Genomic DNA, 117,328 nt, shown 5'->3' with positions numbered 1-117,328 from the left:
TATATCCCCCTTTCTCTCCTGTAGGAGACTCAAAGGGGCTGACAATCTCCTTGCCCTTGCTCCCTCACAACAAACACCCTGTGAGGTAGGTGGGGCTGAGAGAGCTCCGAGAAGCTGTGACTAGCCCAAGATCACCCAGCTGGCGTGTGTGGGAGTGTGCAGGCTAATCTGAATTCCCCAGAGAAGCCTCCACAGCTCAGGCGGCAGAGCGGGGAATCAAACCCGGTTCCTCCAGATTAGATACATGAGCTCTTAACCTCCTACGCCACTGCTGCAAAGGGCCAGGAAAAACCAGCTACTCCAACACTGGGTGACCTGTGCTGGCCTCCCAAAGGGGTGGGGTGGGTGCCCCCCCATGCCATCTAGTGGGCACAGATCTCGATTGACTCCAGGATTGGGCAGGGGATGTGTGGGTGTGTCGAAACCAACACCAGCAAAGCAGACGCAGAACAGCCTCCCCACTTCTGTGCTGTCTTACAAGACTGCCGCTGTGGCGATCAGCTCCAAGAGCCAGCTTGCCTGCCTGCCCTGCCTGTGCGTATCACCAGAGAGACAAGCTCTAATCCCGGCTCTCCAAAAGCTCAAGATGCAGCACAACATTGTGCCTAAGAGATGAATGAAATCTGAAAAGACACCCACACCCGGGGCACTCCCCCTGCCTGCAGATAAGCTGCGGCTGGAGACAGTTGTGGAGGAGGGGCACTACATCTGCCACCCCCTTTGTGGCCTACTTGGGCATGCACCAAAAAGCCACGAGAAACTACCCAGCAGAGCAGTCTGAGGTCACGTTGGCTTGGCCCCCTGGCTAGACCCTAGAGCAGTGGTGGCGAACCTTTGGCACTCCAGATGTTATGGACTACAATTCCCATCAGCCCCTGCCAGCATGGCATGCTGGCAAAGGGGCTGATGGGAATTGTAGTCCATAACATCTGGAGTGCCAAAGGTTCGCCACCACGGCCCTAGAGGTTCTTTGCAAACGGACCCGTCACCCACTTCTCGGTCAAAGGGCCTTTTCCAAACCAGAGAACTCTTCATAAACATTAAGAAACCATTCATGAGTCGTCTCCAGGTGTTTGCGCCAGGGGTGTTTCGAGGAGCTCTGAACACCTTCTATTACAGAGGCAGACCAATCACAGAAATAGTCTCACATGCATCCTAAGACAACAGGCAGAGCAAAGACCCCTCCCAGGAAGGCATCCGCCGGTCACGAGCAAAACCAGCGCTCCGCTTGGGGGTTGAGGTTTTTCCATTCCTTTTGCATAAATATCAAATAATATCTCATATAAAACGGGTGCTTCATGCTCCTGATGGGATCACATGTGCCTCACACAATCCGAGGTGCGATGAGAGAACCCGGGAGGGAGAGCGAGGGGAGGTCTTTGTGGGCGACCCTCCTCCAGGACCAAGGCCAGGGGCAAGAACACAACCCCTGCAGCCCAGGGGCACATCGCAGCGTCAGCTTCACAGTGGACCTCGGCAGCGGGCGAGGGCTCCTCCTGGGCGGGGCAGCACAGCAGAGCCTCCCGCAGCCGAGGCAGTATACCTTTGGCTACCGCTGGGCAGCGCTGCGGGGTCCGCGACGGGGGCGAGTCCCCCCGAGAGGGGGGGCGGGGCCCCAGAAGGAGTGGGTAGCCAGGAAGCAGCCGCGCCTCGGCAGGGAGCCCGCGGGGCCGGCCCAGCTGCCCTTTGGACCCTCCGAGCTGGCGGGCGGGGAGCGAGGCGCCATCATGGGGGCGGCGGCGGCGGGGGGTCTGCTGGGCGGCTGGCCGAGCCTGTGGTGGGGGGCCAGCCTGGTGGATCCCTTCTTGCAAGGTGAGCGGGGCGGGGCGGGGTGGAGCGGGCGACCGACCGACCGACCGGGTCCTCTGACGCGCGTCCTCCCTTGCAGGGCTGGTGGGGGCCTGCGCCGTGGCGGTGCTGTGCAGCCTGCTGCGAGTCTACCTGTACCTGCAGTGCCTGTCGTGAGTGTCCGCCTCGTCGGGGGGCTTCATTCCACCGCCGGCCAGCAGCCCATCATTGCCGGGGGGTCCTGGGCAGGAGCGCGGCCCGGCGGCCGCTCCAGGGGAGCCAACTGGGCCGGGGTGGGGTGGGGGGTTGGGGAGCCCTTCCTCTGCTGCGGCTCCCGGGGACTGACCTTTCCTCCCCCCCCCCTCCGCTTCTTCACAGTGACCCTGACCGGCAGGCGGAGAAGGAAGCCGTCCGAGGCCAGTGGGCCCTGCTAGACCAGGTGCACCTCTGCCTGCTGACCGGGCTCTTCACGGTCGTCGGCTCCCGGGTGGCGGCGCTGGTGGTGCTGGAGTTCTCCCTCCGGGCGGTGGCCACCCTCCTCTCCCTTCCGAAGGTGCGCCCCGCGGCCCACCCCTCCGCCCTGCTTCTGCGGGGCTGGGAGGGAGGGAGGGAGGGCGGAAGAGCCTGACTCTTGCTCCGGGGTTGCTCTTGGGGCCCTGGCCTGAGCGTGGCTCCCGGCAGGAGGGTGGGGGTGCCCCTCCCCAGCAAAGAGAGCAGCGCCTCGCGGAGAAGACCTTCCTTTCCTGGCGCGCGGGGCGGGGAGGGGCTGTGATTCTGTCCGAAGACCAAAAGGTGTGACGTCTGCCCCCCCCCCCCCCCGGTCCTGCAGGGAAGGCACTGCAGCCAGCTCTTCTTGCTGTGCCAGTACTCCCTGGGCTGTGGGGTCTCGTGCAGCCTCAGTTACCTGCAGGAGGGGGCGCCCCGCCGGACCTGGAACCTGCTGCTCAGCGTGGGCCTGGCCGGCCTCCTGACCTGCTACGTCTGGCGCTTGGCGCGCCACGTGTTCACCATGTACGAGCTGCACTGCAAAGAGCGCTACTGCGGGGCCTGCCTCTTCTTGCTCACTACCTGGCGCGGCATCCCCCAGCTACTGTGCAACGCCCTGAAGGTCACCTTTCTGGTGGCCGACCTGGCAGCCGTCGCATTGATCAACCGGGACTTCCTCACCACCTCGGAAGCTGTCCGCTTCTGGACTCCACTCACCATCTGTTACACGCTCCTGGTTATCTACATGCAGGGTGAGGCCCCCCTTTCCTTCTGGCCCTGGATCAGCCCCCCACCCCCCGCCCCCTTCCTCTGCCCCTTCCAGCCAAAGTTGCTCCTGGCCTCCTAGAAACTGCACCATTACCAAATGGGTCCTCATCCTGAGAAACTGGGGTGTTTGTGAACATTCCATGAACTCACAGGAGCTCGCCAAATGGCCGGGAGGGCTCTAGGGCAGGCAGGCAGGCCGGCAGGCACCACGTGCGTCTTATAAACAGCAACTGTCTGTATAGTTTGGGATAGAGAAAAGTTAGAACGTCAGTACAGAAAAGGACTGGTCTGATCTGATTTTGTGGGAATGAACATGTGTGGCACAGAGTGAGCCCCGTGGACAGGAACTGCACTTGGCAATCGCCCACTGGGACTTACTTTGATGCTGGGGGGGGGGGGGGGGTCCCATTGCACTTTCAGGACAGGGTGGCATTTATTCCCACGCTGGCAGCAAAGCCTGTTGCAGGGGAGATGCCAACAGAGGGGGAGGAAACGGGCCTTACTGAGATTGCAGCCCTGCCCTGCGATGCTTCCCGCCCACCTGGTCCTGAGTCTGTGGCTTGGGGGGTGGAGAGGTCAAAAAGGTGTGGCGTGGGGGGAAGGTGAAAATTGGGGGAGGGTGAAAAGGAGTGGCTTGAGATGGGGAGGGCTGACAGGTGGGGCCTGGGGTGGGTAAGTGTTGGAAGGTGTGGCTTGGGATAGGGTGGAATGAATGGGGGGGAGGTGGGAGGGCTTTGCGGGAGCAATGGGCACCAAGGTGTCCCTGGTCTGCCAGCCAGGATGGTTGGGGGGGGGGAGGTGAGAGGGCTTTTCTGGGCCAGCAGAGCAGCAAGCACCCAGGCACCCCTGTTCGACTAGCCAGGATGGCCTGCTGGGGGTGGGGAGGCAGGAGGGTCGCCTGGTGCTTCTTCTCTGCTGGGCTGGGGTTTGTGTGTGGGGCAGCAGGAGGGTGGCTGAGAGGATGAGGAGGTTGGCAGGAGGCCCGGCAGGAGGGCCTCCCCGCACAGCTTCTCCACTGGGCCCTTTGGAGCACCATCACGCCCCCTGAGCCAGTGGGTACGCAGGAGAGTCTCCTGCGTGCCCACTGGCTGAGGGTTCATCGTCAGTTTTACAGAGTCAGGTGACCCTTTCCCCAGTTGTGTGAGTGCCCTGAGCCCCGTGCCCCTAGTCCACCGCTGCTCGCCCAGGAAGAGAAGGTGGTGGCAGTGGCTTAAGAGGACTCGTCTCCTTCTCTTTGGCTGGGCGGCAGAGGAGCAGCGGCAGAACCCCAGCCAGCAGATGGTCTACCAGACTGTTTTTGTGAGGATGGGGGGCCTCTTGATCCTGCTCATGACTGTGGGCCGGTGGACGGACATCCTGAACATCTTCATCTCGCTGCTGGGAGAGGTCTGGTGCTTGGTGCAGGCAGGAGCCACGCTGGAGATCTGCAGGAAGCAGGTGAGGAAGACGGGCCCGGAAGGAGAGGTCCTGGGGCAGTGGTCCAAGGAGGCAGGCCGAGGCCCTTTGGGGGACGGAGAACCCCGTGGCCGTTCAGGACAACTACAGCACACCCCAATAACACAGGGGTGGTGGCCTGCCATTGTGCTTTTGCTTGGCCACCCAGGGGCTCCTGCAAATCTCTGACATGCTATGAGGAAGGGGAGAGAGGTGGAGGTCGCAGCTGCGTGGCAGGGCTGCCTTCTAGGGGCAGTGCTGAGCACCGTCATGGGGGGGGGGGGTCCCCTAAGAGCCATCTTCTCCTCCACTGCTGACAATGGCGTGAGGGGAGGAGATGGGTGAATTCCCAGCCAGGCCTGACTTCAGCAGCCCTGGAAGGTCACTGCTTGGCAGCTTCCTGATTGTTGGCAGGCCTGGGGGGCCTTTCCCCATCAGCCAAAGGGCCGGGAGCCTGCCCCTCCCTGGTGACGATTGCCCCTTTCCCAGAGGCTAGTGGTGCTTCTGAAGATGGAGGTTCCATTCCTGGGTTTTGTGAATATTCCTCGCCACTCTTCTACAGGGCAGCTGCAGACGTGTGTGTGTGTGTGCTGATATTGTAGTGCTGATGGCCACTATTCTAACACTTTTTTTGGGGGGGGGGGGATTTCAGGATTTCTCTCAACGATTCTCCCACTTGGCTTCTCCTTCCCGGGGGCGCAAAAATCAGCATGAAGCCCACCCCTCAAAGTCCTCAGCAGCAGCTGTGTCCTGAAGTGGAGAAGCAAGGCAGGATGGTCTGGCAATCATCGGTCAACGGCAGGCTTCAGCTTTCCTGGCCTCCGACCGGAACATGGAGCGACACCTCCCACTCTTGGTTGCAGGCTGTTCCCAGTCCTCTGCACAACAGCAGGCGCCTTCTTGAGGCTGGACTGCGATGCTTCATGCGCCCGTCCTGTTCTGCAGCTCTGCCGAGAGGTGACTCCTTTGCCTCAGGGTTGGCTTGACTTGACTGGCAGCTCTCTGTGGGCTCTGCAGCTTCTAAAGGTGAGCACTGTCTTCTGTGACTCTGGGTGTGGACCAATGGACAGCTGCTCTTTGTGCCCAGGGCGCCCTGCCCTCCCTCCGGCTCCTTCCATCAGCTGACTCTTGCATGCTGGAGCTGTTCATGGGTTCCGGGGCCTCCTCAGTGAGCAGCAAAAGGCCACACAGGAGCCTTGTGTGTTCACCTGTGCCTGTGGCCAGAAGCTGAGCGCTGCAGCTTTTGATCCTGCGCCACTGCGCTGTTTTTGTTAGTAATGTTGGGAATGAATAAAATCTGGAAATGCTGGAGTGGAGTGAATGGCCTGCCTCCGCCTGGATCCTTCTTAAGGGCTGTGAGGACAAGACCTCCACACAGGGTGCCTGGGGGTGTGTGCCCAGGCAGTCGCACTGGTTGAGGTGCTGGCTGGCTTCCCCTTGCCACAGCTCTGCTTCCAGCTCAGTGCAGGCCTCGAGCAGCCACAGAGGTGGGCCAGGACCAAACCACAGCCTGCAACTGCTGAACGCACGTTGCCTGGGCACCAATGACCTTTATGATCCACAAAGATGTGGCTGCAGCATATATGTGTGTGTGTGTGTGGGGGGGCAACTGGAATAGGAGCAGCAACACCAGGGAAGGCCCTCCTCCCACCCTAGAACAACACTGGGCGAGCAGAGACTGGCTGGCAGCCCAATGCATGTTGAGCCTCCACGGCGGGGCATGGGGGGAGATTTAGCAACCCAAAAAATGTGGCTGGCAAAGATGTGTGGGTGGGTGGGTGGCCTCTTTTCTCAGCCTAGTTGTTACCTTTGCACAGAAGTTCACCCAGAGGTTGGTCTGCCTGCCTGGTTTCCTCAGGAGGAAGACGAGACCGGCTGCTTCCCCCAGGCAGGAGTGCCAAATGCTGTGCCCAATGGGGAAATCACCCGTCCCCTTTTGGTTCAGGGCGGGAATTTTAACGTAGGTGTCAAGAGACAGAAGAGGATCCTTGGGGGGAGGAGTCAGGAAAGGACTGGGGGGAGTGTCAGCAGTGCTTTTCCTGGTGTGTGCACACAACCGACACAGGCATGCTCAGAAGACGAGGGAATGTCAGAAGGGGAGCGCTTCTCACATGAACATGCAGAGGCCGGCCGCAGCAAAGGGCCTTCCGGGGTGCCAGTAGCCTTCGCCTGTGACCGCTTGCCATGCACCGCGTCCCCCGCACCCTCTTCTCATCTGTGCTTTGAGCTCTTTGGTGGGCAGAAAAGTTTACTGCCCATCAAAAGCTGTACTTATAAAGCACTCTGGCAGCAGAGATGAGGGCTTCATCCCTTGCTTGATGGCTGTTGTCTCCGCGAGGGGGCGGCACAGGACCTCGTGACGGGGGTCGGGGGGGCGCTTGATCCTTTCACCTGCCGGGACAGCTTCTCTCCTGGCTTCTTGGCCAGGTGCGGCACCAGCCTCCCAGCGGAGTCTCCATCACACGGAAGTGCCCGAAGCAGCTCAGGGACATTCTGCGCCATTTGGGCTCTTTAAAAAACATCGCCCAACAACCCCCCCCCTCCTCCCCCCCCCCCCCAGAGATGGGCGGCGGGCGGGCGGGCGGGCGTGGGAGAGGCGACCGGGGTGCTGCGCGGGGCCGCGTCATCCGGTTTCCCTCGCCCGCCTCCCGCCCCCCTCTTTCTCGGCTGGGCAGCCCCGGGGCAAGTGGGCGGGGCCGGGGGTCCCCAACAGCCGCTGGCGGCCACTGCCAGGGAGGGCGGGGGGGGGGTCCTGGGAGCCGCAGTCGCCGGGACGGGCAGAGGCGCCCCCTGGGGACCGCCGGGCGCCACTGCAGGCGCCGCTGGGCCTCCCCCGACACAAAATGGCCGCCCGGCCAGGCCACAAAATGGCGCCCGTCGAAGGACGCCGCCGCCGCCGCCGGGTTGACCGGGATCTCCGCGCCCGCCGAGGGGGCAGCAGCAGCCCCCTCCTTCCCCGGCAGGCCCCCGCCCTCGTGCTGCGCGCCAGAGCAGGGCCCGGGCGGGGCGGCCGCGGACGAGAGGCCGGGGCGGGGGACGAAGGAGGCGAGGGCCGCCCGGGTGGAGTCCGCGGGGTCGTGGAAGCCGCGCCCGCCCGCCCGCCGGCCTCTGCAGTGGGCCGGGTAGGGAGGGCCTCGGACGGGAGCTGCTCTCCGCCCGCCCACCCGGGCCCCCCAACACAAGCGCCGGGGGGGAGGCGGAGAGAGCCCTGCCGACCCCCCCAGGCCCCTCCTCCTCCTCCTCCTCCTCCTCCTGCCCGGGCCTTATGGGGACAGAGGCCTCTGCGGGCGGAGGAGGCGGGGCGGCGTCGCCCCCACGAAGATCCCGCGGCCCCCGCTCCCCTGTCTGCGGGGGGGGGGCTGCCGGGCCCGACACAGGCGGCGCAGGGCGGGCGGCCGAGGCTCCCACCGGCACGGCACCGGGCAGCGGGAAGGGAGAGCTCCAGCTCGCCGGCGGAGGGGACTGGAGCGCCTGCGCGGAAGGAGGAGGAGGCGGCCCTGCGGCAGGGTTGGGCCGCCAAGAGAGGGCACCCCGCGCATGCGCCCCTCCTGGAAGAGACTAATTGGGGACACGGGGAAAGACTCGGCTCACCAGCCACCCTCCCCCACATTCCCACGACTGCGCATGCGCGGCGCGCTCCCGGGCCCCTCCTTCCCTCCCTCTAGTGCTCTGCGCGCCCTCCCCGCGCCGCGGCCAATAAGGGCAGAGCCCTGAGCGCCAGGCGCGGGCGGTGCGCATGCGCGCGCTGAGGAGCCGCGGGGGCCGCTGGCGCTGCTGCTGCTGCTGCTGCGGCGGAGGAGGAGGCTGAGGGGACTCTCGAGCAGAGGCGGCAGCGGGCGGGCGGGAGCGCGCAGCCGCCGAGGCCCACTCCCAGCAGGCCCTGCGCGGCCCAGGTGGGATGGTGCCCCCCACCGGCGCCAGCACCACGGAGGGAGGCGGAGGCGGAGGCGCCCGGGCGGGGAGGCGGCGGCGCGCGAGAGCGGCGGCGGCGGCGAGGAGGAGGAGAGTCGTCGAGGGCGGCGGCGGCGGCGGCGGGAGGGGACGGCCCGGAGGCGGAGGCTGCCCCCGCGGGCGGCGCTGAGGGAGGCGGCGGCGGAGGAGCCCCCCCCGCCCGCGCCGCCCCCCCGCCGCGGCAGCAGCAGCAGCGCCAGCAGCAGCCGCGGGGGCCTCAGCATGGTGCGGGAGACCAGGCACCTCTGGGTGGGCAACCTGCCCGAGAGCGTCCGCGAGGAGAAGATCATCGAGCACTTCAAGCGGTGAGCGCGGGGGGGGGCGGGCGGGCGGGCGGGCGGGGGGCTGCTGGGGCCTGGCGCCGGAGTCGCCCCCCCAGATCCTCCCTCCCAGGACGCGCGCGGGGCCCGGGGGGGGGGCGGGAGGGGGAGTTGCTACCGGGCGGGAGAAGGGATCCCAGCGGCCACTGAGAGTTTGAGCTGGTGCTGAAGGGAGAGGGCCGGCGGCGGGGGCGGGGGCGGGGGCGTCGCTTCCCCAGGGGTGCAGGTGATGGGGGGAGGCCAGGGGAGCCCCAGGTGTCGTCGGTGCAGACCTGGGGAGCGTTGCGGAGCCTTCTGCCCGGGCCTGACTCCCTCGTGTCCCGGAAGGCCGGCTGTCACGGGGGTGGCGGCATCCCGCGGGTGCTGGAGGACCCGGGCGTGGGAGCGGAGCGTGTGTCCCACCCCCCAGCCGTCGCCCCCTAGTTCCCGTGGGTGGGGAAGAAGGGGCGATGATGCAGGCGACCCCCCCCCCCGCCGATGCTCTGCAGCGCTGCCGGGCCCCCTCCCCGGGCGCCCCGGGGATCGTGGCGGTGCGTTTCCTCCGCCTTGCCAGCGGGGAGGGGGGTTGGGGGTGTTCGGTTCCTGCGGCGGCGGGTCGGTCGGTGTGAATGGCTGTCTAAAATGGCGGCCCGGGCCTGGGTTACGTCGGGAAGAACAGAGCAGATCTCGGGGGGCGGAGAGAGGAGCCCGGCCGGGCGAAGGGGGCGGCGGCGGCGGCGGCGGGAGCTGCGTAACGAGGGGCCCCCCTCCCCCCCTTGCCGACGCTGCAGAGGCTCCGTCCCCCGAGATGGGCGAGGGGAGAAGAATGCCTGGGAAAGGGCTGCGCGCGCGCGTGTGCGCGTGCACACGTCAGGTGCGCCAGTCGAGGGAGGCCCCCTTCCCTGCAGCCCCTCCAGGTTCCCTCGTGGGCCTGTTCAGCCCTGGCGCTTTCGGGACTCCTATGTGCAAGCTAGACAGAATGCAGCCTAGTGGGCAGAGCAGTGGCCTCTTACAAGGAAGAGGCTGGCATTTAGACTGGGAAGGGGGACCCTGAGGTTGTGGCAAACAGAGTCTGGCTGTGCGCACCTTGTTCAGAAGTGCCCTCCTTGTGCTTGGTGTGCTACATGCAGATCACCCCATAGTGCAGTGACAGCCAGCCTGAAGGAACACACACACACACACACACACATATGCAGGGCAGGGCGGGAGACGCTTTGGTTGGATCCTGTGGGCTTGTGTGTCAAGTTCCTGGAGGGGTTTTCCGAGGGAGAGCAACATTTGTCTTCCAGTGTGCCTTTCTCCCTCACCTGCGTTTACAAGGCTTTTCTACGGAAGGGGAAAGTTGCCATGGCGTCGTTGCTTAGTGATGGAGCGGAAACCTGGGAAGATCGGAATTAATTGCTTCTCTTTTTTTCCGTTCACCTTTTTTTTTTGTGTCTCATCAGTTTAAATACGAGCTTTACATTTGTCACAAGGGTTTGGACTTGACAGGCTGATGATGTGTCTGTTGTTTCAGGATTGTGTGTGTGGGGGTGTGTGTGCGCTAAATGTCCAGCTGCGTATTCCAAAATTAGCATATGGAAAAATACTCAAATACATTTTTCATCAGCTTCTAGCCACCTGGATGGCTATCAAATATCGGAGGTATGGTTGGTAGGAGGCCATTGTGAGTACTGGAAGCTCACAATGGAGTCGTCCTTCTTTTGTATGTCCTTTGGTTGCGTGAATGGGGGAAGGGAAGACTTTCACAATAATTGTATTGCTATTTGGAGCCCAGAGCGGGCATATGCATATGAAAGGCTGCTTCCTGAGGTGGGTGTAGAATATGTAAAGCTAATTCTTGGGAGAGACTGCCTGCTGCTTGGGGGGTGGGGGGGGGAAGCCCTTTTCAAGATTTAACTGGTCTTGACTGCACAAAGTTCCCACCCATCCCCCATTCTGAGAATAGGACAAAGACTATGTAGAGAGCCTGGGGAAGCAGTAAATACCAGCACGTAGCTGCAGAAACTCACAGGTATCTCTGGCTTACTAGTGTGTTTCAGGACATCAGGATCCCAGCCCAAACACGGCCTTTGGTGGATCTGCACTCCGGCATTAATTTCAATGCTTCCTATTTATGCTTGTGAAGAATGTTGTCATTTCAGTTGCAAAGGGCACGTTGGATCCAGATGTCTCCCATTTGCAGAGGTTCTTTAGTAATGCTTGTAATAAGGAAGAAAGAGATTAGTCCTGAATGAGACATGCTCATTTACTCTGAATCTATAAGGTACTCAGGAAAGGGTTTGGCTTTGCAGTGTTGTGACTGATTGAGCATGTTGTGTATTTATCTGAGCCCTCGATACATACAATTGACATGTAAAGTTTATTAATTATCTGTCCACTTTTAAGGCAATTATGTCCTGCCTGGTGATCTGCAACGAGTAGCGTTTGGTGTCAGAATATGTATTTAATTTTACAGTGCCAGTTTACAAAGCACATCCTTTTAGAAGGGGGGGGGGATCAGTCTTTGGCCCCAAGAGGCTTACCGTCCAAAATGGCTTCAGGTAAAGGATTGTGCACGTGGAGTGGAGACGCGAGGGTCTGGGACATCTTTGAAAATCCATATCTTTGTGTGTTCAGATAATGCAAGCTTTCATATTGTATGGAGAATCCCAATGCTGTTGGGGGAGGTTGGAGGAAGCGCACAAATAAACAGCCAGGCTCACTTCCTCACATGTGAGATGCTCCCTTTCTTGTTTCATCATATTCTGACTCACAGCTGAACTTCTCTCAAGGAACCGGAAATCCCTTTAACCTCTCCTAGGAATGCAAGGGGCTGGTGACTGGAGGGCTTGATTCTTGCAGTCTGTTAATGCAAAGCCCTTTTCCCCATCTCCATTTAGCCTCCAGGATGGCTCCCTGAATCAGCCAATCTGATGATATGGATCCATACCAGAGCAACCTCAAATGTAGACTGCTGCAATACACTCTATATAGGGCTGCCCTCAAAGTGAACTTAGACACTCAGGCTGGTGCAGAACACTGCATCTCGGTCATTATCAACAGTGGAGCAGAAGTCACAAATGACACCCATTCTGCATTCGCTGCTTTGGTGGCCTATTAGATTTGAGGAACAATTCACACTATTAAGTATCATAGGCAAAGCCCTTCAGGGCCTTAGAACCACATCTGCCAGACCACCTCTCCAAAACAGCTTCCCTCGTAGAGTCATGGAAGAGACCACAATGGCCATCAAGTCCAACTCGCTGCCATGCAGGAACATACAATCAAAGCAGTCCTGACAGATGGCCATCCAGCCTATGTTTAAAAACCTCCAAAGAAGGAGACTCCACCACACTCCAAGGCAGTGTATTCTACTGCTGAACAGCCCTTACCATCAGGAAGTTCTTCCTAATGTTTTGGTGGACTCTCTTTTCCTGTAGTTTGAATCCATTACTCCTTGTCCTAGTTTCTGGAAAGGCAGAAACAAGTTTTCTCCCTCTTCAACGCAACATTCCTTCAAATATTTAAACATGATTATCATGTCATCCCTTAACCTTCTCTTCTCCAGACTAAACACCCAGCTCCCTAAGTCTCTCCTCATAGGACATAGATTCCAGACCTTTGACCATTTTGGTTACCTTCTCTGGATCCATTCCAGCTTGTCAATATTCTTCTTGAATTGCAGTTCCCAGAACTGGACACAGTATTCGGGGTGAAGTCTGACCAAAGCAGAACCCTGTGGTACCCCACTAGTAACTTCTCTCCAGGATGAGCCATTCTCAAAGATTATAGCAGGTGATTCTGAGAGTACTTCTGCCAGTTCTTTTAATACCCGAGGATGTAGTTCATCAGGCTCTGGAGATTTGATTTAATTTAAAGTAGCCAGGTATTCCTGTCCTACCTCTTTATTTATTCTGTGCAGAATTTCCCCTATTTAATCCTCTGTTCCATTTCCTCCTGGTTGAGCACTACTTTCCTTTTGGGAGAAGACAGAGGCAAAGAAGGTGTTGAGTAATTCTGCTTTTTCTCTGTTCCTTGTTAGCATTTTGCTATCTTCTCCATGCAGTGACCCTATCATATCCTTTTTTCTTCCTTTAGCTATGGACATAACAAAAAAAAAGCCATTTTGTTTTTAACCTCTCTAGCAAGTCGGAGCTCATTCTGATCTTTAGCTTCTCTGACCTTCTCCCCACACATCCTGGCTATTTGTTTGAATTCCTTTTTGGTGATTTCCTCCTTTTTCCATTTCTTGTACATGTCCCTTTTAAATCTTGGCTCATTTAAAAGGTCTATAGACATCCATCCTGGTTTCTTTAGACTTCTCCCATTTTTCTTCCTCACTGGAACTGCACCCTCAAGATCTCACTTTTAAGGAACTCCCATCCATCTTACTCTCCCTGTTCTTTTAGTACTCTTAACCACGGGATCACACCCAGTAGTTTCCTAAATCCATGGAAATCAGCTTTCTTGAAGTCTAGAATGCGTGCCTGACTACGCTTGGCATCCCCTTTCCACTGTATAACAAACTTAAGGAGAACATGGTCACTGCCACCCAAAGCTCCTACAGCTTCCACCGCATCAACTAGGTCATCATTGTCGGTTAGGAGCAGATTAAAACAGCCGATCCCTTTGTTGCCTCTTCCACCCTCTGGACCATGAAATTTTCCGCAAGGGTTGAGGAATTTCTTGGACTTCATAGTCTTGGCAGAGTTTGACTTCCTTTCTGAAAGTTTGGTCATCTGTTCCAGGAAGGCACCATCCAACTCTTCAGTGTGACTTGGGGGTCTGTAATAGACCCCCACAATGAGATCACTGTTCTTTCTCTCCCCCTTAATTTTTACCCCGATGCTCTCAACCTGGCTTCCAGGATTTAAGTCTCGGGCCTCCTCATAGGTGTGATCGACTCTGAGCAAAGCCTTCTGAAGATGCCAGTCTGTAAACCAGAGGTTTCCTTGTTATGTCCTCTGCTTCGTGAAATGGGGAGGTAAGGAAGGCTTTGGCCATTCAACAGGAGAGGAAGAGAGATTTTAATGAGGACATTTTTATTTATTGACTTCTATTCTATACCTCCTATGTCTCCATTGGATTAATCTTACAGTTATATAAAAATGCTGAGTTGATTATACTATTAGAAATACTTATGTGGTTTACCTTGCAATAATTTTGTAATAATCTATTTCCAGTTTCATTTGAGCCACTAGGCCTTGCATTCCTTTGTTGCAGTGTTTGCATTTTGCATGCCTGCCTGCCTTAACCATAATTAGAGGAATTTTGTTAAAATATTCCCAAACTGGGCCTTTTTTCACGGTCTGCTGCCATTATAGATTTTCTCCTCCAGGGAGAGAATGATAGGATAACCCTCAGCCTTGTCTTGTGGAATATTCTGCTCAAAAGTTTTCACTTTCATTTTTACTGCTTGCTGCTCCCTCCTCACCCTTAGGTCCTTGTGCAGATGTATTGTACTCCCAAACAATCTTCTATTCATTGAACTTCTTGAAACTTAGCACTTAAGAGGTAAGGGGCTGCTTCTGTGTACATAGATTTGCAAAGGAACATTGGGATTAAAGTATTTTTCTCAATTCCATGAGTTTATTTTAGAACATTTTTACTGTGGAGAAGAGGCATTTTATTTGTGTAGACACCAATCCACAGTTTTGAGAACTGCAAAACCAAGCATCTAGGTGGAAAAACTGCCCAAAATAATCATACAGAAACCTCTGGAAGATCATGAGATTGTGAATGGATTAATGAAATTCATTTACTAAAAACAAATAAGCGTTGCATGAATTTACAGTTTCATGTAACATGATGAAAAACGGATCCTTATTTAGTTGATTGTTGTGGGTTTTCTGGGCTGTGTTGCTGTTTGGTATTTTTTGCTCCCATTTCATGATGAACAACCTTTTGACTCTAATGTATCTTAAATAAAAACTATTTAAACTGTCTTTTGATTTTTCCTCACAAAGTATGTTATTTTAAAAATCTGGTGTAACTTTTTTAAATCTGATTTTTATTTTTTTTAAAAAAATATTTGATTTGTATCCATTCTGGCTCACATCACCCCTTATTCTGGCTATCTTACCATTAAAAGATAATATACTGTTTTTAAGATTATTACCAAAGTGTTTTCAGAGAAGATAGCCCCAATCTGAGATGAATTTGGGGCTGCCCCACCACATGAACCTCACAATACTTTATTAAACCACCTAATTTGTCTCCTCTGAAGGCATGAAGTATGATTCCTGTGAGCCTCAATTATGCTTTGCGAAGGGAGACTTTGATTCACTCTGCGTTCTGCTCGTACTAAAATGTATTCGGAGCATGAAGGCATTTCCATAAATGGCCTGTTTTGAGCATGGGCAATGAGAATAACACTGGAGTAGTAAAAGGCAGAGTGCATGACTGAAGGGGAAGGGTCAGTCATAATTCTTTCAGAAATTAGTAAATGTTTCATGATGAACCAGCTTATACTTCTTGTGTTGAGCATTGTAATGTCTACTCTCCTCGAGGTCAAGGCAGGCATCGCAGATGGAGCCAGCTGCTTCTTGCTGTAGAGGTGGTGATGGTCCCATCTTCTCTGGAAGGTGCTAGTGATAGACACTGCACTGGTGAAAAGGAAGTGCTGTTAAAGTTCATTCCTTGTGATTTAGTCACCTCCTAGCCCAGCTCTGTAATCTTGAGAGAGCAAAGTGGTGTTTTTTTGTTGTTGTCACAATAGGCGGTATTTGAGATTTGCTGCTCTGCCGTAGATGTGGCCTCCCTGTGGATTCTGCGTTTGTTTTTGTGTTTTCACAGTGCTTTGGTTGTACTCTGCTGTGGCTAGTGAATAAACCTACCCTGGTGTATGTTTCATGACTCTGGTCTTTCTGCTTAGTCAGTCCTCTAGTCTGTGCCTGATGAATGGGGGTTTTCCCAACTGGAGGAGGCAGGAGGGCCTTGGCTCTTAGTGTCCTTCAAGTCAGCTGCTTCTCTGTAAGGTTGTGCAGGGTAAGTCACTCTGTCTCTGGCTTCAAATAAGAGAGCTTGCATAGAGGAGGAGTCCTGAGGAAGGATTCCAGAGAGAAAGGATACTTTCTTCTTTCAAGTGCAAAAGGAACCAGGGTCCCCAGGAGTCAAGATGACAGCAGCTACTGGGAGAAATAGAACTGGACTTGCCACTCAGCTTCCATTCTTTATTAATTCTACCCCTCTTTAGTGGCATGTACACCCTGAAAGCAGCAGAGCGCGTTCATCTAGATGTGTAGCTGTCGGATAATCCCAGCATTGCTGACAAAATTGCTCCTCCCTTTGCAACTTTGCTCTGCGAAAAGACGATCAGGTTTCCAGGCAGGTTTGTTGAGGCTGCCAGAGCAGGTGTGTGGGCATCTTGAGTGTCTCCTTTTTAACAATCTCATGTTGGAAAGTTCTAGGGGCCTCAGAATCTCATCTCACGAGGGATTTCAGCAGTGGCCAGGATAGCTTTGGGCCTGCCCCAGACTCCTGAAGCAGAGCCAGCATTTATCTCTGCTTCTTCTGTGTCCTGTGGGGAGGAACACATTTTCTCTCTGTTTCTTAGCACTCCCCGACTGTGTTATGGGTTGTGTGTCTGCTCCACCCGGAGGTTTTCAGTGACTTCAGTGAAGTGGTGTAGCCCAGTCATTGGCCCAGCATACGGTCCCTGATCAAACTGGGGTGGCTGTTTCCCCCCCGCTTCCAATCACCTTGCAAAAATCAGTTTCCAAAGCCTGAAAAGAGTTGCTGAAATGGACATGTGCATTTTGGTGTAGTGGTCATGACTTGCGCCTGCGACAAACAGATCTTTCACCTGAGCACTGTTCTGGAACGGTTCTTGTATGGGACACAAGGATGCTGGGAAATGGGACTGACCCATTTTTCCTGGTGCCCCTACTCTGTTGCTACTGATACCCTGGCCCATGTTCAAGGGCAGCTTCAGAGAATCTGTGTCCTGTAGCAGTTAGAATGTCAAATGAGGACGGGGAGACCCTGGGCTCAGACTCCTGCGTGGCCACAGACCTCATTGGGTGACCGTTCCTGACCAATCCCTTTCTCAGTTGAGCTGCCTTCTCGTGATGAGGAGAGAAAGGGAGAAAGGAGCTCTTTGATGAAAGGCAGAATAAAAATGTTGCTGTTCCTATCTCTGAAAAGACAAGGGGGAAAGTTGCTTCTATTGCTGTATGGAAAGAGGCTAAACATCGCCTCAGCAGTTGCCAGATTAGTGAAATCCCAGAGAAGAGAGAGGTCTTCTTTAGAGGTCTTCAGGAATCTAAAAATTAAACTGGGTAGTTGTACAAAATATAGAAATGAAATACTTCCCAAAGCTGTGGCAGACTGATGGCATGGTGGAACTGCTTGTGCCTTTTCTTGCATTTTGACATTCATGGCATCCTGCCAGTCCCCTGTGATCCACGAGCCCCACGTTGACCAAGCCAGGCTCAGGGTCTGGATTCCCCGTCTGTTTGAAGAATTGTAATTTTGGAGACAAACGAAAGGGAACCCAGCTATAAAGTGATGGTGGTGGTGGTGGGAGTTCCCTCCAGGGCCTCCTTTGCTGGAGGAGCCAGATTCCCACTCCTCAGGGAGTAGTTCTTAGCTGAAAGCCCTCCCTGTGAGGGTGAGGTGTGCTCTAGGAAACATTGGGATCCACCTGGTGGACCCAGCAGCTCTCTGCTTCCAGGATCCCCCTCAGTGTTCAGAACCCTCAGTCGGTCTGTCTGTCTCGGTCCCAGAGCAGGTGCCAGCCAGAGGCCTCCTTGTTCTGGTTCCTGGGGCACCGTTGGCTGTTCATTGGTCCAGCCGTCAGAAAGCTTTGTTCTAAAAATAGAGCCATTTCTTCATTCACCTTCTTACATCGACATGGCTTTTTCCCCCAATGGAAAATGAAAACAACACTTTGTTTGTCCAGATGTACTTCTTTGCTTTGCTAGTGCCCAGCTTCTCTTGCAGTCCAGACAGGTGCCCTGGCACACTTTGAAAGGTTCCTACTTCCTCCATGGCAGGAAGTTCATGCCAAAGCACTCGCTATTCCCATGTTATTGATTGGGCGCCGTAGCTCCCTTTCTGCATAATTGGGCCTCTGTGGGCTTTCCATATAGCTGCAGAAACAGGGCTTGCCTGCACACAAAGGGCTGGTGTGACTTGCTGGCCTAGTGCTTGTCCTGCCCCGGTTGGTGAATTAGAAAGCACATTAAAAGTTTTGCTTCAGTTGACACTCAGAGCCGATTCTCAATTTGCTTTTCTGGACTTCGGAGTGCACCCCTGGATCCAAAATGCACCCTGTGAAATACCTTCCTGAAACTTAAGTGGTAACACTCACTCCCTCTCCCCTCCCAATTTTTCCAAAGTGATGCAGTACTTCCACTATGTGTATGTTTGGTACTCTTCTATGGATATCCAAGAGCCAATGTAAGAATCACGCTGATGGTTTGGGAAAATCAGATGTTGCCTGGTAGACTTCAGTGGACTGTTGTCTTCTAGCAAGGGAGCCTTCTCAGGGTCTTCATGTCTTGGGATGGGCAAGTAAAATTGGCACCAACTGGCCTGCCGTCAGGTGGAGGAGAATGACACACGGCCTGACATTCTTACACTGATTGAAACCCACCGGTGGCCGAGGATGTTGAGAGACATCCCCCCCCCCCCCGCCCAAATCTCCATGGCCAGTGCTGCACTCCATTGGCAATTAGACTGGTGTCTTTTGTAGCACCCCACCCAACCAGGAGTTCAAGTGCGCTTGAAAGCTGACATGCTTTTTTCTGTTATTAGTTCCAATAAAAGATGTTGTGTTTTTGGATTTGAATTTTGGACTTGGCTGCAGACAGCTTATGTCTACTTTGGAAATACCTGAATTCAGCCAAGTCAGCTGGAAGAGCGTGGAACTAGCAAGAGAGTGTGCCTATGGGGATTTACCCATCTCAGGAGGTTTAACTACCCAATTTGGCTTCAGCTGACTTTACACTTTGTATATCACCTTGAATGCATCTCTCAAGCAGCTAATACAGTGCCTGCCAAGAAATTTGTTTGGTCTCACGTGTCACAGAGATGCAAGGAAAATTGCTTGCCTGTGTTATTTCACTGGAGGGGCACCGTTGTTTTTTTCCCTTGCTCACAGAAACCAGGGTGCATGCAACCTGAGGCCAGTGGCACAAGTTTATGTCTCCTCATCTGCCAGCATGAAGCACTGGGATGCAGGCAGAAGCAGGTTTTAAGGACCATCCTCATTTGAAACATTTTTCCCTCTTCCCACAGTTCTTTTGTTCTGTAGCATCCAGCCTGAGGACGAGGGTCTTGTGAACTAGGAAGCTTGTGCCACTGTGTTGTGCTGGTTTGGTTGATGTGGGTTGTACTCTTTTCTTTAAATCCTAGCTCATTTTGTCTCCTCTCACGCCAGGTGGCTGAGAACATAGTTTAATGCCAGCCCATGATGGCCTTTGGTTCTTTTGGTGTACCCCTCACACTTTGCCAGCAGGGCTTTTTGATTTGGCAGGCTTGAATGGAAAACAACCTGGGTTGCACTGTGGTCCTGAATATCGAGGGCTGGCTCCAGTCATCTTTTGGAGGAAGCCTCTGCAATGTCTCAGGATGAGGAAGAGGCACCTTACCAGAGCTTCTTTCTGAAATGTTTCTTTTTTACTTTTAGGTTAGAATCTGCAGGCGTTTAGCTTTAATTCCTACATGGTTATGTACATGATAAACACGTCTTTTCTTCTTTGAACACATGCTAGTGGCAAGGGCTGCTACTACTTAGCAACAGGAACATCAGGCAAGGTTGACTGCCTTGATGGAACCTAATGGGGAGATGTAGGAACTGTAAAGCAAGCCAGTTTATGCCTGATGTCCTGCCGACATGCCTAACTACTCCAGATTTATGATGTCAGCATATTGGCTGACTTCTAATGTGATATGTTCAGCCGTCTGCAAGTAGATCAGTGAGCAGGCACAGGAGGAGTCAAAATAGATTATCTGTGTGTTACTCTCACCACTGAAGGCAACCATCTCCAGCAATGCAGGGGTGGAGTATTTTGTTTTTATGGCTTATGCATGAAGGAGAGAGAAAACCGAAAGGAGAAGGTGTAAAGTAAATTAAATATATACATAGTGTGTGGACCCCAAACCATTTCAAAATTTCAGAATTGTTTTTGACAAGTTGTGACTCTTGGCTTCATTTAGATCACATGCTAATTGTCCAAGGTGGAAAACAGGCTCACCTCCGCTCTGGCTAGCCAGGTGCACAAAGGATATGTGTGTCGATATGAGCACCCTTCCCGCATCTTCCTCAAATCTGCAGTGTCTATGTTTTCAAAAATATTTGTCTAAATGTTACTTGTAAAATTGTGATTTCGTGCTGGAAACTGATCCCCTCAATATATTTTGTACACCTAAAAGGATCTTTAAAGAAAATTGTCGCAGTTGTGAATAGAGCTTTATCCTAGATCTTAGACTAGGCCCTGTTTTGAATCCATGCTCTGCCATGGAAACTTGCCCAGTGATCTTCAGGATGGATAAAATTCGATGGTTTTTTGTTGCTGTTTTGAATTTTCAACATTCAAATCAGATTTGTTTTGGGAGGGGGTTGGTTGGTTGGTTATAATGCCCTTTCAGGAAAAACCTATATAAAGATAGCTTTTAGTTAAAATGCATTCTAGCTCAAAGATATCATAGAAGTGGAATTTTGAATTCGTAATTGTTGTATGAAACAGTATGTTATTGTAATATTTAAGACTTTTTTTGTAAATGAGTTCCATTCGTTTATAGATACATTCTGTTCAGATTGTGTAATAGGCTAATATTTTCTATCTACCCAAAAGGACTTTGTGCTTAGTCTGGAAGATGCGTTGCAAATATTTAGCTATGTAAAACTAACTTGAAAACTTTCAAAATACATTGCTATTTTAAAACATATAGTGTGCACATTCTAAAAACGAAGCCTGCATGTGTCTCTTGAGTTATGAATATGTTTTAAGGTTATAACAACAAGCAAGGATGGATTTTTATGAAGAAGAGCCTGACTAAATTGAGTCTTCTTGACTATTTACTCCACTCACATGACTCTGGGTTGTTCACACGCTCTCAGTCCAACCTTCTCTCTCAGAGTTGTTATGCAGAGACGAGATCTCTGTAATCCACTTTAGGGTCCCCAGAAGGGATAAAAGCCAGATTTAAAGCGCTGTTTCACTGCCATGCTTTTCAGGGACTAAATTGACCAGTAGTGGTTGCAGAAAAGGTAGAGCAAGTAGTTGGGGATAGGTGAGTAACTCCAAGGAAGTATTAGCTGGTGGAATGGAGTCTTCTGAATCCATTTCCACATAACGTCTTGTTCTCTCTGAAAAACTGTTTGCTTTTGGGGTTTTTTCCTTGCCCTTTTCAAGTTGTCCAGCATCCTAATCTTCTGTAATTATTTTTCGTGATACTGGTTAACAAGCTGAACTTCCTCCAAGTTGACTTCTACCTTTGTGTGTATGTGGGGGAGGGGCAATTTTAGTACACAGTTTCCCCCCCTTCTCCTGATGCTTCTCCCCATTCAGCCAAGGTTTGCCTCACTATCTGGGAGGTTCCGGGGCATGCAGGTTCAAATCCCCACTATGCCACAAGAAATGTGCCGATCACGGGCCAGTTGTGCAGTCCCAGTGTAGCCTACCTTGTGTGGTTGTTGTGAGCAGAAGTTGGAGGAGAGCCTACCTAGATGCGCCAGTCTCTCCAGAGAAGATTACTGAGATAATTAAAAAGGCAATAAAACCCTGGGGGGAGATGGATCAACAGAGTAATACAAGATAATAAGGATCATCTCCCCCCCAGACTTAGCACATGTCTGTAATGGAGCCTTGCAGAAAGGCTAAACTTGGTCAGAGATGAGAATGGTCATCTCTGTAAGATCCAACACTAGTGGTATTGTATTGCCCTGCTTCACTGCTACACCAAGGTATTTACAGTTCTCCTACCATATCCACCCAAACGGGGTCCCCAAGCGTTTGACCAAGTAGGCTTCATCCTACACAGACAAATAGCTGATAATATTTCTATCATTAATTACTGTGAACAGAATGATTTGCAAACACTTATTTTGTCCCCTGATGCTGAAAAGGTGTTTGAATGCCTGGAGGAACTCTTCCTCAAATCTCTTCTACAAAATATGGGTTCGGGGAATACAGTTTTCTATGGTATTCAGGAAGCTGTTTCTTCTATAAGAAGACTGTATGCCATTTTTTCAGACGTGAAAATGCCACTTGTGTTAAAAGGGAAACTGGTAACCCTTCTTCAAATTGCTCAACCACCACTAAGTTCCACATAGCCAAGCATTCCAAATTTCAGGACCATTCCTAATCTAAGACGTTATTTGCCACAGACCAAACAACTGGTTCAGCCCCCCCCGCCCCATCCAATTCCATTTCAGCTTCCTAGAGGGGAGTATTGAAAATGAACTCCTTCCCGACCACCCTCAGGTTAACATGGGACAGTTCATTTATTGGGAGCCAAAATGGTTTTCATTTTTATAAATAACAATAACACTAAAGTATCACAACATGTGGAACACATGAATAAACAGTGAACAAATCAACAGTGAACAAAGAACACGTAATGAAGGAACAACTCATGCTCCAGATGGGCATAATTACATTGGTTGGCAGCTATGCATAACACTGTCAGTTGAGTTGAATAGTTCTACATAGAAATGCACTGACTGGATACAGAATCTGAGTGTAGGATATGGCTACTTTTCAAGCCAAGATGGAGCTGTATTTCACACGTCTTTTGTGGATTTGCTGCATAGGTTGCTCAGTTAATTCAAAGAATGGTAACTACCTATTTGTGAAGTTAGTTGCATGAGGTGGGCTATTGGGAATTTTAAGCTGAGAAGAAAGTATGTCTAGGATCATTGGTCCCAAACCTTAAGATAACTTTTAAAAAATCGTTGCACTTTTATTTTCTTGTTGCAATTAGAAATTTAGCAGCATGCAATAGCCATGAAATGAGCTCCAATCTTATTCCGGGTAGTGTTTTGTAGTCAAACATTCCACTTGGGATATTACACTAGAGTTCATGGATGTTTAGGGAGGGCAAACAAAGTGAGTACATACTCCATATCTGAGTCCTTTCTTGCTCACTCGGAGTTACACTCATCTCTGTTTCTCATTTCAAAGTATATGCTGGACATGTGTTTCAAACTATGCAGGCCTTATTCTTATAAAGCGAGGAAATTACTCCTTTGCTATGAAGCAGCCTTACATAAAATAGCTTTTCAAAGAAAGTCAATGGCGCAGATATACTCTTTTTTTTTAAAAGCCAGAATGTGGTCTAAATGTTGCCACTGGAAGTGCAGAAACCAGAATTTTTGTCTTATTGTCCTCCAGATCTTATAATTTTTGTTTTTGCTACTGTAGAAATACTTCAAATACATCTATTCATGTCTTAATATCAGCATCTTTCCCATTGTTAAATTCTCCTGGAGAAAGTTGTTTTGACCCATAAACATTGTTAGCTACCTGCGAGATGGTCAGGGGTGACCAGCTTTCTCCAGTGATCCCATGCGCTAAAGGCTAAATTAATAAAAGGATTCAAACTAATTTTAGCAGAGAACAGAGCTGAAGGATCTTGTTCTATCTTTACCAAGGGATTTGGGTTCCCATATTGCAGAATATCACGCAGATATGAAGACTCTTAGGTAAATCTGGCCTCCTTTCCCCTTAAAATTTATGGTCATGTTTGGGGCTTTTTATTTGACCAGATACATTTGTTATAGGGAATATTCACTTGAAAACAGAACAAGAATTTGAGGGAAATTGTCTACTTGAATTTTTGCTAGCCATAATGGATTCTTATTTAGCCCAGTCTTTAAAGGTTTGAGTCATTTTTGTGACTGACTGGCTTGCATTCAGTTTTGTAAATTAGTAGTTTTCACCAGCCAGATGTCTCCATGATTTCCCTGATCACTAAAAGTAAAAGCAAGATTGGATAGATTTCTCGACGTCTTGGGAAAGGCTAAGTGTAATTGCTGACTTATTCTCATTTATCTTGAAGCCTGGTAATAGGTCCAGGACCTCCTTTGCAGCTGGCAAAGAAGATTCACATTGTAATAGATAATAACCCCATGCCATCAGCAAACAGACCAACCTTATGCCTCACATGACTAACCTTTAATTTTACCGTGAAACAGCAGGGCCAGATTTGGATGAAGAGAGGCCCTAGGCTATTCCACTTGGGAGGCCCCCCTCCCAATCCCTCACCCTCATGACCAGAGGAAGGTGGAAGAGTGTTTTAAAGTTGAGGAAAGCCAAGGATGATGAGTGTTTAAAATTCTGCAATTCACAATTCCTCCTCCACAGGACGGACATAAGACGTTATTGTTAAGTACTGTAGTGATTTAAAAAAATGTATAAATGTTAAAATTAACACGGTGAAAAACTTTTGCCATAACCAAACTTTGTAAACATTTGTGGAATAAGTAGGAGTGTTTAAGAAAATTAAATTGTATATTTACTGTAACATCCTTTAAAAAAACTCTGAGCTTACAAATGTTATTGCCTGGGAAGTATTAACAAGATGATTATGACTACCTGACAGTGACAATCTGACACACTTAGATTGTACTTTATGCTGCAATTGAACTGTCAGTTTTAAAATACATATTAAGAAATAAAGTACAACCATCAACTACACTAAGAGTAAAAAGGTTTTTTCCTAGCCTTCCTCATAGCAAAATCATCCAAAAATCCATCAAAATGTGTATATCTCAGTTTATCTCTTTCAATGCATTGAATACTCAGTGCAGACAACCTCTCTTGAGACATTGTGGCCCTCAATTAATATTTAATTCTTTTGAGTTTTGAAGAAGATCTCTCTCCCAAGCAGTTTGTGACCATTAAGCTAAGGAATAGCAACAAGATTGCTTCCACTTTAGGGAAGGCCATCTGAATGTTTTCCTTGCATGTAACAGAGAGTGGTCTTCTGTAGGCTTATGGCTTCGTCTCAAGTATAAGTGAATGGCAGAAGTTCATGAGTGAGTTTCAGGTGAACATCTTCTGGGTTTGCTTCCATCAACAGTTTGCCGAATTTCTTGCGTAGATGCTGTCAGATTAGCAAGAAAAGAAAACATTGATGTCATATCAGTGTACACAGTAGCTCTTCTTATTAAACCGGCTTCAAGTGCTTCTAGTATAGAAATATCTCTTGAGGAAAGTTCATCTAAGGCATCAGGACCAGGTGGATTTCCATAATTTCCTTGTCATTTCCTTACTCTTTGTCTTCTTGTGACAGTTCTGTAGTTAACATTTGGCAAGGTGGCTCACCAAAACCTTCGACAAACTTCCACAAGTACTCAATAACTGCTCTGATTTCTGAATGGCTTTGCTGACCTTGTAAAAATGACCTCACACATGGGTCCAGAAATGCAGCATTCCAGTTCTTCCATTTTCTTCAAAAGATTATTATCTTGAAGCCTGGAAAAAAACACCCCTTCCCATTACCATCAGAGCACAGTGATAGCAACGTGTAACTTTCCAAAACAGCTCCTGTGGCTTTTGCATGTGCCGGACACCTAGTGTCTGGCATATGTTTAGGCACTTTTGATTGAGGTTGCAAAAATTATTTCAGAACTGCTCATTTCTTTGTGGAGGATGAAAAGAAGGTCTAAATTTCATTGATAATGCCGAAACAGTTCACTGCATCAAGGCAGTCGACAGCAGCTGGACAGCCCTCCAAATTTAAGGAGTGACCAATTCACGGGATAAAGCCAGAGGTGGGATCCAGCAGGTTCTCACAGGTTCCCGAGAGTAGGTTACTAATTATTTGTGTGTGCCGAGAGGGGGTTACTAACTGGTGATTTTGCCACATGATTTTTGCCTTAGTTTTGCCCCTCCTCTCAGCAGTAGCGTGCAGAACTTGAAGCAGTCTAGCAGGAGGTGCACCGGCGTGCGTGGCAGCCTGCGCCTGCATGCATTCGATTCCCTCCCAAGGACCGGCGCACCGGCTGCGTCCTTGCCACAGCCCCGCCCAGGAATGCCCCACCCCCGGAATGCCCGGCCACGCCCCCGTCATGCCCCGCCCAGCCCCATTGGCGCTACGCCACTGTTTGAATCCCACCACCATGGGAACCTGTTACTAAAACGTTTGGATCCCACCACTGGATAAAGCATAGAATAAATGGAATAAAAAATACAGACTAATAGCCAATTAATATAAACACAGCTCCCACTTCCAGCACTCAGTATGAGAAATTCTGATACCTAGAATATTAATATGTCATTTATAACAAAGTTGGAGTCCTTCTGAGGGGGACTGCCTACAGCAATCATTGGAAGAAAGTCATCCTGCTAATTTCAGAGGGCAGCTGTGTTGGTCTGTAGCACAACAGCTGGATTTGGATCCAGTTTCCTTAGAGACCAACAAGGTTGACAGTTTATGAGCTTTTGGGAGTTCAATCTTCCTTCTTCAGATTCTGGCATCTAATGAATTAGCTTTTATCTCTTGGAAGCTTCTATACAAAAATCATGTTAGTCTCTATGATACTTCTGGGCTCCACTCTAGCTGTGTCCGCTCTAGCTTAGAGCGTCAGCTTAGGGCAGTGGTGGCGAACCTATGGCACGGGTGCCAGAGGTGGCACTCAGAGCCCTCTTCGTGGGCACGCACGTCATTGCCCCAGTTTGGGCACTCGGCAGTGGATTAGTGTCAAGGGGGCAAGGGTGTGCAATGCACTGGGTGTGTGACCCTGCGGGGGTGTGGCGAGGGCGTTCCAGGGGTGTGACGGGGGTGTTTCGGGGTGTTCCAGGGCAGGGTGGGGGCGTGCAGGGTGCACACGTGCCCTGGACGCAGTTTTCCCTTGCTCCGCCCCTGCCACTCTAAAAGGTCTCTAAAAGGTTCGCCATCACTGGCTTAGGGTCTGGGACATCCTGTGGTTCAAATCCCTACTCTGTCATGAAGTTTATTGGGAGCTCTTGGGCCAATAATTTGCACTTGGCCTCACCTGCCGCGCAGGGTAATTACAAGGATAAAATGGGGGGGAGGGGAGAATATTGCCCTGAACTCCTTGGAGGAGGTCAGCTTTGCTTTGTCTTCACTTGGTTCTTACAAGCTGGCACATTGAACAAATGCCTCCCTGGGGCTTGTATATGTGTTTGCTTGCTTGTTTTGTACAGTCTGCGAATCACTGGAAAATAACCGCCCTCTTCAGAAGAGCTGATGTAGGAATAGACACAGGACGGGGATTTCACAGAGGTTCTTTTGGCATTGTGAAGGTCATGGTGGATCGTGCCCTTTTTGTCTAACCTCTCCCCCAGCTGGTGCTTGGACGAAGGTTGTGTTAAGCAAGTGGGTGACTGACTGCTGCTTGAAAATTCTGCCCAGGAAGCCAGCCTCTTGAATTGCATTTCCTTCCGCAGCTTTTCTGTAGTACCTTTCCTTGTCATGCATTGTTCTGCTGCAGTAACCGGTCTTGTGATGCAGCATTGCAGATCTTCCCCCGTCCCCTCCCTTTTGGATCAGTTAGCATGAAGCAATGCAGGTCCCCTCCCAGCGGCAACTGCCAACATGGGAGCAGTTGGGAGAACAGCCCAGGGGTGGAGCTGGATCAGATCACTGGGCAGATTAATCTTCACCAAGGTGGACTGAAGGGGGATGTGCAGCCAATGATAATGATGAAAATGAAAATCTTCCTGCTAAAATAGTTATACATACTTATACATTCCTTTTTTTAAAGTGACTTTTTGCCCTCGGCTCTTTGGAAAACATTTCTCCTCCTTGTTCATCACAGGAGAGGCTGTATGATGCCAGCTGTTACTGGGCTAAGACTAAATGATTTAGGGCAATCCCTGTGGCAGAAATCTGGCAGCGGTTCTGTTAACTGCAATGTGAAGAGGACTGGGTTGCTTAAATTCCCTTCCCATTCCAGTTCTTCCATGTTGCATTGTGTTTATATCTGTCCTTAATCTTTGGATTGGTAAGACCATTAAATAGTGTTTTATCCCTTACCAGCAAGTGAGTGTCATGTCAGAAGAAAGGAGTTCATCATTGCTGTCATTTATCATTTCTTAAACTCTTAATGTGCACCCAAGCCAAACACTCCCCATTGCACCACACTCCCTTTCTTGGCCGACTTGTGCAGAACTGGAACCACTGAACCAGAATAATTCTTTAGTTCTGTGCATGAAACAATTTTAAAGTGCCAAGCTTGTTTTCTTAATTCGAGAACAAGGAGAGTTTCCCATAGGGCTGAAATCAATGAATGTGATTTTTTTTTCCTTAGCAAGAATCTCTCTGGTTGTGCGCAGCAAAATCACAGGTCGGGTTGCGGGGGCGGTGGGAGATGCTTTGCAACAGGCACAGGTTGCACAAGGCGACAGCCTTTTCTGTTACCACCCCACCCCCCCCCCACCCCCCGCTCCAATTCTCTCACTTTTGTAGAAAATTGTGTGGGCTGCAGTGGCTCCAGCCTGGACAGAAGAGTACAGAGAGAAACTTGCCTGTATAAGTCTGAACCTGTGTAGACAGGAACTTTATTGACGTGTAGCGATGAGTGGCGCATGTTTCTTGGCTTTCAATGAAGACTTGAAATTTTGCTCTTACTGTGCAGCTAAGTCTTTGGCTTGGGAGAATCCTGAGGGTCACTGATTGTGCTAACCTTTCTGTCATGGCTTCAAGTTTTTTGGCCCCACATTTAAATCTAGTGTGTAGAAACCAGCAATTTCAATTATGATGAGAACTTCACACATATTCTAGAAACCAGTACCGTGACTGCCTTGCGAAACCGCATTGTGAAACTCGGCACAGAACCCATTGCAAAGGAAGACATTTGATAAGTCATTGTTAAAGATTGTCTCATTGTAATGGTGGAACGAACTGAAAATATACTGGAGAAATGAAATAGTCATTTCAAAATGCACAGTTTCTTTAATTACATCTTGTATACCTCCGGGGGTGGGCGGTATAAAAGTCAAATAAGTAAGTAAATAAATAATGGCTGAATCTAGGAGATACTTAAAACTGAACAATAATTTTGATTAGACTTTTAAAACCATTAGGATACAAGGGGTGGGGTACAGAACTTGATGTTACTTGAAAGTCGTAGATTTTCTTGTACCAAGAAGAGAAATAAATGTATGAATTGAAGCCAAGCTTAGAATTGCAGCCCCAGTTTTAGAGTTATCACCCCAGTAAAACATGATCTGAGGTAATTTTGTGTATATGAGCATTAGTATATGTGATTTGTTCTTTTCTCTCTTTCTCATAGATATGGACGTGTTGAAAGCGTCAAAATTCTCCCCAAAAGGGGGTCAGAAGGTGGCGTGGCAGCCTTTGTGGATTTTGTGGACATCAAGAGTGCTCAGAAGGCACACAACTCTGTCAACAAAATGGGAGATAGAGATCTTCGGACGGATTACAATGAACCAGGAACCATTCCTAGTGCTGCTCGGGGATTGGATGATACAGTTTCCATAGCATCTCGTAGTAGAGAGGTTTCTGGGTTCAGAGGAGGTGGTGGTGGGCCTGCATATGGCCCCCCACCATCACTTCATGCACGAGAAGGACGCTATGAGCGGAGACTTGATGGGTAAGTTCCAAGGTTTCACTAGGCAGGTATTTTGTATTTGATGTGGTGAGAAACACAAACTCTTGTATAGGGCCCCCAGATGGATTTAAAATTGGGGGAATTATCTGTGTTTCCTGTTTTGGGTTGGAAACTGAATTCGTAACTGTCCCAGTGACTGGTATCTTGTGGATCCATGGAGGATGTTTTCTGCAGCCGGTTGGATATCTGCTGTCAAGAGACATTGGTCCTAAGATGGAAGACTGCCTGTAGCCAGCCTTGATTGTGGAGCTATCCTTCTAGACCTTAGTGACCCCACCTCTTGGATCATGTTAAAGCTCTTCTCGGATGGAGCTATTGGTCACAGCATGCCATGAGGCCCAGTGTGGAGTACCGCCAGAATGTAGGACCTACAGATTTCTTACAGAGCTTCCTACCTAGTTCTCAGGGCTTTATTGGTATATAATTGATGTGTAAAACTGGATTGTTGCCAAAATGTTCTAGTAGACTTTGCATCACCTTGGATTCTACAGACAACTTCTAGTCATTGGAATACATATGGTACGACGAAGACAGCAGAGGGCAGCTTTTGAAGTTTTCGCATTTGGATCTACACCACACACCTGTATTGGGATTACTGCTCCTTATGGTATTGGCAAAGGTGGAGATGGATATTGCAGAGTCTTGGAAATTACAGGTCGTTCAGGTGCTGGAATAATGGCTACTTCCTCAAGCTTGTGGGATGGCCCAGGGGAGTGGATTACTATCTAGTCCTGTTATTTTTTGTTTTTAAAAAGAGAATTCTCTACTATGCAGTTGAAAATCGCTTTAACTTTAAAGACATGGTGCTCAGAATCAGCTTATATGGATACATCAGACAAAACTGACTTGGCTGGATGCTTACAAAGATGGACAGTGGATGCCTGCTGGCCAGCAGTGGGGCCTTTTTTTTTCTCATGGTGGTCCCTTTTTGACCAGATGCTTGATTGAGACTTAGGGCTGGAGCATCTCTTCCCTGTTGGATGTATCTAGAAGCACCTGCAGTCTCACGGAGGAAGCCTCGGGTTTCCATGTCAGTCTGGGACCATTTGCTTCCAATGGAATTTTTATCCTTTTTCCACTAAGAATTTTTCTTGCTCGCTCATCTAGAATATCATTTGACACCCTTGCCCATTAAGAAGGTGGATTACCCCTATAAGAGGGGCCAAAATTGGGGAAGTTATGTTCACAATTCTCTCCCTAGATTTAATTGGGAATATAGGTCGTGTTTCCACACGTGGAAAAGGTTGGTATGTCCTGCCCTGTGTATCTTAGCCCCTTTCCTAACCCAAGTCAATCCCTCTTTCCACTAACTCCAGTAGTAATAGTACTAATAGATAATCAAATGTGCTCTACTGTAGCCATTAGATTTTCAGCTCTGCTAGTTCTTTTGTCTGTCTTCTGTGTCCTCTTAACTGATAAGAAAATCTTTTACCTTCACTGTAATTTTCTAGAAGGATTGCTTATTCTGTTTTACTAGATCATCTTTTAACAACTATCACTATTTCAACATTCGGTAGACTGCAGAATGCTTATTGATTTTGTTCTTTCAAAGCAGGGAGAGACACGACACTTAAAAAAATGTACGCACATGCATATATACACACTCAGGCCTTCGTAACAATTTCCCCCCTTGGGTGCTGTGTGGTTTCCGGGCTGTATGGCCGTGTTCTAGCAGCATTCTCTCCTGATGTTTCGCCTGCATCTGTGGCTGGCATCTTCAGAGGATCAGGTTCCTCTGAAGATGCCAGCCACAGATGCAGGCGAAACGTCAGGAGATGCCAGCCACAGATGCAGACGAAACGTCAGGAGAGAATGCTGCTAGAACACGGCCATACAGCCCGGAAACCACACAGCACCCAAGTGATTCCGGCCGTGAAAGCCTTTGACAATACAATTTCCCCCCTAATTTGCAATCAGCTGCAAACAATTAGAAAGCTAGAGGATACATTTTAATTGGGACTCTGTTTCAGTTTTTATCAGTTATTTGGATCCAGGAGTTCAGAGAGCCTTTATGTGTGCCAAATGCCTTTCTGGCCCTGGGTCTGATATATGATTATAGCAGGAAAGAGAGTTGTATGCTAAGCAGGGAATATTCTAAGCTGGATGTCTAAGATAAAAATAAAGCAATTCCATATGATTATTGATAGAAAATCTATCCTGAGACCTAGCAGAGAGGAAGGCCTAGGGCGTTGGCACCCTGAATGCAGACAAATGAGATGGCTTTTAATTCAAGGAGAATTTAAAACCCTCCTTCTGAAAATGGATGTTAAAATTTGTAACTGATGCAGGCACTAACTTAGGACTAAACCTATAAGCATTTATTTCACATGTTTCATATTTTCCCCAGTGATGCCACTGAAGACAGGCCATCCTATTATCCTTACCAACTCGATTACTAAACTATGAGAAACCTGGCCCTTTGTTTTTGTTGAAAGTTGTCGTGCAGATCCTTGAGCCACACAGACGGCATTCTTTAATTCTGACTCACTTAAAATTGGCCTGACGGAAACCAAAGAGGTGATTGTATATGAGGAGCTGAGAAGTCTTTCAAACTCTGGTAGCTGGTTTCAGTTTCTGTTAGAATATTTGTACGAACTTCTCCTTCATCCAAAGCAGCTTCCATCTCTCCAATAAAATAAAATTACATGGATGGATTGCTCTCTCTTGCTTTGGGTGCTTAACTCTGTTTTGCAGAATACCTTTGTCTTATTTATGGCATTAAGCAGATGCTGACACCCTGATGCCGGCATTTAACAGAATTTATGTTCCCAGAGATCACTGATACTATATCCTATAAGTTTTGAAAGGGAAAAAAAAGCTTGGCAACAAGTGAAAGATTCCTTTTTAAAACCTAGTAACTTACCTTTTTCTGGGCTTTTCTGTGGAGGATACAACACCCTTTTGTCCGGAGGGGTGGGTGGGTGGGTGGGGGCCTGCTTTTGCTGCTGGGTCTGCTTTTCACGGGAGGGGAGGGGCTTTCATGGCTGATGTTCCAAGCTGATTGGTTGCCTTCAACAAGCTTTCAATGAACTACCTGAACAACTTTTAAGAATTCCAGAGGATCTGAAATCATGGCTTCATTGTGCTCTTAAACACACATTATTCAAAACTTCTGAATTCAAAATTTTAAACTGAAAAATTGCAGACCTCAATTGGTTTGTTCTGTAGTGCAATGCTCAGCTCATGAAAGCCCGTTTAAATAAGTGAAACCGAGTCAGTTCTGAGGCTATATCTAGATGTCTGAAGGGCCAAGCTCACATTTTGCTTAATTAATTGCTGCCATTTAGCAGCCGACTTCATAAAGGAAGCTGTTGCCATGTTAGAATGTTTGACTGAGCCTAGGCCTGCTTTCTCCCACTCTGACTGATATAAATATTTTCCCCCTCCTAAATGCAGGGCTTCAGATAACAGGGAGCGTGCGTATGAACATAGTGCCTATGGACACCACGAACGGGGGACAGGAGGATTTGATCGGACGAGACATTATGATCAGGATTACTATAGAGATCCTCGGGAGCGGACTTTGCAACACGGACTCTATTACAGTTCTCGGAGTCGAAGTCCAAGCCGCTTTGACACTCACGACCCCCGATATGAACCTCGGGCCCGGGAGCAGTTTACCTTGCCCAGCGTGTTAAATAGGGATATCTACCGGGATGAGCTTACGCGGGAAGTGCGAGGCAGAAGGCCAGAGCGGAATTACCAGCACAGCCGGAGCCGGTCGCCGCATTCCTCCCAGTCCAGGACCCAGTCTCCCCAGAGGTTGGCCAGCCAAGCATCAAGACCCACCCGGTCCCCAAGCGGCAGCGGGTCTCACAGTAGATCGTCAAGCAGCGACTCCATCAGCAGCAGTAGCAGCACCAGCAGTGACAGGTATGTTTTGCTCAGCCCAAGACGTGATTCCAAACCATCAATGGCACGCAAGGCAACCATTTCCCTTCTCCTCCCCCACCTCTGTCTTTGAGAAACCCTCATCCGAAGGAAAATCGTGGCCCCCACACCCACACTCTGCAGGACGTTTCCCCTGGAAATATTGTTTGCAAAGAATGAGCAAGAATGACAGAACACGCCTGAGGGTTGCTTGGAAACTGAAGCTGTTCATCCCTCTGCATTATACTGTGAAGAGAGTGGTTCTGGGCGCATCCTCTTGTGAAACGAGGCAGAAATGCGTGGTGGGGGCGTGGGGAGCTTGAGCTTTTCCTTTTTTGGTTTTAACGTAAGGTTTTCATTGTGAATTGTAATTGCTTTGAACCGTGAGGAAAGACAGGATATGAATATTGTAATACGTGGCTGTGGTCAGTTTCGGGAGTGCTTTGACCCAGGAGAATTGTCTGTTTAGAACCCCGTTCCAGTTGTTTGTCTTTGCACCATGTCATTTGGACGGTGCTAGACCGCTGTCCCAGTTCTGAGTTCCTAGTAATGGTCCGAAAGCTGTCTGAGAAATGAATGGACTGTGGGTTGAAAGAATGGTGTTGACTTAAAGGGTTGTTGTTTGTGCAGAAGGCCCCTAGCTCTCCCCATAGAGCAGCAACTCATTTTGTGTTAGTGGAAATGAGAGAGACAGAGAGAGAACAGAACAGAACAGATGTCAGGAGGAAATTCCAAACCAGCTCGTTCGTGTTCTCAGTCTCGTTGCAAGAGTGTGCGTAAATGGTGGATCAAATGTGGCGATGCAGGCATGCCAGGAAATTGCTGTATGATTGTCTGCAGTGCAGGAGAGCTGGCGGGCACTGTCCCCCATTCGCCTGGGTGGAAGGTGTTGTTAGTGATGTAAATTTTCTGTGAAAAATGATGATTTAAATGGCTAACATTTTATTGTTGAAGCATTAACAAACTCACATGTGATTTTCAGCATGGGTGTTACATCAGTACTGTGTGCAGACAATTAACTATAAGGCCAACATTGGAAAAATGTGACCACGGGCAGAGTCAGCCCTTGAACGCCCAGCATTTGAAAGGCAAGTGCATCTCCTTTTGCTGCTGATTGTGACCCCATTCTCAGCCTGGCACATCTGTCTCCATGCCTGAGCAAGGCCACTATGTTGTGAGCCTGGTGGGGCTGTCACCCGGCTGCTGGCAGGTCTTCCTCGCAAGGGGCTTCCCGCTGTGGAAATGCAGCCCCCAAGCATTGCCGTCCCAGGCTGGGACATCAACTCTTTGCTCCTGTTGCAGCAGCGTTTGAGCTGTGCCGTGGCTGGAGGTATAGAAGTTCTGGAAATAGTGATGTCACAGGAGGGAAATGGGCATTTGTGGGAAAACTGAACCATAAGCATATGCAATCCATTTCCTATTAAACCTGCGCTTATTTTACTGGTTTAACAATATAAGATGAAATTTTGTATAAGAACAGTCTACAATATTAGATTCAATTTTTATTTTTTCCTCTCTCACAAGGCACAAATCAGTATATGTATGCTAAAGTTGCATTGGGCATAGCAGTTTGCAACTCTGTCTCAAACACTGGACCATTTCTCTTAGGAGAAACTAAGACATCTATTCTTTTAAATTCCATTAATATACCAAAATAGTAACATTTAATATGCTAAGCTATAAATGATACATTCTACGCGTTTTGTGCAAAACCTCGACTTAAGGTGAGTTTCACTCTTTCTAAAAGAGAAATATTTCGTAGGAGTTTTTTTTCCAGTTTTCCCAGAGGGTTTCCATTGCAAATTGCCTGAGACTTTTTAATGCTATACATGTTAAGAAAAACAAGCCTTTCACTTGTTTTGAAGGAGAAAAAGAAAGATCCTTTAATGAGATCCTGGGCCTTCATATTGTTAGCTACGGAGCTGGTGTTACACTCTGACTATGCAGGTCACAATATTTGATTTTTGTGCATGTAATGTCAACAACTGGGCACAGAATGGAGTAATGCTTAGTTTTGAAATCATTTTACCAGACTTGTCCAAATCCTTTCAGCAACATATGTATGGTCTGTGAATTCTAATAATGTCAAGATTTTATCTATGACATCCCTAGTTTTTTTTCAGAATGTTCTTTAAACGGTGCAGTCACCTTAAAATCTCTGGACATTTGGATTAACTAGAAATGACCCGACCCTGCCTGTTTATATATTTTCAAGCTATCTGTGGACTGATCAGCCTTCCATTTGTGAAGGTGTGGTCAGTAGTAAATCCTTTACTAAATCCTACTTCACAATCCAGTGTGAGGGATGCCAGCGCGGTACCTGACTGTGTGGTCATTTAGATTGTGCATGTGTTTCTCATGCCGTTCTTTAAATCTGTAGCATTCTTCAGTAAATTATTAACAGAATTTCCATTTTCTCCTGTGATTTTAAGAGTACGCAAGTCAACCAACAACAGCAACAGCAGAATCCAATAAACCAGCAGTATATTTTGGGATGGCAGCTTAATAACCTGAGACCACTTCAGTAAAATAGCAGTGTGGACTTCAGGGGGATGTATCAAGTAATTTGAAGTAAATATGTTTTGAAGTTATGCCCATCAGACCTGAAAAGGCTGTGTCAGTAGAACCTCCAGGCAAGGGAGTTCCATCAATTGAGGGCAGCTGCTAAGGAAAGCTTTTGGGGAGGTTCTCGTGAGAGCCCCTGCAACCAAGCCCCTCCAAGCCATAGGAAATTTTGGCTTTGTGGAAACCAGACAGAAGCGCCAGGCACAGTTGTTAAATACGCCCGTCTGTTGTATTCATCAAAGCCCCTGCGTTTTTCACTGACTGAAATTTTCAGGTAGTTCTTAAAGGCACCTCATTTGGAACACCAATTGTCGTCGTTTGTGTTGGCCACCGCTGTGGCTGGAAATGCTTGGGAGGGGGAATTTAGAAGGTGCCAACTAGCATGTGTCTCTGGGAAAACTAGATGCTTCCGGCTACTCAGTTCTGTCAAATAAAAATGCAGTAAAACACTTTGACAGCAGGAATTGTGAGATAACTCTGTCCTTTTAATGCTGATTGGCTTGTCACCAGTTTGAGGTGATGTGAATGCAGGCCTTTTGGCCGGCGTCAGCAGAAGTGGTGCTTGGTACACACACATGATTAGCCTTTCATGGGTGGTGAGCCTATCATGAAACTGGATGGAAGGCGGGGATAGGAGGTGTTGGGATCTTTCTGTGGTCAATGTCACCCTCAGAACCCCAGACAGTTTAGCAGAGGAAACTCTTCCGCCGTAGCTTGTCTCTGGTCTTGCGTGTTAAAATGGAAGGTGCCTGTTAATGGGACAGTTCTAGGAAGGTCCCAGGTGACTAGACAGTAGGGCCGCCTGAGCCCTGCCATTGGGGAGCTGTTCTTTTGCTGGAGGCAAAGCAGATATTGGGAAACTTGGTTTCGTTGCGTAATGCTGGCTTTCCCCTGCCATTTCTCCCGCCCTTCTTTCCTGCTCAAGAATTTGCCAGGTAGTGATGAATCACTGGCCTAAAAGTTGTCTTGAGTCGAGGGGGCCGGTGCTGCCTGCACAGCGGGAGCCTCCCCGGGAAACCGCTCCAGAGGTGAGCCTCCACACGAAGAATTGCACCAGCCCACGTTGGCATCCTGGACAGCGAGGAGGCTTTTGCAGTCCTGCGGACCGATGGACGCAGGCTCTCGCTGCCTGCTGTTCTCATCTGTGTGTTCCGCACGCTTGTGCATTGCTGCTGAGGTCAGCCAGCGCTGCCTCTTCAGCGCTTCCCTCTGGAGGGCATCCAGATCCTCCTTGAATGGAAGGCAGCCTTTTTTCCTCCAGCTGTACTTCAAGAGGAGGAAGGTCGGGCGGTTGGTGCTTTGTTTCCCTCTGGGGGGGAAGAGGGCTTTCTTCGGTCAGAAGCCCAAGGAGCTGCCGCCCAGGAAGGTTCCCCGTGGAGTTGGGAAAGTGGTCAAACAGCAGCACTTTGTGTCAGCTCCACTGCTGTCAGCAGTAGTCTGTTCCCAGCTGCTGTGTTGTGTGTGTGTAGGGGTGGGTGGGTGGGTGGGTGTTTGCTTCTTTGGTTCTGACGTGCTTCTGCCAGTTAGTGGCTCAGCCTTTTCCAGAAGCAATGCTGCTGCTTGCCTTCAGGTCTGCCTGACTGCTCAGGAGCATGGAGAGGTGGGGGTGGGGGTGGTGGGGTGGTAGATGCATCCCAGGACCTTCCGTTCTTTGAGAAGGTGGCTTCAGCATAGCACATTCTTTTTTTTTTACCAGTAGTCAATCTCCAAAACATGATTCCGACAATCTTTTTTCACAGCTGTGGATCGAGGGTGAAGGCAGGTTTGGAAATTAGGCCAGGGTGTGGGAGTGGCCTTCGTTCCTTTTCTTTCTGTGCTCTGCCGGTGGAAGCAGCGAGCCGGGCCTGTGCCCTCCACAGCCAGTGAGCTGGAAACGTCTTGCGTGGAGGCAGGGCAAGGAACTCCTTGTTTGTGTCTCCTGAACCAGCCTGAACTGGAATCATCCGGTCTGCCTTGGCTGTGCGCCATCTCCCCAGAGGCTGCTGGGGATCTGCACGGCCGGCCAGCAAGCGCAGGAGCCCACGGCTGCGGGCTGAGACAATAAGCGGGTTTTCAGGCCGAGGGCGGGCAGGAGCCTGTAGGCAGCCCTGGCCCTCGCGCGCACAGGCGGGAAGGATGGGCAGGCTGGCTAACCTGCGCACATAGTTTTGAGTTTTGCTGCAGCCCTGGAAACCTTTCTGGGTGTGTGTGTGTGTGTGTGTGTGTCTTAAGATTCCTTCTGAACAGAGCCTATTTCTGCAATGTGGCTTCTCGTATTTAGCTTCCGCTTGGGGGAGATCTTGCCATTGTAGCTCTGGGCTGCAGAGGAAGCCTTTCTGCCGCTGGAGACTGAGGATTTTTATTCTTGTTTCTGTCCAGCAGATTTGCAGCTCAAGATAAGACATTCTGAAAAAAAAGCAAAGTCCTCCCACTTTGGAATCGGATCGCAAAATATTCTGACGCTGGCTGTTGTGTGCGCATGCTGGGGTTGGAATGACATCGCTTTTTCTGCTTGCCAGCCTCTGTGCTGTGTTTCCCTTCAGCTTAAGTTGGCGTGCATACTTGAGTGCATAATTCCTCTGGTGGGTGGTGTTAATAGCTTGAATATAGGGTAGCTGGTATATCGATGAAAAGCACTCCTACCTGGCAGAAGGGCGCAGAAGGATCCCGCGTTTTCAGGGTGTAGGGGGCTATCTTCTTATGAAAGCAGAATCCTTCAGGAAGTCTATTTCCCGCCCTTACATTTATGACTGGAAATTGGAATTAAAGATACAGAGACATCAGGTATTTATTTGCTTATTTGCTTGAATAGCCAAGCAGGAGTCTGGGGCAAGTATTTAACGGATGAACACTATCAGAGAAATCCTGAGGGGTGCCTGCACTGTGGCAGCCAGCTGTGGCATAACCGTGGCACTCCTGGGGTTTGAGGTGGTGGCCAGCAGGAAACAAGTGCCAGTAGCTGGCTTGCTACAACTTAATGCATCCTCAGCAACTGTGCTGCAGCGTTCCTTGGAGGCGACAGGGTCAGAAGGGACAGGGCAGCCAGAACCAATTGTGGGGCTGAGCCAAGCGCCCTCAAAAGCCCAGGGGCCGAAAGGGATGTGGTCAGGAATGCTGGATCGTTGTCAGCTGAACCTCTTCCCTTCATGATTACGAGTCCTTCCAGCAGTCCCTGGCCACCTGTCAGGGTTGCCATGGGCCCCAGAACTACACCCCCCTCACAAGCACCCCAAGGCAGCCACCTGCCCACACCTTGGAAGGGGAAGGAGGAGAGTCACGGTAAGTCTGGGCAGTTGCAGGTGCCCTCTGCTCCTGGACAATCATGCCTGCTGGTGGCAGGGCTGGAGTGGGAGCTGCTTGGGCAGGATGTCATGCAGGGGCCCACAGCCCCCCTCACCCCAGTAAGTCCCACAGCCCCTGAGTGTGCGCCTGTTCAACCCCGCGGCCCTCCCAACAGCAGGAGATTGTCACAGGTGCTGCTGGCCTTTCCATCCGCTGCTGACCCCTCAAGGAGGCTACCTGCCTTGGCTGGTTGCGCCCGTTGCCAGCGCATCCAGAGCCACCCACAGTCTGCACCGCCCTTTTTTCCTCGGAGCAATGTCGCACCTAAGTCTTGGGCTGAAGGACCGTCGCGTGTGGACTAACTATGGCTGTTCCCACAATGACACTGGTGTGGAGCCAGTGTGCAGCCGCTGCGCAGCGCCAGTGGCCGAGAGGTGTTGGCAGTCCGCTGCGGGATAAATTGTGCTTCAGTTAGCAGCTCTCAGCCCCCTGCTCCCCATCCCCAGCATTGTTCTGTAAAAGACCCCAGCTTTTGTGCCCTTGATCTCGCTTCATGATGGATCCTAGGTTGCTTTAGCAGCTTAATATTTTGATGCCTCTCTTGAAAACCTGGGTGTCGTAGCAGTGCATCTAACCTGGGTTTATTCTGGATTTTTGTTTCTTTGAATGTTTTAGTTGTGGAGGCAGGAAGTGGGGAAGCAGAAAAAAATGATGAACTTTTTCCCATGGATTCCCCCCCCCCCCCCAACTTTTCTAATAGAAAAACGCCTGTGAAATATTATTATCTTTTGGAATTAGAGAAATGCTTTTTGAAGCAAGAGGTTTATTTGCCTAAAATATGTAGCATGGGAAACTTATAATACAAGACAATCTACAGCATTCCATGGCAATTCCTGTGTGGATGCCACAGCCATTCTGAACATGTTTTATAAGATTAAAATTCATTGTTACAAATAATATGTGAAACTTACTTAGATCTATTAATGTGCAAAATTCCAGCATCTTAAATTTTTTAACAATTGAACATTTTGAGGATATTTTTATTATTTTATTTTGAATAATTTTAGCAACAATTAATATGCTATATGTGTTAATAAATTATTGAAAGAGTTCAGCGTTTTCATGCTTAGAGGTTTGCCATGAAATTTATTTTTATTTATTTCTCCTTGGGTCTCAAGGCAGATTAGATATAGTGTAAGTCAAATGCGATCAACAGCACGGGACTTCCAGTACAACAGTAGGATAGAATGTGGATTACAAGTATCCAGATATGCTGCTGGTCTTACCAGTTGGGCCTGTATAAGAATTTCTGTCCAATTATATCATTTCCCCCCCCCCCCTTCTACAAAATGGCCTGTTCTCAGGACACAACCGACTGATTCTGCTCTTCTGGTGTCTTAGATTAAGCCACTGTGTGTGTGTGTGTGTGTGTGTGTGTGTGTGTGTACACGCGTGCAGATGTGGAACGATCTGTAAGCAACCCCTGCCCCAAACAAGCCCATCCATTCAGAGCTCCACCATTAAGAACGCCACAGGACCCAATCATGGCAAATGATGATCGGCAGTTGCTTTGTTACCGCTGCTTACGTGAAAATCTCCAAGGACCGTCCTCGGCTGCTTAAAGGCAGTCTCTCAACTCCTTCACACCTAGAGAAGCAAACTTTCTGGGAACCATAAGGCCATGTGGAGTGGGGAGGGGGCGCTGTTTTTTTTCCTCCAAGGAAAAAACGGCAACTTTGGAGAAAATGAAATATGCACAATCTTTATTCTGCAGCTGGGGTGGGTTGGGGGTTGGACAGCAGCTTCACATCCTGGGACTGACCCACGTCTTTCTCAAAGAAGTAGTGCCTGCTCAAAAAGAAGCCTATTGTTAGGGTATTTTCTGCTCCTGGGAAACCTTGCTTGGAGGGAGGGTCCCAGAATACCTGAAAGACACTGAAGAGACTCTCACATGCAGGGGTTGGGCAACACTGGCTGGGACCTGGGGCACAAGACTGAGAAAAGTGGCCCATCAGGCCCACCGGATGCCAGGCCTCCCAACCACATACATACATAAGAACAAGCCTGCTGGATCAGACCAGAGTCCATCTAGTCCAGCACTCTGCTTCTCGCAGTGGCCCACCAGGTGCCTTTGGGAGCTCCCATTCAGGAGGTGAAAGCAAGGGCCTTTTGCTGCTGCTGCTGCTCCCGAGCACCTGGTCTGCTAAGGCATTTGCAATCTCAGATCAAGGAGGATCAAGATTGGTGGCCATAGATCGACTTCTCCATAAATCTGTCCCAGCCCCTTTTAAAGCTATCCAGGTTAGTGGCCATCATTCCTTTTTTGTTGTTGTGAGGGTCCATCAGCTTTGGTTGCAGATTTCTTGATTTAAGCATAGCCGTAAACACTCAGTGGGAGAGTGCCTGGTCCTCAGTAATGCTGCAAGCAAGCGTACCTATTAGTCATTCTCCTTCAGGTATAAGAGTGAACATTCGGAGAGGTGATCTTGGAGGTCTAGGTTGAAGATCAGCTGGCGGGCCTGTGGGGCTTGAGAGTAGGGCAGCAGGAGCCCCCCGGCAGGCTCTGCTGATGACGTTCCAGGTCAGCCAGGCTGAGAGCTGCATCCAGTGGCTCAGATAAAACTGGAAACTGGGAGAGACACGGGGAGTGGAGAACGAGCATCAGACAGGAAGACCTTCTGTCACCAGCACAATCTCTTTTCTGTATCTCCTCAGTGCCTATGGCATACTCCCAGTCCCCAGAAAGGAACAATAGGCCATGACAGTTTCCACACAGAACAGGGAGGTAAAAGGCAGAGTGGTGGGAATTGTTCCATGCTTGGCACCTCATTACGAGGAGGCCCCTTTGAGGTGGTTCTTGCTCAGAATATTTGTTGATTGCCATGGTTTGCTCTGGGATGAGCAGTTGTGGAAAGGATATCAGGGTGCTGCAAAGGGGTCTGGTCTTCCTCCTCTTCATGCCCAGGGGATGACCCGAAACGCCCTCCAGAATGGGGAAAGAGCCCCCCATGCCCAGTGACGTTTGTCATACGGTCAGTTTTAAAAGCATGGTAAGCCCTCATTTTGTTTTGAGCAAAACTGATCTATTGGAGTCACGAGCAAATGAGTACATAAAGTAAAAACAAAATCTCTGCTAAGGTAAAAAGTCAAGCTAAGGTAAAAAGTCACCACAAAAGGTTGTGTGAGAGTGAGTGTGTGTGTGTGAAGGGAGGCTGGGCATTGGGTGGGCCTGGCGAAGCAATCAGGAGTGTGAGCTGACTGTGATCCAGAGGTCCCTGGAACAAGCCTCACATCTGCCCCAGCCTTGCTAGGCAGCCACACGCAGACTATGCTGCCCTCTGTCCCAGCCTCCTGCTTCACCCGAATATGAGCCCAAATACTACCCAGTCTAACAAGGGGGGGGGGGGGATTTGAGAAATCTTTTAAAAGTATAAAACTACCTTCTTTTTTATTTTTTAACAAATGCATTCATCTCCATTACTTGAGAAGGCATCATAAATGGGAGTGGCAGTCTTGTTCCTGGTGCCCTGAACTCCCTGTCATGCCAGACAGCGGCAGCTGGGTCTGAGCTCCTCACCTACAGTGGTGGGAGGCATGCAGAGTGCTAGAGACCGCGGCTGCTGTTCCCTCAAACACGATCTGCATAGAGAGGCCTGAATCTTTATGGACATAAAAGGCACAGATGTGGTTTGCTAGACTTTTTTTAAAAAAAGGTTGCACCACATTACCAGTGATGCTGCAAACTGATTCTGCCCCCCCGCCCGCCCGCCTCGTGTTGAAACAAAATCTCCCCACTAGACTCTCAGGCAGGAAAGCTGTGGTTGGTAGTTGGGGCCCTCAGTGTGACCCACGTAGCAGGCAGATGTGCTCGTAATTAGTTCCTGAGATTACTTGGAGCCAAAGGAAAAGCAGTGTATAAATATTTGTAAATTTGCAAGAATATTCTTGCAAGGCTGCCTGAAACCCTTCAGTCTTCTTTGTTTAAGTTCAGGATGTGGGATCTTAGAGAAGTCCTTAGGGTTGGGAGTGGGTTTTTTGTGCTGGGTGAGGGACCACGAAAGGCCCTACCAGAAGCTCTGGTCATCCCTTTTCTCACGTAAGAAATCTCCCCCCCCCTTTTTTTTTTTGCGATGAAGGCACATCTGAGTTATGGTGACCCCCAGTGAGGTTTTCAAAGCAAGAGACACACCTCCGGCCCATAACTCCTAGTTAGGTCTTTTCTGAACAGAAAACAGATTCCAGAGTCTTGGAGACGACACCTGCATCAAAAGGCAGCCTTTGAGGAGGCCTGTGCGTTGGGAATTTTTATTCTAGGTTTGCCACTGCAAGTACTTCAATAGGCTGAAACCTTTGTGACTTTTCTGGCATAACTCTTTTTTAAAAAAATGTGTGCTGTTGTACATTTTTACGGGAGACTTCCCCCAAAGAGTACAGAAGGCCATCTGTGGAGCCTAAGGCGAAATGGGACTACCAGAAATGTCTTGCGTGGACAGATTCTCTCCCTTTCCTCCATCTGACCCTCATCTTGGTCATGGAAGCACAGGCTCAGATCTCCACGTTGTTTTGTTGCACAGGGCTGGCTTATGAACAGTTGGGGGCGGCGGGTGGGGGGGGGGATTAGCTGTAATTAATGTGACCTGAGTGTGTCCGAAAACAAAGTTGGATTATTGGCTCACTTGAGATTGTTCCCGGGCTAATCTGATTAGAGTTCATCTGAGGTCGCTGGTCTTTGTCTCCCAAGTTATGCGTGTGATGTTCCCTAGAGGGGCTGGACTTTCTGTTCTGGAAGTGCTTGACTTCCTGTATGAAAACACCTGCAAAAGGCGCACTGAGAACCACTGTAAGGCCTGTATTCCTCATCAGGTGTTATTCACATCCTTTCCCAGGGAAATACACAGGAAATGTGCAAGAAATTATCTGTCTGGTAGAATTGGTTTGGTAATGGAAAGACCTCGTGTGGTTCATCATGAAAATAAGAGGCAGCTGTCTCACAGTTCAGTATCCTAAGTCTGCTTGGGAGTCCAGCCCAGTAAATATCTTTCATGCCCCTGCCAGGGCAGGATGATTGCATAGTGCAGGGGCCTCACAAATACCTTTCCTAGAACTGGCCTCCCAGTGACATGGAAACTTACTGGTGCCATTGGGCCAATCATACACTCTCAGCCCTGGCCCTGGAAAGTATTTGGAGGGGAGACCACCACAAAACTCCAGGAGTCCCTCCCCACCTAGAGAGCTCTTGTCCTGGGCGGCATCCTTCAGGTTTGAGTGGCAGCTCCATTGCTTCATCCGCATCCATTCTTTCCCGCTCTTGCCTTGCAAGTACTGGGTCCGTGCATCAGTGTGGTCTTCTCAGCTCTGCCTTCTTTCTGCCTGTGAATCTGACTTTTTTTTTTACTAACCAAATAACTTGTCGGTCACTTCAGGGATCTGTGCTTCTTGGCACATTATGCTGTGGGCAGTCAGGGGTTACTTTGGTGGTTCATTAGCTAACAAGGGAAGCCACATTTCAGTGTTGAAGGCACTGCTGAGTGAAGAGCTCAAGGAAACCAGTGTGCCTGATCTCTTAGCCTTCACTGTCTCCTGTTATCGGTATCAGTCTTCTCTGCAGTGTATATTTTTTGCCATCAAGTCACAATTGACCTATGGTAACCCCGTGGGGTTTTCAAGGCAAGAGTAATTCAGAGGTGGTTTGTCATTACCTGCCTCCACATCATTCTCCTGGACTTCTGTGGTGGTCTCCCATCCAGATACTTTTCAGGGCCAAGGCTGAGAGTGTGCGACTGGCCCAGGGTTGCCAGCAGGTTTCCATGGCACTCCACAATGGTCAAAGGCCTGGAGTCCAGGCCCGACTACGAGGAGAGACTTAGCGAACTGGGTATGTTTAGTTTGGTGAAGAGAAGGTTAAGAGGTGACATGATAGCCATGTTTAGATATTTGAAGGGATGTCATGTTGGTGAGGGAGCTGGCTTGTTTTCTCCAGAGACTAGGACAAGGAGTAATGGGTTCCAGGTGAAGGAAAAGAGATTCCACCTGAACATCAGGAAAAACTTCCTGACAGTAAGGGCTGTTCGACAGTGGAATGCACTACCTCAGAGTGTGGTGGAGTCTCCTTTTTTGGAGGTTTTTAAACAGGCTCGATGGCCACCTGTCAGGAGTTCTTTGATTGTGTGTTGCTGCATTGCAGTGGGTTGGACTTGATGGCCTTCGGGTCTCTGCCCCAATCTTTCTCATCCTAAGGAGCATATCTGGCGCAACCTAGATGTACAACGGGCACTTAAGGCCTCCATTATTCAGTCTCAAGTGATCAGGAAGTCAGAGACTCTTTTCATCAGCATCAGCCCTCCTAACAGTGGCAGACCTATGTCCAAAGCTTCTATCTTCACTATTCTAAAGTCCTGCGTAATTGAGACTTTAAAAGCTCAAAATAGGACATACCCTTGAGTATCACTTCTCATTCTATCAGAAGCTCTGCCACAAACACAGCATTAGCTGGATATGCCTCACTGAAGGAGTTTTTAGGGCTGCCACCTGATCATCAGTCTCGACATTTTTGTGTTACTACGAGATCCATACCTACCGTTCTGTGGACCGCCGCCTTTGGCAGGTGCATTCTTCAGCATGTGTTGGAGGACTAAGATAATGATCCTCCTCCCTTGCTAGGCGACACAGCTCTGGACGTTTCCTTCTCCTACAAGGCCAGGAGGACATCTTGGCTCTCCCATTGTCATCACTTAATGCAGTAGTATACAGTCAACATTAAATAATTCTTTGTTTAATTCTACCTAGTTGGCATCGGACTGTTTTCTTCTTACTTCCTGCCACTGTGAGGTTATAGTTCTTGTTATAGTGAAACAAGTTTGAATTAGTTTATGGAGCTGGTTCACTGCTTAGTTAGAATTAAGAACTGGAAGTGGGTGGCCCCCACCACAAGGAGACCGGAGGTGATGGAGTTGATCCTGCCTCCCCGAGAAAAGAGGTGGGAATCTCCCAACACAAGATGTCCTCCTGGCCTCATAGGAGAAGGACCATCTGCAGTCTGTGTCCAGAGGTCTGTTTTTTTCCCATGGCTTATTGCGAGGAGGAGTCATTGGTGGTGCTGTCCGTCGCCACATGTGCTTGCTGAACCTGACTCTCCAGCCCACATGCGGTCCCACATGGCTGAACGTTCTCCTGTGGTTACGTTTTCGAGGAGAATCCCAGGAATGGTTGTTGCTCTGGTGCGGCTATAAAAGTTTAAATTGCACCTCAAAGGAACAAGAGCTCTGTTGATTGGTAATCTGGAACCTCCCCCTTTCCACACACACATATCATGACTTGCAGCATTTCCAGCATTTTGGAGGGATAGTAATATAATGAATCTTATGGAGCATGGGCTAACTTCATTCTAGATAGATGCATTTGCACTCTCTCATGCTTGGGTCTAGATCTGACTGTGCTATAGACAGATCGTGCTATTGAGCGGAAGTTCTCTTCCCTGCTATAGTCTTTGTTACTTATACCCTCATCCAAGGCCATATGCTTTCCCGTAAAGCTCCTGCCAGGGCTGATATTTCATCTGTTTTCCAGAGATGGGTGGGTCCCTGGCTTCAGCTGAGACCTTAATCCGTTCACAATGTGATTTTGCTATTCTCTTCCTGACTGCAACACCTGGCAATGCTGTGTGATAAGGATTGTGAGGTTCCTGCATGCTCTACATCAGGTGTGGCCAACCTATGGCACTCCAGATGTTCATGGACTACAATTCCCAACAGCCCCTGCCAGCATGGCCTATTGGCCATGCTGGCAGGGGCTGGTGGGAGTTGTAGTCCATGAACATCTGGAGTGCCATAGGTTGGCCACCCCGCTCTACGTGATTTCTCAGTCTTCCTGCACATCTTTTAAGCTGCTGAAACTCCTCATTACACTTAATTAAATCTCCCCTATTGTTGAAAAATGTAACAGGATCTACTTGACATATTACCCACATTCAGTTTCCTTGACTGCCATCTCTGTGGATTTTGCAAGTGAATGCTTAGATGAGGATTATGAATTCCTTGAACGTGCTAGAAATGCGTTATGAATGTGCTTTGTGCCATAAAGAAGCACCGAGAGAAGGGGCCGAACGCTTCTGCCTACGAGCGCCCAGCTGAGGGCATTCCAGGCTTCCCCTCTGAGCTGGCCCCAGAGCAGCTCTCCTACCTGTCAGGATGTCAAGGTTTTTGTTGGGGTTGGATTCCTCAGGAGGTGCCGTTTGCAGCACTGCTCAGGAATGTCTTCCAGGGCACAGCCTGCTCTGAGGGGCTGATCAAGAGGTCTTTCAGGCAAATCCGGCATGGAGTTGGGAGAGAGATTTCTCATGGCCTGTGTGACCTGGCTGGTGGGTGTTTATGTTCATCCAGACACACACCCACACACACGCACAAGCAAACTGGGTTGAATTGCTCACACTTTTGCCTGCTCCTCAGAGAAGGTGTTTATCTTAATAAATTAGCCTGAGTCATCTGCATTTAGCTCTTGGTGGACTAGAAGTCTGACTGGTGCAGTTATTTCAAGAGGGCTGTGCTGCCACTCCCCATGTGCTGAGCGGCTGTGGTCTCTTCCACTTCCATAGCAGCGACTCCAGCAGCAGTTCCAGTGACGAGTCTCCAGCCCGGTCCGTACAGTCCACAGCTGTTCCCGCCCCCACCTCCCAGCTGCTTCCATCTCTGGAGAAAGATGAGCCCCGGAAAAGTTTTGGGATCAAGGTTCAGAATCTTCCAGTGCGCTCCACAGGTAAGATGCAGGTTCATGAGGCGTGATTGTCATCATCTCCCAGGTGCAAAATCTGGCACCACTCAGAACTTGTGAAGAAATGTTTTGCTGGGGAATGCCAGTGCAGGTCACTGGGCTACCCTGTCCATGTCTTTGTGGAGTTGGGAGGCAGGATCTGGACCTGGTTGGCGTTTGGAGGGGAGGTCTCAGGCGGATTCCTGTGGAAGGGCCAGGCTAACCGTGTTCAGCCTGATTGGCATTTGGGTGTGAGGCCACCAGGGACGTCCAGAGGCAGGCAGCGGCAAATCCCCACATCACGTCTCTCGCCTTGAAGCCTTGGGGGGTTGCCCTAAATCAGTGGTGGTGAACCTTTGGCACTCCACATGTTATGGACTACAATTCCCATCAGCCCCTGCCAGCACGGCCAATTGGAAATTGTAGTCCATAACATCTGGAGTGCCAAAGGTTCACCACCACGGCCCTAAATCAACTGCGACTTGATTTGACGGCATATTTCACCCCCGGTGAGACCAGGACTGGTGTTGAGAGGGAAGCAGAGCTCTGTGTTTTGTTTTGCAACAGTAAGCAGTTTTTCACTTTAAAAAGCTAAATAAAAGACCCTGGACATTTGGGCAGGACTTGGTTGACTGGAAAAGACTGGGAGGGACACTCTGGAAAGGGATGGGGAGTATAAGAGTTGAAGCCCTGGCCAACAGCTGCCTTCTTCGGCCTCCCATCCAGCTTCTGGGGCTTTGCTAGGAGGACTGGGCAAGAACTGCCTGAAGGTGGAAAACGAGGGGTGGGGGTGGGGGATGCGCCCAGCTGCACCTCACATTCTTAAGAAACGAAAATGGGTGCCTGGTGTTTTTCTACCACAAATGCCTGGCGCTGTAACCAGGTGTTGCTGTTTTGGCTTGCCCCTTGGGTGTAGACACCAGCCTTAAAGACGGGCTGTTCCACGAGTTCAAGAAGTACGGGAAGGTGACGTCTGTGCAGATCCACGGGGCCTCTGAAGAGCGTTATGGGCTGGTGTTTTTTCGGCAGCAGGAGGATCAGGAGAAAGCGCTGAATGCCTCCAAAGGGAAGCTCTTCTTTGGCATGCAGATTGACGTGACAGCATGGATAGGCCCAGGTGAGCCTGCCAACACTGGCGTAAGCAGAGCCGTGCTGGAGCACCGGCGCTCATCTGGGAAGCAAGCGGGCAGGCGGTGGGGTGGGGGTGGGGGGGCCTTCTCTCTGGACCAGAAGTACCTCTGAGCAGGGCTACGTCAAGAAGAAGTGGCTACGGACACACACACAGACTCTCTTAGCTGCTGGCTGGGGTGGGATGAGGGAGGGGGGTTGTGGAAATGGAGAAATGAAATTGGAACAGATTAAAGGTTCCCCCCTCCCCCCCAGCTAATGTTATCAGCAGGTACCGTTTCTCTCTAAGGCAGCCTGGGATCTAACCTCAGCCTGAGTTTGGTTTTTGCAGTTGGGAAAACTTGCCCTGAAATCAATCCAGACCTTCCCTTTCTCCTGATTGTAGATATTCCTTGAATTCCATTTCTTTGTAATGGAGTTCAATTCCTTCAGTGTTTGACAGCCTGATTTTCTGACACCCTTTGGGGCCCAGAAGTGTGGGTGGGAAGGATGCTTCTCTCTTGCACGAATCTTGGGCTGAGATTTTTAAGAAGGTGATATCAGAGAACTCTTTAATTTCCCATTTCAAGAAACTGAAAGTGAGAACGAGTTTCGGCCTTTGGATGAAAGGATAGATGAGTTTCATCCCAAAGCAACAAGAACTCTCTTCATCGGCAATCTGGAAAAAACCACCACCTATCATGATCTTCGCAACATTTTTCAGCGTTTTGGAGGAATAGTGGTATGTAAATTAATGTATTTGCGTGTGAACAGGCATTACATTTTGAGTTTGTGCACACCTTTCATGTTGCAGGAAAGTTTAGGTCAGATTATAAATCAAAAACAGAAAAGACACGGTATTTTTAATTTTTTTGGATCTGTTAAGCATTGCCAAATTTTACTTGAGAGGCCGTTTCATCTTCTCTGGAAAGCAGCATATTAAGATCCTTCAAAACCCAAGAGCCCTCCCACCCCACATTGGTCACTGCTGGGTGAGGATTCAGGGTTCAAACCAGCATTGGGGGAGGGTGGGAGAAAGGGCCAGCGTGCTGGCATGATCTGGGCCTGACATCTGCTTCTGTTATTGAGGTGTGTGTGTGGGGGGGGGCGGGTGCTTCTCATCCTAGCTGCTGGTTTTTAGTTGGAAGAAGGGATGCTGAAGAGCAGCATGCCCAGTGGGCAAGTGTGAGTGGAGGCCTTCTTGCCTCGTTGTGGGGGGGGGGGGGGGTTCAAGGCCATCCTTCTTTGAGCTCAGGTGGCCTTCCTCTCCCCCCACCCAGGATATTGACATCAAGAAAGTGAACGGCATCCCACAGTATGCCTTCCTGCAGTACTGCGACATTGCCAGCGTTTGTAAAGCAATCAAGAAAATGGATGGGGAATATCTTGGAAATAATCGGCTGAAGGTAAAGACATCTTTTCTCAGCACTGGTCCTCTTGGTTCCCGAGGTTGATTTTCGCCAGTGTTGAGCAGGGTAGGGGGTGAGGGTGGGAAGGCTTTTACTGTGTCACTCCTGGGGTTTTTCCCTGTGTGCTTGTGGCTCAGATTAGGCCATTCCATTTTTTTCTGCCTCTCCAGATTGCATTTATTGGCAAAATTGCCAATCAACGTTGCGCAGAGGCTGAAGTCTGCCTTGGTAGAGGTGCTTTCCCCCGCTGTCTGTGCACCATTTTCTCTCTGGCACAGTATGAAGGAGCCTGTCCTTCAAACCATATTGCCCAAGCAGCATCTAAGGCACTTCAAACAAAAACATTTGGACCCCATTGTTAAAATCAAGAGAACATGCAACTGACAGACTCCTCACAACGTGCTGGGGCCTTCTGGAGCAGCCATGCTGCTTGTAGGGCGGTCTGAGCTGCAGAAGCTTCTCCACTGACACAGTTTTTGCCCTTTCGTTTCCAGCTGGGCTTCGGGAAGAGCATGCCCACCAACTGCGTGTGGCTAGACGGCCTTTCCACAAACTTAACAGACCAGTATTTAACACGCCACTTCTGCCGCTACGGGCCTGTGGTCAAGGTAGGTGGGAGGCTTGCCTGAGTGTGGCATTCTCTCTGGCCTTCTTTTTCAGCAGCCTGTTGTGTCAAGCCCTCTGTCTGACTGACTGACTGACTGACTGTCTGTCTCTCCATTTCATTCTCTGTATGTGTGTTTCTGTCTCTCTCTGTGTGTCCGTGTGTACCTCAGCCTGTCTGTCTTTGTCTCTGGCTGACTGCTGCCCTTTACATTCCATTGCCAGCTTTTCCATTGCCAGCTAAGAGAACAGCAGATGCCCAAATTCTGTTCTTGCTTTTCAAATTTGCCCTGAAATTGGACGGGAGGGGCATCTGCAGCTCCAGGGGCTCCAGTCCCAGTCGCTAAAGAAGGAACTGCCTGACCCCCACTCAGAATGTGGAGGGAAGCATAATGCCCAAAGGAGAACTGTGCCACAGCACATGGGCAGGCTGGCGTACGCTTTCAGCTGGAAGTGCCAGTGCTTGCCCACCTCTGGCCAAGCAGCTCTTCACCCTGCAGCCTTCTCTGGCAGAAATAGAGTGGAAGCCCAGCAAAATGGCGGCAGAGTTTGCTGCAGGCTGGGCCTTCTGTGGTCTTTTAAACGGCAAGTAGCTCAATGAAACCAGCACTGGAGTGTCGGGTTTGAACACTCCACTTGCAAACCCTGCCCACAACAATCCCTTGCGCTCATCCCCTCCCCCCTGAAATCCATCCGGCAGGCAGAATGTAGGGAGCTCTACTGTTTGCTGGCCAAAGTTGAAATCAGTAAAATACAGAGAAACAAACAGAGAAACGAGCAGGCGTGAAAACACTTCGCAGCCCAGAGGAGTCCATCTTGTTCCTTTTTTATTCCTCTTCAGGGATGCCTCACGAGAGGCAAGTCAGAAGTCCTTCCTGCCATCATGGTGTGCTCCTTTCTCATCCCGCCATGTATCCTTGGGGGGGGGGGGGGTTTACTTCCTGCGGGTGAGGCTCTTACATGTGTTTTGGTTTTGCTTTTCTTCCAGGTGGTGTTTGACCGCTTAAAAGGCATGGCCCTCATTCTCTACAATGAGATCGAATATGCACAGGCAGCTGTCAAGGAGACCAAGGGCAGGAAGATAGGTGGAAATAAAATCAAGGTCTGGAAAACCCATCCCTGACAGAACTGACTGAATGAATCACTTAGTAGCATCCATCTCTAAGGGTTGAATTGCTGCTGCTGCTGCTGCTGCTGCTGCTGCTGCTATTGTTGTTGTTGTTGTTGTTGTTGTTGTTGTTGATTTCACAGCTGCCAGTTCTTTAGCTGGTTGTTGGCCTTTCATTACAATTCAAGCCTCATCCAGAGACCATGGCAGATTCTGCATGGGCCAAAAACAGCAGTTTGAAAATGGTGTAAAAGGGTTAAAAATGGTGTAAAAGGGTTTGCACCGTTTTCACACCACTGTTTTTGGCCCATGCGGAATTTGCCCTAGGAAGTTGTAATGTATTGGCATAGTATTAATGCGGATCCCAACAGGGCTGTCTTCTGGATCTTCTGGATTTTATCGATTTGAAGATGTTTCAAATGCCACCCTAGGGTTTTCAGAATGGCGCCCAGGGCGCCGTTATTTGTGGGGGTGGGGGTGAAGTTGCTCTTTGGCCTTCTCAGTGAGTCCTTATGGGCCTCCCACTTCTGGCTTGGCTCCATTTCCCCCTCCTGGCTGCCAGTCTCTCTGAAGGTGGGCAGCCACAGCCTAGGGAGGGGCAGCTGTTCTGCCTGGAGGTCACTGGGGGTGCAGGAGAATTGGCTGTGTGTGCTGTGCCGCATGACTCAGCCACCTGTTTCTAGTCAGCCGTGGGGTGTGCTTTCCCCTCTGGTGTGATGGAGATCACCTTAAGTGAGGAAGGAACCTTTTTTGGCCAGACCCGGAAAGCCTCTCTCCTGCAGTGCTTTTCCCTTCTTGCCACCTGGGAGGCAGCCAGTCGGAGCCAAGCATGTGAACGTGAATTGGGTGCTGAATTACCAGTCCCCGCTGCCTCCTTTGCTTGTGTTGTTTGTGACCGCTGCAGCATGCAGCTCCTGGGCCAGGTTGGCTTCCCAGTCCTGTGGGCCCTCCATTCCCTACTAAACAGATTCTTCAGTTTAATGATGGAGCTGTGGATGTTTTTATAGATTGCAGATCTGGGGGATTGTTCTTAGCTGTAATTGAGGGACAGTAAGTAAAGATTATGTACGTGACTGTAGCACTTGTTTGGCAAAGCAGTTTGTTGTGCTGGGGAAGGAGTTTGAAATCCGAGGGTGCCTTGCTGTGTCAGAATTGGGCAAATTGTTGGGGGGAGGGCAGAAAGAATTTCACAAACAGGAAGAGCAGCTGAGGAGCCCTGTGGCGCAGGGTGGTCAGCTGCAGTACCGCAGTCAGAGTTCTGCTCATGACCTGAGTTTGATTCTGATGGAAGTCTGTTTCAGGCAGATGGCCCAAGGTTGATTCCGCCTTCCATCCTTCTGAAGTCATTTAAATGAGTACCTGGGTTGCTGGGGGTAAATGGTAGATGATGGGGAGGATAATGACAAACCATCCCGAAAACATCGTCTGCCTAGTAAACATTGTGATACAGTGTCATCCTGCCGTCAGTCATGACCTGGCATTTACCTTTAAGAGCAGCTAGGAGTGTTCCTTTTGCCCAGAGGCAGAAGGGTCATTTAATGGTTTGACGTTAATGGCAACTACTAGTGTTAACAGCTAAATGGAACCTCCATGTTCAGAGGCAGTATGTGGCCTTGATCTGCCTGTGATCTGACTGCTCTTTGAAGAATGTGCTGGATGAGAGGGCTGCTTTGCTGGCCCAGAGGACAACTCTTCCAAAGAATGATCTGGAACTCCTTTTTTCAGGTGGATTTTGCAAACCGTGAGAGTCAGTTGGCCTTCTATCACTCTATGGAGAAAACGGGCCAGGATATCCGAGACTTCTACGAGATGCTGGCAGAGAGAAGGCAAGTGTCCTGACCCACGCGGGCGAGTCTGGCCGTGGCCTTCCTGCTCTATGAGCCCAGTGGCGCTCCAGCATTCTGTTGGGTTGCTTGCAGCTGCAGCTTGATGCTGTCCTCTTTGTGGGTCTTCCAAGGGAGCATTTTCAAAGTTGTCTGTTACCTTTTGCGGGGGAGGGGGTTATGTATATAATTTTGACTTGGTTTGGAAAAGAAGTAAAAAATAAATATCGGGAGAGAAAAGTAAAGCTCAGACCACAGTGAGCATGACTTTAGCCAGAAGACTGTAAACTATTGGGTTCAATTTATTACATTTGTATTAATCAGTTGCATCAACCTCTTACTTTATTATGCTGGATCTTTTGTTTGTCACATAAGAAGGATGCCATTAGAATAGTTCATTATTGAAAATGTGCAGTGTCTGATCGGCTTGTGAGAAGCACTGTCATAAAAAAATGGCTCCGAGTGATTTTTATTTTGATGGATCTGGCTATAGCTAAATAGGGTGACCATGGTTTGGGGGCAAGCTAATATCTTGGTGTGCTTGATTTTGGCAGAGAGGAAAGAAGAGGATCTTATGACTATGCTGCTGACCGTACTTACTATGAGGCTGTAAGAACCCCAGGGACATATCCTGAAGATCCTCGAAGAGAGTATCCAGCTCGTAGTAGGGAATTTTATGCAGACTGGGATCCTTATCAAGGAGACTATTATGACCCACGATATTACGATGATCCGCGGGAATACAGAGACTATCGAGGTGACCCTTATGAACAAGACATAAGGGAATACAGTTACAGGCAGCGGGAGCGGGAGCGATTCGAATCTGACCGGGACCACGAAAGGAGGCCTATTGAACGGAGCCAGAGTCCTCATTCCCGGCGGCCACAAAGCCCAGGAGCATCTCCGTCGCAGTCTGAAAGGCTGCAGAGTGACTCAGAGAGGAGAATTTACAGCAGGTCTTCAGAGCGAAGTGGCAGCTGCAGCTCCCTTTCCCCACCACGCTATGAAAAGCTGGACAAAGCCCGCCTGGAGCGCTATGCAAAAACTGAGAAAGCTGAAAAAGAGAGAGTCTTTGAGCAAGAGAGACCCGACAAGGACAAACCGCGGCTGGTTAGGAAAGATAAAGCAGAAAAGCTCGAGAAGCAGAAACGAAAAGCCAGGACGCATTCCCCCAGCTCCCCGTCTTCTGAGACAGACCAAGAGAACGAGAGAGAGCCCAGCCCAGAGAGGTCAAAAGGCAGCGGCAAGCAGAGCAGGGAGAGAGCTGAAAAAGAGGGGCCTGCTAAGAACCGCCTTGAACTGATGCCGTGCGTAGTATTGACTCGCGTAAAAGAGAAGGAAGGGAAAGTGATTGACCAGCCAACTGTGGAGAAATTGAGAGGGAAGCAAGAAAACGATACAAGGAAGTCCCCTTTGCTTGAGCCAAAACTGCAGCTATCCCAGGCTGAGGCAGCCAAGTCAGATCAGCTGAAACCAGAGCCCATCCGAACAAAGGTGCCAAAGGAGAAGGTGCTGGCCAGTCACGTCGAAGTGGTTGACAAGGATGGGAAACTGAAGCCCAAGAAACACCTGAAGATCGAGCAGCCAGGTGAAGTGGCAAACCCAATTGACCTGGAAAAGTTGGAGGCTCGCAAAAGGCGCTTTGCAGATGCAAGTCTGAAGCCCGAGAAACAAAAAACGGAAATCAAAAGGAGTGCTCAGGAGGAAGAGGAGGCGGCGGCGGCGGCGGCAGCAGCACGCGTGATTCTGAAAAAGCAGGTTGATATGACAGCAGAGTCTGAAAGGAAGTCCTTGAGGAAAGAAGCATTCAAAAGGGACTCTAAGAAAATTAAGATGGAAAGGCTTGCTCCTGTTGCCAGTCCCAAGGATACTCCAGAGCCTTCAAGCATGTCTGCAAGTGTTGTTTTACGGCCCAGTTTAGAGCTGCAGGCCAGGCTGGGAGAGCCGGTCGAGGAACCTGTGGAAGTCCCTGAGATCCCTTCCAGGAAGATCAGTTCAATGAAACTGCAGCACAAATACCCCCAGCTGCTAGGTGATCAAGGATCAGAGAGAGAGGATGTACGGAAAAACTACTGCAGTCTTCCAGAAGAAATGCCTGACCACAGACATGTCCCAGAGAAGCCCCCGTCGTCAGAGATTGAGAAAATCCCCATTGACATCGACCACACGCAGAGCTACCGGAAACAAATGGAGCAAAGTCGTAGGTTAAAGCAGCAAATGGAGTTGGAAATAGCGAAGTCCGAGAAGTTTGGTAGTCCAAAGAAAGACCTAGATGAGTATGAGAGGCGGAGCCTGGTGCACGAGGTAGGGAAGCCCCCCCAAGACGTGACTGATGACTCTCCCCCCAGTAAGCGTAAGAAGTCATCTGATGCTTTTGATTTTGAAATTAGCATTAAGAGGGAGAGAAACTACCGAAGCTCCCGCCAGGTGAGTGAAGATTCTGAGAGGATGGCTTGTTCTCCAAGCCTCAAGCCTTTTCCTTTCCACGAGGAGGACGAGGTGCAGGACTCCCCAAGGCTGGTGACTTTAAAAGAAGCCAAAGAATCTCCGAAAGTAGACGAAAAGGGCCCTGCGTGTTCTCACGTGCCTGTTAGAGAGGGCGCTCTGAAGTTTAATCCCTACGATTCCAGTCAGAGAGAACAGATGGCAGAAATGGCCAAGATGAAGCTCTCCTCTCTGAATTCGGAGGAGGAATCCAATCGGTGGGAGCCCCCAGTGAAACCAGAGCCTGTCCGAGTGGATATTAGCTTCCCCAGCAGCGTAGTCAAAAGAGACAGTCTCCGGAAACGGTCAGTTCGGGACCTGGAGCCGGGAGAGGTGCCTTCAGACTCGGATGAGGATGGCGACAGCAAGCCCCGGTCCCCTAAAGCCTCCTTGTTTCTAGAGAGCTCCCGCTTGTCTTTTTTACTGAGGGACAGGGAAGAAAAACTCCGGGAGAGAGAGGAAAGGCTGCCGGCCTCCTTGGAGAGGAACAGATTCTATTCTTTTGCGCTGGACAAAACCATCACACCTGATACGAAAGCCTTGCTGGAGAGAGCCAAGTCTCTCTCATCGTCCAGGGAGGAAAACTGGTCTTTTCTTGACTGGGACTCAAGGTTTGCTAGCTTTAGAAACAACAAGGACAAAGAGAAAGTGGATTCTACTCCAAGGCCGATCCCTCCGTGGTATATGAAGAAGAAGAAAATAAAAACCGACCCTGAAGGGAAGCTGGCTGATAAGAAAGAGGAGCATAAAGAGGAGGAGCAGGAGAGGCAGGAGTTGTTCGCCTCACGATTCTTGCACAGCTCCATCTTCGAACAGGACTCCAAGCGCTTGCAGCATTTAGAAAGGAAAGAGGAAGACATGGACTTCCTTTCTGGGAGGTTGTACGGCAGACAGTCTTCTCCAGATGGGGCTAGCAGTGTCCCAGATGTTTTGGTGCAAGAGCCGGTGGTTCTCTTCCACAGCAGGTTCGTTGAACTTACTCGCATGCAACAGCTGGAGAAAGAAAAAGACAAGAAACCCAAAGAAGCTGAAAAGCAGGAAGAGAAGGAGAACCGCCCTCAGACGCCAGAGGCGACAGTGCCCGAGAGGAAAGAGCTGGAGCAGCCGTCTTCCGTGCTGGTGGGTCCATTGCCAGCATCTCTAGTCCTTCAAGATCCAGAGAAGGTTGTGAGCGAGAAGCTGCCAGCTGATCTGCCCTGCGTAAAAGAAGAAAAGGTCCTGGAGCTGAGTCCTGGAGCTGCAGAGCCTCTTCCTGAACTCCCTTGTCTGGCAGGCCCTCCTGTGAAAGTCGAACTGCCTGAGCCGTCGCTTGAAGCCTCTCCAGCTTCAGAACACAAAGAGGCTACGCTTTCGGGTGCAACTCATGAGGAGGACTCCACCCCTGTGGAGAACCCTTTGTCTTTGGATACAAAGCCACCTACTCCCGGGTCTTCTTTCTCCCAAACAGATACCAGCATAGACCAGGAAGCAGATGCAGCTCCCCCACCACTGGCCGCCATCTCTGAAGAGCTGTCGGAACCCAAGGAAGACTGTGTTTCAGGGGTCGCTGGCGCCGAATCTGCTTCAGGTCAGAAAGCAGAGGCGGTGGCCGAGGTTTTCCCTGCAGCTTCTGATACGGAGGTCGAGGCTGAACCTCTGGTGGTTGTGAGAGACAAAAGGACTTGCAAGAACAAGCGATCCAAAACTCCTGTCCAGGCTGCTCTTGCAAACATTACCGATAAACCCATCACAAGGAAGAGCGAGAGGATTGACCGTGAGAAGCTTAAAAGATCTGGCTCTCCCCGTGGAGAAGCGCGGCTGAAAGGAGAAGCAGAGAAGGCTTTGAAAAGTGCCGCTAAATCTCCAAGTCCAGCAGCGGAGCCAGGCAACCCAGAGCCAAGTTTGCCTGTTGGCCGAACGAGGCGCAGAAACGTCAGGTCGGTTTATGCTACCCCAGGAGACCACGAGGGTCCCTCCCCTGTAAAAGATCCTGTGGAGGTGACCAGGTCTACCAGAAAAAGGGCCGAAAGAGAGCCACTCGAGACAGTAATAGTTCCCACTCCTCCCAAAAGAGGCCGGCCTCGAAAGTCACGTCACAAACCCGAGGAGGAAATTTCTCCAGTCAAGACAGAGCCTGCGCAGCTGGAAGCAGAAGAAGCAGAAACAAAAGAAGCTGCAGACACCCCTAAGCCTGTGGAGGGGTGGAGGTCCCCTAGATCCCAGAAGCTCCTACACAGCCACTCATTGGCTGCTAGTTGTCAGCCCGGGAAAAAAGGCCGAGCTGAGCCAAAGGTCGAGATCCCAGCAGACCACGAAGAGCCACCTGAACTGCCTGGGCATGGTTCTAACGCAGGAGAAAATGTCAATAAAATCAAGGCAGACAAAGAAACAGCTGCTAGTGAACAGAAGCCAGAAAGGAAAGAGGTTGATGTGAACAAAAATGTCCCTGAAATCTGCACACTTGAGATTGTAGAAAGAAAACTTGCCCCAGAGAAGATGACCAAGTCCAAGAGGGGAAGATCTAGAAACATCAAGGCTGTTGACAAAGCATCATTGATCAAGAGCCTGAAAAGTGTGGAAATCCGGCTCAATGTGGATGAGGTCAGAGGCGCTCTACGGCCGAGTGAAGAGGAGATGGAACCCATGCCATCGTCCCCCAAAAACAAAGCTCCCCAAGAAGAAGACAAATTGCCTGCCCATTTCCTAAAGAGTGAGGCAGACGACCCCTTTCAGGATACAGGGCAAGATACCCCATGTGAGCCAACGCAGTCTCCCGAAGCAGCCCAGCTGGCCAAGCAAATAGAACTCGAGCAGGCAGTGAAGAACATTGCCAGGCTCACGGAAGGCCCAGCTCTCGCAGCCTATAAGGAGCAGGCAGCAGACGTTTCGGAGGTCCGCCCGGAAGAGGAGGGCGACAAGCCTGCTCATCAGGCGAGTGAAACAGAACTAGCAGCGGCCATTGGCTCCATCATCAACGACATTTCTGTAGAGGCAGAGAGCTTCCCTGCTCCCCCACCGTATCCTTCAGAATCTGAGATTCCTGCAGAGCCATCAGTCTCGCCGTCTCCACAAGAGGAGATGGAACCTGAAACGGACCAAGCCGTCAGCAATATTTTGGAATCCGAAGCAGCGGCTGTGGCCGAGCCACCTGCACCCCCGACCACCGGGTCTGCCACCCCGGCCACAGCTGCCACAAGCAAAGAGGCTGAAGTGAGTTTGAGCGAGTCGTCTGGTTCAGCACAGGAAGTGGAAACCCTGCAGGAGGCTGATGGGCCTCGGAAGGAGAGGGGCCGCCAGAAGGCTGCTCGGCTGAGGCGTAAACGGAGCACCAGCAAAAAAGGAGAGGCTGCTGAGCTGAGGCCAGCTGAGGCCGAAAGCAAGCTGGTCAGATCCACTGTGGCCAACGAAGTGCAAGGGAAACTGGAGGAAGGCGTGGAAGGTGACAAGTCCAGCAAAACGTCTTCTCCGGTCTCCCCCGAAACAGCTGCTCCAGACGCCAGCCAGACTCTGCCTCAGAAGACAGCATCACAGCAGCCTTCCACAGAAAGCAGCCCCCTGTCTAAAGCTCCCGGTCCACGGAGCCTGTCCCCTCTCTCACTGCCCGTTGACGATGTGAGCCAAATGGGGTTTAAACTGCATTCAGCCACTGAGAGCCCTCCTGTAACTCCACTGAGTGCCCCCAGCCCGCCTGTCGCATCCGTTCCTTCAGCTGCTGCAGCTAAGCTTGGGAGCCCCGCCTGTGCCGCACTGGGTCCCCTTCCCTCCACTGCAGCCAAGGTGACGGAATGGATGGTGAAGCACGAGGAGGCTCGGGCCCGCTCCACCCCTCCTCCTGCTCTTCCCCCGGACACAAAGGCCTCAGATATTGACACCAATTCCAGCACTTTGCGGAAAATCCTGATGGAGCCCAAGTATGTGTCTGCAGCCAGCGCTGCCTCTACGCACGTCACAACGGCTGTCACTGACCCGGTGAGTTCCCCTCGCCTGGAAGAGGCTCCGCCTCACCCCCCGGCAGAGGCCATGATGAAGCCAGACGTGGAAGAGAAACCAGCCGTGCCCCTTGCCCTGAATGCTCTGGACCCCCCTGCCGCAGAGGCTCCTTCTGTCCTTGCAGAGAAAGAGAAGATCGTGACGGTGGTCACCCCCAAGGCCACGTCCGTGATCAGCAGGCTGCCCCCCAGTATTGACCTGGAGGAAGCCTCCAGAATTGCGCTGGTGAAGCCGGGGGCCCCCCCGCAGGCGTGCCCCGTCAGCGCCCTTCCTCTGAAGCACAAGCAGAGGCTGAGTGCGAACGACGACAGCCGCTTCCCCCCGGGGTCCATGTGTGTGATTGAAGACCGACCGGCAGAGAGCGGCTCCAGCCCGGGTCTTCGTGTCAACACCTCGGAAGGCGTTGTGCTTCTGAGCTACTCGGGACAGAAGACGGAAGGCCCACAGAGGATCAGTGCCAAGATTAGCCAGATCCCTCCAGCCAGCGCCGTGGATATTGAATTCCAGCAGTCCGTCTCCAAGACCCAAATTAAGCAGGAGCCTCTGGGGCCTGGTCAGCTAGCTCCCAAGGGATCTCAGCCAGCAACCGCATAATGGGGAACGCTTCGGCCCCTTGCAGCCTTCGTGCTGGAGCCCTCAGATCCTACGACTCACATTTCGCCCAGAAGAGCTCTCCTCGAGTCAAAGCAAGCCCTTTGGCAGTTTGGAGAAATCTGAGCCGGCGCCGCTGTCTGCCCTGGCCCCTGCTTCCCAGCCCGGCACAGTGAAGGCCCTTTCCCAGCCCAGCAGCACTCCGCCCATCCTGGTCCACAACCAGATGGTGCTCTCTCAGGGCCTGGCTTCCAGCAACAAAAAGCTTCCAGACCCGACAGTCCTGAAGGTGGAGCCCAAGGCCCTCCAGCCTTCCAGCCTGAGCCCCGGGATCGTCGGTCCTCATCACCCTTCCTTGTCTGGCAAGATGCATCCGGACGCCAACCACGTGAACGTGGGGCCTGGCCCTGCCAGCGACCGGGCAGGCCCTCACCTGGGAGTCTCCAAGCAGGAGCCCCTGTCTCCCCGAACTAGCGGGCATTCTCCTTCGCCATTCTCAAGGGCTTGCCACCCCGGAGGCCCCTCTTCCCCAGCCTCCGTCATGCTGGGAATCCAGGGCTCTCCTTGCCCAGGGATCCCGGTGCCTCAGTACATCTCCAGCATGCACCCCGAGCAGTCTGTGATCATGCCTCCCCACAGCGTCACCCAGACGGTGTCCCTGGGCCACCTCTCCCAAGGGGAAGTGAGAATGAACACCCCTCCCCTGCCCGGCATGCCCTACAGCATGCGCTCGGAAGCGCTCCACTCTCCCAGGGCAGCTCTGCAGCCTCAGCGCTCCAGCACGCCTCAGCCGGCTCCCGTCAGAGAGATTGTTATGCCGCCGTTGTCTTCCCAGCATTCCCCAGAAGAGGAAATGCACTATCACCACACGGTGTGTCGGGGGTCTGCCCCAGTGCAGTCAGATGTGCTGGTCATGCAGCCAGACTACCGCATGCACCCGACTGGGATTCGGCTCGACCAGTACAACGTGGCCCGGGACATGAGGATGATGATGCACCCACACATGGCAGCGGTGGGGGGTGAGCACCACCCGGACGCTCGGCAGTCCAGAACGCCAGAAGGAGGATCTGTCAAAACGCCGCCTGCCCCCAAGACCCTCCAGTCAGGCAAAGAGACTCCCAAGTCTTCGGACGTCGTCAAACTGGCCCACTCCCCGCACAGTGAGCCCCGCCTTCTCAGCAGCCAGCTGCCCGGCCTGCCTCTGACGCAGCCGGTGGTCGTGCCGCACGGTGTCCAAATCATGCATCCTGCCGGGAGCTCCTTCCACGACTACCGGGCTGTGTACGGCGACATCCGGAGCTACCACCCAGCGGCTCAGCTTGGCCCGCCTCCCTTTTCAGGGGCTCCCTCGATGGGCCTGCCTTCTCGGAGCATGACCCCCTCCCAGGTGAGGAAATGTGGAGGGGAGGGTCTGGTTCTCCTGCCCTGGGGAGTTGAGCCTTCTTGCCCCTGCATTGTGCATAGGCTGGTTGAGGGGGAAGGGCCTGGGTGCCCCCAAGCTGCTCTTGGCTGGAGGGCTTGGGGAAGGAGTAGAGTGGCGTTGGGGGGTCAGTGGCTGTCATCAGCATTGGGGCAGTGGGAAGGTGGGCCTGCTGTGCAGGAGTAGCAGGCGGGGCTAATAGCCAGAGGTTGTGTCCGTGTGAGCTGGGCAGTGCGGGGTTTCTCCGTGTGCAGAATTTGTTGACGTTTGTAGAAACTGTCTACTATTGCCCGGTTCATACAAACATCACGGGGCTACACACCTCCAGTGTACTGGTTGGCTGGCTCTTGCAGCTGTTATGCACGTCATATCCAAAGAGGGCTTATGTGGGCAACTAAAAACTCCAGGGTGAGCTGTGGGGAGAAGTGGAAGCTGGAGAATGAGAGCTTTAAAATGCACACTCGGGCGCACTGTGATAATAACACAACATGCAGGCGCCAAAGAATCTCCCCGGTGTTGCTGTTAGCCCTCGTCAAGCCCAAACACACACGACTACCACCCCCGCTATCCAGCCTCTCAAGCCCCACCCTCTGTGCCCCCCCCCTTCCTTCAGAGCTGAGTCTGGTGGTGTCTAGAGACAGGGCACCTTGCTTCTGGAATACTTTCCCCCTTGATTCTCACCTGCTAGACTTCTTTGTAGGCCAAAACACTCCCTTTCCCCCCATGCTTTTGAAGAGGAGTTTCATCTTACCTGCTTTTTAAGGGACTCACAGCATCTGCTTCCTGGGTCATTCCTGTTCTGTTTTTGTCCAATAGCTTGATGTTCTAGTGCTACGTTGTTTTTACTGTAAGCAACATGAAGCAGGATTCTGAAGCAGTTGCATGGAAATATCCTCAGTGCAGCCCGTTAGTCAGTGTTGCCTGGGTTGGCTGGGGCTGGGAGGTTGCCTGCTTACCCCCCCTCCCCCCATTCCCCAGTATCGAGCCAAGCAGCGAGTGGTGGTCTGGGGTGGCCAGCCAGTGCCCCTGCTTGGCCCGGCCCGGCCCTCACTGTTCTGCTTCCTTCTGCTCCTCTCTCAGGGTCTGCCGGAAGGAGAGCACTCGCACCCCAGTCAGCCGGCCCACAGCAAGACGCCTCAGCTCTCCCAGGAGCCCAAGGGGGCACAGGCGGCAGCCTCAGAGCTGGCACACCACTCCGCCACCAGCCGGCACGTCCCGCAGATCGACGCTCACGTGCACCTTCCGCGGGCCCAGGCGGACACGGGCTCCACCTCCTACCCTTCTCCTGTTGCCATTTCTGTGAAGCAGGAGCTGCCCTCCCCACACCAGGCCCAAGCGGTGCAGAAGGCAGCCCTCTTCATCCCGACCACCGCTGGTCCCGGCGTCCCCCCGGGGCTGTCGCTTTCCCGCCCAGAACCGCAGGCGGCGCTCAAACCCGAGCCTGTTTCTCAGAGGCCTGTCGACATGGTCCAACTTCTGACAGTATGTTTTGCTTTGGTATCCCCTTCCTTTCGTGCTCAGAGTGTTGGGGATGGCCAAGGCTGGGCTGACCTCTGTTGGGCGTGATCAGGAAGGCGGTTGCCGAGCAGGGGTCTGAGGAGCTGCTCTGCAGCCTCCTGGGGTGGCCCTCCCCTTTGCCAGCTAGTTTCCACGTTTGCTGTGGGATCCTCCCCCCCCCCCCCCCCACAAGTCGGTGCTGTTCTTTGGTCGTCCTGGTATTTGGCACTCAGGCCTTTCCTCCTTGTCCTGCCTTTGCAGAAATACCCGATTGTATGGCAGGGGCTCTTGGCCTTAAAGAACGACACAGCCGCAGTCCAACTGCACTTTGTCTCTGGCAACAACGTCCTGGCGCATCGCTCCCTGCCTGCTCCAGAAGGGGGGCCTCCGTTGCGCATTGCCCAGCGCATGAGGCTGGAAATGTCCCAACTGGAGGGTGTGGCACGCAGAATGATGGTGAGTGGCCTGTGGGGATCCTGCCAGACCTGCCTTTGGCCATGAGGCTCTCTGGAAACAGCAGGAGTGCGAGGGTGATCCATAGGCAGGGCACCACATCTGAGAAGGCCCTGACCGTGGCATCCAGCCAAGAGCGGTAGGTAGAGCAGGGCTCCAGTGCAGCACTGAGTTGTCAGGCGATTCATGGGGGTGGGGGGTGAGGCGGTGCACCTCTGACAGCCTGTGTGCAGCACTTGCAAGAGCTTCAGTAGTAGTTCTGGTTCTTCCCAGTCATCCCTAGCTGGAGGCATTCGTTTTGTGCAGTTGGCACCAGCTCTCAGCCTTGTGTGGCATTTTGAGCCCACAGAGGTTTCTGAGCCACCTCCAGAGGCGTATTCGGCCTGCAGTGTCTGGGCTCTTCTCTTTCAGGTGGAGAGCGATTATTGCCTGCTGCTGGCCTTGCCCTGCGGACGAGACCAAGAGGACGTGGTCAGCCAGACAGAGTCACTGAAGGCCGCTTTCATCAGCTACCTGCAAGCCAAGCAAGCCGCCGGCATCATCAACGTTCCCAATCCTGGCTCCAACCAGGTATGGCTCGGGGTGGGCGGAGCCTGCTTCCCTTTGAAATTCTCCGGCTGGTTCTTGGCCTCTTTGAGGACTGTGCTGTAAGAGAGCACCATGTCCGAACACCAGAAGAATCCAGCCAGACTCCAGCAATGAGCTGAGCTTGCCCATCCCATGGCAGGGGGGGAGAGAAACAGGGCCCTCCTGCCCCCCCCCACCCCCACTTTGTTTGACTTGGTTGAATGGTTGCTCATGAGGCTTCTTCCTTTGTGGGGAGTTGTTTCGTTGGGCAGCAGGAGGCCCTCACTTGAGCAGGGGCTGTATTGGAGGCCTGGGAGCCGGGGTCTCGGTTGCCTGCCACTCTGCTGCTGAGTGTTGGTTCTCTGGTTGTGTCTTGCAGCCAGCTTACGTCCTGCAAATATTCCCGCCCTGTGAGTTCTCCGAGAGCCACCTGTCTCGCCTCGCCCCAGACCTCCTTGCCAGTATCTCCAACATCTCACCTCACCTTATGATTGTCATCGCATCAGTCTGAGCTGCTCACCGATAGTGAACGTGTCTCTCCAAGGCACAAGAGCAAGAACAGAGGCAGTGAATGGATGGACAGCCGGGAGGAGCGGCCACCTCCTGCCTCAGTGGGACTCCGGCAGACAGCGCCGCTGGACGTGTGGCCCCGCCACCCTTGGATGTTTACATATGGCTTTAGCTGAGATAGACGTCGTCGAAGGCACTCTTCGAGGCAGGCTGCCCTTGGTTTTGGTGCCTCCTTTTGGGGGGAAATTAAAGGAAGGCTATTATTTTTATTTACAAAACAGATTTTTAAAAAAAGGAACCAGAACTGCCTTTGCACTAAATTAGTGACTTTGGACCTTTGCATAGTTGAAGACATGTTGTGGCGTTCTGAACGGATGTCTCGATACACACACGGACTTGGAAGCTCAGGAGCCAGGGCAGTTTGCTCCTTTCCGTGGATCAAGGAGCAGCTCCCGTGTCCGCCGCGTCCTCCTCCCTCCGTCTGGGATGTACAGTTTACAGTGAAACAAAGCATGAAAGGGAGAGCCGCGGCTTCCTTTCCTTGTGGGATGTGCAGGACTCGGGGTGGGGGTGGGGTGTGCGTGTATGTATAAATATATATATATATAATATATATATATAAATATATATAATACCAACTTTAAAAAGAAATCTGATCCCCACAACATACTTTTTTTTTAATCTGTGCCAAAAATGTGTTTTCAGAGAAAAAAAAAATCTTATTTTCATACTCGGACTTTGTATGTGTCACTCATTTGTAAGTGCGCTTCATTTAGACATCCCCCCGCGCGCGCCCCCAGTCACATGTGGAAGTGTTAACACACTTGTGCAGCCCCCCCCCTCCCCTGTCCTCCTTGTTCCCCTCCACCTCCCCTAACGATTAATTTATGGAACTGTTTTTCTCAGCGCAGTTTTGTTTTGTGTGTCCATTGGATTACCAACTTTATTAAAAAATGCAAAACAGCCCTGCAGTGGGTGTGCTGCTGTGTGGCCGGAGGGTGGCTGCGCATGTCCAGCCAGCTGTTGTGTCTGGGGAAGTACCACAGGTTGAACACTTCCAGGAATCTGCTCACGGCTTTAATCGTTGGCACAAGGGGAGGGATGCCATTCGACTGGAATGGGCTGTTGAAAACATGGGTCCGTGTGTAGCCTCTGGCCCACGTGCTGAGCTTGCTGCCCATTGCAAGGTGCAGCCCTTGCTGGAATTGGAGGCAGTGGGACATCAGCACAGTTGAATAGGGAGGTGCTATGTGAAGCTGCGAAGGCACAGCCATGCATGCAGGGACTTCTGAAAGGCTTTGGCAAGAGCCCTCACAAGACTCCCAAGGGGGTTTAGCATTGAGAAATTTCCTCTTTCTCACAATACTAGAACCAGGGGGCCTGCATTGAAAATACTGGGTGGGGGAGAGGAGGGGGAGGAATCAGAACTAATAAAAGGAAACACTTCTTCACGCAACGTGTGATTGGTGTTTGGAATATGCTGCCACAGGAGGTGGTGATGGCCACTAACCTGGATAGCTTTAAAAGGGGCTTGGACAGATTGATGGAGGAGAAGTCGATGTATGTGGCTACCAATCTTGATCCTCCTTGCTCTGAGGTTGCAAATGCCTTAGCGGACCAGGTGCTCAGGAGCAGCAGCTAAGCTCTGTGTTCATGAGAGATCTGAAATGTGGGGCTGGGATCAGGGTAGTGGCCGAGCTGGATTGTGACGTTCTTCAGGAGGGCATCTCCAGATGTGTGAGTGGGCAACGAAGTGGCAAATGAGGGTCGAGGTAGGCACGGGTCAGGGGGCGCCATCCTGGAGTGGAAAAACGGCTCACTTATTAAAATGTGCTGATGCTGCCTGCAAGACACACGGAGTGAAAACGCGGCCTCGGTGTGTGGCAGCCAGGAAACAGGCCAGCTCCCTGCTGGCGATTAATAGGGTTGAAAATAAAAGCACCAAATTCCAGGCCTTTGTGTGTAGATCTAGGATGCCGATAAAAGCGCCAGTGAGGGCAGCCACGATGGGCATGTGACTCGGGGGCTTTGGGTTTTAGAAATAAGGCAGCTAAAGCGGAGGGGGTCATAAGAGAGCAGCCAGCGTGACTTCTCTCCCCCCCCCTTCCCCCTTGTTGGAAAACTAGAACTCGGGGGCACCCGAGGGAGTGGCTGGGCAGTCGGTTCAGAACTGTATGAAGGAAGCTTTCCTTTACTCAACGAGCGATTAAAACGAGGGCTCCACTGCCAGAGATGGCCCCGCTCTGGGAGGGTTTTCAGAGGAGACTCGTCACGTCCGTCAGGGGCTACTAGCCATGGTGACTAAACAGAACCTCCACATCCAGAAGCAGTTAGCCAGAGTCCCAGTGCTCAGAAGGCATCATAGGGGAGGTTGTGGACTCGCTGCCCTGTGTGAGACAGGATGCTTGACCAGAGTTTGGCTCCAGCAGGGGCCTCCTGATGTTCTGAAGCAGAAATCCCTTCAGAGAGGGTTTTTTCCCCAAAAGGAAGCGCTCGGATATCTGCCAGAGGATTCATGTCAGACCTTTCTGATCTCTCAGCAGTGGTGTCGGTGAGGGGGTGGGGTTGCTTGAAATACAAACGGGGCCAGAGCAAAGCAGCAGAGGCTGATGGCGCCTTGCCTACTCCCTTGTGGCAGAGAAGAGGGGAGCAGCAGGACATCCCAGTCTCTGGCCAGCCAGCTTGAGTCCTAGCAGGTAATCAGTCACCTTGCAGGGGTGGGGCGTGGCGTGCTGAGGCGCCTCCAGGTGCAAAAGGGCCAGGAACCCCAGAGCAGTTCATCTCCCCCCTCCCTTTCTAAGCCAAACCGCTGCCCCTGGGCCTTGATGCACCTGTGCTCTGTGGCAGCAGCGGCAGCTGGGTCAGGGAGGCGGGGGGCTCTGGCTAAGAGCTTTGCCCCTCTCCACCCCCCACCCCCCTACGAACTTCAGCAAGAGAAAAGGCACCGATGCTCAGCCCTCTGAGACCAGGCTGATGGTAGGAGCATTAGAAAATAATGGCATTTATTTTATCTAAATATTAACATGGATGTAGATTCTCTCCCATACAGAAATAGCTTTGTTTGCAGTAGTCCGATGTAGCTGTGTCTCCTCTAAATGGTCTGCCCCCCCCCCAGTGCTTCTGCACCAAGGACAAGGAGGGCAGCCCTTGAAAGCCCCTCCCAGCAGTTCTAGCTGCAGTCCCAACTGTGAAGGTGACCAAGTCCTACAGCGCCTCTCAGCCGCCATTTCATTCTGCAGGATCGGGCGTCCCCACGGACTGTGGGCCGTCTGTTCCAGAGGGCTGTGCCTCCAGGCCATCTCGTGGCCGGAAGAGGAACTCACTGGCGGGGAGGACTTGCTCAGACTGCCACCCCGTGGTGGCTCCATACTGCTGGTAAAAGTCCGTGTCTGCCTGGAACATCACCAGGGCTTGAGCCGTGTGGATCCGCACATGCTGAGCCAAGTTGTTTGCGTCTAAGAATTTCTCCCCGCAGGAGTCGCAGGCGTACAGAATCTGGGTGTTGGGGTCTGGAAGAAAGGTCACGTAAGGAAGCCAGACCCACAGCCAAGTGCCGCCCATCTGTCTTAGTCCCGGGGTTGTGGGGAGGGGAGGAGGAGTCCGCGCATAAGAGCCTTTGGACCCTAAACACCAGTCGTGGGAGCTGGCCCCAAGAGAGCACGGTGGGCTAGGCTACTGTGGCAAAGTCACACTGCTGCTCAAAAGCTTTCAGTTGCAATAGATCAGAAGTTCCCTGCCCCAATGAGCTGCACGAGGCCTTGAGCTACCTTATTTCTAAACTACTGGGAATTGGGGGAGTGACTGGGATAGCAGCTGAGCAAGAAGTGACCAGACACACAGCTGATGGACAACGAAAAGCAAAGGAGGTTGTGAGCCATTTCAACAGGATCCCCAGCCGGGTGCCAGCATAACCGGGGGCGGGGAGAGTGTTCGTGTAAGTGAACAAGAGCTCCAGGGAGGCCCTGCTGAAACTTCCTAGCGGGACAAGGTGACCCACGTGGCCCACCACCTTTTTCTCCATCTCCCCAGGCCGTCCACACTTGACAGGCAGGAGCCTTGGACGAGTCCACAGGAGGCAGAGTTCGCCAACGAGAGGCCCCAGGCTCAAGAGGGGGCCACTGAACTGGTTGGCTTTCAGAGGCTAAGAAGTGAGAAGCTGACCCACAGCTACTGGTCACCGGATGAGCCAAGCCGCCTCTTCAGAATTTAGACGGGGGCACGGAAAGAGCTGGAACGCAGGATCCCCGCCTGGCCAGCTCCCCTGAAACGAAGCCACGCCTCCCCCCTCAGCCATGGGCAGCTGCCCCCACGCAATGAGTCTCTAGAGTTCTGCCCTCCCTGTGCCCAGGAATGAGTCCTCTTCCAAACTTGGCATGCTTTGCAACGGAGGGCCCTGCGGTACATCTTGCTCAGGGCTTTGACGGCAAAAGCCCCCAGCCCAGCCCACCCCGCAGCAAGCCCGGCCTGGAGACTCACCTGCTTCTTGCACCTGCTTCACCGCCTTGGTGATCTCTGCCTTCAGTGCTTCCGTCTCGTCTGCTGTGACCGGGGCTGCCACAGGCACCACTGTGGAGGAAGCCACGGGCCAGTCACAAGGCATCCCCAGGGACAGAAGGCAACACGCCTGCCCAATATCTGCCCCCCTTCCCGCACTTTGCATGTGGGCAGGGACGCAACACCTCCCTCCAAGCGACAGCTGTGGGAAAGGCCTGGGCCATCACCCAGGAAGGCTCTCTTGCAGAGAAAATAAACGTGTTAAAAAGGCCTGGGAGGACAGAAAGAACAGGCATGGCTCTCTCTCTCTCGTTTTGATCTGGCCGTCCTCCCCCTCGCATCGCCAGCTGCCCTGCTGGCTGACTCCTCCCCACTGCCACAGCTAAAGCTGGGACCGGGAGCTGAGTCCATTCACGCTGCCAAGGAGCAAGGGAGAAAGGCACAGAACTGAGCCAGGGCGGGCCAGCCCCCTCCCCCCTTGGCCCCTCGAAGCCCCGTCGCACCCGTGAGCTGAGTGACAGCTGTGGCCGCCAGGGCCTCCGTGGCCAACGTCACCATCTCATCCGAAGCCACCGTCACAATGTTGAGCTCTTCCCCTTCCCCGCCTTCCAGGAGCTTCATGCCAGCTTTCCCCTGGTGGACGGTCTTCACGTGGGAGCGAAGGTTATCCACGCGGTTGAACCCACGGCCACATTTGTCACAGAGGAACGGCTTCTCCCCTGTGCAGAAAGCAGGGCCAAAAGCAGGCATTAGCTCCAGTACCTTCGGGGCTGTTAGTCACGGCGGAACCAGCTCACATGGGGTCCTCTTCCACTACCACGGCCCCCTCCCAGTTGACCCCAGACTGTGAGCCCCCCCGGCCTCACCCGTGTGAATGATGATGTGTTTGGAAAGGTCCCCCACGTTGACAAAAGCCTTGTTGCAAACGCTGCACTTGTGGGGCCGGATGTTGTCGTGGTGGCGAATGTGGTTGGCAAGCTGGCTAGACTGGACAAACCTGGGAGAAGAGAAGGAGGGAACTGGGGGGTCAGAGGGCTTGCTGCAGAACGTTCTGTGCCCACCCCTCCTGAGAATATTTTTACCCCCTCATTCCTACTCAGGTACACCAGACAACTAAGGTAACACCACCTGACGACCTCCAATTACCCCCTAATTGGTACCAAGCAGGCAGCAGACTTTGGCGTTCAGGGCAGAGATGGGAAACAGCTCCACGCACCTCTCCCTGCTTGCCCTGTGTTGATTCTGAACAACCACGGGTGGTTGTTGTTGTTGTTTGCGGGGGAGGGGGGGGGAGCTGAGAATGAAACTAACAAAAGCAGCCGCGTGAGGGCTCTGAAAAGCTCTCCGGGAAAAAAAGCTGGAGGGAATTGCTGAAGTGGCGGCAGAAGGTGGGGGCTGCATCTTCTCCATCAACGGGCACCACAGCCAAAGTCACCTCGCAGACTGGCTCACTGGAAGGGGGGGGCCTGAGGGGCTTTCAAGGTCCTTGTGGGCACCGGGAATTGGGGCCAGAAAGTCATTTGCAATCAGCGACGTCCCCTCCATCACCCGGGACTCTATCTAAACCAGGGGTCTGCAACCTGCGGCTCTCCAGATGTTCATGAACTACAATTCCCATCAGCCCCGATCTAAACCGATCCCCACAAACCTCTTGCAAGGGAGAGGCCGTTTGTGACTCAAGGGGGAGGGCTACTCTGCCATCTTTATGAAAGCCTACGGGTGACGCCTGACCGGAAGCTGGCTGGCAAAGACCGCGGCAGGCAGATGCAGACGACCCTTGCCCAGATCCCTGAAGGCCCGCCCAGGGAGCGGGGGAGGGGGGGGTGAGGGACCTCACCTCTTGCCGCAGCGTTCACAGACGTAGGGCTTCTCCCCCGTGTGTTGGCGCACGTGAGCAATGAGTGAGCTGGCCTGGGTGAAGGCCTTGCCGCAGATCAGACACTGGCACGGCTTCTCGCCTGGGGAGAGAGGAGCAGTGGAGCGCGGCTGGAGAACACCGGCTGGGGGCAGGAGGCAGCTGGCGCAGCCCGCACACAGCAGGCCGGGTCCTGGCCCCCTCCCTCAGCATCATGCCCAGGGTGAAGCGTTGCCCGGGAGCTCCACCCTGCAGCCTGCGCAGCACCAGGCACTCAGCAAGCAGGACCTCCGAGGCTGCAGGGTGGAGCTCCCGGGCAGCCCCCCGCCCTGGGACCTCTGGGAGGAAGGCCCTGCCGCCCCACACGACCCCCTCTTCCCACAGCAGCACACCTGTGTGGATGCGCACGTGGCGCTGCAGAGCTCCGGGGTCCGCAAACTGGCGCTGACAGTGCACGCAGACATAGGGCTTCTCCCCGCTGTGGATGCGCAAATGCCGCTTCAGGTTGCCTGTGGAAAACGAGGTGCTGCCGGGGGTGCCCAACAAGAGCCTCCCCAGTCCTCCCCCCCCCCTGCTGTGCCACCCGTACCTGAGGTGGTGAACTGCTTCCCGCACTCGCGGCACTTGAGCGGCCCGTCTGCAATGTGGATCTTCAGGTGGGCCTTCAGGTTCCCCACCTGCCGGCAGAGGCAAGAGAGCGGGTTTGAGCGTGAGGCCGCCCCTGGCAGCCCGCCCCTGGCCCCCCCCAGCCCAGCCCCACCTGGTTGAACAGCTTCTCGCAGTGAGGGCACTTGTGCTCCTTGTCCGTGTCGTGCGTCTCCAGGTGGCGCATCTTGGAGGTGGGGTCTGAGAAGGAGCGCCCGCAGTAGTCGCACTGGTACGGCTTCTCCCCGCTGTGCACCAGCTGGTGGCGCTTGAGGTTGCCGGAGGTGGTGAAGAGTTTGCCGCAGTCCTCGCAGCGGTACTTGGCCTCGCCCGTGTGGCGCTTCTTGTGCAAGTTCAGGAGGCTGATCAGGCGGTAGCTCTTCCCGCACTCCTCACAGCTGTAGGGCTTCAGGGGACTGGGAGGAAGGAGGGCGGGGAGGGCTGCTCCAAATACAGCACAAAGCACTCCCTCCGGCCCCACAGAACTCTGCACTGCGGGACACTGCAGTGGCTGCTGGAACCGAGATCCCTCTAAAGAACCCACCTTCCCATTCATGAAGGAAGGAAATGGCTGTGCACAGGGCCGGATGCTTGCCACAGTGTGCAGGGCGGGGGGGGGGGGGGGATTGCACAAAAATGGAGAACGCAACTTCTTCAAACCCTTGGTTTTCAACCCAAAAGAGCTACACGTGGTTTGTGGACCTGCTACCCACAGGAGCACAGCCAACAAAGGTCTTCCCCACCACACCTGCCCTCTGCCCCCCTCCCCCACACAGGTGAAGTGATCATTAACGGGGCTGCCTGTGCAAAGCCCTCCTCTGGGACCTTTGCCTGGGGCCGGCCTGCCTCTGCCTCAGACATCCAGCTAAGACAAGTCTTATTATCCAGACTTCAAGCTAAGCGGGTTGATCTCCGTGATGAGTTCGGGGCCTGTTAGGAAGACCACCGAAGCTGACAGTCTGCTGGGGAGGGATGAGAGGCTTCTGGTGGAACCTCCTTCTCTAGGGATTTTGAAACAGGTCATCTGTTGGGAGTGCTTGAATTGTGTGTTCCTGCCTGGCCGGGGGTTGGACTGGATGGCATTTGTGGTCTCGTCCCACTCTATGATCTTAATTGTCTGTTTTACAGTGCTCTCCCATTTTATCTTGTGAGCCGTCTCAAGCAGGCATCTGAAAAGGTGGCATCTAACTCTTTCACGTAAATGATAGCAACACGGAGCTACGAAGGCGGCATCTATCACCAGAGCACGGCTGCTTCAGCAGAATCCGTACAGCAGAGTTCTGCCGGGTGCGGGGTTTCCTTTTCTCTAGAGCACAGGTGTCAAAATCGCGACCCTCCAGATGTTGTGGACTACAGTTCCCATCATCCCCTGCCAGCATCATGCTGGCAGGGGATGATGGGAACTGTAGTCCATAACATCTGGAGGGCCGTGAGTTTGACACCTATGCTCTAGAGCAGGGGTAGGGAACCTTTAACATTCAAAGAGCCATTTGGACCCGTTTTCCATGGGAAAAGAAAACACTTGGAGCCGCAAATAATTTTTGACATTTAAAATAAAGATAACACTGTATATATTGGTTTTTTTAACCTTTTACTCCGCTCATTCTGAGAAACGCATGGATGCGTCCGCCCTGCTGCCTGCAGGGCGGACAAGGATGGGGCGAGCGGCTCGGCCTTGCCGGCCGCCGGGAAAGCACCCGCCCCCGCTCCAATGGGGCAGGCGAGAGGGGAAGCCCGCGACGCGGCCCAGCCGGCTGCGGGCAGTTGGTGCGCCCGCCCTGCTGCCTGCAGGGCGGGCAAGGATGGGGCCAGCGGCTTGGCTCGTGGAGCCGCAGTGCAAGGGCAGAAGAGCCGCATGTGGCTCTCGAGCCGCAGGTTCCCTACCCCTGCTCTAGAGCCAGCCCTCCCACAGAACCAGATCTCAGGCCAGAGTAGAAATGGAACCTCCTCCCCGCTCTGAAGAAAACACACCTCCTCGGTGGGTGGGTCACCCTGTCAACCCCCCTCCCCACATCACAGCACAGCATCTTCACTGACCTCTAGGGGAGCCTCACCAGATGGGCCCTCCCTCCTCAGACCTCCCACTGGCCCACTCTCCTGCCCCCCGTGCCCCCCGGCACACACCTGTGCGTTTTCTCGTGGGCTTTGCAGGCTGCTGGGTCGGAAAAGGCCTTGGTGCACTCCCGGCAGGAGAAGGGCTTCTCTCCAGTGTGGATGCGGATGTGCCGCTTGAAGTTGCCCGTGTGCGTGAACTCCTTCCCACAGTCCTGTGGAAAGCGGCCAGCTGAGCAGGGAGGGGCTTGGGGAAGGTGCCTCGCCCCTCCCCGCCCACGGACAGCCCAGGCAAGGGTGACCAGCAGAGGGCCGCTCCAGCACCACTCAAACACCGCCTGCCAGGCCCTCGCTTATGCCCCACCGGCAGCAGCCACGGCTGGCGGCACACGCATCACGTCATAAGAACAGAAGAACATAAGAACAAGTCAGCTGGATCAGACCAGAGTCCATCTAGTCCAGCTCTCTGCTACTCGCAGTGGCCCACCAGGTGCCTTTGGGGGCTCACGTGCAGGAGGTGAAAGCAATGGCCTTCTGCTGCTGCTGTTGCTCCCGAGCACCTGGTCTGTTAAGGCATTTGCAATCTCAGATCAAGCAGGATCAAGATTATAGACTCCCAGCCCTCAAGCCGACGGAGACCAGTCTGAGACCTCAACAGCGCTGGATGAGCCACTGGTGAACCCCCCCCCCCCCTCAGAACAGGACAAGGACCTGAGCAAAAAGGGAAACGTGGGGTGGCGGGGGGAATGCATCGTCTCCCTCCTTTTCTAAGATGAGGCAGGAGGCGCTTTGTCTTCGGGACGCCCTGACTGCCGAGGCTCGCCTGGGTCCTGCTCTGCTCCTCAGTGCCCAGGAACAGCGCTCAGCTTTTATCCAGCCTTGGTGTCAAAATCTTTTCCACCGGCTTTATGGTTTCAGGACCGCCTTCTGCGTCTGTGCTGGGCTATTCTATGCTGGGAGTTCTGCTTTTTTGACGGCTCGCTTTTAATAGGGATCGTTTAGGCTGCCGCTTTTATGATTTTAGGGTTAATTTTTTCCAATTTATGAGTCGCTCTTCCTGAGCAAGTTATGCCCTGAGAGGCGCACAGCATTCAATCACGGTCGAAACATATTACACAGTTAAAACCGTACAAAATCCTTCAGTAGCACCATAAAACCTCAATCGGGCCTGTCAAAGAAAACCACCAAACCAACTAGAAAGGGAATTGCAATAGGTTCAGTATAAAGGGAAAGGCAGAGGGGGGCCAGGAGGAAGACCACTGTTGCTCTCCTCAGCCAGCCACAGGCCGGGTGGAATAATTCAGTCTTACAGGCCCTGCAGAACTGTAGTCAGTGTTGCAGGGTCTGGGTCTCACGTAAGGGAATTCCACCAGGCTGGAGCTGAGAAGGCCCTGGCTCTGGTGGAAGGCAGCCAGAGATATTTCAGGCCAGGTACCCTGTTTCCCTGAATATAAGACATCCCCTGAGAATAAGACATAGTAGAGGTTTTGCTGAAGTGCTAAATATGAAACATTCCCCCGAAAGTAAGACGTAGCAAAGTTTTTGTTTGGAAGCATGCCCGTCAAACAGAACACCAGAGCATGCAGCTGTGGAGCGGAAAAGTAAGACATCCCCTGAAAATAAGACATAGCGCATCTTGGGGAGCAAAAATTAATATAAGACACTGTCTTATTTTCGGGGAAACACGGCAGCACTACCCAGCTGCAGGGGCAGTCCTGTAGACACAAGGGTCCAGATTGTTAACTACTTTAAAAGTTAACACCGAAAACTTGAACCATCATTTGGTACTCCGCCTGGAGCCAGTAAAGCTCTGGCTGGATACGTGCCCTTCCCAAGGTCCCCACAAGGACCTGGGCTGCTGCGTTCTCTACCAGTTGAAGTTTCCAGATCTGTCTCAAGGGTAGGCCTGTGTAGCCTGCACTGCAGTTGTCTAATCTGGAAGTGACCGTTGCTAAATCAGGGGGAGATAGGTAGGGGACCAGCTGCCAGATCTGGTGAAGACAGAAAAAACTACCCCAGCTACACTTGAAACCTGTGGCTTCCATAAATAAGGAAGCATTCCAGGATCACACCCACACTCCTGTGGGTCGGCGCAGGCGTCAGCTGCATATTGACCAGCGTGGGAAGCCAGACATCCCCAGCCCAGCCACAGGACTTCCATCTTTGATGGACTTAATTTCAGACAACTCTGCTTCAACCATTTTGCTACAACCTACAAACAGCTGGCTGCTTTGATATGCCCGTCACCTTGCATGGATCTCTGGAGAGACTGCAGAGTCATTATTTGAACAGGCGAGGGGTGGGGCGGGGGGGCTCCTTGGGACAGCAGGCTCTTCTGCCAAGCACCAGGAGGTATCCTTTTTCCAACCTGGGCCCTTTGCCCCAGAAGAGCCGGCCCACGCAAGCGGCACCCGGGGCAGCTTCTTCTGTGGAGAGGGAGGCGGGACAACCTCTTCCCACCTGACTCACCTCACATTTGTGCGTGACGGACCCATAGGCTTTGGACTCGGTCCGCTCACTGTACGTGCCGGAGCGCAGCAGCCTCATTTCTGCAGCGGAGTTCTCCTGCCCGGAGTCCGTGCCCCCGGACTCGTCCTCCTCCGGGGGGCTGCCGTTGGACAGTTTGGCTCCTTTTGGCTCTGGCATCTGGGAGGAGATTTCTGCCTCTGAGAGGGGCTCCCCGCCTCGCTCTTCCAGCTCCACCTCCATCTCAGCAGGAAGCTTCAGCACTGGGAGATCAGGAAAGCAAAGAGGCAGGGCAGGGCTGAACTAGGCTGCCAGCAGAGGGCGCTCTAAGCGGCAAGGAGCCTGGGCCCCTGCCAACGCCCCTGCCAACGCCCAGCTGGTGCCAGCTGACCACGTTTCCTTCTGAGACCAAGCAGCAATTCTGAGATCTGCCTGACACTCCCTTTCGTGGACTGGGCAATGCTCAGAATTTCCCCCACGGGGTGGGAGGCCGAACTCCCTCCCCACACACGCCCAGACAGCACCACCCTCAAGGAAACCTTGCCCGCAGGTGCCTCTGGGGAACCCCCCAAGCTGGCCAAGGGGACTGCCGCTGCCACCTTGGAAGTCAAACTCTCATTCTGAAGGAGGAAAGTGTGAACGAAGAAGCAGCTCCAACCATGACGGCCAGCACCAAACCAGCCCCCCACCCCCACCCGCAGGGGCCAAACTCCAGACAGGAGGGGCCTCAGGAGAGCTCTCTCTCCTCTGGGGGTGAGCTGCATGTCCCAGTGCAGGAGGAATAGGAGACCCCCACCCTGAGACAGGAAAGCAAGAGACACACCCGAGGGAAGAATGCCCCACCGTCACAACATGTCACAGGGAGGAGGGGGCTGGCGCTCACGCCCCTTGCCCCGAGCGCTTACCAGCCTCCGTAGTCCCAGAGGATGGGGACTTTGAAGCGGAGCTGCCTTCTGTGGGCGACGGGCTGTCCGGCTGCGGCTTCTCGGGCACGGCCAAGGAGTCATCTCCCGCTGTCTCCCCTGCAGGAGAGAGAGGAGCCTGGGACCCTAGGGGAAGGGAGAGCACACTCAGGCCAAGGCCTCGCTCAGTCTACAGCGCAGGGGGGAGACGCAGCTGCTGCTCCGGGTCTGGCTTTGGAATTGCTCCCAGGCCCAGCCAGAGCTTCTTCCGGAAGGAGTGGCAAACAGCTCTGGCATCGAGGCAAGCGGTGGAATGGATGCCCTCGGGGAGGGGCAGGAGAGAGGTTGGTGTTGTGACCCCTGGAGGACCTCACTGGCCCCGGCTGCCTCCCTCCCTCCCTCCTCCGGCTCACAAGAAAGACACTTGGAGCAGGGGGTCTGCTAGGACCCTCCTGGCACCCTGCACCCTCCCCCTTCTTCACAGGAGTTTGCATCCGAATCCTAAGCCCGCTGCTTTCAATGGACTTAGAGGGGTGCACGGCCCTATGTGATCTTAGCAGGCCAATTACCCAGGGACTGCGGTGCTGTGAATACCACAACTGAACAAGATATGTTCAGGGGCCCCAAGCCCTGGGGGTGTACACAGGGCCTGCCTGCCACCCCAGCCCCTAAGGAAGGGATGGTTCTGTTCCCAGGCCCCCTCGCCCCCACCCCAGTCCATACGCACCAGAGCCCTCTGCAGATCTGGGGCCAGCCTGCCCCTCGGCTGCCCCTCGTCCCCTCGTCTCCTCAACAAGGTCCGCAGCTTCATCCTTCTTGAGCCCTCCGGACGGGGCCTGAGGGGCCTCTTTCCCCTGGCTGAGGGTGTTCACCATCCCTGCACTCCCTCTGGCTGCTTTCTCCTGCCCTGGGAAAAACAAGGGGGTCAGGCTCAGCCGTGATGTGCTCCGGCCTCTTGGCTTCTCCCCAGTGGGAGGCGGATGGAGGAAGGCCAAGGAAGCTGCCTCTCCGCCTCTCCTGGCCCCCTGAGCTCCCGGGCGGACGGGCACCACAGACTTTCGCTCTGCAGGGCTGTGGGGATGACAAGCAGTTGGCAAGGACTTTAAGCAGCTCAAGTGTTCCGAAAGCTGTCAAATGACTGGGGGAGGCGGCAGCTGAAGATCAGCAGGCAGGGGGAAGTCACTCCCTGTCTGAGGCTGGAACAGGAGCTCCTCCTGTCTGCAGGAATTTGAACTCACTCAGAGGAATGGATCGAACTCAAGCCCCAACGCTGCCTCCACCATCCCTCCTCTGGCACCTCACAGGGCTGCTTTCTGAGTCAATACCAGAGGCCTGCTTCATTCCTACATCCGCACTGTGTTGCTGGAGGAGAAAGCATTTACCCTGGCAGCAGAAATGGCTGCGTGAGGCCCCTCTGCACGGTTTGCAGTGACTCAGGCATAGTCACAGCAGGCAGCCTCTGTGGCTGGGGCTGCGGAAATCCAGTGACACTCTGCCGGGCAAGTGATTCAATGATTGAATCACATCTGATGCAGAGGCTCAGCAGAACCACTCGCTCTGAGCACGAGCCAACTGGAAGGGGGAGGAGTCAGATCAGCAACAGATATAAAACTTCTTCCTCTGTGGAACCCTCACCAGTTCATTCAATTCCCCCGGCGCTCAAACCAGGCCAAGCACTGGGGCCCTGCTCAGTCCCAGAGATTTTGCGCTGAAGCTCATGAGCCAAAGGAACAGAAAAGTGCTGTGCTGTTTTCTTTACCAAATTCTCTGCAGCTCCAGAATCAAGCAATAGAAAGAAGGGGGGGGGAGGAGTCACCCTACCAGCAGCCGGGGGTCCCTCCTGGCCTGGGCTGTTTTCTGCCGGCCCTGAAAGAGCCCTCAGAGTGTTGCAGGCACTGATGATCTCTTGCATCTGGAGGAAGCTGGCGACAGCCAAGACGTCATCCACGTTGTTTACGCTCAGGCTCAGCCTGGCTGTGTACATGAACTCCAACACCTGCTCCAGACCTGCAAGCCGAAGGGAGGTGGGGAGAAGAGAGAGAAATCAGCACGGGTTTTTTTGGGGGGGAGTGGGGGCTTTAGCATGCAACTATCATCCTACTGGGCGAGAGCAAAGGCTGGCCAATGCTTGTTTTTGTTGTCTGCCTTTATATCACTCCTTCCTCCCCAACGGGGGCCAAAGTGGCCTTCAGCATCCTCCAGCTTATGCTCCCGCCAACCCTTTGAGGTGATCTTGCCTGAGCGTGTGTGACTGTCCCAAGGTCACTGAGCAAGCCTCCACTGACGGAGGCGCGCAACTCCTCCTGACCTGCAGCGCACTTGGCGTGGGCTGGGGCTCAGCCCTGGCGTGCCCACCTGCGGCGTTGCTGATGTCCAGGTGCACCACGTCCTTCTGGTCCACGAAGAGCATGCGGAAATAGTGGCTGCAGGCTGCCAGCACCGCCTTGTGGGCCTTGAAGTCCACGCCGTCCACCACGAAGGTGCAGTCGCACAGGAGGCCCTGCTGCCGCTGCTGGTTCAGCTGCTCCAGGACGGCCTTGCTGTGCTGCGGGAAGTGCATGGCTGCTGCGGGCCAGAGGAGCCGGCGGGCGCCGCCGTCAGCCGCAGGGCCGGGGGCCACCCCCACCCCCGCAGTCCCCGGGAGCCCCCCTCACGGGACAGGGGCGCAGGAGGCGGCATCCCCACGGCCGCTCCCCACCCCCACCCCGCAGAGCCCCCCGCAGGCGGCCTCTGCCCCACCGACGGCGACCTCCTGCTGCTGCCGCTCCCTCCGCCCCCCTCCCTCCCTCCCCCCCCTCCGGGCGGCCCCTCCGGCCGCTTCTGCTCCACCTGCCATCCCGCGCGCGTCACATAATCCCGACGAGCAGCAGCACTCAGAGTGACACGGAACAGACAAAGGGCGCCGCCATCTTGGGGCCGGGCGGAAGCGGCCTCACCGCAGTCCCCGCCCTCTTCTCTGCGGAGCGTCACTCGCTGCCAGGCTCACGCGGGTCGGTCTCGCGAGCGCGGCGTCTCCGCCGAGGGAGGACACGGGGCGCATGCGCCTCACGGGCCTGCTTGGCTGCCCGGGCAGGAGAAGCCGCCCGAGGGGAGGGGGCGGGGCTGCGTGCCCATTCTTGCCCTGCTCTGCGGGGCGGGCGTTCGCCGGACCAAGCCCGCCCCTCGCTGCCCCTGAGTGTGCGCCCCCCTTCCCCCCGCGATCACCCGTTGCTGCTTATCCCGCATTAGTGCGAAACGGGCGAGGGGGCGGGAGCTCCAGGACGTCTGTGCGGAACTGGCCCCGCGGCGGCCTCTGCTTTCCAGGCACTTCCTCACTGGAGACGCTTTGGGGGGCGGGGGGGGGGGGTACCTGAGGGCGCCGTCAGAGGGGAGGAGCGACCTGAGGACCTTCAGAACCCCCCCCCGCGAGCAGCGGTTTTCAATCAAATAGTGCACTTTATATGATTAAAACTGGTTTTTATTTCCTTTCTGTTTAGTTCCGGACATTTTCTCTTCTGGGTCTCCCCTGGAGGCTTTCAGCAGCAGCAGGCCAGTCGCCTCCCCCCTCCCACGACCCCTGAAGACGATTTCATCGAACTTGCAATAACCCCGGACCTCCAGCCACAATGAAACCACAAAAGAGGGTGTGGGACTCTTTATTGTGCTATGACACCCACACCCCTGGAGGTCGGGCAGCTGGCTCTGCCGCCCCTGCTTTTGTTTCAAGGGTTTCAGTTCGACAACTGCCCCGGCCACGGGTGCCACCTTCAGCAAGGTCTCCTTGAATAAGCGCCATCAGCACCCAAGAAAAGGATCTTCACCCCGCTTCAAGTTTCCCACCGTTGCGTGCGAACTCTCGTTGGGAGCCAGTCTTCATTCATTGTCCTCTGAGTGCTTGTGTTTTAAATTGTTTTCTTTGTTCTTGGTTGCCTCTACATTGTGTGTTTGGTTACCCTATTGTATTGTAACCTTTGAAAGTCCTATAAGAACCCTGTGGGTTCCCCAGCAAACACACACACACACACACAGAGTCGGGTCAGGGGGCAGCAGCCCTCACTGGCAGTGGCCGTGATGGGATAATGTTAGTCAAAAGTTGGACAACAAAGGCCAGAAGTTTTGATTTGCAACCCTTCAAGCATGCAGCCAGACACACACACACACACCATCCTGGCTTGTGTTCCCTGGAGTGGGACAGACAGACAGACCTCTGGCTGTTCAGGAGGGGGCTATTTGGGGGCTGGGAAGGGATTTCTGCTTCCCCTGACAGCTGAGCCCTCAGCCTGACCAAAGAGCGCACACGCCCCTCCCCCCCACCCCGTGGCACAGCCTTTCCTGCCACTACTGAGAAGCGAAGGTGGCCCAGGGGCAACAGAGATGCTGCTGCACCAAAGTCCTGGCGAGGGGGACGGGAGCCGTGCTGAGTTGTCACCAAGAACAGAGCCGCTCCCTGCTGTCCGTCATTGTGGGCATCCTGTGTAGTCCCCCGTCGGCCACGTGTACACCTGCACAGAAGCCCACTCGATCAACTATCGTGTGGCAGGCCAGAGCAGAATCAAAAGCCAGCCTCCATAAGAGTGTCCACTATTCAACTGGTCTACAGGGTAATAATCATCACAATCAGGAGCCAAAAGCATTGGAAGCAGAAACACTTCACTTTGCACTGGATGATGCACACAAGATGTGTGCAAGAGGCCTACACTCAAAGCTTTGGGAGGGTGGGGGGAATGGCCCTAAAAACTATGTCGTCCAAGGGATTGTAGATCAGTGCAGTAAAGCAGAAAGTGACACCCAGTCAGAGGTGTACGGCCTATAGGGACATAGGGTCACCCATGTCCCCAGGAGCATGCCTTTTGGTCACGTGGGGGGTGCCCCAGCTACCAAGCCCCGCCTCATGATCACATGGGGGCGGGGCAGCAGCACACGGCCATGGTTCCCACCTGGGCTGCCCGCTGCCTCTGAGCCCCGCCCCTCGTGCAGATTGGCTTTTGCCCTCCCGAGGCCCTGCCAGCGTCAACGGAGGCTGGGGGGCAGGGCTTGGCCTGTAAGGAGGTCGTGGGTGGGGCTCAGCAGTGGGTGGCCCTGCCCCTGAGCCCCACCATCTAGCCTCTGTGCAGGCCAGCTTTTGCCCTCCCCAGGCCCTGCCAGCCTGCAGGCCTTGCCCCCAAGCCCCACCTCTGTGCTGCCAGCAAGGGCGTGGCTTGGTGCCCCAAGCCACGCCCCCAAACGCCAGGGGGCCACTGGGTGGTGCCTGGAGAAGTGGTTGACTCTGGGCACCATTTTCCCCTGAAACACCTCAGCACCCAGTAATCCAATCTGCCCACAGTTCTTTTCTTCCCACCATTAAATCACTCCAATTACATAACACTCAAGTATAAAAATAAAATTTAAAACGTAGATGGGAGTCCAGTATAGCCTTAGAGGCCGACAAGATTTTTTGGGGTATAACTTTTCGACACTGAAGCTGCCTTCGTCACTTACAACTAAAGACGCTTCGACTCTCAAGATCATGTACGCCCAAAATGTTATTGGTACCTGAGGTGCTACTGGGTTGAATCCAGTTCTTCTACTGCAGACCAACACAACTTCCCTCTGGGGGGAAACTCCCTATTTGCTTTGAAGCTGGATTCAAGGGAAGCCCATCGCTTTGTGTTCAAGCCATGAAAATGACATGCCTACACTTGCTGAAGTTGGCATGTTGTCATGTTGGAGGGAAACACAGAAATCCGGATCCTGCCTCCTTCGATGGTCCGTGCACCCAATGGAGGAAACGGAAGCAGCATCTCAGCACTTGACTCCCATACTGGAAACTTTTCACTCATTCATGGGAAAGCTCCTTACTGAATAACTGTGATGTTATGTTTTGTGAAGTGATAGGAAATTTTTGTAACGGAGCTGATGAAGCTAATGAAATAGTGTTGTATTTATGGGTCATGTATTATTTGTAATCTTTTTGTGTTGTTTCTATATTATTTGTATTTTATATAGATTTTATCTGTAAGTGTTAGTATGCCAATAAAGGTTTTGAAGTTTGAAGTGGGAATAATTACTGGTATTGTAAATGTGCCAGGTAATGGTGCAGTGTGACACAGTAGGAGATAATGGTGAAAATGTTGAAGACTGTGGGTGTGTGGGGATTGGGTGTACACAATTTTTGCTAACCTTCTTCAGTTAGATGTGCTCAGAATGGCTGAGATATGAAAGGCATTTAAAATGTTTTGCACTGTGTTGTTCGATGGAGTTTGGCAATAGTTTGGCAATAGTGGGGTGTGTGTGTGTGTGAGCATCGCAAGTGACTGCTTCACTGTGTGTGTAGCCAGTCCATAACTAATTCACTGCTATATATTCAAGTTCTGGGGCTGCCATTTGGGGCTAGATAAACTGCAGACCCCTGTTTCCAAAAGTGGAGGATGTCTATTGCGTGCACGTGCGTATTAAAATAATAGGTTGAGGTGCAAAGGAAGCCCGTCATTCCTCCCCATTCAGTCCAGTGTTGCCGTGGCAACCCTTTTCCTCCCACCGGCAGGGGCGTAACGAGGCAGCCCTGGGCAAACTGTAGCCCTGGGCAAAACTTGAGTTGGATGCCCCCCCCCCCCCATGGGCAGCCACTCCACCACGACCAAAATTTTTTTTGCACCAGGACATTGGTGCCTGCAGGGGGTGCATTTTAGACATATCAGCACCAAAATTTCAGCATATCATCAGGAGACTGTCCTTATGCTACTCCCCAAGTTTGGTGGGGTTTGGTTTAAGGAGTCCAAAGTTATGGACTCCCAAAGGGGGTGCCCCTATCCCCCATTGTTTCCAATGGGAGCTAATAGGAGATGGGGGCTAGTTTTGAGGGTCCATAACTTTGGCCCCCCTGAACCAAACTGCAGCAAACCTGGGGGGTATCATCAGGGCAGTCTCCTGATGAGACCCTGAAAGTTTTGAGACTGTGCCTTCAGAAATGTGCCCCCCCAGCCTGCAACGCCCATTGACAGCAATACAGAAAACTCAATGCAGAACAAAGATTCTTGGGCAAATTTCTAGGATGTTCCTGAAGGGGGTGCATTTTTGATGTATCAGCACCAAAATGTCAGGGTATCATCTGGAAACTATCCTAATGGGAACCCCCCAAGTTTGGTGCAGTTTGGTTTAGGGGGTCCAAAGTTCCCACATCCCACATTCTTTGCTAAGGAGATGAGGGCTACCCTTTTGAGGGTCCATAACTTTGGACCCCCTGAACCAAACTGCACCAAACCTTGGGGTTGCCATCATGACAGTGATACCCCATCCTCCCTTTCCCCTTCCTCCACCCATCCCTACACAGCCCCAAACACATCAACACGAAGCCGCGGAGTTCAGCATCGCCACAGCTCTAAGCCTCTTCGTCCTAGTTTTGATAGACCTGTATCGTCTGCCGGATGGTAACAGTTCAACAAGAGAGTGTGCTGGACGAGACGGGTCTCTCGGAATATTTTGGGCTTTCTTTCGGCTTCGGGAATTATGGAGTTCTTCCAAGGAGGGGAGAGGGCAGCCGATAATGCTCTGTGCAGGAGTGATCACCCTTTGGAGCGCCTTCCTATCTGCCAGTGTGCAACTGGAGAACCATACACAGATGCAGCAGGTTAAGACAGGACCCAGCAGGGAGGAAAGGCAGGAGGGATTATGGCCCCCTTGATGTGCAGCGTTAACCTACCAACAGTTTCCTAGATCCTATTGGTTCACACGCTCGGCTTTACTGCTAGTTCAAACACAACCAAACAAGTCATAAAGCTTTATTCAAATTATATATAAATGGTTAAAAAAAACTGGTCTGGTCCCTCTTCCCCGCCGTGCAAGTCCTCTTTAACCGGGGTGCAGCCGGCAAAATAGTTACTGGCGCTGCTCAGGAGCAGCTTCCGCCTTTTCTTCACCCCCCGGCAGTCGGATCTCAGCGTCCAGGTTTCCCAGAGCGAAGTAGGAGGTGGTATCAAGTGGCTCTGGGGGGAAGGGCTTCAAAACCTTGGGGAGAGGAAGGGAGGGAAAGGAAGGAAGGAAAGAAAGACAGAAGGTCAAAACCGGCCTATCCTTTCACAAGCTGCACCGGTTCGGCAGAAGAGCCCGTGCTGCTAGGATGTCTGCATACCTGAGGGGGCCCAGAAGAGCTTCGGAGAAGGGGAATCATGAGATCATGACCTCTGGCTAATGTTTGATGCCGATCTCCAAAGCAAACTGGCACGGCTACAGTTGCAGGCCGCAGCCTCCTGGCCATACTGCACTTTGCTGGGCAGCCTGGCAAGCCTGGGCGGAAGAACGAGCCTATCGGGGACTCGGAGAGCATCCTCTGGACAGGAGCAGTGACCATACTCAAGAGCTTTGTGACACTAATTATAAGGGAACCTTGTACTAATAAGTGCTTTACCAGCCTCTGGCTACGATGGACTCTGTTAATTCTGTTAACGATTTTGCAAGATGATGTAATGAAAAAACAGAAAAGGGTGTTTGTTGTGGAGAGAGGAAGGGAAAAGAGATTGTCAGCCCTTTTGAGACTCCTTGCAGGAGAGAAAGTGGGGGATATAAATCCAACTCGTCTTCTCTGACTGGCAGCTGCTCTCCAGGGTCTCAGGCAGGGGGTCTGTCACATGACCTGCTTCCCAGATCTTTCAACTACAGATTCTGGAAATTGAACCTGAGCCTTTCTGCACAACAAGCAGAGGCTGTGCCCCTGAGCCACGGCCCTCCCCTGCAAGCACATGACCCCCAGCCCTATTCCTCCCTACCTTGCGTGGAATGTAATCGGAAGGAGACTCAGGTGCTTCTGCAACTGTTGGCAGAATATTGCAGATTTTCTGGCCGCTGGCAGCTTGGAGAATCCTCAGTTTCTGTTGGGGGGGGGGGAAGAGATGGGTGATTAGCCACTGGGCAGGGCCAAGGGCCTCTTCCCTTCGCAAGCCGCTTCAACTGCTTACCTGCTTGGCGGCTTCCAGCTCTTTGCAGAGCTCCTGGTTCTTCTCAAAGACTTCCCTCATTTTTGCCAGCTCCTCATCCTGTTCAGAGAAGAGTGGGGAGGCTTTTAAATGTATCTCCAGCTGGAAATATCCCTGGTGACGGGTCACCCATCCATCTGCAATATCTTAAGCCTAGCGGTCTGGAACAAGCTACTGACAATACGGTGTTTGGTATTTGAAATGTAAAGCTCCATCGCTCTTAGTAGGCCGGAGCCTTCTGTTTGGGGCTGCTAGTTTCTAGTAGCCGCCTTTTAAACCGCCTTTCAGGGCAGTGTGTGTAATTCTTTCCTCCCCTTCCCCGCAATATTCTTTGCTCACAAGAAAGCCTGCATAGTAGCTCAACTTAGGGCAGGGGTCGGCAACCTTTACCATCCAAAGAGCCATTTGGACCCGTTTTCCACGGCCCTGAAGATCTACCGAGCTGGAGAGGCGGTTCCGCACGGAGCCATCTCCAGTTTGGCCCCTCCACTCACCTTTCCTTCCAGCGCTGCTCTGGAGGGCTGGAGGGACACGCCCATGCTACCCTCTGACCTCCAGGCCATGTGGAGCCGCAGTATAAGGCTGAAGGAGCCGCATGTGGCTCCGGAGCCGCGGGTTGCAGACCCCTGACTTAGGGTGAGGGAACATTATTAGACAAAGACGACCTAGATTGGAGTCCCACAGTGAGCTGGGAGTCTGCAGCCAGAGGGAGTGGCAGTCCTTCCCACCTCAGTGGAAACACCTGCGAGGGGCGGGGCCTGGCAGCTACTTTGGGCAGCGGCCTTGGGCAGTGGCTACCTGTGGTGGGCCTGCTTGGGCATCCTTTCTTGCTGTTGTTAGCAGAGGGATCTGGTAAAGACTGTGGGCTGCAGGTGGAGTGGGGTGTGTGTGTGTGTGAATGAGTGAGTGAGTGAGAGAGAAACAGTTGCTCCAGGATGATAGGTTTTAAATGATCAGTGTGTGCAGCGGGACATGTGTCACACTGGTCTGAGCCTTGTATCTTGTTCCCCACGTGGAGGCTAGCAGGGGATCTGGGATCCCAGGGATTATAGGGTGGGGTAGATATAGCGGTAGGGGCAGGCCACGTCGTAGATGGAGAGTGAGATGCAGTAATGCTCACTCTCTGTCCGACCTGCGCCCTTGGGTGCACCTGCACCTCCGGCTCCCGTGCAACGTTACCTGGAATTTGAGGCGTTCTAGAAGCTGCTGCTCTTGTTCTGAAACGGAGGTCTCCAGCTTCTTCTCCGCTTCTTCTTTCTGTTGTATCTGGCTGAGCAGGGACAGAACCTGTGATGTGAGGAGAGAGGGGAAAAAACCAAAGAGCCCACAACTCTATCATTTGAGGAAGGTAAGCATCCATCCCGCAGTCAGCTGATCTGTGAATTCAAGTCGGCCTTCAGGCAGGCAGCTCCATTTCAAGGCAGCGAAAGCCAGCCCAGAGCAGCCTGCTAGGGAGAGAATGAGAATTCGGCCAGTCTCGGTCCAGGGCGGCCAGTCTTACAGACCAGGGACTTAAATCATGGTGTAAATCGACCTGACTTAAATCAAATCCACCCTGCGCAGAAGCAACCCAAAGGAGCAGCAGTGGCGTAGGAGGTTAAGAGCTCGTGTATCTAATCTGGAGGAACCGGGTTTGATTCCCCGCTCTGCTGCCTGAGCTGTGGAGGCTTCTCTGGGGAATTCAGATTAGCCTGTTCACTCCCACACACGCCAGCTGGGTGACCTTGGGCTAGTCACAGCTTCTCGGAGCTCTCTCAGCCCCACCTACCTCACAGGGTGTTTGTTGTGAGGGGGGAAGGGCAAGGAGACTGTGAGCCCCTTTGAGTCTCCTGTAGGAGAGAAAGGGGGGATATAAATCCAAACTCTTCTTCTTCTATCTTCCCCGCGAGTGCAGGCCGCACCTTCTCTTGATGCTGCTGCTCCACCAGGACCATCTGGCTCTCGTGCGCCGCTTCAATTTCAGCCGCCACCTTCCGCTCTTCCAGCAGCTTCTTGTGGAGGTCAGAACAGGTGGCTTTGCTCTGCTGGAGCCAGTTCTCCAACTTCCCGCCCTCCACTCTGGAGGAGACCAGCTTTGAAACAGATGGGGGGAAGGGGGAGAGAAGCAACCGTCAGGTGTGAAAACAGCCCTGGCCATCTTGGGCCAGTCGCTGTTCTCTCAGGAGTCTCTCAGCGCACGAGGAGGCAAGTGATGGCAAACCGCCTCCAAATATCTCTTGCCTTGCCTTTTCAACCTTGGACTCTTGTCAGCAAAGCGCATCTAATTTTTGTCGACCCAGATCTTCCTTCAAACACAAAAAGGTGATCTGCAGTAGCCATTTTATGCAAGACCAATCTGTTTTGTCAGGATTCAATAAAGAGACGTCAGTTTAACTGACATTGAACTGATAGGAACCGGCCCCCCATTGCTGGCAAGATGCCCAGCAGAGCAGCCCACTGCACACACCTTCCCGACGGGCACCCTTTACCTGGAACTGGCACTGGCTGTCGTTCTGCGTCTTCTCCTTCGCCAAGGCTTCCTTCAGAGCCAGGGACTTGTTGAGCTCGAGCAGTTCTTTGGACATCTGAGCCTGGTGCAGAGCGTGACGGGTGGCGTCTTTCTCTGAGGAGCTCTGATCGCTGAGGTCAGCTTCTGCAGACTGGAGCAGAGGGGACCCGACATGAAGAGAAAGCGTGCCAGCTGAGGGGCATTGGTACGTAGGTGCGTCGGCACCTGCATTGGCATGTAGGTGATCTCATGCCGATCATCAAAGACCTCCTGTGCTAGTTGGCTGCTGCCACATGAAGACCCCCAATACAAAATGGGACTGTTGATATATCGAGTTCTGCTCTCCCCTCACCCTTGGCGTCCCATACGGCCGCCTAGGTGTGGCCAGATATCTGTTTGCTCTTTTCAATCTGGAGCATCGACGTGCCATCACTTTGGCCAGATGCAATGTGCTTCATAAGAAGAACATAAGAACAAGCTAGCTGGATCAGACCAGAGTCCATCTAGTCCAGCTCTCTGCTACTCGCAGTGGCCCACCAGGTGCCTTTGGGAGGTCACGTGCAGGAGGTGAACGCAATGGCCTTCTGCGGCTGTTGCTCCCGAGCACCTGGACTGTTAAGGCATTTGCAATCTCAGATCAAGGAGGATCAAGATTGGTAGCCATAGATCGACTTCTCCTCCATAAATAAATCCCTCCCTTCCTTCCGCTCTGAAGGATGGAAGAGGCTCCAGTACATCTCGCAGTGAACGCTTTGCAAGGCAACCTGCACTTTGGAAATGCGGCAGGTTCGCACGCCATATGTTCTATATTATTGGGACCCCTTCATAACGGGGCCAGAACAAAGTTTCCTTTAACCTTATCGAGCGGCTTGGGGAGGTTGACAGACCAGCAAAAGACTGTTTATATCTGTCAAACAACGAATCCAGGGATGCTCTTACAGCAAACGGCCAGTGGTTTTATGCACGGCCGCGTCTCAAGCCATCTTAATTCTGTTTTGCACTTTGTGTTCATTTTAAATGCCTGTATTCTATTTAAATTTCTCAAAATTTGTGCCATTGCAGGTTATCCAAACATCTGCCAGATGTTGATACAACGAACTCAGCTTTTACTCATAGACTCGCAGAAATCCTGCTCAGATGTGTCCATTTCGTCACACCTAAGGAGGACTCTCTTATGCTAGCAACATAAGAACAAGCCAGCTGGATCTGTGACCAAAGTCCATTCAGCCCAGGCCTCTGCTACTCGAAGTACCAACAAAGTGCCTTTGGGAGCCTAGCATGTAGGATGTGAACGCAATGGTCTTTCATGGCTGCTGTTCCTGAAAGCACCTGGTCTGTTAAGGCATTTGCAAATCTCAGATCATGGATGACTCAAGATTGCAGCCATAAATCGACTTCTCCTCCATAAATCTGTCCAAGCCCCTTTTAAAGCTATCCAGGTTGGGGTGGCCATCACCACCTCCTGTGGCAGTATATTATTCCAAACACCAATAACATGTGGCGGAAAGAAGTGTTTCCTTTTATTAGTTCTAATTCTTCCCCCCAGCATTTTCAATGAATGCCCCCTGGTTCTAGTATTGTGAGAAAGTATAAAAAATTCTCTTCTGTCAACATTTTCTACCCCATGCATCATTTTGTAGACTTCTAATCATGTCCCCCCTCAGCCTCCTCCTCTCCAAACTAAAGAGTCCCAAACGCTTCGCAGCCTCTCCTCATAGGAAGGCAAGGTGCCGCTCCAGTCCCTCAATCATCCTTTTGTTGGGCTTCTCTGCACTTTTTCTATCTCCTCACCACAGGGGCGCATCTAGGCAAACTGGTGCCCGGGGACAAATGTCCAGTTTGGCGCCTCCCCTGGTCTGCCGCGTATGGGCAGCCACCCTCCCCCCCACCATGACTCAAACAATGATTTTTTTGAAACAGCTCACAAAACACCTCCCACTCCCAGCAAACACAAGCATGGCTCTCTCCCCACCAACTCTTTTCCTAATTTCCTAATCACAACAAATCCCATGGTGGAAGAGCTAGTCTGAGAAAACAACTCTGCCTGTGCAAGTGTGTATTAAGCATGTAAATCTCTCACAAATCACCCAGCAAAACATTTACCAAACAAATGTCAGCATCATCTCTCACAAAACATCTCCAGTGGAATCCAACCCCAAACAGTAATGGCCTTTAATGGTGTTTAAAACTAGGGAGCCTCAGATTCTTCTTTTAAATCTACCTTTAAAGGGAGAATCCAACCCCTGGTTAAAACAAAATTGGGAAAGTGATGCTGTTTGGGGGGTGGATTCTCCCCCACCCTGAAACAACATCACTTTTGAGGGTTGGAGATTTAGATTTAGAGCTCTGAAATAGCAGATCTCGGCTGGAATCTGGGCAAATTTAGGCACATCTCGGACAAAAATTGTTCTGATTATGTCCTGCCCAAATATGAACAAATGCGGTAATGCAAGGTATTTGGGCTTTTGTGGGGGTATTTTTTGTGTTTTTTTGGCCTGAAGGGAGCGTGATTTTTAAAGCTACTGGCACGCCACTCAGGAAGTACCATCCAGAGACTGCTCCTGATGATACCACTCCGAGTTTCATGATGTTTGGTTCGGGGGAACCAAAGCATGGATGCCCAAATCGAATGCCCCTATCCCCATTGTTTTCAATGGGAGCTCTAACCTGAGGTGGGGGCCACCCATCTGAGGGACTATAACTTTGGTCCCTCCTGAACCTAACTTCACTAAAACTCTTGGGTGGCATCATAAGAAATAGCACCAGGATGATGCCCTGAAATTTTGGTGCCACTTAGCTTAGGGAATATTATCCCTTCCTGAGGGTAATTCCTGAGAAATTGGCCCAAGATTCTTTGTTTTGCAGCACCTTGCTCCATTGTAGCTAATGAGGAATTTCTGAGGCAGGCTGCGCGATTTTGAAGATAGAGGGTCCAGACTTTCAGGGTGGCTCCAGGAAGCCCGCCTGGTAATAGCATCCAGGCTTAGAGATTTTTACTTCTGAGGGTCCACCCTTATGGGCCCCCAAAAGGCTTATTTTGTTTCCCTGCTCCTGCACATGAAGCCCAAGGCTTGTTCTCTCAGCTTCCCAATTCCACCCCCCAAAAGCAAAGCTCACCAAGTTTGGATGCTATTACTCACAGCCTCTTGGAGTTTCACCCCTTGCCCTGGCGTTTCCATCTTCAAAAAATGTGGTCACTGCTTTCACATTACTCAGAAATTCCTCAGAACCTGCCAGGCTCTTACCAGCAAGCTCTGTGGTGGGAAAAATATTTTTTCCCACTCATAGACTTCATCGGGGCTTTCTGTTATGCCTAGCCTTGCAGCAGAGGTTTCAATAGGAGGCACCGTGGTAGTGGCCTTTCTCTGGACTCATGAAGCAGCCCTGCAGGAAATAAGTGTCTGCACTTATTTCCTGCAGCAGCTAGTGTGAGTCTCCTGAAAGGAACCAGCCAACTTTGCTAAAGTTTGCCTGTGATGCACAAATGCTGTAATTGTGGTTCACCTTCAACTCGGTGCCCACAGCATTTCCCTCTTCCACACACATTATTTTAGCAAATTTGGCTGGTTCCCTTTCAGGAGAGACTCACACCAGCAGGTACAGGAAATGTCCCCACACAGAGCAAGATCCCCATCACTACAGTGCCTCCCTTGTTGAAACTCCTCTCTACCACAGAGCCATCTGGGCATAAATAGAAAGTCCCATTCAGAAGTCTATGGTGGGAAAAGTAATTTTTCCCACCACAGAACTTGCTGAAGAGCCTTGGTAGATCTCTAGGGAATGTCTGAGTGTGTAAGCAGCTGGCTGCACATTTTTGAAGATAGAGGTGCCAGACTTTCAAGGTGGCTCCAAGAGGCCTTGGAGCACAGCATCCAAGCTTGGCAGTGAGCTTTGCTTCTGGAGTGGGGGGAGAGAGAGTTGGAGAGAGTTCTGAGAGAACTCCAGCCCCACAGGCTTCTCATGTGCAGGAGCGGGGAAACAAAATAAGCCTTTTAGGGGCCCATAAAATTGAACCCCCAGAAGCAAAGGTCTCCAAACCTGGATGCTATTACCAGGAGGCCCTCCTGGAGCCACCCTGAAAGCCTCCCAGCCTCTATCTTCAAAAAAATGTGCAGCCTGCCTCCACATTACTCAGAAATTCCCCATTGGCTACAATGGGAGCAAAGTCACTGCAAAACAAAGAATCTCAAGCAAATTTCTTTAAGTGCTCTGGAAGGGGTGGCTTTTTAAAGCTAGCGGCATCGAGATTTCTTGTGGTATCATCTGGTCACTATTCTTATGATGCCACCTGTTTTAGAAGTTAGGTTCAGGGGGACTAAAGTTATGGTCCCTCAAACAGGTGCCCTTAACCTCCATTGTTTTCAATGGGAGCTAACCTGAGATGGGGGCTACCCATTTGGGGGTCCATAACTTTGCTTCCCCTGAACCAAACATCACCAAATTTGGGTGGTATCATCAGGACAGTAATCTGGATGGAAATTTTGGAAATTTTGGTGCTGCTAGCCTCAAAAATGTTCCCCCTGCAGGCCGTGGAACGTGAAAAACACTTCTAAAAACTTTAAAAACACACAAATCTACCTTGAAATGCTAATATTGGCCCCCCCCCACGTGACTAAATAAATGGGGCTCTCGGGGACAGAGGGCACCCCCTGTCCCTAGGCAGGAACGCCACTGCCTCAATATCCTTTTTGAGATGCGGCGACCAGAACTGGACACAGTACTCCAAGTGCGGTCGCACCACTGCTTTATATAAGGGCATGACAATCTTTGCAGTTTTATTATCAAACTCCTTTCCTAATGATCCCCAGCATAGAGTTTGGTTCTTTCTGTTTAGCTGCCATGCATTGAGTTGATATCTCTATGGAACCATCAACTAAGACGCCTCTTAAATCCCTTTCCTGGTCTGTGACTGATAGTTGACTGGACCTCCTGTAGCGCAGTATGTGAAGTTTGGATTTTTTGCCCCTATGTGTGCCATCACTTCCTTTACATTTTGCTACATTGAACTGGCATTTGCCATTTCTGAGCCTTTTTTTTTTACTCTCACCTAATTTATCAAGGTCCGCTTTGGAGCTCTTCGCAATCCTTTGTGGTTCCTTCACCACCCTACATAATTTGGTATCATCTGCAAACTTGGCCACTTTCACGCTTACCCACCCCCCCTACTTCCAGGTCATTTATGAATACTAGGTTAAAAGAGCACTGGTCCCAAAACGGATCCTCTGGGGGACAATTCCACTCCTCACATCTCTCCATTGTGAGAACTTCCCATTTACACCCACTCTTTTGTTTCCTGTTTCTCAAACTTTCAGTTTCTAATCCATAGGAGGACTTCCTCTTATTCCCTTCATTGCTGAGTTTTCTCAACAGTCTCTGGTGCAGGAACTTTTGTCAAAAGCCTTTTGGAAATCCAAGTAGACAATGTCCACCGGTTCACCCCTGTGCACATGCCTGTTTACACCCTCAAAGAACTCTAGTAAGTTTGTAAGATAGTGATTTGCTCTCTGGCAAACGCCTATGCTGACTCTTTTCTCAGCAGGTCTTGCTTTTCTACATGTTTTATAATTTTATCTTTTAATGATAATAGATTCTCACTGCTAATTTACCAGGAACAGATGTCAAACTGACTGGTCTGTAATTTCCCGGGTCCCCCCCCTAGATCCTTTCTCTAAAGATTGGTGTGACATTGGCCATCTTCCAGTCTCTTCAGGGATGGAGCCTGGGATTTCTCAGGGATAAGTTGCATATTAAAGTGAGAAGGTCAGCAATCTTCATGCTTGAGCTCTTTAAGAACTCTTGGGTGAAATGCAATCTGGGCCAGTGGGATTTGCAACATTTAGTTTATCAATGGCTGCCAGAACTTCTTCCTTGTCTACCACTATCTCTCGCTTAGTTCCTCAGATTCGCCTCCTACAGCTTTCTGGTTCAGGTGCAGGAATTTTCCTCACCTCCTCTTGGGTGAAGACAGATGCAAAGAATTCATTCAGCTTCTCTGCAATCTCCCTGCCATCTTTTTAGCACACACACACTTTGTTCCTTTGTCATCTAATGGGCCTACCTCAGCTTCCCTTGCTGGCTTCCTACTTTTGATGTACTTGAAGAACTGTTTGTTGCTGGTCTTGATGTTCAAGCAGCCATGCGTTCCTCATAATCCTTTTGCCTCCTTAACAGCCATAACTTGCTATTTCTCTTTGCCACCATTTGTGTTCCCTCTCATATTCTTCATCATGGTCAAACTGGACTTCCATTTTCTAAAAGACATTTTCTTTTTTTTCTGATAATTTCTCAACCTCTCTTTGTTAACCATGGTGGCTTTCTTTGACTGGGTGCTGCTCTTTTCTAACAACCTGTGGAACACATTCCAGCTGACCTTTTATTACTGTGTTTTTAAATAACCTCCAAGCATCCTGGACAGTTTTGACTCTCTTTGATTTTCTCCCTTTCAGCTCTCCCAAGCACTATCCCCCCCTCATCTTTTGAGAAATTTCCTTTCTTGAAGGCGAATGTAAATTCATACATTAGTAGTTGCCACTTGTTCAAGATGCTGAGATACTGAATCTGACAGCATTGTGGTCGTGCTGTTCCCTATCGCTCAAACAACACTGGACTCTCTCCCTGCACCAGGTGTAGTCCTGGGTCCGCCACATATAGAATTAGATCTAGGATCACTCTCCCCCTGCCTGTCTCCCATCAAACCATCTGCTCTGTAAGCCACAGTCATTTAGCATATGTCCAGGGAATGCTCTCTCTCCTTACTTCATGACCTGAACATGCATTTTTCTCCAGTTTATATGGGGGATAGTTAAAATCACCCATTACCACTTACATTTTTGTTTCTTTGTTGGCCTCTCTAATTTCTTTTTCCATCTCAGTGAATCCTCTTGTGCACTTTTGGTCAGGGTAATGATAATATATTCCTAATATTAAACTGTTCCTTCACACCTGGTGCATTGATATCCACAGTGATTCTGTAGGGGAACCAGCTCCCCTTGCATTGTCTATTTTATGTGATACTATGCTCTCTTTGATGTAAAGTGGCAACTCCACCCCCAATGCTCTGTCCTATCCTTCCTATAGAGCCTGTAGCCAGCCTGGTATAACAAGTTAATCCCACTGGTTCTCCTCATTCCACCTTTCATGTCTCTGTAATACCCACTATATCAAAAATCCTCCTTCAAAAACTCTTGTAATCTAGCTCCCCCATTCTTAGGTCGAATGCTTCTACTTCATTAGCATAGAGACACCTGTATACTCCTGTCTCTGTCCTTAACCTGGGATTTATGTGCTTTTACCCCTCAAGTCTTTTTTGTAGACACTCATCCCTTGTCACATGCACATTGCTATGTTCCCTCGCTTGTATGTGGGTTGATTTAGAAAACCTCCCTCTCTGTCTGCATCCCCATAGATACTGTATTCCAACCCAAGTCACCCCAGCTCCTGGTCGGCTTTCCCCCCCAGTGATCAGTTTAAAAGCTGTTCTGCCACCTTTTTAATGTTGAGCCTGTAGCAGCCTGGTTCCTCTTTGGTTAAGATGAAGCCCGTCCCTTTGTACAGGCCTGCCTTGTCCCACAAGGCTGCTCCCCTAGTTCCTGACAAATCTGAAACCCTCTGCCTTACAATCTTCACCAATTCTCTCATCCATGCATTGAGACTTGTATCTCCGCTTGCCTAGCTCTGGCCTCTTGGCAAGGTGGTGGAACGGGTAGCATTTCTGAGAATGCCACCTTGGAGGTCCTGGACTTCAACCTGTTTCCTAGCAGCCTAAATTTAGCTTCCAGAACCCTCCCCAAGCCATTTCCCAATGTCGTTGGTGCCACATGTGGGACTACAACTGCTGACTCCACCCCAGCACTGTCTGCTAAAGCCTATCTCCAGACGTAAGTTGACATCCGCGCAACCTTCGCATCTTCAGGCAGGCAAGTCACCATGCGGTCATCACGCCTCTCACAAAACTCCAACTCTCTTACATTTCTAATGATCTGAATCACCTACTCACGAGGAGCTCCCCTACCTCCTTTGTATCCTCAGTGCGCAGAGGATAGCTGATCACCTGTTAAGGAAGGGATCCCATCTAAGTTGGCATCTTTCCTCACCTCAGACTGGCAACCTCCGTCCCCAAGACCTTCTTTCTTTATCTCCATGACATCTGAAGAGATGTCACCTTGCAGTGGGACCTCGGGCTGTTAGGTCCCTGGAGCCCTCCACTGTCACCCCTTCTCTGCTCCTTTCTCAGCTTCTCCAGGTTCGTGCCACCTTTTGGCTTCAAGGAGAACGCACACTGCCTCCTCTTTGGAGTGCCAGGAGAGCTCATTGCAGCGAGGGCACACCCACGACTTCTGTCCTAGTGGCAGATAGTCATACATGTGACACTCAGTGCAAAACACTGGAAAGCCCCCATCCCCCTGCTGGCTTTCTGCCTTCATATCTGATTTGTTTAGATAGTTAAATATTAAGGTTTTAGTCAGTGCCCACCGGAGCTATCTGCACGTACTATCTGTCAAATATGTCCTTATTAATTTAAAAAACAAAAAAATGAAATTGAAATTGAGGCTCGCGCCGCTGGTTCCAGAGACTGAACTAAAGCCCCACCTCTCAGGAGCCCAGGACAAAGAAGAAGAAGAAGAAGAAGAGTTTGGATTTATATCCCCCCTTTCTCTCCCGTTGGAGACTCAAAGGGGCTTACAATCTCCTTGCCCTTCCCCCCTCACAACAAACACCCTGTGTTTGTTGTGAGGAACAAGAGATGAACTCTGTTAACCCCTGTTAAGCCCCACCTTCCAGATTCAGCAGCCTTAGCTCACTGGAGCCTTACAAGGAGAAAAAGAGATAACCCCTGTTAAAATACACTGTTTTAAAAGCTGTGGCTTTGAGAAAAGCCCTCCAAAATGAACACCAGCAGGTCACTCTGCTCTTCCTGGCCAAGTCTTCTCCACTGCTGCTACTCCTCTCTGCTGGTTCCAGAGACTGAGAAAACACGCGTCACGTCTGTTCCTCACCAAGCTCCTGCAACCTGCCAATACCTGTTTAATTCAAAACCGTGCGCCCTCCCAACAAAATGTGCTGGCCACGTGATGCTGCTTTAAGTCAGGCGGACAGCTCCTGGCAGCCTCTTCCAGAGGCCTCAGCACCAGATTCCAGAATTAGTGAGTCCTTATTGCTCAAGTGAGTCCCTGGTGGGTTGGCGGCCAGAGAAGATCTCTGACTGGGACACAGCCAGGGAAATGCCTCCTCCCTGCCTTCCAGTGCCCACCTGTAGCCGGGCAATCGTTTGCTGCAGGCTGCAGAACGACGTCACTTGATGTTTTAGCTCATCGTCCTCCAGCGTCTCGAGTGTTTTCTGTAGATCCAGGTTCAGCCTGAAAGTCAGACATGAGAATGCCGTCGTCAGCCTGCATTGGACTTACACCATACTGATCTTCAGCAGCAAGATCTACTCTGCCCACCCTTCTACCCACAGAACCAGGAGCGGAGTACCAGGTTAGGTCCTTCAGCCTGGTCATAAGAACATCAGAAGAGCCTTGCTGGATTATACCATCCTGTCTCATGCAGGGACCAACCAGTTCCTTTGGAGATCCGAAAAACAGGGCATAGAAGCCGAGTCTTCCTTGTTCCTGGGACTGCGGTTGACTTTCTCTGAACAAGGAGAGTCCCTTTAGTCCCCATGCCCAGTAGACACATAGGGTCCATGAATCTGTCTACACCATGAATCTGTCTACACCTCTTTGGAAACTGCCTGTGTCACTGGCCATCCTGACATCCCCCTTGCAGCAGATTTCACATTTTAATCATTTGTTGTGTGAAGAAGTTTATTTCCCTTGGCCTGTCCAAGTCACACGTTTCGCTCTGAAGTTCCATCTGGACCAGGACCAAAACAGTCACAAAGACATGGAACTCCAAACCATTCTGAGCACACGGAACGGGGAACTTACGCTTCGTGCTGCCGGAGCTCCTCCATCTTAGCACTGGTCTTCTCGAGCTGCTGCTCCAGCTATAGAAAAAGACATTTTAGGTTGTGAACCAAAGTGCTGCTTAAGTTGCACATTAAGTGGACAACATGCCAACCTGGGGGCAGTTTTGCCGGGGAGGTGAAGCTGGATCCGGGAGACTCTGGGTTAGCCTTTCAGTGAGCCCTGCTAAATATTTATAAAGGATCTGCTCTCCACTGGAAAGCCCGTTCTAGATCAGGATGAAAAGGCCAACGATAAAGGAGCGGTGAAGGCAAAATAGCAACCTAGCAACCCTGAAAAGTCAGCTAGAAAACCTTACATTCCCGTGCCCCTTCTGTGAGTACAGACTCCTAAAGCTTTCAAAGCTACAAGCTTTCCCCCGAACCTTGTCTTAATTCTAATGATGGAAAAGCCACCAAGTCCTGCAGAAAGATACCGGCACACACACAGACACCCAAGTGAAAACTGCCGGTTTGGAAAGAGCCTCACTATAATTATCCTCTCGCGCATCTGGGCGATCTGACCAGAGGCCTCACTCAAGCCACAGCTCAGTTTCTCGTTCTCCTCCGCCAGGGCCTGGTTTTTTTCCATCAGGGACTGCAGGTTTTCTGAGGGGTCTCCGCTAAATCAAACAAAAATGTTTTGTCGGGGGGAATCAGGAAAGGCCAGAGTCCCAACGATATGGAGATGCTGGTTGATGCAGAGGTACGGATTCAAAGATCTCAGTCCGCTAACAGTGCAAGAAGTTGTTGGGTCCAAACCAGTGTCTTTAAAATAGATAAGCATCTCTTATCCAAAGTTAAGATGGAGGCAGAGACTACGCAGTGGTACAAGAATAGATCTTGAGAAGTATGGAATGCGTTAGCAGTCCTGGTAACTGCAAGATGCTCTTCTCCCAGGCTTGAGCATCCTCCACACAGGGAGCTGGGTGCTGCTTGGCCAACAAGGGAGTTCTGACCATAGATTTCCTGGCAACTGCTAGAGCTACCCGGAAGTGACAAGGGTTACTCTGGAAATCCCCAATTCTTGTAAACAGAGGAGATTTTATTATTCTTTTTGATCCCACTGCACACTCTGTCCTCCTCCCCCTTTCCTGCCCCCAAACCTAGCTGTGGCCAGCTTCGCAGAAATCAAATTTAACAAAGCAATGGAAACAAAAACTCTCAAATGCTAAAAACAACTGTCTCAGCAAACTGACGAAAATCCTGTTGGGACCATAAGGGCCACTGATTCAGAAATCTTACCCAATAGACACTGGCAGCGTTCCACCATGAGCCTGCAGGAGTAAGACCTGGAGCTGTTGAACCTGGAAAAGAGTGGGTGGTTGCTGTTCATATAATCTCTTGCCATTGGTTTATCCTTGTGCCCTGTAAGGAATTCCATAGAAGCAGAAATAAAAGGCTCTTTGGTGAAAAAAGACCGTTTATTCAGACATCTTAGAAAGCTCAAGTACACGCAGTGGCAGGAATGACACTTCCCGCCAGAAGCACAGGTTATAACTCTATTCATCCCATCCCCCTCCCGGCTTCCCATGGGAACGGAGACCTCATCTCCCGCGCAGAGATAGAGTCTCCGCTGATGAAGCTGGCCCATCGCCCGGGCTGTGGAATGTACTCAAGCAATAGGGGCGGCTGCCCTTACCATCAACACCCTATTGAAACCTTTACACTCTGCCTCCCTTTAAAGAAGACCCCTCCCCAGGTTTATGAAAGGCGCCGTGGAAAGCAGAAATAAGGGTGGGGGGGCCAATATTTTCGAATAAACTCCATTGATTATACCGCAGAGTGAATATCCCCCACCCAAGAGACTAAATATTGCAAGCGCTTATGCATTAAAGCGAGCAGTCCAGGGATGGCTGCCATAATTTCAGAGTAGTGCTTGTGGCCATCAATTATAGTCGGCGGGGGTATCTCCGGAGGGTCGTGCCAGGCATCGGAAGCGGGAGCCGCCTTGAGCAAACTGGAATGGAAGACAGGATGACTGTTACTAAGAGAACTAGGCAAAGCCAATCGGCAGTGACATCATTAATCACTTTAGTAACTCTGAAAAGGTCCCATGAATCTTTGCCTAGTTTGAAAATTTATGCACGCCTCTGGAGATTTTGGTAGACAAATACACCCAAGCTCTGGCACACGCAGAGTGAAAATCCGAATGCTTATCCGCTTTGCAGCTTTGGGAGTCCTTAGCCTGTTGTATAGGCATGGTCTGGACCGCATTTCCATCCCTCGGCTAGGGATGAAATCCATTGTTGAAACTCTGAGGATCCAAAGCTTGTCAGCGGGTAGTTGCGGCAACGGGCGGAACGAAATGCTTACCTCAGGACGGCCAATTTCAAAGGGGGTTTTCTTTGTCACCGCTATGAACCGCATTGTTATAGGCATGCATTCGCAAACGGAATGAGCTCGCACTTCTAAATTGTCTTGGTGGTAGTTGGTGTAACAACGTAAATACTCGCCTCTTAGGGTTCTGTTCGCTCGCTCTCTGACTCACCGCCACTTTGAACGTGGTAGGGCGGCGACCGCCGGGGCGGCCCTCAACAACCCCAAAACGCCTTCCAGAACTTTGAAATGAATTGGGGGCCGCGGGTCGGAGACCACCTTTAACGGGCGGAGGTAGACGGGCAAACATGTTGAATGAACAGCCGCGGCTAACTTAGGAGCCGAGGGGATGGAAGCACATGGAATAAAAAAAATGGGCTTGTTTGGAAAATAAGTCCACCATTACTACCCACAAGACTCGCTGGTTGCCAGCGACTCTTCGGCAAATCTGTAATAAAATCCATGGAGATGACTTCCTAAGGGCGGAGGCCACCGGAGAGGTTTCAACAGCCCATGCGGGCTTTCCCCGAATGGTTTTGGCTTCTGCACAAACAGAGCAACCTTTTAATATACTCACCACGTCCTTGGCGATTGCGCCACACCAGAACTGCATTTTGCTATGGCCAAATGCAGAGTTTTCAGAAAGCCAAAATGTCCAGCCGAAGCGGGCATCGTGGCAGGCTTCAAGAACTCTGCTTTTATGGAGGGGAGGCATCGTACTCAACGACTCCTCCGCCAAACTCCATTCTCCAAACGCAATTGGGAGTCACTTCTCTCTCCGCTTTGGAGGCTCAGGGCAGCCCCGGCCTCCCTCGAAGTTCCCGCAGAGGAAAGGAGATACGAGACTGGGAATGGGCGGTGAAGGGAGGAGTGGACGTTTGAGATCGGGTGACAGCCAGTCCTAACTGGGAGGGGGAGAGAACAGTGCGTGGAATGTCTCGTAAGGCAGCTCCACCCCCTCCTCGGTAGGCGCGAGAGCCGCCGGCCAGTCAGCTTTATTGGTTTTCCCGGGGAAAAAATGGACTGTGAAAGAGAAACGAGAAAAGAAATCGGCCCAACGGAGTTGTTTGCTTTATGACATCTCTTGAGCGGGGGGTGGAAAGAGCGGCCAGGTTTTTTGTGATCCGACTCAAACCTGAAAGGGGTGCTTTAGCCCCTCCAGCCAGTGGCGCCAAGTGGGAGAGTGCTACTTCTTTGATGGCTGCAGTCTCTTTTATTCCCCACAGTCCAGCTTGAGTTCAGCACCGGAGAATTTCTTTGATAAATAAGCACACGGAACCAGCTCTACCATCTTTATTTTTCTGCAACAGGGCTGCCCCAAGCCGCTTTGTCCGCGGCATCCACGCGGAACTACAAACGGAGATCTGGGTCAGGGTGCTTTAGATAGGTCTCGGTGCGGGTAAAAGCAGACTTTAAGAGCTGAAAGGCTGCTCTTGACATTCTTCAGACCAGGAAAGGGGCCCCGGCTTCCTTGGCGGACAGTGGATCTTTACCCTTAGTGCTGCAGAGAGGTCTGTGAGAGGGAGAGTCAGCTCCAGCGAATTGGGGTATAAAGTCACGACAGAAATTAGCAAAACCCAGAAAAAAGATTGGAGTTCCTTTTTATGGTTGGTGGGGGCAGGCCATTGGAGGACCGGGCCAATAATTTTAGCAGGATCCATTTTTTTAAGCCCCTCGGGCGTAGATCCGTAACCCAAATAGTCAATGGAGGTCTGGTGGAAACAGCATTTGGAGAGTTTGGCAAAGAGGAGAGTTGTTGAGCAAGCCGCTTCAATACTTCCAACCAATGCTTCATGCCTCTTCTATGGTTTGGTAGGAATAAATTAAAACGCCATCTAAGTATACCACAACTCCCTTTGTGTACAATAAATCATGGAGAATCTTCGCTGATGAGGGCCATAAAGCCCCGGGCCCCACTTTAACCCGAATGGCATTATTAAGTATTCAAACTGTCCAAACTTTGTGTTAAACGCAGTCAAGTGGTTCATAGCCTTCAGCAATTCTGACCCTGTAGTAAGCTTCTCTCAAGTCTAATTTTAGTAAAGATGTTCTTTGCCCAGTGCATCCTTAAAAAGGTCCTTTGATCAAAGGCAAAGGATATTTATTGGACAGGAGACTGCATTGAGACCTCGATAATCTGTGCAAAGTCAGAAGACCCATCTTTCTTTTTTACAAACAAAACGGAGCAAGGCGTGTGTGTGTTTGGTAGCCCGGCCGTGATGAACCCAGGCTGAAAGCAAGGGTTCTTGTCCAAGAAGGCACGGTTCCTTCTCCTCATTGGGACTCATACGGTAGATTCTACCTTTGGGCAGTTGCGCCTCTACTGTGATAACGCATTTTGGCAGTCAGTGTCTCTGTATGGGGTGGCAACCGATCGTGATTCTTGCTCCTGAAAAAACTCTTGGCTAGATCTTTGGTACGTACCGGTGGGATGCCAATAGAATCGGGAGCAATCAGCTGATGAAGCCAGGGAGGTGTGTGTGTCAGGAGAAAGCTGAGTTTTCCCCCCAATCTCATGTGTGTTCACCGCGAGGGAGGGTCAGTGACCCTAAGATCCGTTCTTTCCAAATGAACTTTGGTTCATGTAATAACAACTATGGCATGCCCAAAATCATGGAGTGCCTATTTGGCCACTGGCGCCAAAATAAAACTAATTTTCCCTAAATGGTCGGCTAACGGAGGAGAACCGCCAGTGTTTTGAACTGGGCCGGTCCTTCGCTCCTCGCCAGAGGGCTGCCGCCCATTTGGGTGAACGGCATGGGCTTTTAGCTAAATGGAATTTATCCAGACCTAGCTCCTCTGCCACCTGGGGCCGCGATAAGCAATGGGAGTGTTTCAATCTACAAGGGCCGAGGCGTACGCGAAAGGCTGTTTAGCCGGGTTACTAGAAACGCTTTGACAGTAATGTAGAGCGCTTGCCTTCACTCACCGCCATTAGGAGTCGGACTCCATATCCATGGGGGTTGAAGAAAGGCAAACAGCTGCTTCCCCCTCCTCTGGGTCGCCTTCGATGACTGCCTCTTTAGAAGAGCTCCGCCGGAGGCGGGCCCGACTTGCATGGTGGTTTGGCAGATGGGGTGCGCTGCTGGCTGGAGCTGCTAGTTTTTGTTTCTTCGGATAGCTGGTGGCTAGATGACCTGGTCCTCCGCGAGTAAAGGCACAATCCCAGCTCTATGACGGCGCTCAGAGGTGGTCTCGGTAGCGGCGGCTTTTGCCTTTGCGGACGCAGCGTGCAGGTTTCACGTGGGCTGCCTCCGGCATCGCAGCCGTGATTCCTGCTTTTAGACGCCACCTGGGATCCTAACTGGATCCAATCCTTCAGCAATAGTGCGAGGAACCCGAATTAAAAAACACCGCTTCACGCAGCTTGCCGTCAATAGCATCTGAGAAGTATTCGCATTTCATGCGCTCAGGCCACTAATGAGGGAGCTCCAGCAGCCGCCGCATCGGAATTAGCTGGCAAATTCTGGCAAACGGTCGGTTGTTCTGCTGGATAGTTTTGATGGTGCTGGATAGCCCCATTTTCGCGCCCGGATCTTTAAAGCGCGCTCTGGCGGTTTGGAGGAATGCGGGCACCGCATGCGAGAGTCTTCTATCCTTGGTAAATCCAAAAGGGTCACAAAACCAGTCGGGTTGCTGCCCCATCCAGGACTGAGCCGATGTCCCGTATTTTTTTTCGCTACCAGACCGGGTATAAATCATCATAGTCCTCCATGTGGTACCGAAAGCCAGTAAAATGAAGTAGGGAAGCCGCAAGCGGTCCCACCAAACGCGGGCAGGTATCGTAATGGCCTATAGTAACTCCCTTTCCACGGCTCTTTGCGCCGTATGGGCGGCGGTAACGGGTTGAGCAGGTATTAAGCGGGCCGCCGTGGCACAAATGGGGCCGGAATCGGGGGCGGTATCAATGCCGCATTACGGAGCGCTTAAGTGGTGGACCCAGCCACGCTGCCCCTCTGGCGCCGGCAGTATCAGTAAATGGCGCATAGACTCTAACTTTGGGCTTCCTGGTCTGTTGCCTCCTGGTTCCCTCTCCAACGCAGCGCCAGCTCTCTCTCCTTGCGTGGTCAATGTATCCTGGTGCGCATGCAGGGCTGCTTTTTCTCGTCGGACTTTGTTTTCAGTTCGCCCCGTTTAATAGCTGCAGTAAGCCCACTTTGCGTGCGCAAGGCCTGAACGCTTTCGCGTTGCCGCTGTAAATCCAGTCTGGAGTGTTCCAGGACCTTATCATGGACTGACAGATTCCGCGATATATTGTCGTTTGAGCGCGATCTTCGGTGACGGTCCAACTCGAGTTGGACCCCTGGCGCTACACCCCGGGTCCCTCTGCAGGTTTTCGCGCTCTTGCTGCAACAACTGTGCCCGCTCCTCCTCCCAGTATAGCTGGCGCTCACGGGTCCATGCTTCTTGGGCATCTTGCAGTCGCCCAATTTCCTCATCCCAGTTCTCCCTTCGATGGGAGAGGGAACAGATCCGGCTGGGAGTGCAGGCTTTCTTCGGACTCTTCGCCGCCTGGTTTGTGACATCGGAGACAATCGTGAAGCCACCGGTGGCTCCTGGGGGTGCAGCCGCTGACCCGGGATCAGGGGGGTCCGGATCGGAAGACGGCACGGACACCCCTCCTAATCCCAGGTTTAGTCCCAGTGTCCTTCGGACGGGCCCCAGTGCTGTAAGCAGTGCCACGGTGGTTCTTGGGGAGCATCACTAGTAACAATACGAAATCCAGGAATCGCTCAATGGACTCCTGGGTTGCCGTGATGAAAGGTGGTCAGGCCTTGCCCCTCCATGACAGGTTGTATCTGAGGCCGGTAATCCATACGAAAACGGTGTAGAGATCCGAACCGCAGGCGCTCGATCCATAGACAGCGCCCCAAACGCATCATGTGGGGGTCCCCATGGTCGCTGCCACGCCGCCCCTCGCTCCACCGGAGTAAAGGCTATCTCGCGGCTGATACGAGGAAGGGAACGAGTCACCAGCGAGGCCTCAGTTTCTCCAAGGTTCCTCCAGATTCAGAAGGGAAAGGTCGGAGCCCTCTTTGGGGCTGCTAATGCACCTTCCGCAGTAATATTCAACCTCTCCATGCCGAGACACCAGAGGTCCACTGCACTAGGGATATAGATGAATTAGGATTCCTGCCACAATGTAAGGAATTCCATAGAAGCAGAAATAAAAGGCTCTTTGGTGAAAAAAGACCGTTTATTCAGACATCTTGTGAAAGCTCAAGTACACGCAGTAGGCAGGAATGACACTTCCCGCCAGAAGCACAGGTTATAACTCTATTCATCCCATCCCCCTCCCGGCTTCCCATGGGAACGGAGACCTCATCTCCCGCGCAGAGATAAAGTCTCCGCTGATGAAGCTGGCCCATCGCCCGGGCTGTGGAATGTACTCAAGGTTAGGCGGCTGCCCTTACCATCAACACCATTGAAACCTGGCCGCCCATGGGGAGGGGAGAGGGGCATAACGAGGCAGCCCTGGGCAAACTGTAGCCCTGGGCAAAACATGAGTTGGATGCCCCCCCCCCCCCCATGGCCACCCACCACTTACTCAAATTTTTGGGGGGGGGTGGGGGGGGGGGGGGGTGGGGGGGGGGGGGGGTGGGGGGGGGGGGGGGTGGGGGGGGGGGGGGGTGGGGGGGGGGGGGGGTGGGGGGGGGGTTTTTTTGCACCAGGACATTGGTGCCTTCAGGGGGTGCATTTTTAGACATTTCAGCATATCATCAGGAGACCGAAATTTCAGCATATCATCAGGAGACTGTCCTTATGCTACTCCCCAAATTTGGTGAGGTTTGGTTCAAGGAGTCCAAAGTTATGGACTCCCAAAAGGGGTGCCCCATCCCCCATTGTTTCCAATGGAAGCTAACAGGAGTTGGGGGCTACAGTTTTGAGGGTCCATAACTTTGTCCCCCAAGAATCAAACTGCACCAAACCTGGGGGGTATCATCAGGGCAGTCTCCTGATGAGACTCTGAAAGTTTTGAGACTGTGCCTTCAGAAATGTCCCCCCCCCAGCCTGCAACCCCCATGGACAGCAATACAGAAAACTCAATGCAGAACAAAGATTCTTGGGCAAATTTCTGGGATGTTCCTGCAGGGGTGCATTTTTGGATGTATCGGCACCAAAATTTCAGGATATCATCTGGAAACTGTCCTTATGGTATCCCCAAAGTCTGGTGCAGTTTGGTTTAGGGGGTCCAAAGTTATGGACCCTCAAAGGGGGTGCCCCATCCCCCATTCTTTGCTAAGGAGATGGGGGCTATCCTTTGAGGGTCCATAACTTTGGACCCCCTAAACCAAACTGCACCAAACTTGGGGGGTGCCATCATCTCCAGATGATGCCATCATCTCCACAACTAAAGAATAAGGACGTGACCGGGCGGGGAAACCGGGAGAGCGGAGGGGACAGAGACAGGGGGAAAAGAAACGTGGACGAGGGATGGGGGGGGGGAGAAGGGGGGAGGGGACTGACGAGAGGGGAGAGGGGAGGAAACAAGGAAGGGAGGCAAGGAAAGGAACAGCGGAACAGCGTCTTCCATGGGACTTTGAGCAGGGGGAAGTCAGCCTGCCACCAAGGGAGGAGGGACGCAGGACTGGAAAGGGGCCAGGCGTGGCTCCATCCTGTGGCTAAGGGCCTTGATTAATACCAGGCCCCCAACCACCGGGACCTCAGGCTCGGATAACACCACCCCGGAAAGGGAAGGAGGGAAGGTGCAAGCCCCCACACCGCACCCCGGGGAGGCGGAACTCCACAGGGCTCAACACAGCTGTCCGAGAGCAGGGGCTCTCCCCTCCCTGCACCTCGCAGAGAGCCCCAACCAGACTGCAGCTGCGGGCGCTCCGGAAAGCGAGAGCTCCGTGGAGGCAGCTGGTGGCAGCCCTCATTCTTCTGCCAAGGTCGGCAGCAGCGGAGGAACGGCGGGCCGCCTTCGAGCCTGGCCCCAGCAGCCACCTGGCTGGGACCGGAGGGAAGACAGGGAGGGAAGACAGGGCCGGCAACAGAGGTGGCGGCAGCAGTGCGGCATGCGCAGACCTGGCTGGATTGGCCGGGGTGGTGGGCGGGGAGGGGAGCTGCACCCACGCAGCAGGACGGTGGCCCCGGCTACAATAGGCGCCTGAACCGATGCTCGGAACCGCGCTCTCAAGTTTTGTACACAATTTCCCTCTCTCTCTCTCTCTCTCTCCTCCCTTTTTAAACAACAGTGCCAGCATCATTTTCACAAATAAGACAACCTCCTGGTTATTTCTGCTGGCGGAAAGCTTTGCCGCTGTCAGATCTGATGGAGAGATGTAGACCTCTGTGAATAATCTAGGCAGGCTAATTACGGCGAGAAGGAGGGAAGCAGGGCAGGACTGAGGTGGAGAGGCAGGAGCTCTATGGATTCGGCAAGCTATCCTACTTTCAAAGGTCAAAAAGTATCTGCCACTCCAAGTGCCCTCCCCCCCTCCATGGAAAGCGGGTCCAAATGGCTCCCTGGGTGCCAAAGGTTGCCGACCCCTGTCCTACGCCATTTGACTCCAGTCTCTCACTCTCAATACAGTGCAGTCTCTCTCTCTCTCTCTCTCTGTTCAGTGTATAATATTTCCTCTCGCTGAAGTTCTGCACACCCTCTGATTCAGGTTAGCTTAGAGGGACTCCCTGACAGTCTCCAGCACAAACCGTTGTTTTCTACCAGTTCAGCACACACCCTGCTCTGTCACACTCCAGTGTCGACCAATCGCCCTGCCCTTGCATCCCCCTTTCACCCCACTTCCTTCTTGGGGCCAGCATGGCGTAGTGGTTAAGAGCAGGTGCACTCTAATCTGGAGAACCGGGTTTGATTCCCCGCTCTGCCACTTGAGCTGTGGAGGCTTATCTGGGGAACCACGTTAGCTTGTGCACTCCCAACACATGCCAGTCACAGTTCTTTGGAGCTCTCTTCAGCCCCACCCACCTCACAGGGTGTTTGTTGTGGGTGGGGGACGGAAGGGAAAGGCGTTTGTAAGCCCCTTACAGGACAGAAAGGGGGAATATAAGTCCAAACATTGTCTCCTATAATTGACCTCTCATTTTAAAGGAACATACACACATAGAATTTTAAAACGTTGCAGGTCCCCCCCCCCACACACACACACGGGAAGCTGGAGCCAGTCACCAAAGCAGCGACTGCAGCAACACACTTCCCTGGGCCTTGCAGTGGTGGCGAACCTTGGGCACTCCAGATGTTATGGACTACAATTCCCATCAGCCCCTGACAGCATGGCCAATTGGCTCCCTCTCTTCTCTTCTCCGCTCCACAGACACAGCACTTCGTACCTGCAGTCTTAACTGGTCGATCTCTGCTGCCTTGGGGTCAACGTTCACTATAGGTCTGTTCTTTATTTTCCTGGCCCTGTCGGCGTAGCGAAGCGTGTTCAGAGTCTCTTCCGTGTTGGAATCCGCCGGGCTCACGCAGGCGATCAGCAGAGTGTGGCTGTTGCCCCCCAAGGAATCTGGAGAGGGGAATGAAGAGGCAAAAGCACGGGCCAGTAAAGCAAAAAACAAATCCTTTTGGCGATTTGCAGCAGTAAAGGGGGGGGAGGGTAAACACAGGCACCAGGCAACACTCCCAATGGCTTGCATTCCACCCTTACCTTGCAAGAGGCGTGTGAGCTTCGAGTCCCTGTAAGGGATGTGCTTACATTCATCCCCGAGAGCACTGATGACATTTCCCAGGGAGAGGAGTCCTCTGTTGATATTAATTCCTGAAAAAAAACGCAGAACCCTGACCTCTTGGCTTCCCGCCAGTAACAAAAGCCCCTTTGAAAGAAGCTTGGCTGAGAATTCCCAAAAGCGTTTAACATTAAGTGCTAAGAGAGCAGCAGCGGCGTAGTGGTTAAGAGCAGGTGCACTCTAATCTGGAGACCAGGGTTGAGCTGTGGAGGCTTATCTGGGGAACTAGATTAGCCTGTGCACTCGGGCCAACAGAAGGGCCTCAGATTTGAAAGTAGACACTGTCTCCTCGACATGCCAGCATTCAAAAGCAAGAATTATCCCTCTTTGAAGAAGCAAGAATATTGACTAAAACGATCGCTGTCCCCATCCAAGTGGCCGTCACACGAACACATGAAGCTGATTCACACTGACTCAGACCCTGGTCCACCAAAATCGGTATTGTCTGCTCAGCAGGGTCTCACTTGGCGGTCTCTCACATCACCTATGTTTGCCTTTGAAGATGGCGATGCCAGGAATCGAACCTGGCACTCTCTGCACGCCAAGCAAAGGCTCATCGCCTGAGCCACAGCGCCTCAAGGAAACAAGCCCACGTGGCTGCCCAAAAGTTCATTCCGCTCACCTTCTTTCAGCCGCTCTCCTTCTGCTTTGGTCTTCTTTTGTCCTTCTGAACCTGCCAAGTCCACGAGGTGCAGCTTGGAATTGAAGCTGAGATTCCTAAGGCAGACGAGGAGGAGGTTCAGTATGAAGCTGGGCTCTGAGGCTCACTCTTATTCGCTAGTTAACATTTTGGATATTAAGCCACAGCTCATGTCAGCCAATTATTGGCTTCCAAAGTTCTGTCCTGCTGGTTCTATCTTTCAAGTGATGCAACTCTCTCCCACCCCACCAGAGTAGTTTAACCCAAAGCTGCTATGTTCATAAACCTGCTTTCAACAGGCCACGCCCTCCCTTGCTTACACGTCCTGCTTGCTTCTCTGTTCTATTAAAATGGTGAAGATGGCGTGGGACCTGGACGACTGCGTGTTCATTGGTGTGGCAGCCACCGTCCGAGAATTGTTCCCCTGTTCCAGGCAGACGACCGTCTCTTTAGCACTGGTCACCACGTGTTCGGTCAATCCCACAATCTGCATGAAGAGGAAAAACGGGCTGCTTTCCGTTCCCACTCTTCCCCTTCTTTGACGGTTTCTTGTACATATTGCGCTTGGCTGCATTTTTGTCTAGACCCTCTTCCGCGAAAATAAGACCTCAAACACCCCCCAACTGAACATCCAGCCCCACTGGTCAGCCTGTATCATGAAGCACCATCTGTTAATTCTGTGACTGGCTTTAAAAGGGTTTCTCGCTGTGTTCCACGTTATGGCGAGGCACAGCTTCATCGGGCCAGAACACTTAGGATCAAGGATGCAAATAAAGCGAAACGGGAGAGCTAAGGGCGGCACATCAGCACACAGCAATCCACATTTGTGCCCATGACAGGCCAGCTAGATTCAAGTCCACCTGCACCTTAAAGGCCAGCAAGATTTGGGGAGTCAAAGCTCCCTTCGTCAGACACCTTGGCCCCTTCCGCACACGCAAAATAATGCGTTTTCAAGCCACTTTCACAACTGTTTGCAAGTGGATTTCGCTATTCCGCACAGCTTCAAAGAGCACTGAAAGCAGTTTGAAAGTGCATTATTCTGCATGTGCGGAATGAGACCTTGACTCTCGAAAGGTCTGTGAACAGAAGTCGTGCCTGGTCTCTCAGGTGCTACTGGACTTGCATGTAGCTCTTCCACACAGACCAACATGGCTACCCTCCAAAAGCAGTCGGTATTTGTCAGGGTGCTGAAATGTACTGGGGCTGTATTGAGACAGAAGGGTACTTATCCCAGATTAGCTATGGGACATACCAACAGAGTGAGGGGGGGGGGGAGATCTTCCTCTTTGGGAAGTGAGAGCTGCAGTGCAGATTACGAGGGACCTAAGCTACCCTCAAGTAAACTCCTTGTTGTCGGGGGCTGAAGTCGCGCTTCTGAGTCAGAAGCAAACATTAAAATAAATTTTGTTGGGAGGAGCGGAGATCTGTGTTGTGAGATCCCCAGCACCACAAGCCAAGTTGAAGACATCAGGATTACCAGCACCTACACTGATTGCAGCTTAAATAAAGATTGAAAGCAGACTTTCAGTCTATCAAAGTCAGCACCATCCTCAGACTGGCAGTAACTGCCAAGTGTCTCAGATAGATGCCTTCTGCATCACCTACAGCTTAGATCTTTGTAACTGAAGACTGGAAAGACTGAGCCTGCATGCCAGGTAGATGCCAGGTAAGAGACCACTAGCTGCAGCCCATCTCCATGGTGGACGGCACCCGGCAGCCTATGTTATGCTGCCGATTCCCCTCTAAACATCGAGGGCCAGCACAGAAGCCCACCTTTATGCCTTTCTTGGGGTCTTCACGTATGCTGATCTGAGCTGAACGTTCTCTGGGCGGGGCCAAGAGGTCCAAGATGTCTTCGTTGTAGACCTGAATTTTTTTTTCCAAAAGAGAGGGTTAGGTCTTGAAATCCAAAATGGAACACAGAGGAGCAACAGGGAAAGGACACTGCAGGGCTAGTTTTAAAGCTGCACCCAGGACAGCAACAGGCCTTAAAGGAGACAGATATGTGGAAACAAACAAAAGCTTTTACCTCTAAATAGGAGACTTTCAGGGAAAACTGCCAGTCCACGCTCCGTTCCATTTCGCCAAAGAGCAGTTTGATCACTCGGGGGATGGCTCCAACAGTGGGGTCATTCCCTTGGTCCTCTGTGTAGGCCCCTCCCATAGAATAGGTCTTCCCAGACCCCGTCTGCCCGTAGGCCAGAACTGTGGAATTGTAACCTGCGGAATTAAGACCAGGAGAAACCAGAAAGGGTCATGTGCGCAAAGAAAGCAGAAGACCTTCCTTATCACGAGTAAAAATACGGCTGAAGTACGTGATGCCTCCAGGTGGAGCAGTTTTGGGAAAATGTGCACAATTGCTGCAGATTACGTAGCGAAGGACAAGAAACGTACATGCAAGGAAAACCACCACGTACGAGAAGAAAAGGACTAGAGGCGGAGTACAGAAAAGCATACACAGAAGAGAAACGGCACGGAGCATGAAAGACAAACAGAGTCAAGGAGAAGAACAAAGGAGTTCATACAATGAAGAACTTCAGAAGCAAGCCCAATTAGCGACGAAGAGCGTTACCATAAGAAAGCAGAGGTGTTAGGGAGTTCCTGCCAATTATGTTACTCTTAATTATGTGCAACGGTATGACACATCACTAACACAAAGGTCCAGCGGGGGGGGGGGGGGGGATGGGACTTCCAATGCAGCAAAAAGAAGTGAGGCCATTTTAGATGCAAGCGAAAGGAGGAACATCTCACTCTCAGGACACAAGAACTTTGAAGACATATCCCTCCCCCTCCCCCACCCCCACGTCTTAACCGGCACACCCTCTCACCTTTAAAAATGCCTTTCACAAGGGGAGCAATGCAGGTATTGAATACTTCCTCCTGCTCAGTAAAAGGGTCAAACACATAGTCGTAGGTAAAAGGTTTGTCGTTACCCCAAATTACCTGTGAGGAGGAAGGGGGAGAGAGTGAGGGTTACGTTGCTGCCGTTTAAAAACTCACCGCTGTGGAACAATGAGGTGGAGCTGGCCTTAACGGCTGACTCAGGACCCTCCAGTCACCTCTGATCCCCCCCCTTAATATGAGAGGATGTTTTGTAACACACATGACACCCACCCACCCCCCGCTTTCCCGGTTGTTTTCCCCACTCCCTCACTCCCTCACCTGTCTCAAAGTCATCCTCCTCAGCATCTGGCTGCAGGAACTGAATCTGTTTTTGGCTGCCCTTAGCTTTCCAAGCCCCCCCCCCCTCTGTTTCCTGCTCTCCTGGCAGCCCTGTTGCCCATCGTCAGCAACGTGAGAGTGCCAAGCTGGCTTCTAGCTCTCCCCCTAAATGCCGCTGTTTCCTGCAGCGCTTCCTCAGGCCGGACTGGGGGGCCACTCCAGTTGGCCTCCGCTGCCTTTTGGAAGCTTGGCACCCTTAATCAGCAAGGCGACAGGGCTGATCCCAGGTGCCCATCTGAACCACATCTTGTCCAGATGACAGACGCACGTCTACTGCAGCACCAAGACTATTTCAGACTTAGTCAACATGCATCAAAACATTCCAGCTGCCTGTTTTTTTTTCACCTGAGGTTGTCCACGGACAAAAGACAAACACATCTGGCAACCCTCCTCCGTTTCTTTGGGGACAAGAGGGCGGCACCGGAGAGCCACCCTTACAGGGATCGCCTTGGCGTCTTCTTTTGACATTTTAAAAGAGGATCCTCCTGAAAGGAACCACAGGATAGGACAACATTATTTCGATGAAATAAACCCCCGGTTGCGTTGACTCAGTGGTGGCCCTAACCCTATCAACCACATCTTTGTATAGCAAGTTCCACCCAAACACTTACTGATTTGTTCCCCTCCCTAGGACATGGACAATATATACCCCACTAAAACATTTCCTTCTCACTGGACACAGTGTGTAACAGACTTCTATTTCAGGTTCCTCTTCATACCTTCTGTTGAACAGCCAGCCTTACACATTTTTGCTGGTTTAATTTTTCCATTTGTAAAATTAACATCATTCTCTTCCACACTAGTCTTAGAAAACAGGTTAGAAATGTTAAACAAAATTAGTTGGCTCTAATTACAGGGTCTTCATATTGTCACACAAATCAGCTTCATCCACTCTAGATTAAGGTGACCAGATTTTAACATTGGTAAAGTGGGACACCATTGACGGGGGGGGGGGGGGGGGGGTTCTTCATTAAAAATTTGGTGCTTGCCTTCTCCCTTGGGCAGAGGGGGAGGCGGCGGCGGCATGAACATCTGGGGCACCAGAGCTGGACACCCCTGCTTTAGAAGAATTAGGGGGTTACTCTAGTGCAGTGATGGCGGACCTTTTCGAGACCAAGTGCCCAAACTGCAACTCAAAACCCACTTATTTATCACAAAGTGCCAATACGGCAATTTAACCTGAATACTGAGGTTTTACAGGTTCTGGTGAGTTTTCCGGGCTGTGTGGCTGTGGTCTGGTAGATCTTACTCCTAACATTTCACCTGCATCTGTGTCTGGCATCTTCAGAGGTGTATCACAGAGGGAAGTCTGTTACACACTGTGATATACTCTGTGACTTCCCTCTGTGATACACCTCTGAAGATGCCAGACACAGATGCAGGCCATGGGCCCTGTGATCAATGGGCAGAGAAAGCTTGATGGGGATGGGGGGAGGGGGAGAGGGCAGAGGGGGTTGGCTGCTTGGTGCCGCCGGCTCCCGCACCACGAGAACAGGCGGCCCCAAGCAGGTTGCAGCCGCCATTCCCCGTCTGCCCCAGGGAGAAGGTGGCTGCCTTCTCCCTTGGACAGAGGGGGAATGGCGGCGACCTGCTCGGGGGAGATTCGGGCACACACGTGCCTGGCGAGAGGCCGCCACGTGCCAGCTGTGGCACGGGTGCCAAAGGTTCGCCATCACGGTTTTAGGCTGATAGTTGAATTTAACAAGATGCATCCTGAAGACCGCCACCCGCCGGCAGGAGAGGAAAAAATCTGACTTACTTGTGCCTCTTCAGCGGGGGAGCAGGGAAGCAAGCTGCAATGGGCTCTTGCAGCGGACCAACGGATTACCACCAAGTTTGCAGCTTCGGTTGGCTTGGCTCCCTCTAGGGAAACTGGAGCCCGGGGCAAAATGTGAGTTTTGTACTCCCCCCCAATGGGCGGCCACCCTCCCCCACCACAACTGAAGGCCACCCTCCCCCACTATGACCAAAGAACTATTTTTTGCACCGGGTCATCTCAAAGTCACCATCACATTATGGAACATGCCCCAACACAACAATGGTCCATGCCACACAGCAGAAATTTTTTTTTTAAATGTAAAGTATCTTTATTATATATTTTTAAATCCTTTGTCAGTAATAAGAATCTCAGGAAACTAGACCAGTAGGCCTTCCACATTTTGTTCAGTCTGAATTCCTGTCCTATGCTTTTCTATGGCTGTATATGTTGGAAGTGAAAGTCTTTGCGCTGTCTCTTAGCCTCAGGCTTCAGAAGGGAACTATAGCGGGTCAGAGAGATAAATAGGTCAGGGCACTGAATATCCTTCCTACAGCTCTGATGCTATCCCTCTGATGTCTAGATTGCTACACTGGGCATCTCCCTTCCAACTTACACCACCTCTCCCTGCTTTTCTCCATCTTGATACCATAAGGACCGGACACATCTCCTGCATCTCTATCCACCCTGGACTAGATTAGAATCCTTTTCTGCTCTTATTCTGTCTAGGACAGAGTTTCTTACAATAAACGACTCATATTAGTTTTACAAACATAAAGAGACTCCATGTATAACTTGTTTCTCCACGGCACACAACCAGATAGACTCTGCTGCATTTTGTGCCTTGAGTACTCTGCTAATCTAATATTCCTTCAGTGGGACAGGCAAAAATTCACTGAATGCCATTCAGCCCATTCCTGCATCTCTTGGGAAGTTTGGGCAGGAGGAGAGATGGTGGTGGGTTTTAACCTGCTGAATTTCCACTTGCTGTGCAACTAGACACATGACCACAACTGTTCATTTTCACTGTATAAGCAAACACCTGTCTTGCAGATACTCAAAGCTTATTACAAAAATTAAAAATGAACACTGCAATAAAAATATGTTCAATAAAAACTCTCTAGAAAACTTGCACAGGCATTAAAAGTTCTTAAATTCCTAATAAAAACATCATCTGAAACAGTTATATTTTCCACATAGTACAGAATGATAGAATCGTGGGAACCTTCCTGACCTCTTTGAGAAGACCATTCTATCAAGTGAGGCCCACAACAAAGAGTGCTCAGGTATGGGCAGCTGTGGATCTTACCTGTTCGCAGGGTGCTGCCTTCAAAAGGTCTCACTCATCTCATACGTAAAGCTATTTCTGAACAGATAGTCACCTAGGGTGATCAGATTCACCCTAGGGTGACCTTTGGAAAAATTTGTTGGTCTTTAATGTGCTACTGGACTCAAACTACATGAATCACATGTTCTACATTAAGTCAAACTGGTTGGTATGTTCATGCTTGCTGCTTGGGAACTGTAGGTCAATCCAGGAATTTGAGAACATGCACCAGTATGAGAGGTGCCACCAACTGATGAATGTCATCTAGTGCACAGCACATAGCCCAAATTATGCTTCCCCAGCCTCACCCCCATAAGTCATACATTGAAGCAAACCATTAAATTATAAGCATACACCAGC

The 117,328-nt window shown here is 51.7% G+C and overlaps 4 protein-coding genes and 1 long non-coding RNA gene across 6 annotated transcripts; 3 read left to right on the top strand and 2 right to left on the bottom strand.

Annotated features, from left to right (window-relative positions):
* The first annotated feature begins 1,637 nt into the window (after window positions 1-1,637).
* Window positions 1,638-5,787, top strand: TMEM82 (transmembrane protein 82). The gene is made up of 6 exons (XM_048518945.1): window positions 1,638-1,812; window positions 1,889-1,961; window positions 2,167-2,341; window positions 2,618-3,026; window positions 4,292-4,479; window positions 5,129-5,787. The coding sequence occupies exons 1-6, from the start codon at window positions 1,728-1,730 to the stop codon at window positions 5,228-5,230; spliced, it is 1,032 nt and encodes a 343-aa protein (XP_048374902.1). The 5' UTR covers window positions 1,638-1,727; the 3' UTR covers window positions 5,231-5,787.
* A 2,467-nt stretch (window positions 5,788-8,254) lies between these two features.
* On the top strand, window positions 8,255-66,204 carry SPEN (spen family transcriptional repressor). The gene is given in 16 exon segments (XM_048518509.1): window positions 8,255-8,732; window positions 28,921-29,241; window positions 32,656-33,132; window positions 47,546-47,706; window positions 48,617-48,817; window positions 49,398-49,549; window positions 50,088-50,213; window positions 50,711-50,824; window positions 51,808-51,921; window positions 53,653-53,753; window positions 54,305-60,869; window positions 60,871-62,181; window positions 63,295-63,696; window positions 63,973-64,167; window positions 64,576-64,734; window positions 65,111-66,204. Coding segments are annotated over 16 exon segments (10,614 nt in total). The 5' UTR covers window positions 8,255-8,649; the 3' UTR covers window positions 65,243-66,204.
* Window positions 66,205-68,226: 2,022 nt separating this feature from the next.
* ZBTB17 (zinc finger and BTB domain containing 17) lies at window positions 68,227-80,605 on the bottom strand. Of its 2 annotated transcripts, none has more exons than XM_048519461.1 (15): window positions 80,485-80,605; window positions 80,011-80,220; window positions 79,477-79,662; window positions 78,383-78,562; window positions 77,659-77,802; window positions 76,757-77,016; window positions 74,360-74,502; window positions 72,351-72,651; window positions 72,180-72,267; window positions 71,983-72,099; window positions 71,573-71,693; window positions 70,602-70,732; window positions 70,239-70,454; window positions 69,718-69,807; window positions 68,227-68,750 (listed from the first exon to the last, which is right to left on the bottom strand). In XM_048519461.1, the coding sequence occupies exons 1-15, from the start codon at window positions 80,489-80,491 to the stop codon at window positions 68,470-68,472; spliced, it is 2,475 nt and encodes an 824-aa protein (XP_048375418.1). In that variant the 5' UTR covers window positions 80,492-80,605; the 3' UTR covers window positions 68,227-68,469. The 2 variants fall into 2 exon arrangements, with proteins under 2 accessions (XP_048375418.1, XP_048375419.1); XM_048519462.1 differs by having other exon boundaries at window positions 80,011-80,217; window positions 80,485-80,580.
* A 120-nt stretch (window positions 80,606-80,725) lies between these two features.
* LOC125445832 lies at window positions 80,726-83,667 on the top strand. Its single transcript, XR_007246336.1, has 2 exons — window positions 80,726-80,832; window positions 81,132-83,667. It is a non-coding gene; the product is annotated as an uncharacterized LOC125445832 (long non-coding RNA).
* A 1,763-nt stretch (window positions 83,668-85,430) lies between these two features.
* On the bottom strand, window positions 85,431-114,360 carry LOC125445765 (chromosome-associated kinesin KIF4A-like). Its single transcript, XM_048519087.1, has 18 exons — window positions 114,231-114,360; window positions 113,492-113,606; window positions 112,693-112,883; window positions 112,437-112,529; window positions 110,984-111,150; window positions 110,646-110,740; window positions 109,945-110,055; window positions 109,628-109,803; window positions 100,262-100,323; window positions 99,507-99,639; window positions 99,000-99,058; window positions 98,321-98,426; window positions 89,051-89,221; window positions 88,484-88,654; window positions 87,762-87,869; window positions 86,565-86,642; window positions 86,376-86,477; window positions 85,431-85,617 (listed from the first exon to the last, which is right to left on the bottom strand). Exons 1-18 carry the CDS (start codon window positions 114,351-114,353, stop codon window positions 85,489-85,491), a joined length of 2,190 nt encoding a protein of 729 aa, XP_048375044.1. The 5' UTR covers window positions 114,354-114,360; the 3' UTR covers window positions 85,431-85,488.
* Window positions 114,361-117,328: the final 2,968 nt, after the last annotated feature.

Source organism: Sphaerodactylus townsendi, linkage group LG16 (assembly GCF_021028975.2).
Source record: "Sphaerodactylus townsendi isolate TG3544 linkage group LG16, MPM_Stown_v2.3, whole genome shotgun sequence".
Taxonomy (NCBI): Eukaryota; Metazoa; Chordata; class Lepidosauria; order Squamata; family Sphaerodactylidae; genus Sphaerodactylus; species Sphaerodactylus townsendi.
This window is presented reverse-complemented; position numbering and strand designations above follow the sequence as displayed.

Coding starts and splice junctions, on each gene's coding strand:
- LOC125445765 (XM_048519087.1), bottom strand. CDS start 114,353: ATGTCAAAAGAAGACGCCAAGGCGATCCCTGTAAGGGTGGCTCTCCGG. Junction 99,059..99,506: donor TGCGCGAGAGGATAATTATA/GTGAGGCTCTTT, acceptor CTTTTTCTATAG/CTGGAGCAGCAGCTCGAGAA. Junction 88,655..89,050: donor ACAGCCAGTGCCAGTTCCAG/GTAAAGGGTGCC, acceptor TCTGTTTCAAAG/CTGGTCTCCTCCAGAGTGGA.
- TMEM82 (XM_048518945.1), top strand. CDS start 1,728: ATGGGGGCGGCGGCGGCGGGGGGTCTGCTGGGCGGCTGGCCGAGCCTG. Junction 1,813..1,888: donor GGTGGATCCCTTCTTGCAAG/GTGAGCGGGGCG, acceptor CCTCCCTTGCAG/GGCTGGTGGGGGCCTGCGCC. Junction 4,480..5,128: donor TGGAGATCTGCAGGAAGCAG/GTGAGGAAGACG, acceptor GGGGGATTTCAG/GATTTCTCTCAACGATTCTC.
- ZBTB17 (XM_048519461.1), bottom strand. Junction 72,652..74,359: donor GCCCACGAGAAAACGCACAG/GTGTGTGCCGGG, acceptor CCTTCCTCCCAG/TCCCCTGAAGCCCTACAGCT. Junction 69,808..70,238: donor AGCTGTCACTCAGCTCACGG/GTGCGACGGGGC, acceptor CTTCCTCCACAG/TGGTGCCTGTGGCAGCCCCG.